Source organism: Spermophilus citellus (genome assembly GCF_964194105.1).
Source record: "Spermophilus citellus genome assembly, chromosome: 1".
Lineage (NCBI taxonomy): Eukaryota > Metazoa > Chordata > Mammalia > Rodentia > Sciuridae > Spermophilus > Spermophilus citellus.
This window is the reverse complement of record NC_138182.1, coordinates 268,117,452-268,261,630: the sequence shown is the minus strand read 5'-3', so window position 1 is coordinate 268,261,630 and position 144,179 is coordinate 268,117,452. Positions and strand designations below refer to the sequence as shown.

At 37.7% G+C, this 144,179-nt stretch overlaps 1 protein-coding gene across 1 annotated transcript; it reads left to right on the top strand.

Moving 5' to 3' along the window:
- The first annotated feature begins 81,920 nt into the window (after positions 1 to 81,920).
- Positions 81,921 to 143,832, top strand: RANBP3L (RAN binding protein 3 like). Its single transcript, XM_081308121.1, has 15 exons — positions 81,921 to 82,472; positions 122,545 to 122,603; positions 123,490 to 123,529; positions 123,988 to 124,065; positions 124,879 to 124,953; positions 126,605 to 126,676; positions 127,181 to 127,323; positions 128,406 to 128,509; positions 130,110 to 130,191; positions 132,884 to 132,986; positions 133,284 to 133,414; positions 134,897 to 135,017; positions 137,267 to 137,409; positions 140,599 to 140,791; positions 142,701 to 143,832. Exons 1-15 carry the CDS (start codon positions 82,388 to 82,390, stop codon positions 142,742 to 142,744), a joined length of 1,473 nt encoding a protein of 490 aa, XP_081164247.1. The 5' UTR covers positions 81,921 to 82,387; the 3' UTR covers positions 142,745 to 143,832.
- Positions 143,833 to 144,179: the final 347 nt, after the last annotated feature.

Sequence of the window (144,179 nt, the reverse complement as noted above, 5' to 3'; positions counted from 1 at the left end):
AAAGAGTTGAGAAGAATAAGGTTTGTGTCATTCAGCATTTTATTTGTAAGCCATAGAAACCAACTGTAGATCATTTAAGCAGAAAAGGAATTTAAAGAGGATATTTGTAACTCCCAGCATCTTGGGTCGGGCCAGACAATCAACCGAACACCATGCCCCAAAGCCACAGTGACCCTGTCTTGTGAAGAGACCAGTACCCTGGCATTGGGCCACCCACTGCAGATTCTACAGCTACCCTCTCCACCGCTGCTACCAAAATACCTGCTGCTCCTACCTCCGCAGGCAGAGAAGAGCTGCTGTCCCTGTGGCCACCTTCACAGGAACAGGTTATAAGTGGTCCTGTTCCTTCGTGTCACCAATTTACAATTCTAAATCTAGAGCAGAAATAAAACCGAGGTCTGGCTGGCATGAGCTGTAAAGGTACTGAGAAGTGAGGTCCGGGCCTGCTGCTCTGGGAGTGACAGGTCCCCATCTCATAGTCAGAGGAAGTGAATGGGACGCCAGGACAGTGGATGTGCTCTGCTCTACCAGGCTGTTTTGTTATTTCTCTCAAGGGATAGGAGGCTAAGAAATATCTTTAATATACAGCTGCTGGGCACCATCAAATACTCTCTCTGTGACAATGACACAAGAGAAACTAGCAAAACTTAGGATATGTTTCAAGGCAAGCATTGGACATTCATGTAGAGAAATTAGAGATGGACATCACTGAGTCGGTAAATGCAAAATCACAGGCATTGCAAAGGTATCTATCATGCAGAAAGTTTAAAAAGCTAGATCTAGATTCCAGTATGAACCCAGCCTCATGTAGACTAAATGAATAAACTGAGTGTCAGAGAGCAGCTTATTCAAAGGTGCACAGGGCATCCAAGTACAGGAATATCTGGAACCCATGCCTCAAAAATTTATTAGAAGAATATCTTCCAAGATCAAGGTTTAGTGTAAGGGTCATGTGGGCATCTGTCTTAGAACAATCATGTCAGTTTTCACCAAAGCTAATGCATTTCTGTGTAAGCATGGAAGCCATGTTTAAAGTTCACCTGGCTCTTCATCAAGTTGTCTTATACTAACATGAGTCTTACTTTCCTTCTTTACATCCCCTACTAGTTCCCTAGATACACCACCTATAAGAGAGAGGGAGGCGAATCAAGCCAGAGATCAGAAGCCCCAGGTCAGATAACCCAACAACTCTAGCTGTGTTCAAGTTTGCAAAGGGTTCTTTCTAGCTGGGCTGAGCAGTTGTGCATGCACATAGCTATGTCTGTCTTATTGAGATGGATTTTCTTTGGGTACTGAAACCTCCTGGCCTCTCATATCAAATGCACTACCAGTGAGGTTACCAATTGTATTGTCCAACCATGCATTCAATGATGTAGCTGTTGCTAACTCAAACCTATAAATCATATTGTATCTTGTGTGTATGTATGAATATGTAACAACAAATCTTATCATTATGTACAACTATAATGTATCAATACAAAATGTGGGGGGAAAATACCTCTGCAGGGGTCAGACAAGTAACACAAGTGAAGCTGTCCAAGGTAAGACCATAGGAAGTGGTGGGAACCAGAGACACATTACGTAAGAATAGAGTTAGAGTCCAACTTCACTGTCTATACCAAAATAAATTAAAGGAACAGCCTCAATCTACTTGATATCAAAACAATAACTACACAATTAAATCTAAAATATAAAGCTATCCACAAGTAGATAAAGTACTGTCACATTTTCTTAATGAGATACATGTAGAAGGATTATGTGCCATACTCCAAGGAATGCAAGAGAAGACAGGGAAAACCATCTATCCCTCTGGACAAAAAAAGTGAAACAAATTTCAAAGCAACAAGGGACTGACTCAACTGATTCATGAATCAGGTGGGACCACCACTAAGCTACAGTGTCATAGTTTCAATGTTTTTTCTTCTTTTTTTTTTTAGTCACATAAAGATACACCTTGCAAATTATGGCCTTAGAAATCCTGGATGTGTATTTTCCTGCGTGCGCACGTGTGTGTGTGTGTGTGTGTGTGTGTGTATAATACCTCTGGAAGAACACACAAGAATTGGTAACAGTGGTCACCTCCTGGGGAGTGGTACTGGGTGGCTGGGGGACAGTATGTTTATACCCTTTTTTATCTTTTGAATTCTGTACCAGACACAAGTACTATCTATTCAAAAACTTTATTCATGTCCCTGTTCGGGCGCTTCAGCTTTGGGGCTGGGGATGTGGCTCAAGCGTGTGGCCCGAGTTCGATCCTCAGCACCACACACAAACAAAGATGTTGTGTCCGCCAAAAACTAAAAAAAAATAAATATTAACTGTCTCTCTCTCTCTCTCTCTCTCTCTCTCTCACACACACACACACACACACCTCTCTCTTTAAAAAAACAAAACAAAAAAACTTGATAATTTTAATAAAATAAAAGCATAGCTTTTATGCACTAATATGGAATAAAATCCAAGATATCATGTGATATAAAAATAAATAAACACAAACAGTAGGCAGCACTTCTGAGCTTCAAACCAATATTTTTTTTTTATGCAGGAATGCAGAGCCATTGTGTCTAGATCGTCTAAGATTTTCAAGAAGACCTTGAGATTTGAATTTTTTGGAAATATTCTTAATTCTTAATTTCAAAGGTTGACAAGACATTTAAATTCTTTCAAACAGGATAAGGAGGAAAGAAAACCATTGTGACTGGACTGGGGACAATGGATTGCTATTACTCTGAGTAATAACACACAAACACAGTGTCCAGCACAGAGTAAACTCCCAGGAAATGGTCACTTATTTTAAAAGATGAATTAAGATGTAGGATTCATATGTAAACTCCTAAAAGTCTACCTACCCCTTACCAAGTCAGAACTAAAACATCTCTTGCAATAGGATATCAGAGCCCTAGGCACCTCCAGACACTGGTCATGGCAATTTCAATTTATTTGGAGACTTTGGTGTTAGATGTCTGTTGTTAGTATTGGAAAACAAGAGGCAGAAAAGTTACTTCTGCCCATTGGCTTTTTTCTCTCTATTCAGAAGTGAGAAAAACCAAAGTTGCACCCAAAATTCTAAGAAACTGGCTATTGTGTAGGTAGGGACCTGGACTGAGTTGGAACAAAGCAATCCAGAGATTCTTGCGTGCCGCCTGCCCCATGTTCTCAGAGCACATAAACAGCCAAATCCAACTTGCAATATAGGACTGTGGTTTCAAGTAAAGGTCTGTTCTGTTTAATGTGAATAATGACTTAAGCAATAGTGATGGAGACAGTACCTACTGCATAGGATTGTTTTAAGAATTAAATGAGGTAATATCTGTAAAGTTTTAGCATAGCACTGGCACACAGAGGTGTTCAGTTTTATTAGCAGTCCCAGGCCCTGGAGAGTGAGACGCTGAAGTGGCATCCGTTCATCATACACTTAACAGCCAGCTTTCTCTCTCTGCCATGCATCGTGCTAGTAAGACAGGGGAGACTGGGCCTTGAGTAGTCTGTGGTCTAATCGAACAATAATTTAGCATAGCAGAGGCAGAGGACATGGTATCTGAAGATGAGCAGCCATCCAGAGGCAACGGGGAGTGTGTCTGGCCTGGGGGAATTTTGTTTTGCCGTGTGTACATGGATCTTGTTGCTACCTGTATTGTAGCTTGAACTTTGTCTTCCGCGTCGAGCCAAGTGGAATCAGTAATTGGGTAATTTTGACAAAGCTGTGATTCATAGACAGAAAGGAATCTGCAGCTCACCTACTTCATCTTGTCCACGGGTCTTCAGGAAGCTTGGTGCCCAATAATCCAAGATGTCCTTGTCTTCCCTTTTCCTTGTAGAATACAGGTGTACCCATCTCTCTGGAGAGTCACTTATCTAAGTACTTTCTAATCAAGGCTGTCACTTCTTCATATGCAACTTTATTTTCCTGAAGTAAATGAAGAACATTTTCTCCTATGGAAGGAAAGGGAGCCAGGCAGAATTTCCAGCTCATGAGGAGCTCATGGCTTTTCCTACTTCTACTGATACCCATCTTGGAGAACAGGTCTTGGCCATGTTCTGGATTCTCATTGAAAGACATGTTAGAATGCCATTCGGCTGCATTCCTCAGGGAGAATATTCAAAGAAAGGTCTTCCTGAGAATTTTCAGTTTACACTTAAACTGGAAACATCCTGTTGTTATTTAAGAAGTTTCAGTAACTTTCCATTACCAGGCTGGAATCTGAAGTATGTCTCATTTGCTTTTTCTAGTGGTCTCTATGACATAATCAGGCTGGGAATCCCAAAATGAAAGGGCCCCTAACTTATCTTTATCTCAGCCAAGAAGTTAATTTTATTTCAGAAACATAAATTAGACACCTACTGTGTGCTCAGCCTGAGCCAGGTTGTGAAATACTTGGAGTATCACAGAGTTCTGTAGCTCCATAGACACAACTAGCACAACTAGCCTTTAAACACTCACAGGTGTATCATTTGGTAAACAAATTATTACCTTAGACTTAAACTAGCTTAGAGATAGAAGAGACCTTAGGAATCCTCTAGCAGTCAATGAAGGATCCCTGCTCCCAAGCCCCTAGTATATGACTATTCCACTTGAAATATGCAAATCTCTTGGGAGAGAGACATTGCTCCTTCCCACGAACTTTGTAACATCTACCACATAGTGTTTCTAAGAATTAAAAATAAAATTATGAATAAAAAAGACAAAATCTAGCATGCTTTAACTGTGTATTAATTCTTTTTCTACTAGGTGGAAAGTTCTTCCCTAAACTTCTATTTTCCTCCTACTGGTTCTTGCTTGTATTTCAAGCTGTCATGAGACAAGTGAGCTTCCTCCTCCATGTGACAGCCCTGGAAGTGTTTGAGACAGTGCCACCATCTCTAGCTTCTCTCTTGCTGCTCAGTGTCACTGCCTGGAACGGCCTGCCCCAGGAGCCCAGCTGAAAGTCAGACCCTCCTTTTCATTTACCAAGTCAATCACCTGTTTGTGTCCTTCAAGCTCTTTTCAAGGTCTAAAGTTTTCTTGCTCTTGTATTTGCATATTTCTTTATTGTTTACCAGAGTACAAGCTCCCCACTCCCCCTTAGGTACCAGGGATTGAGCCCAGGGGCTCTTAACCACTGAGACACATCCCCAGTGCTTTTTATATTTTATTTAGACACAGGGTTTCACTGAGTTGCTTAGCGCCTCACTAAGTTTCTGAGGCTGGCTTTGAACCCACGATCCTCCTGTCTCAGCATCCTGAGCCACTAGGATTACACACGTGCACCACCATGCCCAGCAAGCTCTTTGAGGGTAGGCATCTTGTCTGTCTTCTTCATAACTGAATCTTTTGTGCCTAGAACTGTGAGTAGAAAGCACTCAACAAATATTAGTCATTAATTGGATGAGTAACTGAGCAACCTGAAACCAAAGTCTTTCAATCATTCCTTATGAGATTTGATTCTAGTCTGTTTCTTGGGCTCAAATATTCGAGTAGTTGCTCCTGAAGACTAAAGGAACTAAATTAGAACAAATTAGTAGTAGGAATATCTACTAGACACTTCCTGTTCTTTTTTCTTTGAATTCAGTGTAATGCTCAGAGCAAAGCAAAAGCTGCAAGAATTTTTTTTTTCCTGATATCTGCTGGTACTTTACTGTGTGACTTTGGAAAAGTCCTTCAATCTTTCTGAGTTTTAGTTTTCTCTGATGGAAAATCTGGAAGTCAGACAAGTTGATCTTGATGGTGCCCTGAGATTTAGAAGTTCTCTCAATGAAAGTATCAATGCCAAACACACACACACACACACACACACACACACACACAGCCCCAGTGTGGCTGATGTATGCTCAAGATCTGGTCATTCTCCTATAACAAAGGGTCAGTGGTTCCCAAACACATATGTACCTTTGAATCACCTAGGAGGAATCTTTTATTAAATCAACTTTGTTGAGATACTATTTGTATGCAATTAAATGTACATGTCTGAAATGTACATTTAGGGGTTTTTGACAAATGTAACTCTACCCTTGTAACCACTGCCTCCATCAGATATAGAACATCATCTTATCAGAAATTTCTTTCATGACCCTTTGTAGTAGTCCACCTAGCCCCCCTTATACAACCACTGACCTGATTTCTGTCACTGTAGATGTGTTCATTCTAGAACTTTACGTGTGGGCATACCATGAGTGCTCTTTTATGTCTGGCACCTCTGGCTGGGAACCCTACTTTTGAGACTTGTCCATGTTGTCAGCTCTGTCAGAAGTGTGTCCTACTTGTATAGCTTGTCCATTCTAGAAAACTGCTTAAATGTAGACTGCTGGGCCCCAGTGATGCTCTTGACATCAGATCTCTGGAGTTCAGAACTCTGTGAATTACACACATTCATGGGAATTGCTGTGCAGGTGCTGGGTATAGGTGCCTTTCAATTAAGGGCTTTTCCTTTTAAATTCAAATAGTTTCCATGGTACAACTGCTTGCGGCTGAGAGTAAATTGGTTACAGGTTGTATGTAGGCAAAGGGGCCTCATCCCGGTTTGCCGTCTCAGTCAGATCTTGTGGCCTCCCTCAGCCCAGGAAGTTCGTGGTGCCTCTAATAAATCCCAGAGATTCAGCACTGCAAATATTCTTTCACGTCTAAGGAGCCTGTAAACTGAGTTACGGGTCCCAGTGTTCACAGCTAAGTCTATAATCTTAATCTATAAAAGCAAAGCTCTGTCATGGAGAAGCAGAGGTGCTTTGAGCAGCCTCCCTCTTCAGCCCAGCTGCTGGAATTACTCATGACAGTTTTATAGGTTGTTTTAGTGTCTGGTAAAGTTTTCTTTATTTAACAAATGAGGGAAGCATTCTTTGACCACAGTGCACAAACGCCACCTTCAGGAATGAAATGAAACATTCTTATTAGGTTATCGGGAACAGTTTCTTTTCCTATGTGAAAACTTTCAAGGAAATCATGAGATTAGATACAATTTTTTAAAACTGTATTCCAGAGTTTTTTTTAAAAAAATGGAATTTTAGTCTACTTTAGTTTTAGGATTAGAGAAAAATTGAGTGGAAGGTACAGAGATTTCCTATACCCTTCCTGCCCCTACATACAAACCAGAGGGCATGTTGGTTAAAACCAATAAACCTCCATCATTATTTTTCAAAATCTATAATTGACATTAAGATTCACTTTTGATATTCATTATATGGATTTGGTAAACAGATTATGACATATGTCCAGCATATAGAATAGTTTAACTGCCTAAGGGATCCTCCACACTCTGCTTATTCATCCCTTTTTCCTCCCTATTCCCTGGTAACCACTGATCCCTTAACTATCTTTATAGTTTTGCTTTTCCCAAAAATATAGTATAGTGGGAATCATACATTGTTTAGTCTTTGCCAACTGGTTTTCATCACTTAGGTTCATTTCATGCATTTTAGATTCTTCCACGGCTTTTCATAGCTTGATGGATCACTCCTCTCCAGTGTTGAATAATATGCCATTATCTTGGTGTACCACAGTTAATTAATTCACTGTACTGAAGAACATCTTGTTTGCTTCCAAGTTTGGACGATTATGGATAAAGCCAACCATGAACATTGTGTGCAAATTATTGGGGGGACATAAATCTTGAACTCCTTTTGGTAAATGCCAGTGTGATTGTTAGATAGGCTGTTTGATTTCATAAGAAATTGCCAAGCTGTCTTTCAAAGTGACTGTACCATTTTGCATTCTTACTAGCAATGTACAAGAGTTTCTGTGCTTGACATCCTTGGCAGGATTTGCTGTTTTAATTTGGGTCATTCTAACAGGTGTGTATCTTATTGTTTTAATTTGCATTTCCCTAATGACATAACATAAAGCATCTTTTCAGAGATGTCTGTTCAGATCTTTTGCCCGTTTTAATTGGGGTATTTTATTTTCTTATTGTTGAGTTTTCAGGGTTTTTTGTTTGTTTGTTTGCTTGCTTTTTGTAGTTTGGATACCAATCCTTTATCTTACATTTTTGCAAACATTTTATTCCAGGCTATGGCTTGTTTTCTCATTCTCCTGACAGGGTCTTTTGCAGATCAGGAGCTTTTTATTTTAATTATCCCCATTTTAACAATTATTTCTTTTGTGGCTCATACCTTTTGGTATGTCTGAAAATCATCACCACACTCAGGGAAATTTATATTTTCTTTTATATTACCTTGTAGGAATTTCATAGTGTTGTGTTTTACATTTAGCCCTATTACCCATTTTGAGTTGATTTTTTGTGAAGCATTTGTCACTGTGATGACTAATCCCATTTTACCATTTTTTTTAAAATAATAGGTGCTGTACTTCCTTCACTCTCTTCTTGCCAGCCCCTCAGTGACATTAATACTGGGATTCTTGTCTTCTTCAGAACCATGAGAACAGGTTTATCATTGTTTAAGTCAGCTTTCCATCACTATAACAAAATACTTGAGAAAAACAATTTAAAAGAGGAAACATTTATTTTGTCTCACAATTTCAGAAGTTTCAGTCCATGATCCACTGGCTCCATTACTTTAGGTCTGACGTGGGGCAGAGCATCATTATAGCAGAAGTGTGTGAAGAAAAAGGCTACTTACCTCATGGAGGCCAGGAAGCTGAGAGGTGGGGAAGATGAGGGGAGGCTTTCCAAGGCACACCCCTAGACATCTACTTCCTATAGTTTCCACCATCTCCAAATAGTCCATTCAACTGCAAACCCATCACTTGATGAATCCGTTGATGATGTCGGAGTCCTCATTATAAAATCAGTTCCCAAAAGCCTCATCTCTGACCATTGCAGCACTTGGGGCCAACCTTCAACACAGAGCCTTTGGGGGACATTCAAGGAACAAACTATAACAATTAGTGTTCCTTTTACAATTCAAATGATTAATTGTGCTTTTAATCAGCATAATATGAAACAAGACAGGGATGCCCTCTCTCACCACTTCTATTTAATTTAGTCCTTGAAATACTAGCCAGAGCAATTAGACAGACAAAAGAAATTAAAGGCATAAAAATAGGAAAAGAAGAACTTAAATTATCACTATTTGCGGACGACATGATTCTATACCTAGAAGACCCAAAAGGGTCTACAAAGAAACTACTAGAACTAATAAGTGAATTCAGCAAAGTGGCAGGATATAAAATCAACATGCATAAATCAAAAGCATTTCTGTATATCAGCGACAAAACTTCTGAAACAGAAATGAGGAAAAACACTCCATTCACAATATCCTCAAAAAAAATAAAATACTTGGGAATCAACCTAACAAAAGAGGTGAAAGATTTATACAATGAAAACTACAGAACCCTAAAGAGAGAAGTAGAAGAAGATCTTAGAAGATGGAAAAATACACCCTGTTCATGGATAGGCAGAACTAACATTATCAAAATGGCGATATTACCAAAAGTTCTCTATAGGTTTAATGCAATGCCAATCAAAATCCCAACGGCATTTCTTGTAGAAATAGATAAAGCAATCATGAAATTCATATGGAAAAATAAAAGACCCAGAATAGCAAAAGCAATTCTAAGCAGGAGGTGTGAATCAGGTGGTATAGCAATACCAGATTTCAAACTATATTACAGAGCAATAGTGACAAAAACAGCATGGTACTGGTACCAAAACAGGCGGGTGGACCAATGGTATAGAATAGAGGACACAGAGACTAATCCACAAAGTTGCAACTATCTTATATTTGATAAAGGGGCTAAAAGCATGCAATGGAGGAAGGATAGCATCTTCAACAAATGGTGTTGGGAAAACTGGAAATCCATATGCAACAAAATGAAACTGAATCCCTTTCTCTCGCCATGTACAAAAGTTAACTCAAAATGGATCAAGGAGCTTGATATCAAATCAGAGACTCTACGTCTGATAGAAGAAAAAGTTGGCTCCGATCTACATATTGTGGGGTCGGGCTCCAAATTCCTTAATAGGACACCCATAGCACAAGAGTTAATAACAAGAATCAACAAATGGGACTTACTTAAACTTAAAAGTTTTTTCTCAGCAAGAGAAACAATAAGAGGGGTAAATAGGGAGCCTACATCCTGGGAACAAATTTTTACTCCTCACACTTCAGATAGAGCCCTAATATCCAGAGTATACAAAGAACTCAAAAAATTAGACAATAAGATAACAAATAACCCAATCTACAAATGGGCCAAGGACCTGAACAGACACTTCTCAGAGGAGGATATACAATCAATCAACAAGTACATGAAAAAATGCTCACCATCTCTAGCAGTCAGAGAAATGCAAATCAAAACCACCCTAAGATACCATCTCACTCCAGTAAGATTGGCAGCCACTATGAAGTCAAACAACAACAAGTGCTGGCAAGGATGTGGAGAAAAGGGTACACTTGTACATTGCTGGTGGGACTGCAATTTGGAAAGCAGTTTGGAGATTCCTGGGAAAGCTGGGAATGGAACCACCATTTGACCCAGCTATTGCCCTTCTCGGACTATTCCCTGAAGACCTTAAAAGAGCATGCTACAGGGATACTGCCACATCGATGTTCATAGCAGCACAATTCACAATAGCTAGACTGTGGAACCAACCCAGATGCCCTTCAATTGATGAATGGATAAAAAAATGTGGCATTTATACACCATGGAATATTACGCAGCACTAAAAAAATGACAAAATCATGGAATTTGCAGGGAAATGGATGGCACTAGAGCAGATTATGCTTAGTGAAGCTAGCCAATCCCTAAAAAACAAATACCAAATGTCTTCTTTGATATAATGAGAGCAACTATGAACAGATCATGGAGGAAGAGCAGGAAGAAAAGATTAACTTTAAACAGAGACATGAGATGGGAGGGAAAGAGAGAAAAGGGAAATTGCATGGAAATGAAGGGAGACCCTCATTGCTATACAAAATTACATATAAGAGGTTGTGAGGGGAATGGGAAAATAAACAAAGAGAGAAATGAATTACAGTAGATGGGGTAGAGAGAGAAGATGTGAGGGAAGGGGAGGGGGGATAGTAGGGGATAGGAAAGGTAGCAGAATACAACAGTTACTAATAGGGCATTATGTAAAATTGTGGATGTGTAACCGACGTGATTCTGCAATCTGCATTTGGGGTAAAATTGGGAGTTCATAATCCACTTCAATCTAATGTATGAAATATGATATGTCAAGAGCTTTGTAATGTTGTGAACAACCAATGAAATAAATCAGCATAATAATGATAATTCACTAATAGTTACACAATCCAATCCAGAAAATATACTTTCTACCTGGCTTGTCATTTCATTTTTAATCCAGTATCTTTGGATTATAAAAAAAAAAATCTTTCTAAAAATCAAAACGAATAGACTGATTTCTCTTTAGTCTGTGTTATCAAATGAATTCTTTCCCATTTGGCTATAGTTAAATATTATGAATTCTACCATAATGGTCTACATTTTTTTCACTATTAATTTCATAATGATCCTAATTATTTATCACATCTTTCAACATCTTTTGTATGACTAGTACTCTAATAAAATACCAAGAAGTGTAAGTTACAGTTTCTTCCTTTCAGTGACTTAGAGATTCATTAAGAAGTCAAGATAAAAATTAGGATCAACCAAGAGACAGTGCAAAGCAAAATGTAATCGCTCATCAAAATGAGTGAAGCTGGTTATAAGTGCAAAGGAAATCTGACAAATGGCAGAACAGTGTGGATTGTAGGTGTTGGGGAAGGTCTTAAAGAGAAGGCTGTCATCAGGTTGGTCCTCATTGAGCAGACTGGATTTGTAGGAATGAAAGAAAAAGGAAAGGCATTTCTTCCAGGCATCCAGACAGCATGAGGAATGACTTTGAATTGGGAATAAACATGCCATGGGTAAACACAGTGTAGGTAATGCAGGAGAAGCATGGTCATAAGGGCTCATAGGGACGTGGAAGGATTAGTCTCTCCATGAAGTATGGTTGTTCCTAGTTTTGTATGATGAATAAGGGAGTATTTTACACTTTTGTAGAATAAATAAAAGCAAGATTTTGTTTCATATTTTATGTAGTTTACTATAATTAATTATAACTTTCATACATATGGCAGAATAATTAGCCCCACCCCAAGGATGTTGGGATATCCTTTCCCCCTGTCCTCTCTACAGTTTTGGAATAGAATAAAGAAATTGGTTGGATGAACCTGGAGCAGTGGGGCTGCTGCTTCGTAGGTAGGATGTAGGTATATCCAAGATCCCATTGATAGTGGCTTTTATTTTTTATTTTTTTTGTCTCTCCTAGAACCCTTTCTTTGAAAGGCTACTTACAGAGAAAGTGGGCTCTTAGCTATCATTATAATGACCGAATTAGTTACTGTATCCACAGAAGAATGTTAAGTATGCTAAATATGAGCACCTTTGGATTTCCTGCTGCTTTGGGGTGAGCCTCAGTTCTCCATCTGTCTGATAACTGTAAGTATATTGCATGTATGGCTAATCATTTTCAAGTTTAGATGCTAATAAGGAAGCCTGTATTGTGGGGATTTGTGGTAATGATGGTTATTAAATTGTCTCTGCTACCCTCTAAGTAGTAAGATGGCAGATATAAAGTCAATGTTTCTTTCTTGAATTGTAGGAACAGGATCTTGATCACCTCCTACTTTCTACCTTCTCCAGGAGATTTAAGAGTAACAGCATTAATGATAAAAGCTATATAAAGGTTTCAGTCTCATCTTTCCAAAACTATGTGTGTGGGTGTCACAAAAGGGCACAAATACATTGTTCTCTCTCCACAGAGCTTGCTGCTTATGAAATCTAAAAAATAATTCTGAAAAAGAAAAGTATACGTATATGTTCTCTTGAAGACTTTGTTGATTAATGCACATTAAGGCTGACATTCATTTATTCACATGTAATATATATATATATATATATATATATATATATATATATATATATATTTACACTTTACACACATGTATATACCTATATGAGATAAATGAGTATATACACATATATGTGATGTATTTAACAAATACTTATCAAATATTCATTTTGCAAAAGTGCCCATGCTTGGGGATGGAAATACAATGACGAGCAAAACAGATGGTCATTATTCTCAGGGCGTTCAGAATCTACTAGGAAAGGCAGAAATTAAGCCGTGGTGATATAATGCAATGAATGCTCAAGATGATAGGAATACAGAGAGAGCATATAGCAAAGGGATCTAGCCTAGTCTGATGGATAAATTAGAAATTAACCAGGCAATGGAAGAGAAAGAGTGCTTCAGGAATAGGGACATTCTGCACTCCAGAGAGAGGAACAGGGGTCTGATCTTGATGGTCTGTATGTCTTCTTGAGAAGTGTGGATTTTATCAAAAGGGCAATAGGAAGCCACTGAAGAATTTATAGCAGAGTAGCAAAAACTGCATATTAGGAAAAAGTGCCCTTGGAAAAACTTACTGAAACAGAAATACTAAGGCTCGTTTAGAAATATTAAGTAACAGAAGACCTCAAAATTGATCCCTAATTATGCTACATGTTCAAATAGTCACCAGTTAGCCCTATTTTTCATTTGGGGTAAGGGTGGAATATGGGGAAAAAAATGGAAAGTATTGTTGGAACTTTGCATTCTCTGGGGTTCAGAGATTTCCACGAGCCAGGAAGATTTTAGTGTAAGACTGATGATGTTTCAAAATAATGGAGGAAACTTTTTATAGGGTCTAGATTAGAAAGAGCACAGTGTTTACATTGGTTATCTCTAATATGAGCAATTGTGTTTTATGATTTGTATTTTCAATAGTCTTCAAATTTCTTATATTACTTTCATAATCTGAGAAAAGTTACCTTTAATTTAAAGTGATAGAAATGAAGTTAAACATTCCAGATTGTTTTCTTATTTTTCTCTTCTTTTGTCAAACTTCCACCTTTGTATTCTAAAAGTTAGAGTGCATAATTGATTCATTGTTCATTAGTTAGAATCCTGGGACCCTGGAGGAAAAGTGCAGGGAGGTCAGACTCAGTTGGAGATGGTGAATCCACTCCACCACTGAGTTTATAGGTCTTACACTTTCTTCAGCCTCTTCTTCCCCTCTTCAGCAGTAATAAGGAAATTCAAGTCTTCTTCTGAGTTTAATGTCAGTCCCTGCTTTCCACTGAACTGAATCAGGCCCATGTAAACAACACGTGAAGACTTCCAAGTCCCGTGTTCTGAAATATTCCAGAAAACATACTTAGAGGTAAGGGGGAGTGGCTGGCTCTCATCAGAGGTATGCCTTAACGAAATGATTTGCGAAAGCACTTACCTGGCACTAGGGATGGGCTCCCCCATTTTATCAAAGAAGAAAGTGAGACTGCAGAGAGGTTAAGCAACTTGACCAAGAACACGGGGCTGGTTAGTGACAAATCTGGATTTAGATTCACAGTCCCATCACGTATGCCGCACATTAATGGTGTACGCCTGGGGAGGAGGTTGGGAGAGGGTCAGAAGACAGGATGGTGATCTCATCACAGGGACAAAGAGGATTAGAGAAGTGGAAGGAGGGAGGATGGAAATCTACAGAAGAGGAAAGAAAGGGGTTGCCAACCTCAGCACAAGGCTCAAACAATCCAGTCTAATCCAAATCAGGCCAGCAAGCAGTCCTTGATTGGTCCATCCGGCTGCGGTTCCTGCACTGTGCCCAGCTGGCAGGATGAAAACCGTTTGAAAAATACCCGGAAATTGCTACCCACTAGGGAGCATCTGTGAAAAATACTGGCTGCAAATGAGCTGGCAGAGTCTCAGTCCCTGCAGGGTCACCCTGCCATGGTGAGTGTGTCTGAAGAGGTTGTGGAGCTGTTTTCCAGATGGTTCACTCAGCTGCTGGAACTTCTTGGGCCTGGTGGACTCTTTTTGCAGAATGTCCCTTTAATGTAAGAGATAAGTTCTGGAAAAGCAGTGGGTAAATCAGAGTCTACCTAGAATCAAAGTTTTAAATGTTCTTATGAATAATCCTGTAGAGAAATGCTCTAGAATTCTTCCTGCAAAGTGAAGGATTTTGTCATAAACACTGTGCCATGGTATAAATGTGGATTTTTTTTTTTTTTACATTGGGGATCGAACTCAGTGGCACTTGACCACTGAGCCACGTCCCCAGCCCTGTTTTGTATTTTATTTAGAGAAAGGGTCTCACTGAGTTGCCTGATTTTGCTGAGGCTGGCTTTGAACTCTCAATCCTCCTGCTTCAGCCTCCTGAGCCGCTGGGATTACAGGCATGCCCCACTGTGCCTGGCTTATAAATCTGATTCTTGATGCAGAATTCACTGAGAGTCATGAGAGCAAAGAAATTCCAGGGCACTGAGACATCATGTGTACTTTTGTACTATGCTGCTGGGAAATAGTGAGAGACAGAGTCAGACTCTCTTCCCAGTGGCAGGGGAACCATGGGAACTGGCCTGCCCTGCTGGGAATTTGCCCAGCTTCTTACAGAAGTGGCACCTTAAGAAATCAAAGCTGGAAAACCCTAGCCCAGAATTCTAGCTTATCCTTTCTGATCCCAGGTAATTTATAATGTCATTCAATGATTTTTCTTGTCTTTTGCACCTAATGTCTTTCTCTAAAGTGCCAATAGTGTTTTCAGCAAGATATCATGTAAATATTTTGGTTTAAGCTTAGAGTCCAGGCTCTCAATCACCTTTGGACCAACTGCTATTTTCCCTGGTCTCCTCACCTGCTGGGCAGGATCCAGTGGTTTACCAGATAAGGATCTCTGAGTTTTACTTGAACAGTTGAAGCTTAAAGAATGAAGTATTTGCCTACCATCTGAATCAAATACAAAACTGTTCTAGTTAGGAACTTCTGCCCCCTTGGTGGCCTGTGTGGTGGCCTCTATTTTAAACAGGTGCAAAATGCATAGGCTGCAGACAGAATAAAGCCAGAATGACAGAAATTACTTCAATAACAGTAAGGTCCCACTCTAAAAAGCTGAAAACACTCCAATGGGTCTGACAACAATTCTCAGAGAAGAATTCCCAAGGATTAAGGTCATGATTTCCACAGAGGCTTTAGTCTTGTGCTTCCTTCCCATACACCTTTAGCCACAGCCAGTAGCATACTCTCTGGATTCAACTAGGCACCTGGGTGAGGGGAAAGGCTTTGAGTACCTAAGATAGATAACAAAGAACAATAGGAGAGGGGATTTTTTAAAACACTTTTTTTTTAGTTGTAGATGGACACAACAAATTTTATTTATTCATTTGTTTGTTTGTTTGTTTATATGTGGTGCTAAGGATCGAACCCAGTGCCTCACATGCGCTAGGCAAGCAATCTACCACTGAGCTACGACCACAGATCCATATATATCTGCAGGGCAGTTTCAAAGCAATGATTCATTCCTCACTCCCAACAACACTCAAATAAGAATCTGTGATACTGAACTCACAATGCATACAAAGGTGCCTTTCTGACATCAGCAACCAAAGGGGCTGGCGTCAGGGCCGCACAGGAACAGAATTTAGTATATTACTGTAGTGAGGCTGTTGTATATTCACATCAGACTTGTATCTCTTTCACATGTTTAGTGAAGACTCCAAGGGAATCACAAAGAAAGGGCCAGAGCACACACACCAAGTTAAAGGGATGAGAATTGAAATGTTTTACTGCAAAAACTTGTCATGGAAAACAGTTCCTCCTAGCCGTCTCTCCATTCATCCAGCTGGTATCCCTGGCCATACATCCTTTTTGGATGAACCCCACCCACCCACCCAGAATGTCAGATTCACTGCTAGCACTCCCTGGAAACTCAGGGTGGCTGAAGGGCCCATCTCTGGGTCAGGACGCTCACAGGAATGGTCCCTTGCCACCTTCATACAGAGGAGAAAGCATCACCTTTGCAAGACCAAACTCCTTGCACCATTTGGTCAAACAAAGGAGCAAACAGCAAGCAAACAGTGGTGGGTGCCTCCCCAGCTGCTTTAGGGGAGACACCAAGCACTACCTTATTGCCTGCTGTACAAGGTCTGGCTGCAAGACATACATCCCACACAGAAAGGCACAGCCTCAAGGCCTCACCTCCCGCAGGCCCCCCTTTCAATACTGCTGCATTGGCATTGTAGTTTCAACAGCAATTTTGGAGGGACACACTCTTCAAACCATGGCCAAGGGAAACAAAAGGCAAGGGACTTTGTTACTCCTGGACCTGCCCTTTGTGAGAGGAGTCCCTCATTGTCAACAGAATGACATTAGACAGGGAGTCAGAGATGGGTGAAGACACAAAGCCTGGACATGCAAATTCAGGACAATCATAAAAACTGGAATTCCTTTTGTTGTTGTCTACATGTAAGGGACTAATTTAGAAAAATCACTCAATTAAGAGTCTGTGATACTGAACACACTGTGCATACACAGGTGGCAAATGAGGGGGATGAGGCACTAATTTCTTTGCTCATGAGCAGCAGTGAGCTCAGGCAGGGTGTTCTCATTTTTTAGTGTTTCTAACGTAGAAGCATTTTAATGAACAAATTTTAAAAAAAAGTCTTTTAAATTCCCGTTTCAATTTCAATTGAGTGTTCAGAAACTATTACTTGATATGAAAGTTAAAAACAAAATTCAGACTTAAGACATTAGTTTTTGAGCTGGGCATGGTGCTGCTTGCCTGTAATCGCAGCAGCTCAGGAGGCTGAGGAAGAGGATCCCAAGTTGAAAGCCAGCCTCAGCAACTTAGGGAGGCCTTAAGAAACTTAGGGAGACCCTGTGTCAAAATAAAAAACAAAAAGGGTTGGGGATGTGGCTCAGTGTTTAAGCAGCCCTGGGTTCCATCCCTGGTGTGCACACAAACAAACACACACACACACACACACAAATAGAAAGGACAATATTTTTATATTTTTCAAGATGTGAACATACTTTGTGTGGAGGGAGTAAGGCTGAAGGCAGGGGAGTGAAGGAAGAAGGAATAGCTTCCTTGACCCCCTTCAAGGGTTTAGTTTTATGAAAAGAAAAAGGAAAGACAAGCTTTGGACCTAATGATTAATATGAATCAAAACATTTTTTATAAAAAGTCACTCTTGCTATTTAATTCTATACACAGAGACTAAAAGTCATAATTTTAGTGAAAGAGAGAGAGGCTCTATGTAATCGTTTTGTCCTCCCCTGTCCTTTCTGGAATGAATCTTCAAGAAGCAGTCTTGATTTTTTACCATGATCTTTTCACTATCTGATCGAAAACCATAAACACTGTCTCAAACTAACCTTTAAATGTGTAAAATAATATACATGGACTTTAAAAAAACACTTATAGTGAAATATTAAAACAGCAGAAGTATGAAGTGTGCTTATTTATAAACACATCTGGTAGCCGGTCTATCAGAGTTTCAAACCAAGGACGAGTATAGGCAATACTTTGCAATACCCACATAACTACAATGGTCTTTAAAAATCAGTAATTTCCACTATTGACAGCATCTCCAACACCACCACTATGGTTAGGATTCTATATCCCATAATTGAAGGAAATTCTAAATATCCCATAGCAGTTTATGGAAATAAAGGTTCAAGATTTTCCCATCTATTTCCTGCTGAATCCTAACCAGGACAGGAACTGACTTCTAGAATGAGATTCCTAGAAGCCATCAGTTATGATTTAGATACTAGGTGATCCCCAAAGCTCAAGTGTGAGACAACAAAAAACTGTTGGGAGGTGGAATGGTTGGATTGTGAGAGTTATAATCTAATCTATGGATTAATCCATTGATATGGATTAGCTGGGTGGTAACTGTAAGCAGGTGGGGAGTGGCTAGAGGAGGTGGGTCACTGGGGGTGTGCCTTTGGGTTTATATCCCTAGTTAGAGGAGCTCCCTCTTGGTTCCTGTTTGCCATGTCCCCTGCTGCTTACCTCTGCTGTCCCCTTCTGCCATCATATTCTGCCTCACCTTGGGCCCAGAGTTATGGAGTCAGCTGTTTATGAACTGAGACCTCTGAGACTGAATCAAAGTAAACTTTTCCTTTTCTATAACGTTCTTGTCAGGTCTTTTGGTCACAGCAATGAAAAAACTGGCAAAAACACCACCATACTGTCTCCCACAGGTACCCAATCTCCTCAATTTCGAACAAAGGAACTACAGTGGGTGTAATAGTAACAAGTCTTCCAGAAGATGTCAGACTTGCATTTCTGAAGATTCGAATCCCTTTGCTGTTGGTTTGCTCCCCAAAGGAACAAGTGTCCTGCCTGGTTTTCAAGATAGGCAATCCAAGCTGGCGGAGTCATTGAAAATTAGTTGAAAATTCTTACAAAGAGAAACAAAGTGCTTTAATGGAACAAATTCTATAAGGAATGAGAAAGTACAATTTAAATGAAGAAATTTTGGGCAAGAACTACCTGAGGAAATGGTACTGTTTTCCTGTCTGCTCAGTATGAAGACAGGATTTATGTTGTCAGCAAGGATTGGACATCATAAAATTCCTGAAAATGCATCACAGGTGACTTAGAGTAGATGGTGGATAATTTATGTCCACACATAAATAGGATTACAGAACAGAAGAAATACTGAAAATCCAAGCTTTAAGCAGAAGCTCCTAGTACAAAGCAGAGATTAGATTGTGGTTTTTCTTTTTATGTGAACTGTGCCCTTAGAGTACTTCAAACCTCCTGGAAAACAAAGAATTCATTGAAAATCTAGTGCATGGAGTAAAAGATGTTTTCTATAGAAACTGCTGCACTTATATAAACTGTGTGGGCTTCTAACATCTAGAGTATACATGTTTAATTTTTCAGTAGATCTTCTTTTTTAAAAACTCTTTAATTAATTAATTTGTATGTGGTGCTGAGGCTCGAACCCAGTGCCTTGCATGTGATAGGTGAGCACTCTACCTCTGAGCCACAACCCCAGCCCCAGTAGATTTTAGTTTATGAATGATCCATTTCAAGTGGATAGATTCTGACTTTGGGCACTGAATTTTGGGAAATTGCTCCTCTTTCCCCTTTATTTGCATATTGTAATTTATGACTGATCTTCATTTGGAAATAATCCTTTTAATAGTCACCACTATTGTTCTTAATGACTTGCCCTCCTTGAAAGTACTGATGTCAAGCTTGAACAAGTCATTTGCTTTTGCTAATGGAATATAAGCACAAAATGGCAAATGTCAAGTCCAAACAGTAATTTTATTAACCACTGAGTGGTTCTGACACCTTTTCTTCTTTTTTTCTCTTTTCTCTATCTCAAGAATGAATGTCTCAGATCAGTCCTGCTCTTTACCAAATTGCATTTTTCTATACCTTTATTTATTTATTTATTTATTTATTTTTTTTTTTTTTTGTGATACTGAGGACCAAACCCAGTGCCTCACACATGCCAGGCAAGTGCTCTACCACTGAGCCCCAGCCCCAGCCCTACCAATTGCATTTTGAGGCAGCCCCGATTTCAGAAATCCCATCCTAATAACTTAATGTTATACTCAAGTACCCATTTTTTCCTTCTAAAACTAGTTGCCTTAATAAAAAGTACGATTCTACTATACAAAGTATAAAAAGAGCAAAACAAAATTATACTGTTAGGCAAGTTCAGTATTAACCTTTTGAGAAACAACTGTATAGTGATTGGTTAGGAACATGGGAGGGGCTGTGGGTAGTGGTAATGTCTATTTCTTGCTCTGGATAAACATGTAAATGATTATTCATTTACATTTTTATTTATGATAATTTATTTATATATTCGTGTACTTTTCTATATGTGCATGACACTTCACAATATAAGTTTTAAAAATAGGATCATGGTACCCTAGTCTATTCAAAACACATATGAAATTAAGAGCCTGAGAATTAACAAACTTATTTTATTATGCCAGAGAGGACAAAACACTACCTTATCCTTCCAAGGCAAGAAACCAAGGACAAATCAATTTAGCACATTCTTTTTTTTTTAATATTGAGTTTTATTTTTGTTTGAAACAGTTCATGTTCTTTTTTAACAGTTTACCAAGGGAAATGCCATTAGCTAGGTAATCATATAAATAGATGGTATGTTACAATAGGTAATTATGTATTACAATATGTAATTATATACTACTTAATTAGGTAATTATGTAAATAATTAATGAAGTACAGAGTTCTTCATCTCTGCCTCACTGTTATCAGCTCACAAAGGGGTAATAGGCTACCATGTTCACTGTAGAATAATCTTGAAGATAAAAGCAAGAAAATTCATTAATTTGTTGCTAAAATTACTTACTAAGTTAATTAATAAACAAATGATCCCAGAGGCCTAGCCGATGACTCCACAAGTCATTAAGAGCAATAGTGGTGACTATTAGAGTGTATAAAGCATTTCAACACCCCCCCTACACACACACCCCCACCCTAGCTGCTCCTTCTATTTCTCTCAGAAGTCATCCAGTTTTGGGTAGAATTTCTAACCCTTCAGGGTTTACTTTGATCTTCACATCTCTTAAAGTTTTCTTTTTACACAAGCCTCCATAAGCACAGCTTTAGGCTTAGCCCCCAGAGGTACCCTAGTTCTCTCTGTACTTATTTAAACAGTGAGGAGTGACCCTCAAATTCTTTCTCAATGTGAACTCAACCACCTCTGAACTTTGGGGCCAGACCTGTAGAACTGTAGAATTCTAAGACATCGATAGCTGGGCTTTGAGGTCTAATGGTCAGAGGAAAGGAAAGAGCATAGAGGAACAAGATTCTGCTTCCCACCTTCCTATGCCAACCAAGTACACATTTCCAAAGCTCTTTTCCCCACAAACCAAAATTTACAAAAAGTAGGAATGACAACAGTCAGACCTGCAATCTTAAATGAATTTGATTGGGTCTACAGCAGCCCATTAAGAAAGACTCTATTTCCCAGTCTCCCTTGCAGCTAGGTACGACCATGGGTCTAAATCCTGGCCAATAGGATGACAGTAGTTACAAATACCACCTACAGGCCATATCCTTAAGAAAGTGGCCTGGCCCTCCTCACCCCTTTGTCCCATCCTGACATTGGAACGCAGACACATGACAGAGCAACAAAAGATCAGCTCTATGAACCATGGATGACAAAACAACAAGGCAGAAGAGTTCTGGGACCGTGATAACTCAGCAGAGAAGAGTTGCTTTACCAGCTCTGACTTTGATATAAGAAAAAATATATTTCTATTGTGTATTAGTCCCTGTATTTTCAGTCTGTGAAACATGAAGCCAAACCTACTTTTCAAGTAGTAGAGAGGCCATCTAGCCTAATGGTCTACAAATGGGGAAAGAAGTTTGATTTTATCCTCCTTAAAATCTTCAACAGTATCTGGAGATATTTCTGGTTGTCACACTTGAGTGAAGAGGAGAGAGGAATTACAGCTGGCCTCTGTGGGCAGAGGTCAGGATGCTGCTAAGCTCCTAATAATGCACCATGACAGCCCCCTTCCCCACAAGAAAGAAATAGTAGTCCAAAATGTCAATAGCATTGAGATTGATAAGCCACCAAAACACCTCAATTAGTAGTGAAGAGTCCAAGGCTCAGAGAAATTGAGTTCCAGGACTTGGTGCTCATGAGTCATTGGAGATAAGGCTAGGTCTCCTGATGTCCAGGCTATTACTTTTTAAACTACTGTTACACCAGGGCCCAAACCAGATCCACTTTATTGACTATCTTCCATATTTTTTAATGAGAATATAAAAAAGGAGACATAGAGATTTAAATCTTCTTTTTTTAGTGTTTTATCATCAAACTTTTATTGAGCATCTATTTGATATAAATCACTCAGCTAGATGCCAATTTATATTAAGGCATGTGCAAAAAGGAAGGGCAAGTAATGTAGTGAAGCAAACTGCAGTTCTCATAAGCAAGTGATGACTGGTTGGGTGTTGAGAAGTAAGAGAGAGAGGTGGGATGTGATGGAAATTGTATTGGTGACAGATCCAGGTCTTCCAGCACAGAGACTTCAGCTTGATTGCGATGGGTTTGGACATCAGAGCCATCAACTAGGCTGTAAAATTATCTCTGAACAACCCCTAGGCACAGGCTCCTTACCTAGAGATTTGTAATGGACCATCTGTTAGGTTCAACTGCTCAGAACCATTTCTCTCCCTTTTTCTGGTAGCAGCACCTGATTTTCCTTTCCAAGTCTTCTTTTCCTGATCCTAGATGATCTACAAGGGGATGCTAATTATAGCCTGTATTAGATATATTCTAGATCTTGCCTTTCAAGATCCTGTCTCCAACTGCTTGGCCTGCATGAATTAACCAATGGGCCCCATTCCTTCTGGATTCCAGTTGGGTATGACCATTTAGAGGCCAGAGATTGAAGAAAGGGAAGAGAGTGAGGGGTGGATATCCCCCACCCACCGTGACTTCTCTGCCAGCTTCAGGACAGCCGGCTATGTTCTTTTATTGAAAGGCATAGCCTCTGTCTGGAAGCCTCTCCATCCTGATATCTCTTATCTTTCCAGAAATCTGTCCTTCCCCTTGATACTCCTGGCATCAGGATGGTTAGAACTCCTCATTGCTATATTATCCTTAGGATACTGCACCAGCTTGGTCGTCTTCCTCAAACACTGCCAGAACCTTGTAAGGGGCTTCATTATTGCACATCTTAAAATACCTGAGTCTTGAGTGTGCATCTACTTACTGCCAGGAACTTGACTAACATACAAAAGCCTACCCACACCACACAAGTGAGTACACATCCCAGGCTGGCCCGGGTATTTTGTAGAACTGACTATAATAGTTGATTCATGGGCTGGGTGTCCAATCTACAACAGAGCAGGTCAGAGTCCTTCCCTGATGATTTGAAGAAAGGAATGGAAGATGGTAGCTCTCTCTTTCTTCCTCCAGCATCATTAGCTGGAATAATGTAAGCATGAAGGGGTCTTTGGATGCTGTCTCTCTCCTACCCATGTTTAACAGAGAGAATGAGATTTGTTCAGACAGAAGGAAAACAGAAGACAGACAGAGAGAACTGAGGATGTCCCATCTGAGTTCCTAGTCCAGTCATTCTTGAGATCCCTGTTCTTTGCAGTTGAGTGGACCAAAAAATTTCTTTTTTGTTTATTCTGGTTTGATTTTGGTTTCTGTGGCTGATATAAAGAATCTTGATATATATATATATATATATATATATATATATATATATATATATATAATATTGATGCACTTCTAAGCTAAATGAGGACTTTGTAAAATCTTTACTAGGTCATCAGTGCTGAAGAAAGTCTTTTTAGAAATTTTGTGATGACCCAAACTGTCTGGCTTTGTTCTGAAACATCTCTAAGGGGAATATAGTCTAACCCCTCCAGTAAAACAAATACAGGAGCAGGATACGTCCAGAAATTTGTGTTTTATTTTGAAATGGTGGAGTGTAGTTTGGACTGAAATAATGCTTCTAATGATCCTCTCCTTATGACAAAGTGTTCCTGACCTTCCTATCTGCAAGCTGCTTTCCTTTCCCCTCACCTTATCCGCAAGAGCTGACCTGATAGACTCTCACAGTAAGAAGCAGTAAGAACTGCCCTGTTGAGCAGAAGCAACAAAACAAACAAACAAAACCAGAAACACTGGCATCCAAGTTGAAAATCCACATCCAAATATTGATTTTTTTTTCACTGTATGCTTAACTTCTCAAAGATTCAGTATTTTTTTTCTGAGCATTTGAGATCAATTTAATGCCAGGAAATGAATTTATAATGGGAGGAATTTCAGCTACTTGGAGGTGCTGGTGGTGGTGGGTGAATATTCTTTTCCTTCAGTGGTGAAGAGAGTCAGGGAAGGTCTTGAAAAGGCTCATATATGGATCCACTTAACAGTAGCACACCATGGCCATCTCTTCTTACACAGCTGACAATCCTCCTGTTACTTGGAGGGAAGCATAAAAACTGGTGGTTGCAGACAATCTGGAACACTCAGCCAGGGCTATGAATATGCAGAGTCAGCCTGACCCCTGCCACGAATCCCTCACCCTGAAGAACTGCCCTGAATGCACTGCAAGGTTGGCCTTGGGAAGCCCCTCACCAGAAACCTCCCACCTCCCCTCCAACTGCAGGGAGCCATATTCCCAGAGCAACACGAAAAGGTCCAGAAAATGTTTTCTGTCATAACTACACAGTCAGAAAAGTAAAAAAAAAAAAAAAAATCTCCTAACAGTTCAAGAAATTCCCCAAAGACCAAGATGGCAGCACCAGCAGAGCAAGCAGGGATCTTCTTGCTTCATCCTGTATCATTTTTACCCCTTTAGCCAAACTTCCACATCACAGTGCTTTCTCAGAAAAGCATGGCGTTAGCCCTAGACAGGCCAGCCTCTTGCAGTTCTGGAAAGCACCAGTTTCTCATTTTCAATCCTGCTCACCCACCTGTGATTTATCTCTGACTTTCCTGGAGTCTGCATCCTCCTAAGGGAAAGGAGGACTTGTGGGAGCCATGATAATTTTTGTCCCCATGTATGCGGATATTTAACTCCACAATTTTGTTTGTTTGTTTGTTTGTTTTTGGTGCTGGGGATTGAACCCAGGGCCTTGTGCATGCAAGGCAAGCATCCTACCAACTGAGCTATATCCCCAGCCCTCACAAGTTTTGTTTTAATGGTGCTGCTTCACAAACAGAATTTAAACATGCCATGTAGGTATTTCTATATTCTGAACATGGCTCCTTAAGGAACGGGTCATTCTGCTTCTTCCTTTGCAGGCCACAATGACAGTGGGCACCATTCTATTTCTATTTCTTATGTGGTTGACCACACACTCTCAATCCTAAAGCTAGACTTTCTAATTAGCTTTGAGACTTTGGGGACATTGCTTATTTTCTGTGTGCTTCAATTCCATCATTTATAATAAAGAGGAGAGAGGTGTTCAAGCATCATCTTGGGTCCTGAACTTTTTATCTTTCCTCATAAACTTGCCAAATGACCTGGATTAATACTTCCCTTGTTTATGCAAGTCAACATTTATTTTATTAGGTTTTTTTTTCTAAACAGAAATTTTTTTAATATTTATCATTAATAATATTTTTCAGTAAGGATTTTAATAAGTCGACTAGGGGGAAGAGGGCGACCTAAACCAGATCATTGATTATGTAATAAATAAGCAAGGAGAGGGCCCCCTGGTGACTTCAGAGAATGCAGAAAGACTGGAAGGCAAACAGAATGTGACACCGTTGCAAAAGGTTGGTGAGGAGGCAACACCACACACACACACACACACACACACACACACACAGAGCACTTCCCCACTGTTTCACCCCTTCCACAGCAAAACAAGCAGTGGAAATTTCCAACACTACTGAAAAGCAATTTCCAGTTAACTCTCAGCTTCCTGCAAGGCTTTGGGGTATTTGCAGTCCACCTATAAACTTTGCTTTAGGAGTTGTAAATTTTCCATGTCCTCTTTGTCATCTGAATGCTTCCTCTACTTGCTTTATGTTGGAAAATTTCCCCTCCTAATATTTAAGCTCAGTTGTCTGTTACGAAGCCCAATAATGACATCATTGGACTGAAAGTTTTTTAAAATTACATTTTATGAACCCAAATCTGTGTCCCATGACTCTCAGAATTGATGCCAGTTTAGAAAAGAGAATGTTTATTTTTGAACCAATAAACAGACTTGAACAAAACATTCACAATTATTATTCAGCCTGCTTCCCTGGTGAGAAATTAAGGTTCACTAAAATTTCATTAATGGCTTTTTAAAATGTCCCTCTGTGAAGCAAATAGTACCCTGGTGGTGCAAATGGTCTGAAGTTTGATTAAAAGAGTTCCTAATTTGAGCTGCTGTTGTCAAAACTTTCTGACCAAGAGTTGAGGTGGAGTGAGGTGGGGGGATTCTTTGTTACTTCTGTTTTTCTTGGAATTTGATAATGATAATCAACCCCCTCAAAACTATTAAAAATGATAATAATTGAATTTGACTATCTGCAAATAACTGTACTAAGTAAAAGGTAGGTAGTATTATTCACATCCTTATTTTACTTTTGAGAAAACGAGTTTAGAGAGGCCAAGTAACTTACTTTTAAAGTAATACAAGTGCAAAACTTGGATTTGAATCCAAGTCATGTTAAGGCCAGAGACTGAGTTCTTAACCTGCTACACTGTTCATATGGAAAACCTTTTTGTAGGGGATGGGGGGTTTATCAAGTAATAGATTTCCATCACCTATTCTCCTCAATACTTACAAAGCATAAGAGAAAATGCTCAGATTACATAAAAGTCAGGCTACTGAAGCCTGAGAGGAACCAGGGAACTTCTTAGATAAAGATGCACTAAAAACGGTAGGCCTCAGGACTCTTGCCATCAGAATCACATTTATAGACAACCATTCTTGCATGTGGTGAGCAAAACCTCAGAGCAGACATAGGTGGTCCCAGCATTGAACAGGCAGACCCAAGGACAACAGGTCTGAAAGTAAGTAGTAAACATCTGTATAGTTCACCAGGTACACTAATATTATAGTATATGACTGACAACTGATTGAGCTTCTGTTCCGATTGCTATGGATCAAGGTGATACTGATTTTTAAATATTTTTAAAAGAGTGTCCATTTTAAAGAGATCACAATATCCTGAAGCCAAGAAACCCTGCAGTTAAATTTGTCTGTTGGTTATTATATATAACTACAAACTACAAAGTTCAAGTTGACTGCTTTCTAAACTGCATATAGTTAATTCTACATTTTAGTTTTTTTCAAATAACCCTTTTTGGTGTCTTCATAAAATCCTAAGTGAAAGAATTGCTTTGAAATAGAAATTGCATTTGGTTGCATGTGCCTTAGGAAAAGTCTGGAATAATTCACAAGGACAGAACAAACATGGTCACCTGATGGGTGTAGGGATGGGATAGTGGTAGGGAGTGGGAACTGAGTAGAAGGCAGGGGACAGGGTTGAGTGTGTGACATTTCATTAGTTATCTTTTTAATTTGTCAATTTTTGACCCATGTGAATGTGATATCTCTTTGAAAAAATAAGCCAACCAATAGCAACTTTTCAATAACTATTTTTGAAAATGCATAGACATCCCTAGAAGGAGGATATTTAAGAGAATCATAGAGTTCACCTTCTGGGCGGTGGGAATGGAAGGTGGCATTCTTGTTACTCAATCACCTATTGGGTATTTTTACTTCTGTGCCCTGTACATGTATTATATGTTCATAAAATAAATAGAATAATAGTAGTGATCCCAAACTAGAAAGACCCTTCTGATGACTGAAGTGAAGGGTCAGGAGCAGAAGCAAGCAAGTAGGACTCTGGCCCTCAGCAAAGCCTGTTCCCCTTCATACTGGAAGATCCTCCCTGGCCTGAAGTGTAGCACCACCTTCCTGTGGCAACTGCCTGAATCTCCAATGTGACCTTCACTTATTTTAGAAATGGTTTCCTTCTTGTTTTTCTAGGAAGGATCACATATTAACCTTTGGTGACCATTTACTACCTGTAAACACATAAATGACACAATGGAAAAATTCCAAGAAAAACAGAAGTAACAAAGAATCCCCCACCTCACTCCACCTCAACTCCTGAGTTTGTACGTGTGTGTATTTATGGGAGAAGAAGAGGTCTCAGAACTTTTGCATCTCAGTTTTCCAAACTTTTCTCCACTCCCATGTGACCATCTCCAAGCAAAAGAGCTGATCAGATTATTTTAAGGACAGGTTTAAAACAGGATGGAAGGAGCAAAGATCACAGTGTGCCTAGGTGAGGAAGGGTCCATCAGGAGAGAGAAAGCTCAAAGAGAGAGATGGCTCACCTTGGGTAGATCAATTGTACTGAACAGAGTAACTAGAAGATAAGGTGCACCCATTCTTTGGTCAATAGGGCAAGTCAATCCTGTGTGTTGTGGGAGGTCGTCTGTGGAGGCCAGCACTGTGTTTAATGACAGGTGGAGAAGGGGTAGAGAAAGCTACCCACACCCAGGACATCTGCAAACAGGTCCCTGGCCCAGGAGGAAGGAAGCAGCTGGCAGAGAATTAGTAATGATCAAAGTTGTCCTGAAACATCCTTGTGCCAGAGTTGAGGTTGACAGTAATTTAAATACCTAAGAATCTTAAAACATTTTTCCTCAAATTCTAGATGATCTCATTATTTAATCCAGGGACTTAAGAATTTTAACAGGAAATAGTGATTTTTTTTTAAAGGCTCAGCTTTCCTAACTGGCAGGAGAGTGTGTACCTTCAACAAAATGTACTGGATTTCTCTTTAAGTGACTTAATTTTACACTGGAGAATAAGAAGGGGAAATAGGATAACAATCCTCAGCTGAGTAATGTGAAATATTTCTTTCTATTCACATTTAACTATTTCCATTAAATCAAATGTTCCATCCTTCCTTATATGCAGCATGTGCCATCATGCAACCCCCAAATTTTCTCACCCTTGTTTCCTATGTTTCCATACCAAGCAACCCCAATCTAACCTTGGTTTCTTCACTGCCTCTAAAAGCACATTTATTCCTATCTGCCACCCATGTCCTCTTCTTGCCTTTTGATCTGTTCAGCATCTTCCCTCAAGGACCAAGCCAAATCCTAATTTCGTTGTCTCAAGCAGTTAAGCCTTTTTGAGTCTCCTAGAAATAACACATCATTTTTGCATCACTAAGGAAGCACAGGTGTGTCTCCATCTAAGATTCCTACATACCTGCATGGACAGGTGGGTAGGTCTCATTTGCATGAACCAAAAACATGTTGCTCAAGAGAAGAGAGCAGGAGTTTCCCAGTAAAGGCATGTCCAGGTTAGAGTCCAGGCAGACAGACAAGCTTGGCTAAGCCTTAGGCTCCAGAGGGGAGGGGCAAAGTTGAGTATGTTGCCAAGTCTGCCTTTCATACTTCTCCCTGGCCCAGCTCCACCTCCAGAACTCAGGGCTGAGTCTTCACACCGAGTGGCTGTAAGTGAAGAGATGGTATGTTGAAAATGTATTATGACAATGAGGTGCAAGTGACTTTCCTATAAGATTCCATAAGTGGAGTATAAAACAAAAGGTGCCGAGAGGCATTTGGGCCATGCTTTTCATTTAACATCCCAGCATTGTAGCTTTTTAAGGACTTCTGGCCATTCGTGGGAGCAATTCCTTTAGAAGGTAGGGAATAGTGATACTGGGTACTAGTTGTGTTAGGGTCCATAAGGAAGGGTTGTCTAACAAAACGCAGGCACCCAGTTAAATGTGAATTTAAAATAAACCACAAATAACATTTTGGTACAATTCTCAAACAGCATACTTAAACTAAAAATTAGGAATAATTTATCTGAAATTCACATTTAACTGGGTGTCCAGGACTTTTATTTGTAAATCTAGTAACCCATAAGGGACAGAGATGGCTGAAAGAAAATAGAGTGTCCGATAATTCTTGACAACCTGGAGCAGGGACTCCTAATGTGAGACTTAGGAAGTTGGTGGTCTCCCTATCTGAACAAAAAGACTTTGTGCTAAGTACTGCCCCATGTAGTCCTTGAGAGTCATATTTTTATACTCACTGTTGTGGAAAGCCCAACCTGAAAGCTTATAATGACATTACAGAGTGGAAACAGTTCTAATAAAAACATATGCACAAGAGCTATTGAGACTATTCAGAAAGAGGCACAGGTTGAAGAAAGTCTTGAAAGAAAGAAGAAAGGTGTTTCTCCTTATCTTCCTCCCTGCCCCCCTCCTTCTTTTGGTGCCAAGGATTGAACCCAGGGGTGCTTAACCACTGAGCCACATCCTCAGCCCTTTTTAATATTTTTGTGTACAGACAGGATCTCACTAAGTTGCTTAGGGTCTCACTATGTTGCTGAGGCTGGCGTTGAGCTTGTGATTCTCCTGCCTCAGCCTCCCAAGCAGCTGAGATTATAGGCATGCACCACCATGCCCAGCAAGAAGAGCGTTTAATAGAAAAGTCAGGGGAGAACACTCCAGACAGGTGGGTGGTGTGTACATAAGCATTTTGTTGGCAAAATCCTCCCACTTGGTGTCTTCTGGAGAATTAATCAGTACAGTTATGCTGTAGGCCTTTATAGGATGGGGGCTGCTTTTTTGATGCCTTTAAATAAAACAATGTAGCTAACTATAAAATTAAATTAAATCTTAGAAAAACTACAGCTCATAGCCAACAGTGAGAGCATCTCCCAAGTTTCCTGCTGGAAGTAACACACACAATGTGGTGATATGAGAAAGTGGAAGAGTTTTGAAGTTCTTCCCATGTCCCTCATCTTTCCATCCTTCCCAGAATCCTCTAGGGCATCAGACTCCTCCCCTGGCTCCACTCTGCCCATTCTCCTATCCATGCTGGGGGTTGTATGTGTTCTGAGCATGGGGAACTAGGCAGTATCCTCTGCATCCCCTATCTATTTCCTCTTGAGGCTGACTGCACTAGAGTCCAGAGAGAGCTGAGATCCACAGCTTTCTCCTCAGATATCCTTCTGAAGAGGACAACCCTTTTTGTAAGTCCCTGTGGCTGCGGCTTTCAGACATCAGTCTGGGGCTCCTGGGACGGGACCACAGAGGCTTCCTGCCCACAACCCCGGTATTCAGGAAGATGTTTGCTTGTGTGTTTGTTTTCACCAGATCCCTGGAGATACCCCGGGGGACCTCAGATAACTGATATTGGGAGGGATCATTGTGGTCTCCAAAAGCAAAAGTTTGAGTTGCAGAGGGGCACCTGCCTGCCAACGCTCTCCCTAGGATTTCCCTTGCTCCATCAGTTAGACCCTTGCTCTGTGTCACTTGGGGAGGATTAAAGAGTCTACCATGTTTCCCTCTTCTACAATTTGTTCTAGAAATTAGTACAGGTTTCTAGGTTTATACTCTGATTCTGCTGCCTCTTCAAACTTTTTCTTCCAAGTACCACGAATACTAACATTCTCCTCATATTTATCTCTCTTCAAATAATTCCTCAAAATGTACCCAAATAGCTCAGGAGAGTCAGGAAGTCCAGAAGCTTGCAGGCCTGCCTTTTGGTTTGGATTGTGCCTCTATCCACCCATTGTGTGCCCTTGAATAGGACACGACTTTTCTAAGCCTGTTTCCCCACTTGTGAAAGTGATATATTCTGGTCTGGTCCCCCTTCCTGTGGGGAGTAGATGAAGTTACATATATCATAGTGACATGAGATGGATTTAATATGTCAGAAGGGCCTTGTCATCAGGCAGCTAATCAAAAGAGCTAATCACACAGACACTGAAGCCAGATGGCCATTTCTCCTCTGGCAAATGAGGATAATAAAGCTATGGCATAAAAACTCTAAAATCCTGAAATTTCAGAAAACCAATTTTTTTTTCTTAAGTGGGGTGCCCAAACTTATTTGGTAGCAAGATCGATGTGACAATTTCACAGTCTCTGTCTAGACCACTTGCTACAGAAATGTCAATGTGCTTTATATAGTACATATACTTTTTTTTTTCCTAAAATATGGAAATTCAGCATTAGAAACACTTTTGGGCTTAAAGATTTTGGATATAGGACTGTGAACCTTTGTGACCAAACTCTTAGTATGGCTGTGGGGATTAAGTAGGTTGATTTAGGTAAAGCTCTGAGACTAATGCCTGGCCCGTGGTGGATGCCTAGGGGATGGTAGCCGCCATTACTAATCCCTCTGTTACATAACCTTGAGCAAGTTTCCACAATTGCTCTGGCCCTCTATTTGTGCCCTGGAACCATTAGCATCTAAAGTTCTTTCCATCTAAACACTTGCTCTGTCTTTTCAATTCTCTACCGAAATGCTGTTGAGGTTTGGAACATAGAAATCCTCCCTATACCATCCTTGAAACCCCTCCCTCTGCCTTTTCAGTAGTTGGATGGCCTGCTTATAGGTGAAAGATGCTGGGAGAGTTCTCTAGAAAGAATCCCACAGGCTGAGGCACCTAGCTTACTCCAACAAGTCTCCTGTGGGACGCATCATGGGAATCCCATATGTGTGGATAAAGCTCTGCCCTGTCTAGAAAAGCTATGTCCACCTTTTGGACCTCAGTTTCTCATAAGTGAAGCACGTCAGTGAGCCTAGATGACAGAAACATGCCTGCTAGCTCCCCCAAATCCTATTTCCTCTGATGCTGCCCTATAGGTGTTATCCCTGAGCTACAGAAGCACATTCTGAATGTGGCTGGATCGATATATGATGTAAGAGGGAGAATGAAAGCTGCCTCCCTCTGGCTCTGAGGATGTGCCTTCAGCCTGGAGCAGGGCCAAATGTAAAACATTCTGAAACTTTGTGACAATGGGAAATTGTGACCATTTCTCTACCGCCTGTGTACTGAAACTGGACTGATTGTAGGAGGAGGCTCTGAGTCATCTCACATTCAAAGAGGTCCAGTTTGGGTGTAGAGGGCTGTGGGCAAGGATGCCACCTATTGATGAAAATTAGAGGCCTGATGTCACGCTGATCAGTGCCCAGATCTGGTCCATGTACAGAGGGACCATAACAGTGGCTAGATGAGCTGGTGGGGGAGCAGGAGAAGGACTTTGGGCAGTGACTGGAGTTCAGGGCAAGGCAGAAAGGTGAGAGAAAGGGTGGTTAAGAGAAGAAAGCCTTGTGTCAGGCACAGGTCACCCAGAGGTGGAAAGAAGGCACATGATCTTAAAATCATGGGCTCCCAGGGTCTCTTCCCCAGGGACCCTAGTGCTGCCTTGCTGTGGCAAGACAATTAAATGACAGTCTCATCTTCCCTTTATCCTTAGGGAGAGAACCTCAATTGTATTTCAAAAGCAGTGTAACTGACTTAAAACACTCATTAGCACCAGAATTCCCAGTTTAGTTAAGTTGTAACAAGATGGTGCTGGAACTGGTGTGAGAAAAATGGCTTCAGAGTCAGTGCATTCGGCATACGTTCTTGTCCTCCATCCTCCCCTGGTTTTCTGTGTGGAACTCAGCAGGGAGTAGAAAGAGAAATGGCCTCTAGTAAGCTTGAAGCCCAAAGCCACAAACCAAGCTTGGTGGAGCCAAAGATAAAGGAAGACTAAGTCACCGCCCTGACCGCTCCTGCCACTTGTCCTGTGAGAAAGATACACTTCTTTGGCTAATGAATTGCAGTTGGCTCTCTGTTTTATGCAAAGTCTAATCCTAAAGGACACACATACCTACATTCCAGGATTATTGTGAGTTTTAGATACATCCAGAGACCCAGAGAGTCGAGGTGAACGTGGAAGGCAGAGCTGAGCTCCTGGATTTCTGCTTTGGGGATTTTGTCCCATCTTAAGCCTCTGTGGATGGTGGACACTTAAGTCACCGATACACTTCCTGTCCCCCACATGATTAACTCAAGACTTAGTGGGGATGAAGGTGATCCTTGGACCACAATGGGATATGTCAGTAAATCCAGCTACAGGAAAGCAAGGCAGACATGATAACTTACTGACAATCTATCTGCACTTCTAGAAAAAGATTTTCTGCTTATGTCCTATTAGTGGTAGAGGTGTCACATAATCTTTATGTTCCAACTGCATATTTCATCCATTCATTTCCTCACTAAGTACTTTCTGGGTGCTTATAGTGTGTCGGGCACTGTATTAGGTGCTGAAGAAACAGAGATGGATCAAATACAGTCCTTAGGCTCAGGAATTTTATCTGGGTCCCAAATTTTGAGAAAAAGTGGGGTCAGAAGAAGGGTTTATTTAGGTTTGATATGAAGGAGATAAATGCTCTGAATACTGAATTTGCTGTCATTTCGTATCCCTCTGATACTACCAAACAATATATGGTAGGTTTTGGGAAATGAGGGGAATATTTTTTCAATGTAGACTGAAGTGGAAAGTTACCAGTATGTTCAGAAATAAGCTTACATAATTATGGGCTGAAGTCAGACAAACTATAGAGGGTTCTTAATTTCTAGCATTTCCTTGGGCTACGAGTAAACTACTGTTCGACCCAGGTAAAATATGCTTTGTCTCCTTAAGTGGAAAAATACCCAGACGGTGGAAATTTTATGTTGTTTGCCAACAGGAAGCTAGTGCCTCCTGCACCACTCTCTGGCCAGCTATGAAGTTCTCTCAGTTCACCATTTCCAAATAGCTGCTCCTGATTGACTGGTTTTAGGGCACGTAGTATAGACTGCCTTGGAGTTTGGGTACTGGAGTCAGAATGTCTAATTTTGAATTATAGCTCTGCTACTTACTGGCTTGTGAGAAGCCAGTAATTACTTGGCATCACGGAGTCTCAGGTTCATCAATAAAGCGGCTATTATAATACCTACCACACAGGATTAGGAAGATTAAAATAACATTATGCAAAAGATGTTCAGTGCTTGGCACAGAGTTAGAGCTTAAAACATGTTAGCTGTGGGGAAAATGAGGGGGGGAAGTAGAAGGGAGAACAGGAGACTGTCACTCGGAGGGATGACCCAGGCTGAAGCCAGTTCACCGTACTCACATGTCTCTGTCCAGACACAGCCTCGTCCTTAACAGACCCCACAGCTGGTTCAACATCTTCTCCCTCATTCATCCCAGTCACTCGCAAGATACCTGAGAATATGGAGCTCTCAAGTAATTTAATCACAGAACTGTATTTGGGTGGTAGCTGAGGGTGGACATGTGGACAGTTCTGAAGGGTCTGTATATGAGCAGGCCGATACCTCATGGGATGAATCTGCTCTGTGAACCTAGAGGAAGATTTTTCACCATGGCCTCTCTAAGGGCTTTGTCTTGTCTCTTCAACAGAGGTGGTTATACTGACCTCATCTGATGATGGTGGGAATTAAACCAAACTTTTACATTAATTTTCATTTTATAATATTGCATTAAAACATTATGTATCTTAAGAAGTGGTGGTGTATATATACACGATGGAATATTACTCAGTAATAAAAGAGAATAAAGTCATGGAATTTGCAGGAACGTGGATGGAGCTGGAGAATATCATGCTAACTAAAGTAAGTCAATCCCCAAAAACCAAAGGTTGAATGTTTTCCCTGATAAGTGTATGCTAATACATAATGGGGACGGGGCATAAGATGAGTGGAGGAACTTTTGATTGGGTAAAGGGGGGGGTATGAGGGTAGGAAATATGGTGGAATGAGATGGACATCATTATCTTATGTACATGTATGATTGTACAAATGGTATGACTCTATTTCATGTACAACCAGAAAAGTGAAAAATTTTGTGCTCCATTTGTGTAAAATGAATCAAAGAGCATTCTGCTGGCATGTATAACTAATTAGAACCCCCCAAATGGTGATTGAACAGGACATAATTTTCTTTCTTTGGAAGGTCATGCTGAACCTCCCTTTAGTTTTGCACTGTTTCTGGGAGTGGTGGTGTTGAGACGCAAGGATGAGGATAAGCTGTTGGTGTGCGGTTCAGCTGGGCTCAGGTCCCGTGAATATCTAAGGCTTCCCTACAAGATACCCGTTGAGAGCCAATTTAAGCCTGGTTAGATTTTGGCTGTATCTCGTTAGCAATGTGGGCAGCAGATGAAATTCCTCCTGGAAGGAATATTCATCCTTTATCCTGTCACTAACTTAGAGTTAAGCTTTTGATGTTTTTTTAGCTTGAAATTTTTGCCAGACTACTTTGAATTGGGCAGTCAATGAGTAGCAGCTCTGGGAGCAGGGGCATGTGCTCAGATATTGTTAGACCATCAGGTAATTGATTTGCCTGGTAGGAACCCCATGCTTATCAAGTCAGGAAACAAGTAAGCAGTTTGCAAAGAAAGATTCAGACAAAGTGGAGCCAGGCCGAAGCCTCTTTCTGGGAGGGTAGATAGACAGCAGGATTTAACAGGGAGAGCAACACCTGGGTTCAAAGCCTGGTACCAAAAAGAACCCCCCCAAAACCAACAAACAACCCTCCCCCATTTTCACAGAAGCTTCTCCAAGGTCCTAATCCTAAGCCACACTGTTTCTCTTCTCCTTTACTATCAACTCTACATCTTGTTTCTGTTGTTGCCACTTTCTCAACCTGGTAATTGAATATCTTTTTATTTGTTTAACACATCAGAGCAAGATGTGAGCAGCTACACTTGCTTTGTAATTATCACATTCCTGGTGGCCTAAGAATGTCACCTCTGCCTCAGTCATGCGCAAAGGGACTTAGGTTATCAGTGAGTAGTGTAAGGATATAGTCATTCATGGATATTTTTAAAAAACAAATGGCTAGTGAACACCTATCATGTGCTAGATACTGAGGATAAGGTTGTGAATAAGACAGACCTAAATACTGCCCTATAGATACAAATTACAGTAGCAATCTTATCAAAGCTAAGGACAGGAGCTAGGGATGTAACTCAGTTGGAGAGCATTTGCTTAGTGTATATGAGGCCATGTATTCAATCCTCAGCACTGCAAAAATATAAAAAAAATAAAACAAAAACAAATTGAGGCTAAGGACAATCTCAATAATAGCAACCTTTCAAGGCTAAGAACTGTCTCAGCCACAACAGAGCTGGCACCCAACGATCTTTTTATGGTCAAGAGCTAGGAGTGTCTAACATGCAATAAAGATAAACCCCTAGCTATATGTCTAACGTGGTAGGAACAGTAACAAATGACTGTGTTTTATATTAGTTTGAGCTTTAGAAGAAAGACATAAAAGACTGTGGAAGAAGAGATAAAATATTTCCACAACAGGGATCCTGTAAGGGACATAAATCACCATGTGAAAAGCACAGTTTTAGTTTGCATTGCTATGAGAAAACATCTGAGGCTTGTAAATTGTAAATTAAAGAGGTTTATTTGGCTTACGGTTCTAGAGGCTGGAGAGTCTGAACAGCTTGGTACCAGATCCTGGTGAGGATCCCCCAGCTGCATCTCAGTGCAGTAGAGAAGAAGAAATGGGCAGCATAAATATGGGGTGTGTGTGCAAGCAAGGAAGCAAGGGGCAACCCGAGGAGATGCCAGGCTTTCTTATAACACTTTGCCTGAGATTAAGAAAACACTCCTATAAGAGAGCATGATCCATTTATGAGAGTGGAGCCCTCAATGATCTAATTACCCTCTCTGAAGCCATACTTCTTTTTGTGAGTGTGTGTGCAAAGAATTTTTAAAATGTGTGCTGTTTAGTTTTATATGATAGTAGAATGTACTTTGAATTTACCTATATGGAGTATACTTGGAGTATAACTTCTGATTTTTATGGTTGTTCATGATGTGAAGTCACACTGGCCTGTATTCATATATGAACATTGGAAAGTAATGTCCCATTCACTCTACTGTCTTTCCTATTCTCACCCCACCCCTCCCATCCCTTCACTCCTCTTTGTCTAATCCAGTGAACTTCTATTCCCCCCCCCCCATCCCCTTACTGTGTTTCAGCATCTGCCTATCAGAGAGAACACTTGGCCCTCGGCTTTTGGGGATTGGCTTATTTCACTTAGCATGATAGTCTCTAGTTCCATCCATTTACCATAAGGCCCACTTCTTAAAGGTTCCACCACCTCTACACTGCCAAACTGGGGATCAAACTTCCAGCTATGGTTTGTATATGGTTTGGGGGACAAACCAAGTCTTGTGCTATAAACGGCCAAGGCCTGTACTGTACCTTACTTTCACCCTAAGATAACACGGCACAGGGAAGATCTACCAAAATGTCAGTTAAAGTTCATGATAAAGGTCAGGTTCTTCCAATAAGTAAGACTGAAGTTGCTGTAGACAACACGAAGAGTATGTGGCCACTAGAAACCAAAGAACAGAGAAAAACAAAAACAGGCCCTCTTTAAATCATTTTCTCACATACAAAAGAATAACAGGTCAAAATTGGGATGCCAGTTCTGAGAAAGAGATGAGGATATCTGCAAAGCTTATCTATGGCCAGAAAAGGTAGACTAGTAAATCTTCTTGCAAATTTCTCTTTTTATGGTACCATCTTCCATAACACACACTGAGGTGCAGGAGTGACTTCTGACCAAGGCAAGGTGCAAGGGAAGGAGCAGAGGGAATTCCAAGGCCCCCATGATTCTGGAATAAAATTGCTTGAGGACAGGAAGCATATCCAGTGATAAGCAGAAATCAAAGTAAGGTATGGTGATGGAGGGTTTAGTCCAACATGTGGATTTTGCAAGGAGTTCCCCCAGACCCATCCACCATAGTAGCTCAATGCTCAGTGGCTGTATTTTAGGTAGTATTTGCTGAGTACAGACTACATCTCATGTAAGCCTAACTGTGGAATACCCTCTGACCTGGAAAAGAGATTTAGGAATCACAGCAGTTGTTAGTAGTTAAAGCAAAGAGAAGGAAGTCAGTGTGAAAGAATGACCTGGGAAGAATGGAGCTAAGTGCAAACTCTTGAATACCCCAGAATTTAAGGGTGGGATGAAATGAATGCTCAGAAAACCAGCGTTCACTTGGCATATTTAAGGCTAATCTGCATTAATAACTTTGAGGTTGTTGTTGTTTAATAAGAGGAAACCTCTGCCTTCCAACATCTCTAGGGTTGTTTGTCAAAGTAGACAAGAAAGTAAAAAATTTAGAGCGGAGACACCTGATCAAGCACAGCTGAGAAGTACTGCCAGCTGTGGACCTTCGAACATCCATTGATTTGGTGCTGTTTGAGTAAAATGATGTGAGCAGAACCCAGACTACTACAGACTGAGGAGTGACTGTGAGGTTTGGAAATGCGGTTGGGACTAGCAATTGCTTGTCTGGGACTAGTAAATCCATGAAATGAACACCCAGTGTGGACTTGTTCAGGAAGCTTTTATTTCTAGTTTGCTAAATTATAGACATTGATCTTCAGAACTGGCCTACCTGGGCTAACAGGGTGGGAAACAATTATATCTGATCCTTTGATCTGAGGAAGTGTTAAAATATAAAATCATCCTAACCTTGATTATTCTTTGCTTATTAAAAGCATGTATAGCTCTTAGAGAAATGTTTTTGAAAACTTTCTCCATAGCAATCCTTGCCCACAAGAACTACCTCTGTGGAGATCAAGGAACTTGAGGTAGCATCTCTTTGGAGGCTTCAGGGGTTAGTCAGATATTGGGTCTTGAAAAGTACTCAGCATAGAGGCAGGAAAAGGGTTTCTTGATCTGCCAAACACAGACACCCTGCCTTTTGAGTTCATAGAGAAGATACTCAATGAGCTTCATATGCACCATGTAGTCAGAAGGCTTTGCACAAACAGAAACACCCTGGAGATATTGGAAGGCACATCTTGCTTCTTATTAAACAATAACAATCTCAAAGTTGTTCATGCAGATCAGCCATAAAAATGCCAAGAAAAATATTTCAATGACTGTTTGTTCTATTTCACAAAGCCAAGATCCTAGGCTATCACAACACCCTAGTGTTTTCAATATTTTTTCTTAGCATTAAATCTCTTTTGTGACCTAAATTTTTCACAGCCCTCTAGTATGTGTATAGTATATATGTATGTGTATGCATGTATGGGTGAATACACACACACACACACACACACACGCATATACAGACACACACACACATATATACTCACAACATACCTGGAAGCTGTGTGAGATAGAGTCAGACTTATCTGCTTGAAATGCAAGACATATTTTCAAAAGCTAAGCCCAAGAAAAGTGGTCCACAACCAAGTCTATAGATGAGAATCACCTAAGGACAAATCCTAATGCATTTAGGGATTCTGATTTAATAAGTTTAGGTGGAAGAGCTTTGACAAGACATATTTTTTAAAACACCCCAGGTGATCCCATCATGCAGTAAAGGTAAAGAACTGTAGCCCTAGGGGAAGACTGTGTATATGGAAATCTCCCTTTTCCTAAAGGAGATCCTATTTATAGCAATAAATCCCTGTCAAACCAACAGTTAGGGCAAACACTGCTATTGATTAATCAACTATCTAAATTAAAATTGACAAGTTTACCAAGAATGATGATCCATTGTACATGCAATTAGAGTGAAATAATATATGCATCATGAAAGTCAGACCAACCATTTCATTCAGCCAACAATCCTTTAGTAGTCATTTCTTGAGTGTATTATATGGCATATATGACACACTCTTTGTAAAGTGTTAAGAGGAATATGTAAATTTATCTCTAGTCTTTACTCTTAAATTAAGAGATATTAAGTCTGTGGATGGTAGCTATATATAATATAAAACAAAAATCTAAGAACCAAAAAATGGTCACTGTCATTTGGGTGGTTTAAAGATAATCACAAATTCTAGCCACTCATTTTGTAAAAAGATTGTATCTCTTTTCCTTTCCACTTAAATCTGGGTTGGATTTGTGATGCAATAAAAGTGGTATTGCCCTAGTTGTAGACGTAGGCTTTAAGAACTTCAGCAGCTTCTGTCTGTTTTCTTGTAAGCATCAGCTACCATGTAAAGTGGTTCAGGTACCTTGATGGAGAGAATACAGGGAAAGTGGGATGTGTGACTACTTCAGCTGTCCTGAACAAAGTACCATACGTGGGAATGACGCCATTTTGAAATGTAGCCTGAGACCACTGTGTAAAGAAGTCCAACCTGGCCATGTGGAGGAGCAATGAGAGAAACAAGGCATCCTGGTCAACAGCCCAAGATCAACTACCAGATGAAAAGAGACCCATGATTGAATAACAGTCCACTGGAAGAACCATGCAGTCAAACCCTGAATCATGAGAGACATTACAGATTTTTTTTAAGTCACAAAGTTAGGTTTGTTTGTTACCCAGAAAGCATAAGTGATTCAGAAATTGATAACCAAGAAAGTATTGATTCCATCACAAAAACCTAGAACATGTGGCATTGGCTTTGGGGCAGATAATAAGCAGAAGTTGAAAGTGGCAAGGAGACTAGTAATGGAGGTTGGAAAAATCATTAAATACTTCCTATTAGAAGCTAGAAAAAGCAGCACTTATATCATGTTGAATTGTTTGGCAACACTCTTGCCTGAAAGCTAGAAAACACATCAATGAACATACGTATCTGACTAAGAAGATGTTCAGGCAAAATACTGAAAGTGAAATTTGGCTTCTTTTAGTCACCTGTGATAAAGCATGGGAAAACAGATATGGGCCAAAAAAAAAATGATTCTTTTAAAAAAATAGAATTAAGTGGAAATATTTTTGTTCCTATACTTACTAAGCAGACAGCAAAAATGTTTTTTATTACTAGCCTTTCCAAAGACAAAAGATTCTCTATGTAAGGTACAGTCTTAAGATAAAGATTAAATCTAGGGTGTTGACAGTAAAACAGGGTCTCAGAGAGAAGATCAAAATAAAGTTGTATGGGGGCTGGCGTTGTAGCTCAGTGGAGTGCTTGCCTAGCATGTGTGAGGCACTGGGTTTGATTCTCAGTACCACATATAAATAAATAAAATAAAGGTCCATCAACAACTAAAAAAATTTTTTTTTTAAAAAGTTGCGTGAAATTGATTTGTAATTTACAACCATTCAGTGAAAGATTATAAGAATCTTTACAGCATTTTCCACAAACTTGCAAACTCCCCCACACCAAAAAAGAGAGAGAGAGAGAGAGAGAGAGAGAGAGAGAGAGAGAGAGAGAGAGAGAAAGAAGAGGTACCTATCTAGAAGAAGTTTATGGTTGTAACTTTCATGAAGTGAGTTTGCTATTTGATGCATTGAAAATCTGAAAAAAAAATTTTTTAAAGAACTGTATTGGTAAACACATTGCCAGTTTGGATTAAAAGAAATAGGGCAGTACAAAATAAAGTGGGGCCGCTGGACTCCGAACTTCACACAGCCCTAAGACAGGGGGGAAAAAATCTACTCAGCTGGAGAAGAAAGGAGTTCATAGAGAATGAAACCAAGATCCAAAACACCAACTCTGGGAAAAATGAGCTAGAGTCAAGTGAGAAACGAGAGAGCAGGAGTGGACCCTAATCAAGGAACATCCCTTGTGTTGTAGTAGGAGATCCTGAGAAACTGTGCCCACGTGGATTTCAAAATTACTGTGGACTCAGGACTGCTCTAGGCTATCCTTTCTTCCTCTCTTTTTGAATAGGATTGTCCATTGCTGTTGTTCCTTCCCTGTGTCACCTTTGTAAGTTGGATTTGGGGAGAAGTAGATAACTTGTCTCTCTTACTCGGAGGTCTTTGAATGGAGAGGAGCATGCTGACTTGGCCTGATGGCACAATAAGAGGAGATCTTGGGAAGGGATAGTGAATTTTTTTTTTAATGTAGGAAAATATAAATTATTTAGAAGCATAGTGTCTTAAAAGTGGCCACAGATGCTAAACTCTCCTTCCATCAAGAAATGGGGTTTATTTTCTCTCCTCCTTCAATCCTGACTGGCAATGTGAATTTCTTTATTCAACACAATGTGGCAGATGTGATGCTAGCTTAGTCTAGTCTCATGTAGGGTTAGGGTAGACTTTAAGTATTGGAGGTCTTTGTTTTACTGGACCCTTGAGTCACCATGTAAATGTAACTCTCTTGCTGAAGACATCATTTGGCCAGCCCCCATGTCCAAGCATCCCAGCCAAAGTGCTGACACATGATGATGCCATCTTGGAATGCTGCCTTGAGACCCTCGTGTTGGGAGAAAGCCCAAGCCTACTCATACTGGGAAGCCACTTGGAGGAAGACACAGGTTTTTTAGCAGACAACTACAAACTGGCCATCAGCTGAATGCAGTTTCAGGACAATAAAAGGTAAAATTATAAGAAGAATTATTCGTTCAACCCAGAAAATTATGATAAATTATAAATCATTATTATTTTAAACTACTGAATTTCAAGGAGGCTTGTTTCATAGAAACAGATAACTGAGGAACTGGAGATGAGGTTCAGTGGTAGAGCGCTTGCCTATCCAGTGTGAGGCACTGGGTTCAATCCTCAGCACTACATAATAAATAAATAAATATTGTGTCCATCTACAACTAAAAAAATAATAGAGAAATGGATAACTCAGTTACGAGCTGCAATTAGAGGATTCTAAATAGAAGAGTCTTCAAACAAAGTCTTAGTTTAGAGGCCAATAAACTAGATTTTTTTCAATTGCCAGGTTTTTTTTTCTCTTACTCTCAGGATGGCATCCACAAAACCAACTCTACAATTCTTGAGAATAAATAAGCCAGAGAGCAATGCAGTTTAGAGAAACCTTGGTTCTACTTGTTCTGTAATTATGTCTAGAAGGGCAATGTTCTGGGAAAAAATTCACTCAATCAATATTTACAAGGTGCCTACTATGAGTGTCTGTATAACCTGAGCATAAAAAATACTTATCACCAGTTTCTACAGAGAGGGGATTTGAACACCTAAATAATCCAAATATTGGCCAATTTCAAAGCATATCTAGTTGTAACATTAGGGAAATCTTCCTCCTATTTTCTGGAAGGGATTATATAGGATTGATGTTGATTCTTTTGTAAACATTTGGTAGAACTCTCCAGTGAAATAATCTGGACATGGAGATTCCTTTTGGGGGAGTTTTTAAATAATGAATTCTATTTCCTTAATAGTTATAAGACTATTCAAATTTTATCTTGTTGGGTGAGTTGTGGTGACTTGGGCTTTTCAAGGAATTTGTCCATTTCATCTAAGTTTTCAAATTTGGGTGTAATGTTGTTCATAGTTTTCCCATATTATTCTTGTAATGTCTGCGGGGTCTGTAGTGATATCCCTTCCTTTGTTTCTGATATTGATAATTCATATCTTCTCTTTTCCTTTGTCAGTTGTTCTAGAGTTTGTCTATTTATCTTGTCAAAGCACCAACTTTTTGGTTCACTGATTTTCTCTATTTTTCTGTTTCAAGTTCGATTAATTTCTGCTCTAAATTTTTTAGTTCCTTGATGCTTTTTATTCTATAGGAAAATACCATATCAGTAAATTATGCATGTCTGTATTTCACTAAATACAAAATTAGTAACTATGATTATCTAATTACTATGTATTTTCACATAGTACATATAATGTGCTTCCCCTATATTCATAAGATGCCATATGAGTACACAATAATAAAACTTATAAAATTAAGTGGATTAAAAAATCAAATAATTGTACCAGCTGATATATCCCCCAGTGTGCTGGACTATGCCAATCAACACGACTTATACCAGTAACAGGAGCAAACCATCAATATTTTTTCCTGCTGCTCTAAAAATTTCCCTAAGCAGTAACCAAGCAGTGGAAAATCCCCAGAATGAAGGTTCATATACGAAGTGTGGTAAACATGAGCTGGTCCCCAGACTTATTCGTCAGTGATGTGTTTTCAATAATAAATGGCTCTTCGAGCAACAAAGAATCTGAGTGTGAAAAGACTCAGGTTAGCAGCACAGCTGCATAAAGAACAAAGTGTGTTTCAAAAGGAATGATTGGCATATTTCCTTCTTATATTATATTGGTGTTTAATTGTAATTACTTGGCATATTTTTAAGAGACAAACACCAAATTACTTAGCTGAGCTTTAAAATCATACTAGTGTTGTTGTTGTTATTACTATTATTTGATTTATACAGACTCCAAGGGGAAAACTCAGCATGTTTGAGGAGTTAAGGATCCAGATTATGGATGTGATTTACCCAAAGTTGTTCACCTGGGTCATGGCAGAACCGGAGCTCACACGCTCCCCCATCCTGCTCCTCCAGTTTGTCAATAGATTCTCCCTGACCCCTGCAAAATGTCAGAAACTATTCTAGGTACGAGGATGCAAAGGAAAAAAAGAAAATCCTTGACCTCATGGAATTAGAAGAGGAAAAGACTTAATATGCAAAGAATGAATTAGCAAAGTAATTTGCATAGTAAGGTAAGTGGTGCTAAATGTTGTAGGAAAAAAGAATATATAAGCTGAGGAAGAGGATTGGGAGTGCTGGGAGGGACAGCAGCAAAGGTGAATTCTTAATAGGGCGCTCAGGGCATACTCTTTGAAAAGGAGGTAAAGAAGTTTAGCCCTGGTGCACGGGTGGGTGCTTGCGAGAGAGAGCAGTTGAGCAGAGGGGAGGGTCAGTGCAAAGATTTTAAGGCAGAGTGGGCCAAGATCAGTTTCTGAGGTGTACCTAGCATGTTTGAGGACCAGAAGTCACCTGTTATACTTCCCACATCTTATCCTCCAAAATCACAGAACCACTGGAGCTGAAAGAGCCTGAAAACTTGTGCAATCCCACGTCTCAACTAATCATCAATGTTCAGCTCCCTGGCCTGGAGCCACATGTGCCCAGGCTTCCCATGAATTCAAATGAGTTCCTCCAGTCCAAAAGCTCACTGGCTCACAAAACAGCTTGTTCTCTATTTTCTTTTACTTTTGCCACCTCCAGTGGTGAGGAAGTCATTTGTCCTATGTTGAAGCCCCGTGCGGTCTGCCTTCTTCAGCTTCACCCTGTGATCCCACTTGGATCCCCCCACCTCATTTTTTTTTAATTCCACTTGGACCCTCTGAAGCAGCGCTAATCCCCCCAGCCCCATTTAACCAATGCAACTCCTTTGGCCAAGGATGCCTCTGAGGCAGCGGCACAGAGGCAAGACGAGGCCTCTGAAGCCAGACAGGACTGGGTTCAAATCCACTTGCCAGCTGTATGGGATTGAGCAAGTTATTTTGCCCCTTGCTCCCATTTGGGGGGAAAGTGACCTCATCCATAGGACTGTTGGAGGCATTAGAGACTGTCCCTGTGTTCAGTAAATGGCAGTTGTTGGTACATTGTTTACCTTAGAGTAACAGAAATTTCACTTATACTCTCTCTCTTTCCTGCTAAAATAGTCAGCACCTACTTTCCTGTGAGTAAAGTTAATTTCGATATCTGAAGCTCCCAAAGTCATCCCACCTGTGGTCTTGATCCAGCAACTGACCTGAAGGAAGAAGTCAAATGACGTGCCTAAAGTAGGTCATCTGTGAGGGAAACCACCTAAAACTAGAAAGTAATTAGCTGCTTCCTCATTGCTTGGTGAAGAATTTTGGAAATCAGGAACCAGAAGATAATGAAGAGGGAAAATAATGTCTCATGGAACAAAAATGTTCCAGAAGAAGCTGCTCTTTTTACTAGCACATGCGAGGAATTCCCCAGGGTAAGAAATGTAAGGAGCACGAGTGGACACCCCCAAATACAATGAGTCAGATGCATGGGGCAGCTACCCAGATACCTAGAGCAAGGTCCTTTGTATTGGAGGGCCTGGGTGCCACCCTGCTTTCTAACTTCTTCCAGGGACATAGATATGAAGCCCATGGAACCACCTTAAGAACAGTCTCCGAGCAGGGAATATGCAGTAAAATATTATACATCTGTAAAATGACAGAAGCAATTACTATTTATTGGGTACCATCTGTGTGCTGAGCACTACATATTATCATCATCTCTCCTGAAAATAAAAATACAATGTCAGTTTGTCAAAGTATTCCTCTAAGAAGCAGCTAGCAGAGTAAAGGTAGAATTACTAATTACCACTCCTTTCCTCCAAAATCTCTATTTGAAGAGTTCTTATTTCTTTGGGGAAGGTTATTGAAATCAATAGAGTAAGGCTGAATTCAGGCAGGATTAAATCAACCCATATAAAACCATCTGTTAGAAACAGGCATGGAAAACACTTGTCATGCTTGAATATTTTTATCAAAAGATAATGTGACAGATATGAATGGGACAGTTACCAATCAGTGATGTGCAAATATGGGTCTCATTCTATTTTTATTCCTGGGTAAACAGTTCTTTGACTTGCCCCCATATCTGCCCAATAACAGGGAAATTGAATTCAGGACAATTTAGACAGTTCAGACCAACCCTGAAATTTTTTTAGCCCCTTTATATGAAACATAATCTCTCTCCAGTGTGTCTTTGGTCAAGTGCAGGCATTACTGTTATTACTATCATTATCAGTTTTCATCCAGTTTGATCCTCCTCCAAGCTTCTGCTCATCTTTCCCTATGTCTGCCCTTCGGCTCCCAGGGGACTTCACTTGGATCATTCCTGGCAACTTCAACCTCAGAAAGCACAGGGAGAGGCCTCAGGGCACCTGGATGAATGTTGGTTTTGGAATGAGTCTGCATCTGGCTGTGGTTGCTTCCTAGCTGGATCCAGTCCCTGTGTCCTTGTCTTTCGTGACCTGTTAAGTGTGGCGCCTTTGATGTCTGTACTGATTTGGGGCATGGACACACCCATGGAAATGTCCTCCTACCCTTCACCCAGGAACCTAGTCTCTAACCATCCATGACACAGACCCTTCATCAGGCCACATGGATCAAGGCATAAAGTGGGCTCTGTACCCTCAATTTCCACTGAAGCCCTGAAAAGCTCACATATCTTTGCCACAACCCACAGCAAGGACCTGGGCTGTCCCCAGATACTTTCTCCCCATCTCTTAGCTGTGCTGACTGACAGGGAGTTGTGAATCCGGCCTTCCATGAGACTCTGGAAGATGACAAACTCACCAGCCCTACCTTCCAGAATGATTCCTTAGGAGCTCACCAGGTGCTTCTCTTGGTGCTCCTAACTGGAGTTTGATAGGAACAGTGCTTACCTTGTTCCAAGACACTGAAAGTCTCTACAAACTCTCACCTTTCCAAAAAGGAAGTGAGTCTCACCTCCTTCAGACTCTTTTTACATATCCTGGTGGCAAAAGTCACCAACCAGATCTTTAGGCTTGCTCAAACATGTGCGGTCCAGCAACTGGCAAGGTCTCCCCTGCATCTGGCCATTCTCAGCCTAGATTCTTTGTTTTCAGTCATTGTGATGGAATGGGGGGGAGTTGTGGAGTGATGGCAATGAGGAAACAAACAGAGCCCAGCTCTGGTGTGTTGAGCTACCACTGTTGGCAAACACTTAGTGTGTCCCTCCCTTTCACATTCCTGACACTCCTCGGGACAGATGGCTCTGCTACTCTTCAGTCACGGGCTTAAAAAACAAGCATCTACAGATTTTAGAAAAAAATCTAAACAGATTTTAGAGATAATTTAGTTTAGGTCCCTCATTCATAGGTAAGGAAATTGAAATCTATATTCAGGCTTTTACAGAAATTGTATTTTTTCCCTTAGCCCGTTCTTTTGTACCAGAAATTCTGGTGCATTCTGGACAGAAGTAGGGGCCAGCTATTTCAATTCAACCTACAGTTGCAAGATGATCAGAATTACAGACTGAAATACTTTAAGTTGTGCTTAGCAATGGTTTATTTTCAAGTTCCTGGGGAGATGAAACCCTTAAATTTAAAGAATTTTTCTTAGTGCTATATTTCCTTTTGAAGAAAATCTTTACTTAGCTATTAGAAGAAGAAAAAAGTACAGATGTGCCTCAACTTACGGCAGGGTTCCGTCCACAGAAACCCACTGTGTGTTGAAAATATTTTAAGTTGAAAATTCACTTAATACACCTAACCTGCCTAATACCGTAGCTTAGCAACACAGCATACTGTACAGTGTATCCGTTGTATCCCCTTGTGATTGTGTCTGACTGGGAGTTGTCTCCCTACCTCTTCCCAGCATCACAAGAGAGTTTCATAGAGTATTATGGACAGCCTAGGAAACATCAAACTTAAAAACTCTAATGCTGGTTTGTACTAAGTGTATATTGCTTTTACATTATCATAAAGTAAAAAAAATCATTACGTTAGGCCATCATAAACTTCTTAGGAATACCACTGTTCTATTTGAAGAGTCTTAAAGGAGAGGTGTGGTTTGTTAGTAATAGGGCATCGTGGCTTATTTTATGTGTCAAATTGGGTATACACACACACACACATACACACACACATACACACATCCTATGATTTTGTTTCTCTGGAAAATCCTAACATAGGGGGCACCATGGTAGCTTGATCCATTTGCAGTGACTCACCATGTGCTTGACAATGGCCTAAAGAAGAATTTGGCCCAGTGCTATCATCCTTACATCTAAAGAGATGCTGACCTTTCCCCAAGGCCAGCAACAGGAGATCCAAGTTTCCAAGTCTGAGACTCACTGCCTGGCCAGAGTACTCTGAGCAGTAAAGGATTCTCGGGGAATCTGAACACCATGACTTACCTGCCTCTCTTGGTGCCAGTGGGAGCTCTGGGCCACAGAGGTTTCCCTGCCAAACCACTAATTCTGAGAGGGAAAAGCCAAGGAAGCAGTAATGATTGACTCTGGCATAGCATCTTCTCTTTTCAATTTATTCCCTCAAAACTGAAAATGAACTTGCACACTTCTGTGAGGAACCTCAATTCTTACAGAAACATACATGAATGTAATAGTCACTAGAAATATCTTTTGTCAACCTGAAATACTTTTGTGCTCTATGCATTTCTTTCTCTGGTTTTTGAGGTACAACGCTGAAGCCCAAATCTTCTGTTTCACATGAGAATGGTCAGCACTTGGCAGGACCTCTGGGTCTAATGAAAAGAAGGTGAATATGTGAACTTAAGAGACGCAGGCACAGAGGTGCATTTGTGCTCATTTTGTTCCAAACATAACATTAGTAATGGAGAAAGTGCCACAGGAAGGGGCTGGCATTGTTTCAGAGGTTCAACAACGTCAGGACCAGTGTCCTTGCGATTGTTTTGACCTTTCATTCTTGATCATAGTATGGTTGTTTCTACTTCAGATATGACTTTCACTTTCAAAGTAAGAAGGAAAGGCTCAGAAAAAGCAGGTAAACAAGTGTTTTCCAGTACCCCCAAGAGACCATCGCTAGTGTCTCATTAGGCAAAACCTGAGCTTCTGGCTACCTCTATCTGCATAGCTGCAAGAGAGGCTGGGAAAATATTTAGCTTTTCCAGTCTCTGTAGTAGAAGGAAGAAGAACTTTATAGCACAACAGTATTTGATATTGGTTGGAATTACAGTATTTAAAACCTAAAACATGCCATAAAATATATTTATATATTATGAATTTTTTGATGTAATGCAACCCACCTCAAAACAGATGTTGCCTTTAGGACCACCTTGTAGACTGGAGTTTTCCACATTGTGGATAATGAAATTTTATTTGGTGGGATTCAACTATTCTCCTTCTTAAACTAGAGAAGAAGGAGAGGAGGAGGAGGAGGCAGACTAGGAGGAAGAAGGGGAAGGAAAAGGAGGAGGAGGAAAGAAAAGGAGGGTTAGGGAATTAGAAGATGAGAAGACTAAATAAAAATGGAAATATAGGACCGTGGCTGTGCTCAGCATTAGCATACTTGCCTGGCATGTGTGAGGCACTGGGTTCAATTCTCAGCACCCCATATAAATAAATAAATAAATAAAAATAAAGGTCTATCAACAATTTAAAAAATATATATAAATGGAAATACATAGAAAATATTAGGATAAAACTTTTGTTTCATTTATATATGTTTCTTATAGTTGGTTATTGAATAGTTTGAAAGCTACACATAGAGCAGTACATCTGACTACACATCTGACTACAGTAAGCTTATGCATAGTGAGCTGGCATCCACACTCATTTACATCTTTAGTTTTTGTGTCTTCCCTGGCCCCTTCTTCCCAGCCCATCTCTCTTGCTTTAACTTTTGCTTGCCCCTGCTACTCCCTCTCCACTCCTCTCTTTCCCTCCGCAGTAAGCCTAGGTGTCTATGTTCACAACACCCAGTTCTTCTCCACCACTTGCCTAGGAAATTGGCTTCTCCCCCTCCCACCCTATATTCCCATACACACTCTCAAAAGGTCAAAAATGATATCCTTAAAGCCAAATTCAGTCTTTCCTGGCAGCCACAATTCTTCCCCTTCATTGAGGTGTGTTTTTGTTGGTCGTGTGCTGCCTGAAATCCTTTGCTCCCTACCTCCTCTGACCACCTTTCTCTCTTGCCTTCACCAACTCTGCGTCCTCCTGGCCCTTGAACCTGGGAAAATAGCCAGAGCACAGCCTTCTGCCCTCTGCCCTCTTCTCTTGTGATCTCTGCCTTTCTTGCCTCTTTCTCTCTCTCTCTGAATTTAAATATCCCTCACAAATACAATTCGCATTACCTTTATACCAGTTCTACTACTGCATTTTCAGTTCTTTTTTTTTAATTTTTTATTGATTATTTAAAGCATTACATAGCTCATGATATATCATCTTTCATACATTAGACTCAAATTGTGTTTTGAACTCCCATTTTCACCCCAAATATAGATTGCAGAATCACATCTGTTACATATTCACATTTTTACATAATGCCATATTAGTGTCTGTTGTATTCTGCTACCTTTCCTATCCCCTACTATCCCCCCTCCCCTCCCCTCCCCTCCCATCTTCCCTCTCTATCTCCCCTGCTGTTGTTCAATTCTCTCCCTTTTTTTTCCCTCCCCCTTGCCCCTCATAGCCTCTTATAATTTTATGTATCCTTGAAGGTCTCCTACCATTTCCATATGCTTTCCCTTCTCTCTCCGTTTCTCTCCCCCCATTCGTCTTTGTTTACTGTAGTCTTTTCCACATGCTCTTCCTTCCTGTTCTGTTCTTAGTTGTTCTCTTTATATCAAAGCAGACATTTGGCATTTGTTTTTTAGGGCTTGGCTAGCTTCACTTAGCATAATCTGCTCTAATGCCATCCATTTCCCTGCAAATTCTATGATTTTGTCATTTCTTAGTGCTGCATAATATTCCATTGTGTATAGATGCCACATTTTTTTTATCCATTCATCTATTGAGGGGCATCTAGATTGGTTCCACAGTCTAGCTATTGTGAATTGTGCCGCTATAATCATTGATGCAGCCGTATCCCTATAGTGCGCTCTTTTAAGGTCCTCAGGGAATAGTCCGAGAAGTGCAATAGCTGGGTCAAATGGTGGTTCCATTCCCAGCTTTCCCAGGAATCTCCATACTGCTTTCCAAATTGGCCTCACCATTTTGCAGCCCCACCAGCAGTGTACAAGTGTACCTTTTTCCCCACATCCCCGCCAACACTTGTTGTTGTTTGACTTCATAATGGCTGCCAATCTTACTGGAGTGAGATGGTATCTTAGGGTGGTTTTGATTTGCATTTCTCTGATTGCTAGAGATGGTGAGCATTTTTTCATGAACTTGTTGATTGATTGTATGTCCTCCTCTGAGAAGTGTCTGTTGAGGTCCTTGGCCCATTTGTTAATTGGGTTATTTGTTATCTTATTGTTTAATTTTTTGAGTTCTTTGTACATTCTGGATATTAGGGCTCTATCGGAGGTGTGGGGGGTAAAGATTTGTTCCCAGGATGTAGGCTCTCTATTTACCTCTTTTATTGTTTCTCTTGCTGAGAAAAAACTTTTTAGTTTAAGTAAGTCCCATTTGTTTATTCTGGTTGTTAACTCTTGGGCTATGGGTGTCCTATTAAGGAATTTGGAGCCCGACCCCACAATTTGTAGATCGTAGCCAACTTTTTCTTCTATCAGACGCAGTGTCTCTGATTTGATATCTAGCTCCCTGATCCATTTTGAGTTAATTTTTGTGGATGGCGAGAGAAAGGGATTCAATTTCATTTTGTTGCATATGGATTTCCAATTTTCCCAGCACCATTTGTTGAAGATGCTATCCTTCCTCCATTGCTGCATTTTCAGTTCTGATCTCTCCTGTCCTGTAGTCTATTCAATGAGATGCTTCAATTATCCATTTCAATCTGGTGTTTCCCCGACAATTTCTCTATTTCTGAAAATAGGAAAATTCTTCCAGGGACCCAGGTGGGATTATTAAAGCCATCTTCACCTCTTTGTCCTCTTTTATCCTTGACATCCTCCTGTGGGAGAAGTCCTGGGCCCCAGGGAGTTGAATTGCTCCACCTTGCCACTTGCTTGCCCTGTGGTAGGGAAAATCAGTTGAGAGAATAGGTACCTATCATCCCAGGAAAACCTTAATTCCTGGGATTATTTCTTTGAAGATAATAATTACTTTAAAATTCCATATGAAAAAGTCTTGAAAAAGTTAATGAGAAAAGCATCAATTTTTTGTTCTGCTATGCACTTATTTTTAAAAGTTAAAACAATGTATAAATTATCATTTATCATATAAATTATGTTTGGTAATATATCTAAAGAGTCATGAAAATATTTATACCATTTAACATAATAATCAGAATTCCAAGTGAAGAAAATGCTAGAATAAGAAGGTGTTCATTAGAGATCAATGGAAGAATATAAAACAACCTAACATTTAAACAACAGAAAAATGGAACAGTAAAATTACATATAAGAAATCATGAATTTCATTACAGATTATGGGGCATTAAAAATAACCAATACACAAATTATATGGCAACCTGGAGATATACAGGAAAAAAAGCAGAATATAAATTGCATTTATATTATGGTCACAGTTATGTTAAAATTAGGCATGTCAAGAACTGGAAAGAAATATGGAAAATTATTTTAGAGGATGGTAGAAGCTGAATCATTTTGTAAATTTTTATTTCATTTCTTTTATTATTCAAAAGGAAGCAACTTTTTATTATATCTTGGTACAAAATACATTTTATGTCAACAAGTAGTGTGTACACACACAGAGATTTTTGTTATGTAAATTGTATTTCATTATAAGATATATAATTTTTCACATTTTTAGTATCTTTAAATGGGGGTTCATTTTACAATTAATGTTATCTTGTACTTAATAGCTGTCAGCATTTCTTTCTTATTAGTACCTAGATTAATTGGTGCATTATATACTCATTGGTTTCAGATTTAATCAAATATGGTAACAAAAAAATTTCATGATATAATTGCTGAACATGTCATATTGTGATGTTTTCTCTCCTCATCTCTTGTATTTTGTATCTTTTAAAAAAAATTAACGCTGGAAGCAACTCACAAAATCGAGTTTTACAGCTCATTAATTCAGAGGATAGCAAACCATGGCCATGTTTTCGTATAGCTAATGAGCCCATATAAAAAATTAGTTTTACATTTTTGAATGCTTGAAAATAAGAAAAAGAAGACTATTTTGTTGTGTGCAATAATTAAAGGCATTCAAATTTCAGTGTCACGATTCATTATTGGAACCCAGCCACTCAGTTGTTTAAATATTGTCTATGGTTTTTTCATGCTACAAGGGCTGATTTGACAGAAACCAGATGGCCACAAAGCATAAAATCCTTACTCATTGGCTCTTTACAGAAAAGGTTTGAAGAGTCCTTTAATAGTAGGTTGCTAGTCTCTGTATAAACACATCTAATGTAGTGGCAGGAGCACACAGATGGGAGAGTTGGATGCAAATCTGGTCCTGTCATGGCTACTACCTTTGCATTTGTAAAACAGATGCAAGGCCCACTCAGACAGTAAGTGAGTTTTGTATGATGATTCACTTAAAATGCTTGGCCTGTGGTAGAGGCTTGATGAATGTTAGATTTTATCTTCTTCCCTTTTAAATATTATTTAAATGAAGTTTCCCTCTCTTACCTAGATGCTTGATGATGATTACTACTATACGACTAGGGAGTCTTGAGGGCAGTGCTAAAAGTGGCCTTCTTTCTAGGTGTGGTGGTACACACCTGTAATCCCAGCAACTCTGGAGGCTGAGGCAGGAGAATCACAAGTTTGAGGCTAGCCTCAGCAACTTAGTAAGCTCCTAAGCAACTTAGAGAGACCCTGTCTCAAAATAAAAAATAAACAAGGCTAGAGATGTGGCTCAATGGTTAAGCATCCCTGTATTCAATTCCTGGTACAAAAAAAAAAAAAAAAAAAAAAGCCTACCATAAGCATAAATTTTTCTTTCCCTGCAGTGCTTTGGAACCCATGGCCTCATGCATGTTTGGCAAGCACTCTAGCACTGAGCTACATCCCCAGCCCTGATAAGTATGAATTTTTTGACAATTTTAGATTTTTTTTCCTAAAAATTCAGGGATTTTCATTCTATTACAAAGTATATTTATCCATGTTTGCTTCTTTTGATATCAAGTCATTTTTAGATTGAGCCAAATTGATATTTCTGGAAGATTTGCATTTTGTCTCGGATCTTTGCATGCCTCTTTACTCACTGCCACACGTCTGCGGTTCCCAGTTTTTGAAGCACAGGGTTATGCAATGAGATTTGTTTTTGTTATTGTCGTTGTTCTAAGAGATTTCTGTTCCAGAACCCATCTCTGTCATCTGGTTGTAATTAAATAGGAGTGAAGAGAAGTTGTTTTTAAAAGAGGCCACTTGAGTTGGGTCTCAGAAGGAAAGGTAGTGGTACCTAGGCAGATTCATTAAAATTTAAGCTTGGTTTTTAGCTGGCAGCTGCAAAGCTGATTTTTCCAGAGTTTCCTGAAGTGGCTAGGATTAGCTGGATTTACTTGGCTGATCGAGCTCACAAGGGACTTGTGCCAGAAGGTTATTTAAAAATTTGCAAAGATAAAATATCAAGTGCACTGAAATAATCATCACTGCTTTTTCTGCCTACGGATAAAGTTATATGAAAAGCCAAATCATAGCCAGAAAACTGCTGGCTGAGCACGGAATTAGAGGAGTAAATGAATGATCTCTGTGACTGTAGCCATCCTGGGTGCAAGCCATTTAATCAAACCAACTACACATGGTCCTCCGTCAGCATCTTCTCTCTCCAGTGCTGAAGGCAGCTGACACACACTTGATCTTGGAGCACCCCTCTCCCATCTTTAAACTCCATACCAATGTTTCCCTTCTCTCCATCACACTTATTATTCTCTCTTCAAATGTTAAAACCATCAGTTGGCCTACAGTTGTGTTTATCCGAGAGAATGACAAGAAGCTTGGAAAAGTTGGGTCTGAACAAAGGTAAACTGTGTATTCCCGCAGGACTTCTCAGAGTCTTGATGCACTGATGTGAATCACGAACTCGCAAGAATGGAATCAACTATATGGCACGTCTCAAACTTACTTGAGCACTTTCCCCTCTCAGAGCATCCTTTGAGACTGATAGAAATAGAAATGCTGGGCTCCAGTTTTCTTTCACATTTACTGAAGTCTTGATTATAAGTCCTATTCCTACATTCAGCCTAAGGAAATTCTACCTTGTAAAAGGGGCTGCTATATGAAGATAACCTTGTTTTATATTGAATCCACTTGCTTGAATCCTTTCTTTTTTTTCCTTTTGTATTCTTCTTGTTTGTGTGTGTGTGTGTGTGTGTGTGTGTGTGTGTGTGTGTGTTCAGGATTGAACCCAAGGCTTGTACATGCTAACCATGTTCTGTACCACTGAGCTACACCCCAGCCCCTTAAACTTTTTAATTGTGTTGGGATCACCTAACAAACACCCACACACACATACACACCAGTTATAAATATATATATATATATATATATATATATATATATATATACACACACACATATATATATACATTCATTTTATATATAATATTTATTACTAAAAAGATAATAACCACATTTTTAAAAAATCAGTAGAAGAATTATCCATATCACCATTATCCCAATCAATCATGTGCAAAAAATGTAAAAACTTGTTTTATAGACTCTTACAAAATTCCTTTAATAAAAACATTAAAATCACTTACCTCATTCATTTTAAAATTTAATTAGGACCTAAAATATTTAGTTTTCATTGTTATAGCATTCATATCTTGCTTTAAGTATGAATTTAGAAATAAATTTCAATAGGTTGTCTAATCCTTTCCCTTACCTACAGAAAATATGGCACCTAACAGAACTGAAAAATAATCACTACTCTGCGATTGGTTCCTGCTACTGTATTCCTGCTAGTTTTCCAGGAATATGAAAGACATAATTTTATACCATCCGGTGTAATTTCTTTTGTCTTCTCTCCCAAAATGATTGCTTCACTGTAGCACTTAGAAAAAGAGGAGTATGTTTCAAGTTCTCATCTAAGTAAGTCAGGCTTCTCCATTGTTCTCCAGCATCTCTCTATACTTCCTGGAGTCTTCTTGGGCCTCTGCTCATTTATTATTGGTCACTGCCTAAAATTATGGTCAGAATCAGCTGGCTTCATCTAAAAGATCAGGTTGGAGAAAATATAATTTTCTTTTTATTAATCAATAGAATTTTACCAAATATGTTATGTGCATGTATAAATATGTAATGACAAATCCCACAGTTAGGTATGATTATAATGCATCAATAAAAATACGTAGGCACTTCAGAAAATTTAAAATGTGGAGGAATTTCAATTCAGAACAAGTCAGAAAACAGTTTGAAATTTGTAATTCTATTAGATAGTATTCTTGCAAAACCAACAACTTTCTTATCACTGATAATTTCTCAAGGTGAGTTCGCTGCTATTTCTGGAAGGTATCTCTCCTTTGCTTGTTTTTCTCCAGGGAAGGGTTGGTATCAAGAATGAAAGGTAAAATACACTTAAAAAGAGTCACTAGAGTCAATTTATGAGAGTAGGAGCTCAGGTTGTCCTCATCCCTACCCCATGAAGAGAAAACAACATTGTGGAAAGTGGAACACCAACTGAAGCCCAGCTTCCCAGGAGTTTATTTGATAGACTCTGAGAAATATGGATGCTTTCACTTTACAAGGCTCCCTGCTATGGGCTGAATGTGTGTGTCCCTCCAAATTTATATGTTGAAAGTTATTCTCCAATGTGATGATATTCAGAAGTAGAGGCTTTGGAAAGTAATTAGGTCATGAAGGTAGAATACTCATGAATGGGATAGGGTTAGTCTAATCCTTTCCCTTACCTATAGAAAATATGGCACCTAACAGAACTGAAATATAATCACTACTCTGCTCATTTTGCTATTGGTTCCTTATATGAAGAGACAGTGGAAAGATTGCTTCTTCCCTCTGCTCTGCAAAGACTCAGTGAGAAGACAGCTATCTGCAAACCAGGAAGGGGACCCTCACCGACACCCTATGTGCTGGCACCTTGATCTTAAACTTTCCAGCTTCCAGAACTCTAAGAAATAAATGTTGTTTTGGTCATAAAGCCTATGGTATATTTGTTACAGCAGCACAGACTAACCAATACATTCTCCATGCTAGAATTGAATACACAAGAACCACATCCTAACCTATGGTTCATTATTTATACTTTCACCTCATAATCATCTGATGTAACTTCCAAAGAGTAGGGACTTTGTTCTATTCATTGCTGTATGCTTAATTTTCCTAATTGCCCAAAATATATTTCTTGATGTTTGGAATAAAAGATTATATAAACAACACCAATCCAACATCTCATGATCTCCCAGCCAGGAAAGAAGATGTTGTTCCAAGCAACAGGCAGCAAGTTTTAAGAGAGACAGCTGGAAAAATATTAAAAAACACCATGGTGTTCTGTTAAGTTTTATTTTCTTATTTTTGGTATACAAACATTTAATTTGATAAAATTTAATTTGGAGAACTACATGTAAATTTAATGTAGGTATATGTAAGTTGAAAGAGATAAAAATTATTGTAATGTAGGTTGAGAGCAAAAGAAAGTAGAAAATAACTATAAGAATGTCCTCATGACTTTGAATTTAGGCCAGGTAAACATGGAAATAATAATATTTTTTTGAAAAGTGAATTTATAAAGCATATGTCAGAAAGCAATGATTCATCCAAAAGCTTCATCTTCAGAGATTATTTATAATTGAGTATGTTGATATTTCCTCTCCTACAATAGACTTTTGAGACTTCTTTGAGGTTTGTGAGAAATCTTTTCAGATGAAAAGAATTTATTTGGTAAAAAAAAATATATTGTAAGCCATGAACATGCCTTAATCTGTATAATCTCTTCATCACAAAATTTTCATATATCTGTGTCCTTCCTGATTCTGGTCACAGCTAGAGAAAGATGGAGAAAAGGCCTGTCCCCAGCCTAAGCAGAGGGCATTGGGCATTAGAAACTGTGTGAAATTTACCCTCTGCCTTACAGTTTTAGTTTACTATTTTGCAGTCCAGTTCATTGCATTTTTTCTGATAAAAACAACAAAGTTTACATTTTATATAGGCTTGGAGCCAAAACTTATTAAAATAAGACAAAGGCCAACAATGTACTTATTTTTTTTTTTTAGGAAAAGAAAATATCTGGAGGAAATATGTTTAAATACATTAATGATGCAATAAAAAAGCATTAAATAAAAGCATCTGGTCATCAAAATCTAGCAGGTCATGTTAAGATATGAACAAATAAAATTGGTGCTATCTTTATTTTTTATTTTTGTTACCAGGGTTGAACTCAGGGGCACTTAAATACTGAGCCACATCCCTAACCCTTTTTTTGTATTTTATTTAGAGACAGGGTCTCACTGAGTTGCTTAGGGCTTTTTTAGATTGCTGAAGCTGGCTTTGAACTCACTCTCCTCTTGCCTCAGCCTACTGAGCTGCTGGGATTACAGGCATGCACCACCTTACCTGGATGGTGTTATTTTTAAAGGACAAAAGGATTTAAATATTTTTCAAAGTGTTCTTCCCAGGAGAATTAACAATATAGATTCCCTTCTTCATGGGTTCGTTGTTTTGTTATATAACCTAGTCATCTAAAAGTTGTCCTAGATGTTGCTTCTGGGACCTTTAAAATTTCCTTCTATTGAGAGAATTTAGCCTGGATTCATCCAATAATTTTTTAAATCTGGGTCTAACAGTTGCTAAACCCATGAAGCTCCTGCTGAGATCCACAAGCATTATGTGTAGGCATCCCAAGAAATGTTGCCAATTAAACATTGGGTGGAGGGCTTAAAAAGTTCTTGTCATTTCAGTGCATAGGAGGAACAGGAGAACATAGATCATTTAGTCCATTCATTGAAGACTACAACTCATGTTGGATGGCCTATGCAGCTGGAGAATGAGCTCTATACTTCCTAAGGCATAGTGTTCTTTGCATTACCTGAGGGACTTTTCTTAATATCTAAGATCATCATAAAACAGAACCACAAGGTATGGGTGATTAGGAGAAACTTATCCTCAGTATAGATCTACCCTTGGAGGAATTGATTATGGGCTTTTCAATTGCATTTTATTATCTCAAGGATTTATTAGCAATGGTAACACAGCCTCCTATTCTTTCCCATCAAGAGAGAGAACAAAAGAGCTAGTGCTAGAGTAAGACAGAGAATACTCTATCAATAAGATAATAATCAATAAGGGCTTTCACCTCATTCTGAGCACAGGAGGCTATTTGGAAGACATAACTCAGATGTCAAGAAAGTACAATTTGAAGAACATTCTCAAATATATGACTAATATGCCCCTTATCCCCAACTCTCATTTGACCTGACATCTTTATGAGCAGTAAAGAGAAGTTCTGTGCATATATTGTCCATCGGATTTCCTCTACTCTTCAATATAAATTTATTGCATCATTAATAAGATATTGTAGAATGTTTTAAGATTCAATTCATTCTATAAACAATCTGAAATCCTTCTGCATGTTCTTTTGCAATTAACTTGGATAAAAATGTTTGTCTTTTTATTCTTGAAACAGTGTTTTTAAGGAACAGTAATTTTTAGTTTTGAAATACAGTATGTAAAATTTTTCTTTTATGACTCACGCTGTGTATGATATCTATGAAAACTGTTTAGCCTAAAATCACAAAAAAATATTTTCTTCTTTTCTTTTAGAAGCTTAACAGTTTGAAATTTTACATATAGGTGTATGATTCATCAAATTAATTTTTTTCTGTGGTGGAAGGTCTAGATACAAGTTCAAATTTTTTGGCCTAATTAATATCCAAATGTTCTGATACCATTGCTGAAAAGATGGTCTGCAATGGACTATTTGTATCTACCCCAAATTCATATGTTGAAATCCTCTCCCACAACATGATTATATTAAGAGGTAGGGGACTTTGGAGAGTAATTAAGTCATGAAGTGGAACCCTTATGACTGGGATTAGTGCGCTTATGAAAAGGACCCTAGAAAGCTCTCTTGCCCTCTTTTCACCATGGGATATACAATGATAAAGCAGGAATCTGCAACCTGCAAGAGGGCATTTACCAAATTCCCACCCTCTGGCATTCTCTTTTGGGACGTCCAGCCTTCAGAACTGTAAAATAAATTTCTGTTATTCATAAGCCACCCAATCTGCAGTAATTTGTTACAACAGATCAAACTGACCAAGACTCTATTCTTTCTCTCACTGAATTGCCTTTGCATCTTTGTCAAAAGTCAATCATGTATATATGGATTAGCCTGTTTCAGGACATCTTATTCCATTGCTCTACTTGTCTATATTAATACCAATATCTCACTGTCTTGATTTCTGTAACTTTATAAAATCTTGATCCCAAGTAGTGTTGGTCCCTCTAGCTTTGTTCCTTTTCAAAATTATATTGGTTATTGTCTGACCTTCTCAGTTACATATTATTTTAATAGAAATTTATTCATTTTTATTAATATACTTGCTGAAATTTTGATTTGGATTATCTTGACTACATTGTTCAATTTATATAGAATTGGGATCATAACAATAACCAGTCTTCCTACTCACAAACACAAAATGTATCTCCACAATTTATGTCCTTGGTTTTTCTAAGCAATGTTTTGTAGGTCTCAGTAGCTCTCTGACATGTTTTGTTATATTTATCCCTGAGCATTGTGCATTTATTGATGCTGTTATAAGTGGTATTATTATCTTATTTCCATTTATAAGTTTGTTGCTACTATATAGAAATACAGTATAATTTGCATATCAATTTTACATTCTACCACTTTTCCAAACTCACTTACTCAAGTAGTTCTTGCTTTGTAGATTTCGCCATATTTTCTACATATATAGTTATATCATCTGAAAAAAATATTAATTTCTTTATTCTAATTCTGGATAATTTTATTCTTTTTTCTTGCCTTATTGCATTGACTAGAACATCCAATACAGTGTTGAATTGATCTGGTAAGAACAAACATTCTTTTTGTGTTCCTGATTTTAGAGGAAAATCACTTCATCTTTCATTATTAAGCATGGGGTTAGATGTAGAGTTGAGGAAGTTCTTTTCATTTCTAATTTGTTGAAGATTTTTAAATCACCATAAATGAAAATTGTCTTCTCACTTGTATTTTTTTTCTGATGTGGAATGTGTTTTTATTCTTTTCTTTGTTTCTCTGTATTTAAGATAAATTTCCTCCTTCCTGCTTTTAAATTTACTGTTTATCACTGGTTTTGAGAAATTTGTTTATGATGTGTCTTGGAATAGTTCTGTGTTTCATGTGCCTGAATTTGTGGCTTTATAATTTTTATCAAAGTTGGAAAATTCTGGCCATCATTTCTTCAGGTATTTTTTCTGCCCTCCCACTCTCTTAGTGACTCCAATTGAACTTACATAAATACACTTGAATTCATTGAACGGTTCACTGATGCTCTGTTCATTTTTTAAAAATATTAATTAGGAGGTTTTCCAGTGTGTTTTCTGGATATGAGCACTATTCTGACCCTGTGTGAATGCCAGGCATTCCTACCTGTAACTCTTCTAGGTGATTTTTGTTCCTGCCTGTAGGTAGTTTCCTAACATGAATGCATTTATCAGTACTCAGCTGAAATGTATTTATCAGTACTCAGGGGAAACTGCAGATATCTGCAATCTCTGACTATGTACCTCTTTATTGCCCAGTATTCTTCCATATGAACTCTAGCCCTCTTGTTTACTCTAAGCTTTTAGCTCCATCTCAACTCAGGGATTCTTCCAAGATCTACCAGTTTCTCTAACCTGAATCATGGACTTGAATCTCTGTGAAGACATAAAGCTGGAGTAATCATAGAGCTCACCTCATTTGTCTCATTGTTCAGGAATCACAGTCCTCCATTGTGTTGAAAACCATTGTTTAACACATTTTCTTCGTTTATTGATTGTTCAAGGAGAGTTGGGGAGGGGGTAAAAATCTGATACTGATACTCCATCCTGGCCGGAGATATAATTTGGTTATAGCATATTTATTTGGAGAATGATAATAAGTACTGCTTACTAGAAAGAGAGAGGTGGGGAGGAAGAAAGGAAGGAACACAGGCAGGCAGGCAATCATTTGGTTTCAAATAAAAACTTACTAGGAAGCATCAAAATGAGAAAAAAAAATGTGTACAAGTTTTCATGAAACTAAATTCACTTCATTTAAATGGTAATTCTTTATTCTGAGATAATATACTTGTTACATTTTTACTAAAAAGACTTTAAGACATTGGATTTTGCTTTCTTATCTGGAAAAATTAAAAATTGGCCATTCTTCCCACAACAACAAAAATTACTGATCTTTCATATTCCAAAGTCTGGAAAGCAGTGATTGAAAATTTGAGACTAAGAACTGGTGAGTCCCAGGTAGCTAAGAAGCTAAAAATATGAGGTGAGAAAAAAAAAAAAAAAACAGACCTCTTTAAAGTCTGGCATTGTATCCCTTATCATCATTTTATTTCCAGTGTCTACCACATAGTTGGTGCTCAATGTATGTTTGTTGAATGAATGAGTGAATTTTGTGCCTAACCTCATAATAGCCTAAGACTGCTGGTCTCAGTCCCAGGAATTTTCCAGTGCAGCCCTTCTCTTAATTGCTCTGCATCATTAAAGTAGAAATGGTGCAACTAATTGGCTTCAGTACAGATTATTTTCCCAGGTCACTGAGCCGCTGTCACACTCCCCTCAGTAAAGAAGCAAGTCACCTGAGGCAAAGAGCCAGTTAGCATGGTCTTGAACCATGACTATTCAGTGAGGGAGAGAAGAAAGCATGCAGTATGAATTGCAGATTCATGAATCTGCCCAAATCTAAGAAAACAGACAAAACCAGCAAAGAATTGACTAAGCAGATACCTTCTCTGTGGCTTACAACCCTGGCTGCTCATTAGAATCATCTGAATTGCCTTAAAAATATATAGATGTTAAGTCTCACCCGGTGTGCAGGCCTCTATTAATCTGGATGGAGGAATTCGATTGTAACATTTTGAAAGCACTTAGGCTCTTCTATTGTGCAGAAATTATAAATCACTGCAGTAAGCCAACAAGTTAATAACCACTGTATTGCTTTCCTTTGTTGATTTCTCCAATTCAAAGTTGTCCTGTTTTCCAGTAAGGTGCCACCAATAAGAAATCATACATTAGAAAACCTCAAATCAGATATTGTTAAATAAGCATACCTTTATTTTGGTATCGGTGATCATTTCCTATTTATAAGCCACGTTTCTGTTTTTGCACTGAAAAATCAAAGTGCAATTTGGCAAGTGTTAGTCTAACTTAGTACATCTGTAGTCAAATTCAGGTATTCTCATTTCAATCACTATCCAGTTCAAAACTCTCTCTTCAACTGTCTCCTCTTGAATTTCCAGGAAAGGAATTTCATGCTTGAATTTGCAAAGGCAGCAGGGAAAGGGCTGGGGAATCAGGATGAACAAGCTGACTGGTACATGGAACACAGCAAAGTGCATCAGCTGCTTTCAGTCATTTCTTTGTTGACTGCAACTGCCAGTGTCACCAACCAGCGTGGGCTGTGGGTGTCTCCTTGCCGGCTCAACAATCTCCAGCATCCTGAGATTCACTTCTGTTTCATTCATTCCTCCAGGTGGGAGTCTACCCTGAGCCTCTGCTGATGGGATTCCTCATCCTCACCCAAACTTTATAAGGCCTGGGACAAATGGAGGCCACTTATTTTAAATGAAGCTAGCAATTGCTAGAGGAAGTATGTCCTGTACTTATAACTTGGAAAATAGAACCTCATAAGAATGTTAGAAAAAATATATACAAAGCCAATTGTTAACAAAACATCAAAGATTATTGAATTTAGTTTGTGCCTGGGCATTCTCTTGGTAGGCTGCCAATGAAATTCAGAAATTCATACATATTTGCTTCTTGAATTTAAATTTTAGATCATCATTTCAAGCAAAGTCACTCACTTTATTGAAATAATGCAGATTTTCATATATAAGTTGTATACTTATATCAGAATGATCAAATTGATTAAAAAAATAAAGTGTAATTAAATTAACATAAAATTTGAGTGCATTTTTAAGAAAATAAAGTCTGAAAATTGTACAAAAATATTTTTTCCTACATGTTAAAATAAGATTTCATCTAAAATAGTCAAAATTGCTTATTAAAATTAAAAATGACTGTTTTATAAAAATGAGACTATTGAAAATTCTAGAACTTAATATCCATCAAACTCCAATGAAAAGGACAGGGATCCTGCTGCATGCATGTTACAATGAGACCTACGTACACATGCACTTAGGAATCAGGTGAACAATGTTGCTGTTATTCCTCACCTGTGATGCTCACTGTAATGCACAAACTAGAACATGAAGATAAATTAGAAAGTGAACAGTTTGTTTGCACTGTGGGGAAAATGATGTCTCAGTATGAAAGAATTTCTGTATTCAAGATTTTTGAGAGGCAGGATTTACAAGTTAATTAATCTTTTCTTTCCCTTAAGTGATTCCAGGGATTGTCCAGCTAAAGTCCTCTCTTTATTCCACCCAGCCTGGCAGTGACACAGCTTGCAGACCTTCGAACATAAAATTTGTCTTTTGTTTAGAGGGAAAACCAATGAAACACTATCTCAGGGTCCTGCATATTGTCAGCAGAGAGCAAATGTTTACAGTTGTTAATTGGTTTATGGCAGATCTCAACCCTGACCTCAGATCCAGAATGGCAGCAACATTGTGTGTGCTTTAGTAGAAATATTTGTTGATAAATGCAGATTCCTGTGGGCCCACTTTACCTACAATTAAGGCTGGTACTGGGTTCCTCGGCTTCTTGTGCGTCCACGGAATGGGGGTTTGCCAACCAGTTTTCAATATATCCATTCATCATTTATGGGCCCCCTGGGGTGCTGGGAAATTTGGATTCCCTGTTACAACCACCTTGGTTCCATGGAAAACTGGGAGGTAATTTGCGTCCCCTCTGATTTGTTCTGTCCTTTTCCAATGCCTTCTGTCTATGTCAAAAGTACTGTAGTGGCTTTTGCCTGGACCCTGATACCTGGGACATGTGAACAGTTTCTGCCACTTGGAACAGTCCAGACTAGAAGCTGGTGCCCATCCCCATGTTCAGATATATCCTTGAGCTCCATGGGATATTCTCTTGGAATCCTTTTTATGGGGAACCATGGCATATGCTCTCCTTTCTCAAGTGAATGAATGGGTGAAAACAATGGCTGACACTTCAAGATCTCTTCAGGATATCTTCCCAGTCTTCCTTCCAAATCTCTCCACAAACCATCGTCTGACAAGTGGGAAGGGCAAATCTCTTCTCCTGGCTCACTCCAGTGTTCCTGTATCATACCTGGCACCTATACATACCTGGCACCTCCTAAAGCCTACACTTCTCTATCTCTGTCTGCTCTGATGAACCAGGAATGAGTTTGTAGTAAGGGGAATAATGTAGGACTTATCATCTCAAGTTATTGTCACAGTTAACAGCATATCAACTTCTCCAGTACCTACCTTTAGTGAAGATGAAGGGAGGCAAAAAAATGTAGTTTGTTAAAATAGCTTTGAGAAGTTGCTACAATCGACTAGATGACTGGCCTAGATAAATAACATCTATAGTGTCATAAAATAAATGCTATCCTTTTATAAAACCACTGCAAGGATACTTAAAAATGTGTTTTTCATTTATTCTACTTGTTTATAGAGAGTCAAAAAAAAAAAACCCAAAACCCAAAACAAAACAAACAGCATCCTGGGAAAGTTTGTTCTCTATTTTGCAATCTTGCCACATAAGGGAATCTTTCCTAGATTTACTACAATGAAGAAATCCAAAAACTAAAAGCATTGGATTAGAATTTCTCACATTAAAACATTCCTCATGTTTTATTTGTATTTGTTTTCTTAAATACAAATTCTGTTCAGGAAAGCCAGAAGTTGGGAATTTTAGCTTTTCCTAAGCACCTTTTTGACAGTGTTAGTGACATAAACAACTAAATATAGTTTTTTTGTTTTCATTTTGTTTTTGTTTTTTTAATCACTGTGACATTAACTTAGTGTCTATTCTTAAAACAAGAAGCTTGGGCTTGGGATAGAGCTTAATGGTAGAGCTTGCCAGCATGCCTAAGACCCTGGGTTCCATCCCCAGCATGGCAAAGAAGAAGAAGGAGAAAAAACACAGATAAAAGAAAAAAATCTGGGAAATGGTGGGGTCGATCTAGGTAATTCCTGATCCCTTCACAGTCCAGAGAGGAAGCAGTGAAAAAACAACCAATCAGAGAGGAGGGAACAGAGCTGATACTCTAAAACTCAATATTGGAGAGTGTGAGATTTAGAGGGCCTTGCAGTTTGGTTACTGGAGCAGATAATAAGGATTTACTTCCTAAACCCTGAACCTGGACCAGGGTGGGGCCAGCGGAGCAGGGGTAACAAAGAGAGAATAGAGAGGAGGAAAAACATATAACTTACTTACTTTACAAGAGCTGGAAAAAAAGCAGACCAAGTTAAAACAGGACAACAACGACAATGGGGAGATCCAGCAGTTTAACCCAAACTGTGGACTGAGAGCTGTGCCAGGCAAGGCAGTCGTTCTGAGAGTCCACTGCTAGCCAGACCCTCTAGAATAAATTAAACCAACAGTTTCCCCAAACCCTCAGGTAGCAACAGATAAAAACCAGAGAGAGTGCCTCTGGGTATCTCAAAATCCCTCTAGCAGGAGCTTGTAGAGGAATTGCAGTTAGCTAGAAGTTCCTGAAAGCACCTCTCCACCATGGACAAGAGGTGTATGGTAGAGCAGACCTGAGAGCTGATCACTCCCAAGGAGGGCTAGCTCTGACCCAGTGCTCAACACAGCCACTGAGGAAGCTCAGGCAAAGACAGGTCAGCTGACACCTCATCACTGTATCAGGTAAGATCCCAGTGACTTACACCGGCCAGGACAGAGTCCACACCTGCAAGCTCTGTGGCTTCAGATGGGCAGAAGGTGCTTAGATGGTACTACCCCAGGGAGATCCCAAGAGAAGGGAATTTATGGCTGCAGGCAGTGAGAGCTCAAACATATAGGTGGGCCAACTATATCCCAGTCATAGGGGCCGTACCTTAGCAATCTGCATCCAACAGGGGAATGCTCTGTATCACAGACCACTCACGGAAAGCCTTTAACCACAGGTGTCATGCTTGCACACAGCCATCAGATTCTATACCACTTTAAAGAAGACCCTGAGGAGAGGAATGAGTACACAGCATCCCGCAGCAGTCAGAGAGACAGCCTGAACGCAGCATCTTGTGCTCCTTCACTCAGAAGGAACAGCCAGCAGATACAAAACCCCCTGAGCATGCAACCTTGGGCCCCTGGGCTGATAAACAAGAACTGGTTGGTGAGAAACTTATAGAACCAGGGAAGGAGTCCTCCTGTGTCCCAAGAGGACCCAAAACTGCAGGGTGACTGTTACTGCCTCAAATCCCCCCACCAGTCATCTTTTTCTTCTTTTTACCTTGGTTTGTATTACTCTTTTCTTTCATCCGAATATTTTTTCTTCTCTCCTTCCATGCCACCACACAATCCTAATAGCAGTTTTACTATTATTTGTCACTAATTTTTCAGCCTATACCACAACATTGCTATAATTTTATATCTGGATTAGAAGAACAGTGGAGAACATTATCAATAAGATTTTGTTTTTTCTAAGTTTTTTTGATACATGGATTTGCTCTGAAGTAATTTTAGTAATAGGGTTAAATGTTTTCTTTCAAAGTGGTTCTGATACTGGGAATAGTGGAGGCCACATTTTGAGGGAAAGTATTCAGGTATTGATACCTGAATATTTGCCCAGCCTAGGCACTTAAGAGAAAGAAGTTCACTAAATAGTCCCTTGCATAAAAGTAGAAGCAATAACCATCCCAGGAGACTGGTAGATACACAAAGAGTACGAAAAAAACAAGGAAACAAATTCACCCCATACCAACCACAAGACTTTAGCAAATGACCTTATTGACACCACTGTAGAAGAAATGTTGGAGAAAGAATTTAGAAAGTTCTTAGTAAAAATTTTCAGTGAGATAAAATAAAGGAGGAATGAAAATACAGGCAGTAAAAGATCATTTTAATAAAAAAGAGATTCTGAAAGAGAACCAAATAGAAATCCTGGAAATGAAAGATTTAATAAATCACATTAAAAATTCAATGGACAACATCACCATTAGATTAGACCACTTTAAAGGCAGATTCTCAGGGCTTGAAGACAGAGTGTATAATCTTGAAAATAAAATCAAGATAAAGATGTTAAAAGACAATGACCAGACTATTCAGGAAATCTGGGATAACATTGAGAAATTAAATCTAAGAATCATGGGCATAGATAAAGGCTCTGAAATACAATCTAAAGGAATGCACAAACTCTTCAATGAAATAATATCAGGAAATTTTCCAAACCTTGGGAACTAGATAGAAATTCAAAAACAAGATGCATATAGAACCCAAATAAACAAAAACAAAAAGATTCTCCCCAAGACACATTATAATTAAAATACGAAATAGAATAAAGATAGAATTTTTAAAACCTCAAGAGAAAACAGCAGGTTACATTTAAAAGTAAGCCAACTGAATTTCAACTGGTTTCTCAACCCAAATCCTAAAAGCAAGGAGGGATTGGAATAATACATGCCAAGCCCTAAAAGAAAAATGGGTGTCAACCAAGATTACTTATTTAGCAAAGTTCTCCTTTAGAATTGAATGTTAAATTTAAAAAACTTCCATGATAAGCAGAAACTAAAAGAATTCATGACCACTAAACCTTCACTATAAAACAGTCTCAATGAAATATTTCATGCAGAAGAAATAAAAATTACCATAAGGATGAATTGCACTACTAGAATAGCCAATAAGGATAATTGACTCTGAATTAAGCATTAGAAATAAATCAAAATGGCAGGAAATAGAAGTTATCTCTCTATAATAACACTGAATGTAAATGGTCTAAAGTCTCCAACTGAGAGACTGAGATTGCCAGATTAGATTAGAAAAAAAGACCCTAACCATATGTTGCTTACAAGAGACTCACCCTATAGGCGAGTAAGAATGGAAAAAGATATACCATGCAAATGGAAACCCAAGGCCAACAGGAATGGCTACTCTTACATCAGACAAAGTATACTTCAAGCCAGAATTAATCAGAAGAGGCAAAGAAGGTCACTTTCTACTGGTTAAGGGAATCATACAACAAGAAGATATAATTGTAAATATTTTATGCCCCACACAATGGTGCACCTACAAACATAAAACAAACATTTCTCAATATAAAGAATTAAACAGACCCCAATACAATACTATTAGATAATTTCAACACACCTCTCTCACCATTAAATATGTCATACAGACACAAACTAGGTAAAGACTTTCACAACTAATAAATACCACTAATAAAATGTACCTAAAAGAATTTACAAAATATTTCACCTATTGACAACTGAATTCACTTCCTTCTCAGCAGCACATGGAACTTTGTCTAAAATAAATTGTACTATAGAGTACAAAACAAATCTGTGTGTGTGTGTGTGTGTGTGTGTGTGTGTGTGTGTGTAGAGAGAGAGAGAGAGAGAGAGAGAGAGAGAGAGAGAGACTTTTATCTCATCAGATCATAATAGAATGAAATTAGAAACCTATGACAAGATGAAAAACCAAAACCATTTTAACACCTGGAGATTAAATAATACACTTTTAATGAGAAATGGATCACAGAATAAATCATAAGTGAAATAAAAAGTCTTAGAAACTAATAAGAGAGATAAAGTATACCAAAGTCTCTGGAATAGTAAGAAGGCAGTCCTAAGAGGAAAGTTTCTGTATTAAAAAAAATACAAAGAGACCAAATAAATAATCTAACATTACACAAAAAGCAGCCTGGTATTTGCATCAAAACAGACATAAAGATCAATGGAATAGAATAGAAGACATAGAAACAAATCCACATAGAAATCAGATACTTGACAAAGGTGCCAAAAACATTGGAGAAAAGTTGGCCTTTTTAACAAATGGTGCTGGGAAAACTGGATATCCATATGTAGAAAAAATGAAACTAGATCCCTATCTCTCACCCTGAACAAAAGTCAACTCAAAGTGTACCGTAGACCCAAGAATTAGACAAGGAATTTTCAAACTGCTAGAAGAAAACATAATATTAACACTTGAACACATTGGTATAGACACCAACTTCCTAAATAAGACTCCAAAGTGCAAGAAATAAAACCAAGAATCAATATGTGGGGTAACATCAAATTTAGAAGTTTCTGTACAGCAAAGAAAACAAGTAAGAGCATGAAGAGAGAGCCTACAGAATAGTAGAAAATCTTTGTCACCTGCTCTTCAGATAAGAAATTAATATCCAAAATATGTAAAGAACTCAAAAAACTGAACACCAAATAAATAAATAACCCAATTGATAAATGGGCAAAAGACCTAAACAGACACTGTTCAGAAGAACAGATACAAATGGCCAACAGATACATGAAAAATTGTTCCACATTCCTAGCAATCAGAGAAATGCAAATAAAAACTACACTGAGATTTCATCTCACTACAGCGAGAATGGCATTTATCAATAATAATAATAATAATAAATATTGGCAAGGATACAACAAAATCTCCTACATTCTTGGTGAGAAAGCAGTGTGGAAATTCCTCAAGAAACTAAGACTAGAACCATATGACCCAGCTATCCATACACTCCTTAATATTTATCAAAAAGAACTAAAATTGGCATACTATAGTGATACAGCCACATCAATGGTTAGCAGTGCAACTCACAATAGCCAAGTTATGGAACCAGCCCAGAAGCCCATTAACAGATGAATGGATAAAGAAAACGTGGTAGAGATAAAAATGGAATTTTTCTCAGTCATAAAGAAGAATGAGATTATGGCATTTTCTGGTAAATGGATGAAACTGGAGAACATAATCCTAAGTGAAATAAGCAAGACTCAAGAAGTCAAGGGTTGAATTTTTTTCTCTCATATGCAGAAAGTAAACCGAAATAAGGGGGAATAAAGGTGGAGTGGATGGGAATCCCATGAACATAGAAGAGAAATCAGTGGAGTAGAGGAAAGGGATTGAGGGGGAGGGAAGAGGGATGGGAAAAGGGAGGAATGATAAAACAAAATTGATTCAACCATCCCAGGTATATGTATAAGTATGCCACAGTGAACTTCACCTTTAGGTGTATCTGTAGAGCATTAATTTAAAAAATCTATAAATAAATAGAAGGAAGACAAACAGAGTAGAGGAAAAGGATCCGGAGAAGGGAGAAGGGAGGGAATGAGGAAGTACTGGGGACTGAATTGGAGCAAATTATATTCCATGCTTGTGTGATTATGTCAAAATGAACCCCAATATTATGTGTAACTGTAATGGACGATCACAAAGCTTTCTGACAAGGTTTCTTTTGACTGAAAGAAAATGGGAATGTGAAAAGTCCAGAAGAATGAAGCCCATTTCTTTCTTGTTTCATGTTAATGCAGATTTTTGAAATGTGCCATCAAAGAAAAATTGTACAAGGTGTTCTGAATCTTGCTGTTGTAAACTCCAGAAGTTTGGCTCAGACATTGTCTTGAATAAAATTTCATGGATCCTTCTTCCAGTGAAACTCATTCATCTCCTGTGATGTTTTAGTCTCTGTGCTTCACACTGGAGTCCTAAAGTTTAACTGGACAAATTCCCTATTCTCAGAGAATCTTCATGTCCTCTTTCTGAGGCCCCTATAATCCTAGGACCTCAAATTAGGTGGATCAGAAACTCGGTTTTAATAATTTTCCCAGGAATATTTACCATATGAAGAATAGATTTATCGTAAACAAAATCTCACAACAGATGGCTGATATTTCAGAATATGTCTGAGCTGGCACAATACCAAAAGCTATTCCTCAATAATTACCACCCAGGCTGTCCTCTTACCCTGGGCTTATATCTCCACTTACATCATGGGTCTTCCCTGGATCCACAGGGAGCAAATAGATACATGCATACATCTATGAATATATGTGTATTTGTTCTAAATATAAGTATTTATATATACATTTGAAGTCAGTTCTTGTTACAGATGGAAATAAGCTCTCATCAAACCAACTAAATGACCTGTGCTTAGCATTGAACTAGGTTTGGTTACCTCACCTGAGGCAGATTATATAATAACAATATAATACTGTGCTTGTTTTATATGATTCAGAAACTTAATCTCATATTGGCTAAATTGCCCAAGGTCATTCAGCTAGGAATGGATAAAGACCAGATTGCAGTAGACCTTGTCTGATTTCAGAACTTTTCCAATTCAAGATCTTGACCTCATTTTAATAACATTAAGTCCATCTTTATCTTTTAGTTCAGTTCTATTTCATGCTTTCTCTTGATTCAAGGTGCCAACCATTTATTTAAGATGACCTAATCTACCTGCCCTAAATGACTTTTCCCCAGATAGATTTCTTCTATTTTGCTACTTTTATGATGGAAGGAACAAAAATTTCCCAATTTGGAGCATAATCTTCAATACTTAGATCAAACATCTTCTCTATGAAATATTTGCTGGCTCCACTTTCTCCAGAAGAGTTAACCATACCTTCTTCTAGATTAGAACTATATTTTGAGTGTAGTTGGTCCTCCAACCCTCCATGTTTGTGGGTCTACATCTGCAGATTGAACCAACTACAGAATGGAAATATTTTTTAAAAAATTGCATCCGGGGCTGGGGATGTGGCTCAAGCGGTAGCGCGCTCGCCTGGCATGCGTGCGGCCCGGGTTCGATCCTCAGCACCACATACCAACAAAGATGTTGTGTCCGCCGAGAACTAAAAAATAAATATTAAAAATTCTCTCTCTCTCTCTCTCTCTCTCTCTCTCTCTCTCTCTCTCTCTCTCTCCTCTCTCACTCTCTCTTTAAAAAAAAAATTGCATCTGTACTGAATATGTAGATTGTTTTCTTGTCATTATTCCCTAAGCAATTTGCCTAGCATTTACATTGTATTTGGTATTGTAAGCAATATGGAGATTAGAAAGTACACAGGTCATGTGAAAAATTTTGCCATTTTACATAAGACACTTGAGCATCTGTGGATTTGGGTATCCTAGAGAGGTCCTGGAACCAACCCTTCAAGGATACCAAGGAGTCCTGGAACTAACCCCCTAAGGACTATTTTGCTAGCACTAGAAATAGTAATTAAGGTAATTATGATTAATATGTTCAATAATTAGAAAATGTGATACAGAATTTCAGAAGGCAAATTTTGAAGAAAAAAATTCATGGGAGATTGTAATTGTGAAAATATGAGAATCTTTAAACCAAAAAAATAGTAATGGAAAGTAAGAACTTAATGAGAGGCATAACAGCAGATTGTACAGGGCTGAATAAAGCATTAGTAAATTGTAATAGGGCTAGATGATTATATCCAGATTGAAGCACAGAGAGAAGAGAACAGAAATACAGAAACAAGTGTACAAGACATACAAGACATTGTTTTATATAAAATTTTCAGTATAGTTTGTGTCAGAAAGAAAATAGATAAGACATAAGAAAATATTTGAAGTAGTGTTTTCCAAATTGATGAAAGATATCAAATTGTTGGTTCATAAGTGCTGTGAACCTTAAGCAGAATGAGATGAAGAAAATCATACTTATTTACATTTTCATTAAACCGATGAAAATCAAAGAGAAAGAGAAAATCTTAAAAGATGCCAGAAAAAAATGAGAGATTACCTTCAAAGGTGCAACAATAAAGCAGACATTTTTTTTCCCTCAGAAATAATGGGAACCCGAAGCAATGTAGCAGCTTCTTCAAAGCCATAAAAAATTTTTTTTTTAAAAAGTGTCAACCAAAAATTTTCCATGTGGCTAAAAAATATTCCAAAGTAATATAAATAGATATATTTTCAAAAAACTATGTATGAGAAAATAGGTGTTGGGCAGACACTCCACAACGTCTGCTTCAGAATGAATAAGACTTGGAAAGTAATATCTGATTGATATTTGTAATGACTATGAACATACACATGTGTCTAAAGATGAACAGAAGGGGTCCCATTTTCTCCCTCTTCTTTAGCATGATACAGGTCATTACAGGTGACCTATGAGGCCTTGCAGGAAACTTATATGGAGGAGCTTAGAGCAGTGCCTATCAAGTAGCAAACTTGCATATTAGTGTCATGCAAATTGCCCAAGGTCCCAGCTGGTCAGTGAAGAAGCAGGTAGACCTTCTTAGACTGTCCTTTCATGCTCACCTTGTTCACACACCTTTGCCTTTTTTCTCTGATTTCTTTGAGATTTTCTTGAGACCGATGGCCCAACACCTTTATTGGAGTTCAGGGCATTACCAAGATTTCCCACAGGGAGTTCTAATTGATGAGTTTAAAGTAAGCAGATATGAGTCCCAGGAGGTCATTCTGGGACTGAAAGATGATTACTGGTTATGTGACATACCTGCACAGTCCGCGTGGGAGGTGTGGCGGGGGTATCCATAGGGCGAGTCAAGTAGGTTGTGTCTAGGTGTTCTATAGAGAAGTGGTTACCAGAGAGCAGATGGGTTGATTGACCACATTGAGGAACCAGAGGGTGAGGGATTGAAATGGAGTTGTAAATTGTGTCAACTGGGCCCTGCTTCTGATACAAAAAGGTTAAACTTATATTCAAAATAGATTCTCAGGTAACATAAAGCTGCAAGAAGTCACTATAGTCTTTTTAGAGTTTCTATTTAAGATTCAATTCTACACCCATTTACTTTTTTTTTAAATACTGATAATGAAAAAGTACTTGTTTGATGATGTTGCTGATATTTGTAATATACAGAATAGGGCAGCAGAAAAACATACTGGTAGTGTTATCTAATTTTGCTAATAATACAGTTTTAGGTTTCAGAGTTCCTGGGAGAGCTTTACGCTTCCATTATTTAAAAGGAAACTTAAAGGTGCAGAAGTGAACAGTTGACCTTTTTCCTTGAATTTATCCTACACCACTATGGTAACTCCAGCTGGATCCCTGAGACCATGAGAGGATGGCTATCTTCTGACCCTTCCACCTTCTTTAAGCTCAGTCACTCTGGGTCCACACTGAGCAAGGAGCAGCTTCAATGGCTGGTATTGCTGCCACTGCTCAGGGAGCCTCCACACAGTCCCAGGATTTCCCACCTGCAGCTCACTAGGTGCTCTTGTTATTTAAAGCTGAAGATCATTGTCTAAGCAGCAACAACGCATTCTCCCATGCCAGAAGTGAATGCCAGGGAGATGAGTGGTGTGTGTGTATGTGTGTGTGTACACATTTATATATCTCTGGGCTGGGAGGCAAAAAGTACTGAAGTAGCCAATATTTATTGAGAGTTGTGGTTGGCCTCCAAAGTAACATGTAGCATCACAGAGTTTATAGGTATCTTTCTTTAATGCTCCATATTCTTCCATCATTGAAAAGGCAACCTCTTCTGATCTGAATTTTTGTTGAAATTCTCACAATGTGATGGTATTAGGAGGTAGGGCCTTTGGGAGGTCACAAGGGTGGATTAGTGTCCTCATACAAGGAACTCAGAGATTCCTCTTTTCACTATGTGAGGATATGATGAGAACACAGTAGTCTGCCACCTAGAAGAGGGCCCTTAATCAGAACTTGACCATGCTGGTACCCTGATCTCAGACTTCCAGTGTCTAGCACTGTGAAAAAATTTTTTTTGTTGTTGTTGTTGTTTAAAAAACACAGTATATGGCAGTTTGTTATAGAAGCCCAAACTGACTAAGACACAATCTAATTACATTTTAGAAATAGAATTGACAAAATAGTAATAAAATTAGAAACATAATGTGTAAAAAAATATTCATGCAATTGAGAGGTGAAACTACTGCTTTGTTCTCTTCAAATGAGCGTGACATCTTCATGTAAGATTCGGCGATGGATGTCTCTAAACTTGATGGCCATATGCTTCTGCCAGCAACAAATGTTTGAGAAGTATCCTGGATGGGTTTTTATTGTTGTTGTTGCTTATAAATCATACTCACATATTTCTATAGTAATGTATTTTGAATTATGACACTTTCTATCTTTGTATGAAAAACACAGGGAGTAAAAAGCTATATTTTAAAAAGGAAATTTGAAGAGTTTCTCTCCACACTCTAAAAATAATCTAGCATATTGCCATACCCTTTCAATCAGATTCATCAAGAGTAATTAAATTTTAAATTCTTTATTATAAATTTATTATAGAAATTTCAAAAATATGAAAAGTAGATATGAAAGCATAATAAAACCCACTGTACTCATCACTTATGTATATTTACCGCTGTATGGTCCATCTTATTTCTCCTATACAACCACATCTCCCTTTCCAATATTATTTTGAAGCAAATACCAGATATGGAATTATTTTATTTTCAATACATCAAAGTTATATTATACTCCATCTAGTTACAAAAAATGAATATGAGTTAAAGAAGACATAGAGAAGGAAGGGAGAAGAGAAATGGTAGGAACAAAGACCCAACTAAGGATGCAGGGTATGAGAAAGGGAAGGAGTAACACAGGTTGGTTATTGTTTCATTCTTATAAATATAAATTCAAATGAAGTAGCAAGTTTGACTTTGTGCAAGTTTATTTGCTTTAATTTTAAAAAGACCCCAGTTAGTGCATATTTACCTTCAGAGAGTTCTGTTCTGCCTCAAACTCATGGGTCCTGATGACTGTGCATTTCAAACACTTCTAGATGCTATTCAGAGCCAGGATTATTTGATCCTTCCCAGATGGTGGATATTTTGGAATCTGAACCACTATACTCTGGGTTTCCTTGCCACTAAAACAAACAAAGTAAAAGCGCATTTTTCTGAACTTAGGTGTTATTTTGTTTAAACTCTGGCTAAAAGGCTTCAGTAAAGGTAGAAAAAATGTAAAGCTGTGGAAGAGTAAATACCACCATAACAGCAACAAGTTTCAACCATAGGAGGATAATTGGGTAACTTTCCTACCTCCTCAAAAAAAAGCTCCCTTACTAACTGACCCTGGACTCTGCTGACCTCCAGGGGGAGCCCTGTGGCAACAGAATCTAAGACTCCTCAGCAGAAGGGTCAAAATTAGTTTGAATTGCAACTGCATTATTTACTGAATGGGGCAATGTTTCTGATAACTGAAACAAAAATGTTGATATTCAATGGATTAAAGACCAATGGTAGCAATTACAGATGACGATAATGGGAATTGAGTCAATTGTATTATCTGGGAAACTCTATGAGCTAATAACATACAATAATTTACAGTAACGTGACTGCTGCAGCACAGAAGTCTACCTTTATGGGCGCATTATGATGTAAATGTTACACAAAGCCATTGTGAAATTCTGAAATCCAACATTCTCATCCACGATGTCTTTGGTTGATGTATTAAGTAAGAGTGATTCTGGGGGGAGAAAAAAAACCAAACACTACCTATTATTGTTTGATACAAAGGATCAAGGGATCTGTTACTTAAAATCAACAGAAAATGCCATCTTGACACTAAATCATCAGACTTCAACTACAATAATCATTTAGTAATGTTAATTGCACTTTGGGAATCATATTAAGGCTCAGCCCAAGGGCTCCGGTATTCTAATCTGCATTCTGTTGTATGTCTTTTATTTTATTCTTTGAGCATAAAAGTGAAAGATGCAATTCTACTGCTTTTTATTAATATAGCACCTGTTATTCAAAACAGTCCAAAGGCTTTCAAAGAATAGATGTGCTTATAGACTGTATATCATGAATATGTTCAAAACAGGCAGGTTACTAAGCAAGCAGACTTACTTTGTACCAGAGTCAAATGCATATGCTCTCCTTTTGTAAATATGATTCAACTGAGAGTCGAAACCATCCTATGAACTCATTACCATTTAGATTATTCAACCAAATACTATGATGTCTGAGTTATAAATTCTAATCATAAAATAGCATTTTCAAGTTCTACCCTCAAAGTGCTAGCTGCTAAGATTGATTATCTGTGACATGTCATGTCCCTGTGTACTTTGGGGAATACAAAGTCACAGGTTGAACAGATAGGATATGGCAAAGAAGGAAGAACTCAGATTAAGGAAAGCAGTGGTGTCCTTTGGAAAGGGGCTGGTCACAGAGTGTTGATGTGGGAACAAGGTTTGCTTTATAGGATTCTAATTTAGTTTTAGTCAAATTATGAGTTAAAAAAATATTGATGGTTATTGACATGTTTCTTGATCCAATCAGACTTCTGCATTCTGACTTCTTTTTTTAAAGTTTTTTTTTAGTATTTATTTTTTAGTTGTACTTGAACACAATACCTTCTATTTTATTTATTTATTTTTATGTGGTGCTGAGGATCAAACCCAGAGCCTTGCACATGTAGGTGAGCATCCTACTGGTGAGCCACAACTCCAGCCCCACATTCTGACTTCTTTACAGGTGAAAAGTAACGCACAGTAGGCCCACTGTGATCTAACTTGGTGGTGTTTCTGAAGGTAAGTAGAGGAAGAGGGAGGAAGCGAGTAACCACCCACCCCGCTGTGACAGATACACTGAATGTCACTTTACACACTCCTGCGACACATAGGCACACAGTGCACTATTGAGAGCAGGATTGCAGGGGAGATGGGTGTTTTAGCCTGAGTCAGTTGACTGCTCCTTCCCCTCTCCCTTCTTCTCCCAGCTTTACATACATGAATCAATAAGAAAAATGGAGGCAGCAAGCTGGGGTTGTGATTCAGTGGCAGAGCACTTACCTAGCTCATGTGAGGCACTGGGTTCCATTCTCAGCACCACGAAAAATAAGTAAATAAAGCAAAGGTATTGTGTCCATCTACAACTAAAAAAAAAACAAAAAACTTTTTTTTGTTAAATGGAGGCACCGAAGAGTTCTTCCTTGAAAAATCAGACACAAATTAGGGTATATAGAAAGTAGTTCCCAAGCAACATTCTTTCAAAGAGGAAACTAGATTGGAAAGGCTTTATAAAAAAAAAATCAAATCAAGTATATTGTGTGGATGGATCTTTGAGTCCCAATTTGAAGAGAAAGGGAAAAAAAAAACCTATGAAAGTAAATCTCTTAGACACTAAAGAAATAAGAACACTACCTGGATATTTAATCACATTAAAGAACCATGTTCAACTATGACAGTCTTATTGTGATTATGTTTTTAATATTTATTTTTTATTTATAGGTGGACACAATATCTTTTTTATTTATTTTTATGTGGTGCTGAGGATTGAACCCAGTGCTTCACGCATGCTAGGCGAGCGCTCTATCTCTAAGCCACAATCCCAGTCATTATTATGTCTTTTAAAGTCTTCTTGTCTTAAAAATACAAACTGAAATATTTATGAACTCGGTGATGTCTGGGTGCTTCTAGTCCTGTGGTGCAGTGAAGAGGGAGAGGAAAACGCCCAGATTTGAGACAGGATTGTGAGTTGGCAATTATTGAATCCCAGTAATGGGTACACAGGGCTTATTATGCTATTCTGTTTATATGTTTTAACAATTTTTCACTAGCAAACATTTTTTTTGCAATCCTTTTCTCTCAAGGACTGGCTTATAGTTCTGTGAGCTCTTTACCTATATAATAATATGCTTATTAGTGACGTCTAAAACAATCAACAAAAATTGATTGCTTTATGTTATTCAGGAAGAAAATACCCTCAGCTTCCACCATGACTTTTTGTATAGGACAAGATGAATACCAGTCATTTAAAGTGGAAACTCTGGGTCTCTAATAACGGGATTCTTTCCAAGTAGCAACACACTTCTATAATTTGTTACACTGTGATGGAGTTAAAACTGCAGTGGATAGGTTCTTAAAACAATAAAAGCATTTTGATAAATCATAGGCACCATAAAAAAACAATCACATATTTCATAAAGTATCCTTGGGGAATTGTTAATCACCTCAAAGTAAAATGAGGGCACCTACCCAGATCTGGCTTAGACATAACCTTCTCAGAGAGTGTCAAGTTTAGCACCAATTTCCAAATATGCACGGGAAGCTGGAGTGTACAGACTTTGAGGCTAAACAGCTCTGTCATTATTACTGCCTACTACCTCCTTGCTGGCTTCACAAAGAGCTGTGAATCCTAAAGGGCAGGATCTGCCAGCATTCATTACAACTTCAGTTCAATTAAAGGTGTTTGGGTTTATGTTTTGCAACAGTAATGAAATAGCAAACACAAGAAAACACTTGTCTTATGACCTAGAAATAGCAATAGAGAGTCTAAGGGGCAAACAAAGATAAGTTTCTGGAAAAATCGTGTTTTGTGTGTTTATTTTTCTTCCAGAACTCCAAATAGTTGCGTTGGCAGGGAGTCTGCCCTCTCCTGAAGACTAGGAGGTGTTTACAGAAATCGAAAGTTCCAGCAGTATATTTCCATGAACTCATTACCAGTTCCAGTTGTACCTTTTAGATTTCACATGTAGAAAAGAATATCCACGCAAGATAAACCCCTGTTTTCAGCTTGTGTTTTAATTACAAACAAAGGACTGGAAGTCAGAGATTTAATTACTGTAACAGCGGGACATCGTTAGAATCCCTGCTCTGGTCACTATTATTCAAAGCAGGCCACTTCTGGCCTGCCTCTCTATGCTAATCAGCCTAGTCCCTTGGCTCCTCCTCCTTCCAGTCTCCTTTAAGAACTGTACAAGTCCAGCTGTCACTGAGGGCAACTCAGACTAGGCACAGGCATAGGAATCACTTGATTTAACCCCGCACCACTTTTTACTTTACTCTAGCAGTCATCTCTAAGTACCGAAGAAATTGGATTTCACATCAGCAGACAAGAATTACCAAACTTACCAAAACTGTAATCTGTTAGAAATAGTGACTTTGCAGGATTTTAGACTACAAGAGAAGAAAGTTTCAATTTGCTTTGAAGTAAAGGGACTAAGTCTCATTTTTAGCCAAATGAATTGGCATCATTTTATGTAGGAGAAGTAACATTGGTAAATATTTATTTCAGGAGTCATGACTTGGAAAAACTTGGAAGTTTATTAGCAGAGTAAATGTTTTACACACAAGCCAGGATCTGCGTGTACCTGTGGTTCCGGGTGCCTTCTGGGGACCAGTGTAGGTGACGGGCTGGAGGAAGGAAATGCCCTAGCAATTCTTCAGCCACAGCCAGACTGCTGGTACCATGTCTACCACACAAAGGAAGGGCAGCAGCCACCTGTTCACCAGTCTGAGCACCTGTCACCTGCAGGAGGATCAGCGACAGCAAGGTGAGTCTGTCTGGCTAATGAGTTCTATGCTCTGTGACTTTCTGTCTATTTTCATTTCCAGAAGAATGGTGGGCTGATGCAGTATCTGTACAGTCTTGTAAAAATGATGTACATGATGTACAATCTTGCATCTTTCAACTCTCAGAGAAGGTATAATGATGAGGCATAATAATGGGTTAACTTGGATTCTCTATTGAGTTTCAAAGTATCATCATGAACTGGGAGACCATGAGATTGCATGTTCCTTGGAAACTTATGTGCTTAAACTTCTATTCACTGTCAGTTTTTAAAAGTTTGCTAGTTTTTTTTTTTTTTTTTTAATTCAAAACACCCATGCAGGCAAGGGTCAATTGGCTCCAGGATGGTTTTATCTGAGAGTAGGTTTAAAGTTAGCTTGGAACTGTCCCCCTGTGTCATCATAGTGCACACAATGGACAAAGTGGGACACTTGTGAACTTTGTTTAAGACTAACTTTTTCTGGATCTCTGACTGATTCATATGTAAAAACTATATATGAATACATAAATATTGTCGATTCTTTCCTTTTTATGGTGCAGGAACAGCTGGAAATGAACCGGGAAAAGTGTTATGTTTCACTTGATGGGCACTTATTTAGAACTAAACTAACCCACCTCTCAGCCATTTTCACCAACTGTCGTTTTAAAATTTCAAATCCATTGCCCAACCAGCTGCACTAGTTAGTGGAAGAGGATTGACATGAATAGACAAGATGATTCTTCCAATCCACTCTATCAGAGACATCAAGGACCCTTGTGGAAAGGCTGGGTGCTCCCAGGGGTGACATCTTCATCTCCCAGAGGTGAAGGATGTACCAGACATTTCTAACTTCTCCTCAGTAGCTGTGATGGATCTGTTCACATATGGATCCGGGCTAGGAGCTCTTCATTTATTTTCCTCTAGATACAGTTTTAGATTTGGGTGAGATAAAGAATAGTGATTGATGGCCCAAACCTCCCCCTTCCAAGGTGGTGTCTGTGTGCTAACATTTATGTGACAGTGTCCAGCCACCTCTGTGTATGAATGCTGGAGCTGTACAGAGTGACTTCATCACACTGTGCGAGGCTTAGCACAGTGTGGGTAGGAAATACTTCATGTTAAATGAAGGTAATGTGAAGTTTTTAGGTCACGCTAGACCATTAAGCCTAAATTAAATTATCTTGAACAAAGTGCCTTAGAGTGTGAAGTCCTGAAGTGCACTGGGGTTTAGGCATGGCTCTGTAAAAAGTTTTTCTTCTTCTATTAGTAGATAACCCTAGTTTATCACAGGCTTTTTGTTTGTTTATTTGCTATTCGTTTTATTCAAAATGTTTAAAAGTACCCCACCCCTGGCGATTGCTGATTGAATTTTTATTTTATAAGATTTGGTGAGGGGAGAATAAAGCATCTGATAAAAAAAAAAAATCCCCTGTCACCCCACCACCTGAAGATATGTTACTCTCAACATTTTAATGTCTACTCTTCTAGCTTTTTCTTTTATGCACATGTATAAATCTATATTGCTTGTTTTTTTAAAATAAAATAGACATTTTGTACACAGTGCTTTGTAGACTGCTTTTTCTTTTAACAACATGATGCCCAAATTCCCAATTGCCTGCACCAGGCTGAATTGGCTCCAGAATAGTTTTATCTGAGAGTAGGTTTAAAGTTTTTCTTCTTCAACCTTATTTTTAATGGTTGCATACTATTCCTTCATATGGATGAAGCAAAATTCCCTTAGATGATTCCCTACTGTTAGACATTGCATTTATTTCTAATTCTTCACTATTATAATTAACACAGCATTGAACCGGAATGAGTGACTGGATCTTTGTTTTGATATAGGATTATTTTCTTGGGTGAAAGTCTTAGAGGTAGAATTGTATCTTCAAAGTATTGAGCTTTCTTTAAACTTTTCTTTTTTCTTAATTTTAATTAATGAACTTATTTTTTGTCAAATAGTTTTCCAATGAACAGTGAAGGGATATGCTTTCAGTAATACTGGGCAGTGTTTTACAAATTCTTTCCCAATTTTGTAAGTGGAAACTAATATCTGTACTGTTGTTTTAATTTAAGGCAGTCTGTCTTGGTAGGTTCTCCATTACTCCCATATCCAGAGAAGCCTGGAAATATCATTATGAAGACGTTCCAAAAATACCAACAAGACTAGAAGTCTGGTTTTCTTTTTCAAACTGAAACTTTTTGCTTAGAATGTTTTGAAAGCAACCGTGTTCTTCTACGGCTGAGCCTCAAAAATATCTGCCCACATAAACCACAATTCATGAAGTTGTGAAGCATTGACTGCTACACAAAAAGTCATCTGGAGATCTGAGTTGTCAAGTGACGCTGGGTAGTGTTTGCTCTGCTGTTAAATAGCTTTCCAATGACTGGAATTTAAAGTTTACATTTATTCCAGTCCCGGAATTTAAAAGTAGTCATTGAGTGCAGTGACCCTGATATTTTCTCCAAGTTATATTTACACCTTGCTATTATGCAGAGGTCAGCAAAGGTCCATGGAAGCAAAGCCGTTTTGTTTGAGAAGGAGGTCTGGCTGTAGGTTTGATCAAGGAAGCACCCTGGGGTCCTGGCTTTGGCTTCTCAGTTAAATCTTCCAGCCCCCTTATTTAGCACACAGACTATGTTCAACTGACAGTTAACTCTTCTGAAGAGCTTCCATACATACGTGTTTTCTAACCCTCCATGCTGTATGTCAAAGTGCTTGTGTTAATTCCAAGGTATTTGACAATTTCCATGTAGTTATTCACAAAAGTGTACTTTTTTGATTGGTCACATAAATAAAAGTCATTTATTCTCCAGCAATTATATGACAACAACTATGTGCAAAGAATTGTGCCTATTGGTGGTTGTGTAAATGAGACTACGTCTTCTAAGCCATGATTTCCTGTCTTCAATACGTTGACATTTCATGGCCACAGATGCTGTATTTGTCCAGAACAGAAATCTAGGAAGTTGATCCTGTGACCTCCTTTGACTATTAATATGTATGTCTACAAACTTCAGCAAAGCTCTTTACACAGGTCATGTACTAGGCAGGCAACTACCCTCCTGCTTTACAGTGCTTTATTTTTTAAAAGTGGTTTCAAATACATTATCTCATTTAATTCTTGCAACCACAAGATGAAATTGTGTGTCACAGTTCTCTAGAGAAACAGAACTAATGGTGAGTGTGTGTGGCAGGGGAGGAATTTATTTTATGGGACTGATGGACACAATTACAGAGGTGGCAAGTCCATACGCTGCAGTATGGGCTAACAGGCTGGAGATCCAGGCAGAGCCAATATTACGGTTAGACAATGTTACAATTGAAGCATAGTCTTCATTACTCTGGAAGGTCAGTCTTCTAGTTCTACTCAGGCCTTCAACTGATACATGAGGCCCATTCACATTGTGGAGGGCAATCTGCTTGACTCAAAGTTTACCAATTTAAATATAAATCTTATCCCAAAACACCTTCACTGAAACATCCAAAATGTAGATCAACTCTCTAGGTAATGTGGCCCAGACGAGTGGACACATAAAATTAACCATTCCAGATAGGTATCATTAGCCTCACTTTTAAGGATGTAGATACTAGGGATCTTCAAGATCAAGTGAATTTTCCAAGATTTGGCAGTTATGAAGATTTGGTTACAATGTTCATTCTGCTATACACAGCTATTTCATAAAATCTATGATCCTAAGTTTACAATGTTTTTGTTGTTGTTGTTTGTTTGTTTATTTTGTTTTATCTCAGAGAAACTCAAGCAGGTACTCAAGCTGCCTTGGAATTCCTCCTGATTTTCTTCGCTCTGATACCAATTCTCTGAGTGTCCTATAATTCAGCTTAATTTGACACTATCCAGAATTAGGCAAGACCCCCTGAAACTTAAGGACTCAGTCTCAAAACACTGTCCCATTTTAGACATGACGCCAGCCACAAACTACAGGTGTCCCAAGCCACATGCACTTCTGCCAGGGCAAACACCAAAAGGCTTCCCACAAGCCCCTCAGATTTGATAATTCTCTAGAATGATTCACAGAATTCAGGAATGTTGTGCACTTAATGATCAGCATTTATTATAAAGGATACAGATGAACAGCCAGATGAAGAGATGTGTAGCACAAGATCTGGAAGGATCATGAGCACAGAAGGTTCTGTCTCCCTGGAGTCAGGGCTAGTCAGGCTCCCAGTGCATTGATGTGTTCACCTACCAGACAGCTCCACTGAGCACAGTGTCTAAAGTTTTTATCTGGGTCTCATTTTGCAGGCATGATTGATTAAATCATTCGCCATGTGATTGAACTCAGTCCCAATCCTTTTCCCCATCCAGGAGGTTGCGGGGCTGAGGCTGAAAGTTCCAGCCTCTAATGGTATATGTTTGGTCTTCTTGACCTGGCAGGGCCTTCTCTTATAAAAATCTAAAGGTCCCTGTGGGTTCGCTCATTAGCATAACAAAGACACACCTATCACTGCGAAAATTCAGAGTTTCTGAAGAACTGTGCTGGGAGTGGGGATCAGGACCAAATATATTATTTATCATATCACACTTTGCTGTGATTTTATGCATGTGCTTTGATCTGAACAAGCTTTGTTTAAGGCAGTTTCCTAAAAATCACAAATTTGGAAGACAAGAAATAAAGATTAATGTCATCAACCATTTATTTATTCAACATGTTTCTAATGAATACCTACTATGTACCAGATGCTCTATGAGACACTGGGAATGCAAACATGATTACTGTCCAGGTTGTTTTCTCTTTTATTACTATATAAATACTTTTATTAGTATATAATAATTATACATAATAATGGAATTCATGGCTACATATTTGTACATGCACATGACATAACAATATAATTTGGTCTCTTTCATTCCCCAGTGCTGCCCCTTTCTCTCTCTTCCTCCCTCACCTTGGTCCCTTTACTCTACTGGTCTCCCTTCTGTTTTTCTGAGATCTCCCTGCATCCTCCAACACACACACTTCTCTCCCCTGCACCCCAGCTTCCATATATCAGAGATAACATAACCCTTGGCTTTCTGAGTTTCTCTTATTTCACTTAAACATGATGCTCTCGAGTTCCATCAATTTTCCTACAAATGAGAAAATTTCATTCTTTATGGTTGAATACAACTCTGTTGTGTATACATGGCACATTTTCCTTATCCATTCATCCATTAATAGTCACCTAGGCTGGTTCCATTGTTTGGCTATTGTTAATTGTGCTTCTATAAACATGGGTATGCATGTATTACTATAGTATGTTGATTTTAATTCTTTGGGATTAATACAAAAAAGTAGTATGGCTGGGTCACATGGTGGTTCTATTTCTAGTCTTAAGGAATCTCCATACTGATTTCCGTAGTGGTTGCATTAATTTACAATGCCACCAACAAAGTAAAAGTGATCTTTTTTCTCCATATCTTCTCCAGCATTTATGATTGTTTTTATTCTTTTTAAATTTTTTTTAGTTGTTGATAGACCTTTAGTTTTTATATGCAGTGCTGAGAATTGAACCCATTGCCTCACACATGCCAGGCAAATGTGCTACCATTGATCCACAGCTCCAGCCCTTGTTTATATTCTTGAGTGTTGCCATTCTGATTAAAGTGAGATGAAATGTCAATGTAGCTTTGATCTTCATTTCCATAATTGCTGAAGATACTGAACATTTCTTCATATATTTATTGGTCCTTTGTTTTTCTTCTTTTGAGAAATATCTGTTTAGCTCATTGCCCATTTATTGATTGGGTTATTTCTTTTTATGTAAATTTTTTTAATTCTTTACATACCCTGGATATTAATCTTCTGACAAAAAAGTAGCAAGCAAAAGTCTTCCCCCATTCTATAGGCTTTCTCTTGACATTTTTTTTTCTTTTTCTGTGCAGAAGCATTTATTAATTCTTGGTATTATTTCCTGAACTTTAGAAGTCCTATTGAGAAAAGCATTGCCTAGGCCTGCCTGTATGTTGAAGTATTGATCCTACATGTTCTTACAGCACTTGCTAATTCTGGATCTTTTTTTTTTTTTTTCCTGGTACTAGGGATTGAACTCAGGGGCAGTCAACCACTAAGCCACATCCCTAGCCCTATTTTGTATTTTATTTAGAAACAGGATCTCACTAAGTTGGTTAATGCCTCAATGTTGCTGAGGCTGGCTTTGAACTCCAGATCCTCCTGCCTCAGCCTTTGGAGTCGCTGGGATTACAGACGTGCGCCACCATGCCTGGCAATATCTGGATCATTGATCCATTTTGAATTGACTTTTGTGCAGGATGATCTAGTTTCATTTTCTATGAATGGATTTGTTTAAAAATTTTTTATACCATTTGTTTAGAAGACTCCTTTTTTTTTTTCCAGAGTGTTTTTTTGCACCTTTGTCAAAGATCAGATGACTGTATCTTTATGGGTTTGTCTCTGTGTCTTCTGTTCTGCTCCATTGGTTTATGTGTCTGGTTTGGCCAGTATCATATAAACCATAAAGCTGTTCTGATAGCTCTGTAGTATAATTTAAAGTTGGATATTGTGATGCCTCCAGCATTTCTTTTTCTTTTTTGGCTTAGAATTACTTTGACTATTCTAGGTCTTTTATTCTTCCAAATAAATTTTAGTACTTTTTTTTTAGTTCTGTGAAGAATATTAATTCTGCCTATAGATAAATATGGGAAGTCTTTCCATCTTCTAGTGTTTTCTTCAATTTATTTCTTTAGTGTTCCATCATTTTCACTGTAGAAGTCGTTCACCTCCTCAGTTAGATTTATTTTAGTTTTTTTTTTTTTGAAGCTATGGTAATATGGTAATTGTTTTCCTGATTTATTTTTCACTGAATTCATTAGTGCTGTATAGGAAAGCTATTGATTTTTGCATGTTGATTTTGTATACTTCAAGGTATTTTCTAGTATGTGTTTGCTGAGGTATTCAGTAATAAGAAATGAGGTAATAATTCTCTTTGAACTCTTTGGGTGGAATAAAATTTCATTTGATTCTATAAACTTCTAGCTTTGCTGTATTTATTATCATTCTTCATGTTTTAGTCACTGCTTTTGAGGAGTTTGCAAGGCACTACACCTAGCTTAGAACTATGTAAACATGAATTTAAAGTGTAAGTAGTGCCCATGTTCTATGTCATCAAATTTGCTTGAAATCTAAGCCACAAAACACAAACTATACTTAGATTGTTGTGAGTGCATAATTTCCTTAAGTGTTTTCTGTGGATATTCATGAATTCATTTAATTTCAAACATGTAGAAAATGAGGAATAAATATATAGGCATGAAAATAGGAATCCAATAGTTATTGTAAAATTAATGCATTTTATATGAAAAATAACAAGAAAAACTGTTTTACTTCTCAAAATACACTTGTATTAGATTTTACTTCTGTGATCCTAAACTAGTGCTGCTGAGTATACAACCTGACATCTTTGGAGTGACACATAATTAAAATGGACTGGGATTATATTTCCGTTTTTCTGTCACTAAAAGGGAGCCTCAATGAGGTGCCAATGAGTTTTGGTCTCTCTACAAAGTCATTATTGGCGTTTATGGAGTAATTGGTAGGGACAAATATAGAACAATTAGAAAAAGGAGAAATCATATCTCTAAACTATTAGACTTGATCATATTCAAGCTCATACACAGTAGAGAAATTCTTTCCATAATAAGCTTCCTTAACAGATGGTACATATGTGAGGATTTAATGTTACAGACTTCAGTTTTTCAAGGTGAAAAGAGTTCTGCAGAAAGGTTGTACAACCATGGGAATATAGTTAATGCTACTAAATTGTACACTTAAAAATGATCAGGATGGTAAATTTTATATACATGTATTTTTATCAGACTTAAAAAAAATGTTAATGTTTCCTAAGGCCATCCTAATTACAGTTTTGAAGCTGAATTTAACAAACGCAAACCAAAGTATTTCATTCTCCTATTCCTGAAAACAAGCATAGTCTGTTCATCAGTCTGGTTCCCAAAGCTATTTCTTTGAAAATATTAACAAAATTAATAAATTATCTTAATTAATAAAAAGATACAAAGTATATTACCAATATCAAGAGTGTTATAAAGGGTCTCATTACAGATCCTATAGATATCAAAGGAGTAAAATTATTGCTATTACTCCTTAAATAATAATAGTAACCCTTTAATATCTGTAGAATCTGTAATGCAGAAACATGCAGAAAAACCATAAACAAAATTCAACACTAGTTGATACACAAACCCAAAGAATTTGTAATAGAAATGAATTTCCTCAACCTGATAAAAAATGTTTACAAAAAGGCAAGAGCTAACATCCCTTGATAATAAAAACTGAACACTTCTAAAGACAATAAGAATGTCCACTATTACCACTTATATTCAACATCATACTGGAGATCCTAGCCAGTGTACTAAGTTAAGAAAAAAAAACTGACATATTGGAAAGAGAAGAAAAACTGTCTTTATTGACATATAATTGATAGTCTATGTTGAAAAATCATAAGGAATCTATTTTAAAAAGATACTTGAACTAATAAATGTATTACCTTGTCAATATACAAAAACAATTATATTTCTATATACTAGTAAAGAAATGGAAAAATTTGAAGTGTTCTTTATAGTAAGAAAAATAAAAGGAAATGCTTATTGTTTAAGACAACAAAATATGTGCAAATGAAAAAAAAAAACCCTGTACACTTGAAACAAACATTGCAGACAGATGCTAAAGATGATTAGATTATAGAAAAGATATTCTTCAAATTCATGAATGTCAAGGCCACCATAACAAAAATTTCAACAGACTTCCTTAAAAAAATGATAAGTGGGCTTACATTTTATAAGGAAATGTAAATAAATTAGAATAATTAATCAACCTTGAAATAAAGATCAAAGTTGATAACTTAAACATCTGTATTTCAAGCTGGAATAATCAAGAGTGTATAATATTAGTGTAAGGATGGAAAAATTGTTTATGGAACAGAGCAGGGAGTCTAAAAATTGACCTATTTACAGATGATCATATATGGTTAATTCATTCATGATTTTTGATACCTTAGTCAAAATAGGAGAATTCATTCATGGTTTTTGACTAAGGTATCAATATATCTCAGAGAGAGAAAAGGAAATCTTTTCTATTATAATACTCAGTCAAATAAACAAACATTACAAAAAATGTACCTCAATACTAAACTCTCACAAAACTAATTTGAGATGAAATATAACACAAAAATAAATATATAAAGTTTCTAGAAGAAAACATAGGAAAATATCTTTGCCGTCAGAATAGGCAGCTTTTGGTACAGACATAAAAAGCTAACCATAAAAATGAATCAATTATACTATCAATATTAAAAATATTTGCTCTTCAAAAGATATCACTAAGAAAAGACTGAGAGGAAATATTTGTGGCAAATATTAGGAAAAAGACTTGTAACCAGAATATGTTAAGAACTCTTACAACTCAATAAAAACAATTTGATTTAAAATGGGCAAATGAGGCCAGGATTGTGGGCTCAGTGGTAAAGCATTTGCCTAGCATGCATGAGGCACTGGGTTTGATTCCTGGCACCACATAAAAATAAATAAACAAATAAAGATATTGTATCCACCCACAACTAAAAAAATATTTTTTTTAAAATTGGCAAATGTAGATACTTCAATAAGAAGGTATAAAAATGGTCAATAAGTCCATTAAAAGATACTTGACAAAAGTAGTCTTCAAAGAAATGCAAAATACAACTACCATTGAGTAACAATTCACATCCACCAGAAATGGTAAAACTTAACATACTGATAATATGATGATTGGAGAAAGATGTGGAGTAGCCAGACTCAATGTTACACTGAGTGAAAAGAAGTCAAAACCAAAAGAGTACATTATGTATTATTCTATTTATATGAAAGTATAGAACAGGCTAAACTAGATCAGTGATAGAAATCAGAATGCTGATTGCCCAGAGTTGGAGGAAGAACTGGAACAGGATACTAAGGAACTCAATGGGATAATGGAAATGTTCTATATCTTGACAGAGAGGTTTTGATTACATGAATACATACTTTGTGAAAATCCACCTGTGCATTCATTGCATGTAATTTATACCTCATTTTTTAAAACGTGAGATTGCCTGGGAGACCTCATATTCTAAAGCTTTCTGGAGATCTTTATTGGCAACTGCACTGAATTAGTGAAGAATGTCTCAATGAATTTTAGTAACTTTCCCAAGAACGTCACAGTGTCCTACTGGCAGAATATCCACAGCATAATTCAGGAAATATCAAGCCTTCAAGATGAAATGTTAGTCATTACCACAGACAAGCTTAATAATTAGTGGTAATATACTGCTTCATTGGTCCCTGAACCTTAGAACTTCTCTATTAATAACATAGCAACCTAAAATTACCAAACTGATAAGATTAACACAGAATATACATTTAAGCATGATTTTTAAAACAATGGTCTAAAAGCTAGGGCTGATATATTGCTCAGTGGTATAGCATGTGCTTAACATGTGTGAGGACCTGGGTTTGATCCCTAGCACCTCCATCACCTCCATTTTATATATATATATATATATATATATATATACACACACACACACACACACACACACACACATATATATACACACACACACATATGTATATATATATATATATATATATTTAGTATATATTATATATAATGTAATAAATATATACATAATATAGTATATATATATACATATATATATATGTATATATATATATACATATATATATATATATATATATATGTATATATATATATATATCTCCAGGGTTAGACTTCAGTATGTCTTTATTTTAGGCATCTGTCTTTCTTTTTATTACTCAACATCCTTTAGAACCAATGATTTTTCTTACATTTCAGAATTCAGTGTTTTATTATTTTAGTCATGACTGACTCATAACTTATTTTTTAATAAACAGCAAAATGGACTATTTCATAAAAATATTTCTCACCCAACTTTTTTCTCTTCCTTTTGCTTGAACTTATGTTCATTCTTACTTCATTCTATTCAATAAATATTTACTGAGTGTTTGCCATGTATCAGGCACTGTTCTAGGTTCTAGTGAGCAAAGTCGTCAAAACTCCCTGTCCATGTGGAGCTTCTTTCTGACAGTCAGATGGCAGACAATAAAGACTATAAATAAGAAATATATGCAGTGTAAATGGTAATAAAGGAGATGGTGAACATGGAGAAAAATAAAGCAGGAAGAATGGAGAGTGTCATAGTGGGGGTCCCATCTAAACTGCATGCTCAGGGAACACCTCATTAAGAAGAAGAAACTTGAGTAAAGACAAAGAAGAGCAATAGAAATTGAGAGTCAGAGTTGACCAAATCTGGGGAAAGAGCAGTCCAGTCCAGTAAAAATAAGTGCACAGAGTGAGGTTTAGAAGTCAGTCTCAGCATATATTTGTTTCAACTTTGTTCTTGATTCACTTGTGTTAGTGTATTTTTACCACAGCTGTCCACCCTCTTCTGCAGGAAATGCATTCCAAGACCCCAGTGGATGCCTAAAACTGCTGATAGTAAAGAACCCTAAATATGCTGTGCTTGTTCCTATACAGTCAATCCATCTTACCCTTAATTTCTGTATCTGAGGATGCAATCAACCTTGGATTGAAAACATTGGGGTGGGGTTGAGGGGTTTGAATCTATACTGAATATGTACAACCTTTTTCCTTGTCATTATTCCCTAAAGGATATCATATAATATCTATTTACATAACATTTATATTTTATTAGGTATTATAAGTAATCTATAGATTATTTAAATCATACAGGAGGATGTGCCTACATTATGTGTAAATACAACACCACTTAATAACATAAGGGCATTGAGCATCTGTGGATTTTGGTATCCACCAGGGGTCCTGGAACTGATTTCCAACAGATACCAAAGAATGGCAATATAAACATACCTATGATAAATTCAGTTTATAAATTAGACATAGTAAGAGATTAACAACAATAATCAATAGTAAAATAGAATAATTAAAATATACTGTAATCAATGTTATTTAGAAATTTTGAATTGTTTATTTCTAAAATTTTCCATTTAATATTTTTGGATGGAGGTCAGTCATGGTGACAAATTGGAACGTTAAATCATAGATGCTTTAGTCAGCCTTGCATTGCTTTGATCAAACTACCTGATAAGAGCAACTTAGAGGAGGACAAGTTTTGGGGGTGCTCACTGTTTTAGGCATCCCAGTCCATGGTGGCCAACTCCATTGCTGTAGGCTCAAGTGATTTAACACATAATGGCAGAAGGATATGGTAGAAAAGTGCTTCTCCATTCATGACAGGAAGCAGAAAGAGAGAGAGGAAGGGGCTACTAGGAAGAAGGACTCTTCCAAGTAACTCCCCCAGTGACTCATCTCCTCTAGCCACACCCCACCTGTATACTAGTTAGCACCTTAGTCAGTCTATTCAAACTAGGATTGATTAGATTAGAACTCTGCTAGTACTATCATTTCTCCTCCAAACTGTCCTGTGTTACTACAGGCCACATTTGGAGGACAGGAATGTTTGTAGGACATTTCATATCCAAACCATAACATTCTACCTCTGGCTCCTAAAAGTTCATGTCCATCTCAAAATACAAAAATGCATTTTGTTCATCTCCGAGAGTCTCATAGCCTTAACAGTTATATCATTTCCCAAAAGTCTAAGTCTAAAGTCTCTTCTGAGACTCAAGGCAAACTCTTGGCTGTGAGCCCCTGTAAAAATCTAAAGCAAATTATACATATCCAATATACATTGGCACAGAGTAAACATTCCCATTCCAAAGGAAGGCAGAGGGAGGGGAATTGAAATAAGGGTTGGAGCCAAAGTGGGACTGAGACCCAGTTGGTCCTAGAACACCATATACAGCATCTAGGACACTTGGCTGTGAGATATTATTTCCAAAGGGCTTGGATGGCCCTGCCCCTTTTGCCTTGCTGGTTGCAGTACACATGGGTTCTTTTTTAGCCTGACTCTTTCCTCAACCTACTATTGAGAAAAACTGCTGCTTGTCTTGGAAGAGTGTCTATGTTACTAGCATCTCTTAATTCCTGGATTCTCTATTCCCCTTCAGCTCCACATTCACAACTTCATGTATCACCGTCTTGGGGTAACCTGCAGGGACTCCAACCCTGCTACTCTTCATCTGGTCTAATGGGCTTCCTTTGAAATCTCATGGAAACCTTAATGTCCTCTTAACTCCAACATCCTGAATTTCTAGAACCAGCATCATGTGAATGAGACCAAGTTTGCTGCCAGCTCATGCAATAGCTGAGCCCTCTGGAATCATGGCCTCAGTGGCCTGGGCGTGCCTGAGTGGCTAATCATGATGAAAGCACTTCCTAGGCCCTCTATATTGCAAGAAGGGCAGCCCTGTGATCTCAAGGAATTTTTCGGTTCTACACTCTTGAGCCTACAGTGGGTGTGGTCTTGTAAATTCCTGAGATTCCTTGAAGCCATTTTTCCTATTTTCTCTGTATAAAGTACTTAGCATCTCTTTAGTGGCTATAATTTCTTCAATGACCAGTCTTCCTTGGGCCTCAGTTCTATAATCACTTTTCTGGCCAAACTCCAAATTTTTTAAATCCTTAAGCTCTGATTTCTGCTCCTGATTCTCACAGTAAACCTGGCTAAAGGCTTCCAGCAATATCCATGCCACTGCTTGAACGCTGTTCTGCTTTGAGATTTTCTCTGCCAGTTGAATTAGTCCATCACCTTTAAATTCAGCTTCTCACAAAGTCTCAGGACATGATACAATGTAGACAAGTATTTTGCCTCTGTAAAAATCTAAAGCAAATTACACATATCCAATATACATTGGCACAGAGTAAACATTCCCATTCCAAAAGGAAGGAATAGGGAGGGGCATTGGAATAAGGAGTGGAACCAAAGTAGGACAGAGACCCAGTTGGTCCTAGAACTCCATATATGGCATCTACAGCATCTAACATGGGTGGCCTCTAGTTCACTTCCCAATAAAGTTTTCATTTCCTTCTGAAATCTCATAAGCACAGTCCACATTCCTACAGATATTCTGGTCCTCTGAGTTCCCATCAGGATTGCTTATGAAGCTCTCATTACATTCTAAAGCTTTTCCACTTTGCATCTCCATACTATCCCAAATTTATCCTGTAAACAATTTCCACAGGTTTCTGAACCACATAGTCAAGTTACTCAGGTTAGATCTCATTCCTGTTACCAATTTCTGTATGGGTCAGTTTTGCATCACTGAGACAAATATACCTGACAAGAACAACTTAGTGGAGGAAAAATTTTTTTGGCCCATGGTTTCAGAGGTTCAATCTATGGTCAGCCAACTCCATTGCTCTGGTCCTGATGTGAAGCAAGCAGCACGGTAGAAGGGTGGACAGTGCTCTTCTTTTCATGGCACCTAGGAATCAGAGAGAAAGGAGAAGGGGCCTCAGAGAATAAAAACCCTTCCAAAGCCATGTCCCCAGTGACCCACCTCCTTTAGCCATGCCCCATCTGCCTAGAGATATTACCTAGTTATTCAAATAAGGATGGATTACTTAGGTTGCGGCTCTCATTATTCAATCATTTCACCTCCAAACATTCTTTCATTAACATAGGAGTTTCTGGCAAATACCTCATATCCAAACTATAACAGTAGGTAAGAGGGACTCCTATATAATAACTTAAGCATTACCTGGAGAGTCCCTGCAGAGCTTATTGAAACACAGTTCCCAGGTTTCTATTCAGAAATTCAGGGTTGGGGAAGGAGAGGAAGTTAATTTTTCATTTCCAGTAAGTTCACAGTTGTGCTGATGCAGAGATCACACTTTAAAAAACTCCTGTATTGGAGGGACAAATGAGACCAGAGTGACTGAGTTATTAGATTAAGTGAGCATCAGGAACTTAGTTGAACAATCAGGGGGAGAGGAAGGAAAAAGCATTGAAATAATGTTATGCCCACTATGGGAAACTCTTTGGCTTTGACTGTGAGTGGAGTGGGAGATGTTTCATATCAACTTCAGATAATTTGTTCATTCCCAACCTTTTGGGAGGTAGCAGCCACCAAAAAGTTAAAGATAGGGTAAGTTATTCCTCCACAACTCATGATCATGTTAAAATTAATCAAGTCTTAGATGAAATCCTTTTAGATAGATATTGACCAAATGATCTATTAATAAACAAGCATAAAATTGTTCATATGATGTGCCAAACTCTGTTTTTTAAGTAATCTGATTACATCTTGCCTAAAAGTTTTGCTGAGACAAAACAGCATTCCACAGGCAGTGTTCTGTGTGGTTAGTCAGTAACCAGGAATTCCTCTGTCCACAAATGGACACTGAACCTGCGGTATAAGCCTTTGGGTGCTGGGTTTAAGGGTATGGGCTACAGGCCTTGCCAGATTCTTCTGTCTAGTTTATGTAAGACCAGGCAGTATTCCTAAGATATTTTAGGCCATCTGAAGGTCTTGAATGCCATTGATTGCACTGGTGAACATTTCTCATGTTCATTATGCTAATTCTTACAGTCTTTGATATTGATTGAGATAGAAAAATGAGGAGCTAGTAATGAAAAGCCTCTGAGATGTGGGTTTCCTGGTGCTGGCATCTACTATTGGGGTATAAATACCCCAGGGAGTCAACAGATACCACCAAAAGTAGTGAAATTTAACTCAGCATATAGATCGTACTGTCTTTGTTGGAGCCTTCTAAAGTCAATTCAACTGTCATAACAAGAAGCAGGGTTTTCTCACATTTTTTACAGTAAGGCATATTAAAAAAATAATTAGACAGAATATAGCACATTAAGGTAAAGTCAGGAGGCTGACCCCAGGGGATAAAGGGCCAACATCTGGGCACATATACAGCATACACCAGTGTGCTGCCACGTGTGGGCTCAAGAGCTGGCATTAGCACAATTTTAAACACCTTTTGTTATTCTTTGTTGTGAAGAGCTATGTACTGAGCATGCCCCAGACACTGTAGACAGCAACTTCCAGTAGGAGACTTATAAAATTCCTTTCAAAATTAAGATTCTGACTGGGGTTGTGGCTCAGTGGTAGAGCACTTACCTAACATGTGTGAGGCACTGGGTTCAATCCTCAGCACCACAATAAATAAATAAATAAACAAACAAACAAAGATATTGCGTCCGTCTACAACTAAAAATATTTTTTTAAAAATTAAGATTCTGTGATATGGAGAGACAATGTCAGAATGAATGAAAGAACTCATGTTGTCCAAGCTTTGAGAACAGAAAAATGGGTTTCTGTCCTAGCCATACCACAGGGTTCATATTTTACTCATAAACAAATCAAGTTTATGGATTGTTTGTTATAAGCCAGACACTATTTTAAGCACTTTTCATATATTTGCTCATTTCTTCAAAAACTCCCAGGACCTCAGAGCTGGGGTCTTGGACCAACCTCCTAATCCAAAAGCCCTTACTCCAGAGCCCGTACTTCAATCCCAGCTCACTGCCTGTTATGTTGGCACAAACCCTCAGCTAAGCAAGTATAAAGGAACTGACTGGTAGCTGGCCCTTGAACTCGTTTTGTGGTTTGGTTGTTCAAAACAAGATGCTATTAAATCATCAAATAAATTCTATGTAATATATATATATATATATATATATATATATATGTGTGTGTGTGTGTGTGTGTGTGTGTGTGTGTGTGTATGTATGTACATATAACTTGGCTTTGACTGTGAGTAGAATGGGATATATATATATATATATACATATATATCATAATGTAGAGAAAATATATATATACACATACTATATTATGAAACACATCCAGCCATCCTCAGAAGGGTATATTTGACTCTAAAAGAAACAGGTGAGAATGTGCAGATGTATCAATTCTAACCAATCAGTCCAAAGCAAGTAGCTTGCTGACTAGGTTAGTGTTTTTCCTAAGTAACTGCACAGGCTGTATTTCTCACACTGCATGAAGCATGCAAGGCAGCAATGTACCATCTTTGGAATTGAGTTGATATGGCCTTAGAGAGATGGTTGGGTTTTTGACAAAATAAACAATCAGGATCCAAAACTTCTAATTAAAAAAGAATCATAAGTAGTCATATTAAAATTCATTTTTTAAATTTAAGCTGGGAACTCTATTTCAAGTGCTGGCATGATTGTTAAGTTAAATTATTAACTTGACTTGAAATTTTAATCAACATTTAAGCAAGGTAAGTTTCACACCTGAGTTGCGTTTTAATGAAATCTGTGGGCAAATCTGGCAAAATATTGAAAAGTCAGGATTTAAAGCAGTAAATGTCTGTATTCAGTTAGAATCTGCATTCCTTGTATTCAATGATCAGACTCCTTGCTCACTGTGGCTGGTAGTAAACAAACAAAAGGTCACAGGATGACACCTAGACTTTTAACCCCTGTGATAGTCTGAAGGTGTTGGTGTAATGACCTGTTTAAGCAATTGGCATTAAATCTTTTCTCACTGTTATAAAATAAATAAGGAGGGATATTGCCATTTAGAGAGAGTAACGTAAAGTGAAGAGAAAGTCTGAAAATGTTGGAAATGGACCATTTTAAAAGGTCTTGGGATGACTGTGTTAGACTTTAGTTGACTGCAGAGGAATGAAGTTGCAGATAAAAATTTGTGTGTGCATGTATATTTATTTTTATAAGCAGAGTACGGGTAAGACACATACAGTGCTACCGATTATGAAGTTCTGTTTATTTAACAAGACTGACTTTTATTATAAGGAGGTTCATTCTCAAATATGGATTAAAGTTTTAGTGTTTTCACCATTTTTTCCCCTGAAAACTTTATAAGCTAAAATTAAGTAGTAGAATTAATTGATTGCTTTGATAGTAGGATGAAGCACAGAAGGTTTGAAATAATTTTTTAGAAAATTTGTATTTTCATTTACAAATTCAAATATGAAGAAAAAATATAACAATAAAGAAAACAAATCTAAAATATATCATAACGTATCAAACTTCTTTTACAGTTTCAGTGTTAAGCTCCAAATACTGTTATTGTCCTTGCTCATGGTAGGCAATTAAACTTTATTAAATGAATCAATACTGTTTTTCCTAAATAGTTCATCCAAGTGATTGACATTTGTAAATTACTGAATGTTAAGAGCTTCAAAGATCACTTAGTTCGGGCTGGGGATGTGGCTCAAGCGGTAGCGCGCTCGCCTGGCATGCATGCGGCCCGGGTTCGATCCTCAGCACCACATACAAACAAAGATGTTGTGTCCGCTGAGAACTAAAAAATAAATACTAAAAAAAATTCTCTCTCACTCTCTCTTTAAAAAAAAAAAGATCACTTAGTTCAACTGATTTTACATATCACAAATATGAAACCAAAAGAGAAATTAGTACTCAAAGTCAGCGGTTAATGCAGAGCCCGGACTATACTTTCATTTTCTTCTAAGAATTTTATGATATGATGGCCATTATAAGCATCTAAAATGGATAGAAAAATTAGGGAGAACTTTATCTTATTTAAAAATACACATAAGAGAGTAGTTTCTTGATTTTTAATAATTATAACATTAAGTTATATAGAGAAAAGCATGAGTATATAAGGGAAAAGGAAAAGAAGAAGAAATGAGGGAGGAGTAAGTGAGAACTACATGTGAGGAAAAGGTGTCATAAATATGGGGTCAAATAAAAGCAAATAAAGGAGGAGGAGGAGGAAAATAGGGAAATGCTGAAACTAGACAGATGTATTAAAACGTGTTGTATACAAACAATGGGATATTATTCATTATTCAGCTTTTTAAATTAATGGAATTCTGATACACTTGTGTGAGGTACCCAGAAGAGTCAGATTCAGTTAGAAAACAGAATCATGGTTCCCAAGGGCTGAGAGGAGAGTGGAAGGGAAACTTATTGTTTGATGGTGCAGAGTTCAGTTTGGGGTGATGAAAAATTTTTGAAGACAGTGGGAATAGTTGCACAAGCATGTGAATTTACATAATGCTACTTTTCATACTTACAAGTAGTTACAGTGGCAAATGTTTTATATTATTTTATCACCATTTAAACAATTTTTAAAAGTCATCACTTAATTCAAATATTTCTCTCATCTTGTAATCTTGGCTTGTCTTAATTCTTCATAATCATGAAAGCTCAAAGGAAGAAATTTGTAGAATTAAAAGATTGTTTTCAGCTTTCCTGAGAATTTTCAAAAATCACATAAATTTTAAGAGTGAAAAATATTTCTTTTGTAATTTTCTTTAGCATGACAAGCAAAATGTTTATTTCACGTATGTAAATTACTATCTGGCCTTTACTTCTCCAAACTTGTCCTAGTACAATGTGATCAGATACCTGTGCAGAACCACCTGCAGCAGCCATCACATTCTGCCCATTCTGTTCCTGTCCCTGAGGCCTGGTAGGGTAGCTCCTTCTTCAGACAGAGGAGCAGCTGAGTGAAGCCCTCAGGGCCTCTGCAGGTTCCTAGAGAAGGGACTCAGGCCTTTTGGATGGGAGGGCTTGGCTGGCAGCTTGGCTTCTTTTTTTCTGACTAGGACTTCAAAGACTAGTTCTCAGTGGAACAACATTCATTTATTCCTATGAAAATGGGCAAGCAAAAAACCTTTTTCCTTCCTTGCTCAAAGTTCAAGACAAGGAGAAATAAGTTTCAGGAAAAGGGCTCTGGAATTGGAAGACGTTGCAATCCTTTTTCCATCTGGTCTGTGTTTTGGGAATCCATGGAGAGATTTAAAAATAGAGTGTTTCTCCACTGAAGAAGAGTTTAAATTTATCTGCGTTCAATACACAAAGATATTAAATAGTGATTTAATTCTTATTAATATGATATTTTGTGTCAAAATCACCTCTTCAGCTTTCGCAGTAAACACTACTAGGGAAATACATAAAATCAACTTTAAGAATATACCATTCTGAACATGCATCTGTGTCTGCTTAATATATATATTTTCAACATTCCTTGGAACCTAGGGTTTATTTCTATTCTCCCATCCCTCAGCAAAATGGAGAGACCCACTTCTAACATATGGGAGCATTTTCACACTGCAATATATTCTGAGGAGAATGTGATTACAAGTGCTGTCAAATGAAATATGCATTTCCAAATGGTACTGGTTGACCACGCCCATTTTAGGACACATTCTGCACCTTTGTTAGCCCTTGGACCTAAATGAGGGAGTGATGTAGAGATCTTCCTGGCATTAACAATTCAGAAGTCCCAAATTTTGCTTGATAAAACAAATTCAAATAAAGATGATAAGTACCCTTATCACAAAAACAAACAACAGGGTTATTTACAGACAAAATAACACCTGAAATTATAGAGAAATGGATGTACTCTGTCAAGGGTAATATATTTTTTGTCATTTTTGCCAGTGGCTAAAAATAAATATTGATATGGAGATTTCAAATTGTTAGAATCACCATGCCATTTGCCTACAGACATTCCTGAACAAACCTCATTGGAGTCAGACTATGAACAAATAATGGCAAGAATAAGAGAAGCATCTTGCATGTTTACAGATGGCGACGTGAAACGGTAGGAAGACCCATATAGATTGGGACTGCAACTCCACCAGGTCTGCACAGAACCATGGGAGCAGGAGAGAGACATCATACCCTCACCATGTCACCCTTTAGAACAGAAGAAGCTGAGCTCACAGTGAACTCACAGTGGAAGCCCTGAGGGAGGCTAACTTAAAGGAAAAGCCATGAGAGTTGGAGTCATCTCTCACGTGGTGTTTTAGTGTCAGATCCCTAAGTACCATTCATGTGACCTGGGGCATATCTTGTCATTTCAGAGCTTTAGTTCCCTCTTGAGTAAAGGGGTTTAATAACTTACCTCTGGAGGATCATATCATGTAATAAGAGCTGCAGCTTACTAAGCATTTCTTACAGCCAGGCTCTGTGCTAAGCATTTGACATGAGTGACCTGGCTTAATCATTACAGTAACTCTGGGAGGTAGGCCTTATGCTCCCCATTTCACAGACGAGGAAACCTGGCCTCACTCATGCAGCAAATTAAGGGGAGAGGGACTTGAATCCAGGTCCATTTTTTTTCCAAAACCTAAGTTTTTAAAACTATATTTTCTGGCTCCTAGTAGTCATTCATTTATTCACCAAATATTAATATATTTAAATGTTTCATAATAGGTAAAATATGATGCTAATTATAAGTTGTCCTATTATGCCAGTCCATAAAAGAAACATCCTGGGAGATCAGCAAGATTTAATATTTTTAAGCACTTGTTAAGATTATACTAATATTTCAAGAGGCAAAAGTGCAAAGAGTAGTCATGACCTTCACAAGCATCTCATATGCTAGCTACTGTCTTTTAAAAGGGAGAAAAAGAAATAATTCAAAAGTAATGTTTTGACACTGAAACAACTTCGAAATGTAATGGAGCATGTTGTAATATCATTGAAAATGCTCTGCTGAAATACAAAGAAGGTCTCATGAAATCATTTTAGTCCTGATCACTCTCAATACAGTCACACAATGACTATGTCTTTGGGGATCAATTACAGAATATTCTCAAAAATTATAAAGCCAATTTCTTCTGACATTATGGTATTTGACGGGGTACTTCTGCCAGATATTCTGAATGAAATAATATAATTAAAATTCTTTGGATTTAAGAACCTGTAAACCTCTATAAAGACATTAGTGAAGGAAATGACTTTAAGAAATGAGAATAATTTTTCTTCAATTGAATTGTTACTGCTGCACACCTCAAGGTTCTACAATGAAAATGAAATTAAGAACCAGGCTACAGCCTTCCACCACGTCTGACTGGATTATAAATGAGGCAATGCAGTTTGGAGTCAAGATGGGGGTGAGAAGTCATTCAATAGAACTTTCAGGAGTTGGTTCTATTTCCAGAATGGCAAAACAGCATGTGTTTAACATGGCCTCTGAGGTTTCTTGTTCTTGAGCACATTAGATATTTTCTTAACCCTGTGCCTTGGTTTTTCAAAATTGGTCTGTGTCTAGATCTAGACCAATGCACAAATCAGTAAGGAAAAAGTTGAGTCTTTGGAACTTACATGAATGGATCCCTTGATGATCATCAGCAGAAGATGAGTTGGGGAAATGGGATGGACTAGACAGAGGTCTGGCGAGTGATGGTTGTATCAGTGGGACTGAGAGTTCCTTCTGTCCTTTCTAACTTCCTCTTGTGAGATGATTCCCATTCTAAAATGAATGCTTTCTTTATCAACTTGGGATTGACAAGAAGAGTAGCTACTTTCCTCATTTTATTCTCATGTTGATTCTTTTTTCCTCTAGTGTGTGCTTCTCATAAATGAATCCAAACTAAGAAATGGCCGATTTCTTAAAGTTGGCAGTTTATAACTTCACTTCCAATTAATACTTAAAGCATTTTTTAAAACTTCAGAATTTGAGGAAAAGAAATAAGGGCTTCCCCCTTTTATTTCCTATATGTCTGTGGCTTTTTTTTTTTTTTTTTTAACAAATAGCTGTTACATGAAATTGGTCTGAGCTTCAGCAGGGGGAGCCGGCTGTGGTCATTGCAGGAGGTCCATTCATATTGGGTCTTAAACAGAGCTAGTGCTTTGAGCCCACCTGGAAACTTGCTGTGTAAACTGCCCCCTGGGATCCTGATTATTTTACCTTCAAGTCAGTACAAAGTATCTCATAAAATAGAACCCAGAGTGTCCCATCACAATTAAGAATGTCACCTGGTGGTCCCAACACCACCTCTGTAAAGACATATTTTTTTAAAAAAAAATAGTTTTATGGGTAATTTGTTGTTTATTTCAATCCTTTTGCATTTTTACAGGGCTCCCCATATATGGCTAGAAATAAATAGAGAATACCTTGTGCTTGTGATTCTTTTGTGAATTGGCACAGGTCCCTTTTTCTCCTGGGGCTACACTTTGTCCTTTGTCCAAACACCTTTAGCAGATTTTAATATAGCTTTGGGCTTTTGTTTGTTCTTTAAAAAAAAAAATCAAGATTGTGATGCAAACCCTCTGTTTTTTTTTCTTCCCTGGGTTCCATACAAAGATTGAGAGCAACTGCTATGATTTGTCTATTTTTTCCCCCTACAGATAATGTCATTTTTCACATTTAAGAATTCAGATGTTTCAAATTCTTGTTGAAGAATCTTAGAACTATGACAAATGCTTTTGATGTAATTTATGCTTCCAGGTTAAATTTTTGCTTTGCAAAAACATTGTAATTAACATTTAATAATCTCACACAGTGGCATTTTCTATTTATTTTTTCATTAAAAAAGCCAGATTTCAGGCATATTATTACAACAGAAAACAAACTTTTGCATCTGAGAGGAAATCATTCATGACTTCAAGTGGAAAATCTGAATGGTTAATTTCAATATCAATATGGATATTTTAATATCCTTACTGTAGGGATTTCTTTTTAAGTCATCAGAGTAGCCTTTGGCTTTATCTTACATTAAATCATAATAGTCATAGTATATGGTTTGAATAGAAATTATTTTCTATTTGGGAACACTAGAATCAGTTTCTATTTCTGTCAGATTACTAAGAACATCCTGCAGGTTTAGGGTTTAGTAAATAACCCCAGTAGTCTCCATTGCTGTCTTTCTGGATTTGATCTCACTTGACAGAAACCTGGGTATGTATTTGAGGACTCCTTCAAAAATATTAATACGTCCCTAACTTATCCAGGGAATTTGTAGAGTGCAGATTCTGACTCGGAAGGTCTGGGGCGGAGCCTGAGATTCTGCATCTCTAACAAATTCCCCATCAATGCTGCTGTCTGTCAGGACCACACTTTGAGAAGCAAGGCTTTCTAAGACTACTTATGGGCCACTGCCTGAGTTAAGAAATTTCCTAATATTAAAAAATAAAAAAAAGTAAGAAAGATACGGGAACAAAAGGGAGAAATGAAGAGGAAACTAGGGGTAAAAATAAGGTAGTGAGTGAAAAGTAAAAGAAAGACTTGGGGAACCATGAGGTATTCCCACCAGAGCTGGGTAAGCGCACGCGGCACAGGACTAGAGGGCACAAGGGAAAGGCATCCAAGTTTACTGAGTGTCTTCTGTGCACCCTGTAGCCTGACATATTGCTTTATGCTTCTGGATGTGTATTATGTATAGAGATGCCACATCTGGATATGTAGGGAGATAAGTGCATATGTGGGAGATAGCGAGATATATATAATATATGTATATAAGTGTATGTATGTATATATATATATATTCATACATAGATGACAAGTAGAGAAATGGTCTGCTTTGCTCCAAAAAGGATTGAAGAGAAAGCTGCTCTCACATGCTTCCATTGCTTTAATCTTCATAACAACCCTTATAAAATTCATTCAGAAAGAGAAATTAAAAAGCTAAGAATGGAGTAGCTTGATTAAAACACAGCTCTAGGACTATCCCCTTCTTAAAGGCTCCTCAAAGCTTTGCTTTGACCATCCAGAAAGCCAGATGCAAGTGACAGAGATTGAAAAAGACAGGGACCTAGGCAAAAGTATTGGGAACAGAAAGAGACAGCACCCAAGAAGAAATTAGAGAAGAGGATGTGGCAGAGACATGTGGAAAGGTCCAGGAAGAAAGGGAAAGGAATGTGCAGAGCTACCAGGGATATAGTCCAAATGGATCATTTCCAGTCTTGGTAGAAATTACAAGTTGCCCATTAGGTAGGAATTACTGCCATCCTTTTTTTACAAAGGGACTCTGGGCCACAGGTACTCCACTCTTAATGTCTTCTTCAGGTTTTGGGATCTTCTTTTAGCTCATTAGATCTTTGCAAACCCCCTCTTCTGAAATAATTAGTAAACAAAATCCTCCAATTACTTTCCTAGTTGAAATAGTTTTGTCAGAGACTTAGTGTCAATCAAAATATAGAAATAAAGGATAGGAACAACATCTTACTACCCACCTGAAATTTGGAAGGGGGGATTGTGGTACATATTAAAAGAGGGAAAAATAAGTTCATATTTATTAAGAGCACTGACTGGGATGACACCTGGGAATCCAGAGAAACAAAACTATTACATATATGCATAATATTCAGCTAAATTCTTATGTAGTGACTTGATTGAATGTTTTGAGTAAAGATGAAAGCCAGAACACAAAATGCTTTCCCAGGGTTTAGATGGCATTATAAAGAGCAGATCTACAATTATTCTGAGCCAGTAGCAATTGCTTTCTGAATTCAGTGATTCCATCTTGCTCACACCTTTATTTCCATGTATTTTAATGCAAAGTAAAACCCAAGAAATAAGGTGATAGATGCTTGCTAGATAGTATAACTCAGTAAGAGGTCTATCCTTGGCAGAGAGCATGAGATTTGTCCTCTAACCATGGACATCTGACATTATGATAGAAAAGGAATATTTTCAAATTTTGATTTTAGTTTTCAAAATTATGCATATATGTGTGGTTTAAGAAATAAAAATGGTTCTATACGACTTTTTTTTTGAAAAATAGCAATCTTCTTGTCCTTTACTTTCACTTTTCTTTTTTTATATATTTATTTATTTTTTAGGTGTAGATGGACACAACACAATGCCTTTATTTTTATGTGGTGCTGAGGATGGAAGCCAGGTCCCTCCCATACTAGGCAAGTGCTCTACTGCTGAGCCACAATCCTAGCCCCTTACTTTCACTTGTCTTGATCCCTAGACTCAAGAGCATTCATCCCTCATAGCTATTTATTTAGATATTTACCTCTGCATCTCCAAATATCATGCACATAGTGCTGTTTATCTTATGTCTAGGCATTCTTGGTTAATTACTATGAAGAAATTTGACCCCCTTTTATAGATTTGACTGGACCCTGTGATCACCACTGCTAGGAGCCACAAGCATATATACGATGTATGGCACCTTTGGTTGTAAAGTGACGCCAGCTAGCCACTGAGATGATTATGTTAAAATTTACATTCATATGCAAACTGGACTCCCGCTGTTCACCTTGGCCTGCTACCGGACTCAAGTTACGGGACTTTACGGGACTGCTGGAGAGTTCCCATTGGTTGGGGAAGGATAGTAGGAGGGAATTCCGGAGGAGGTGGGAGGAGACGGGGGGGGGTTCCGGTCGGCGCGCGGTTCCGGTCGGACACCCTCGTGGGAGGACCGGTTTTTGACTTGCTGGCGCTGAGAGTGTTAGCGGCTTTTTCAAAATAAAGTTTTGTTCCTGCTTGATTGGCTCGTGATTCTGTGCCCAGCCAAGACTGCGGCATTTGGCGGCCCGTGCGGGGAACGCCTGAAGCTTAGAGGTGAGTAAATTGCTCGCCCCTGAGGGAAGGCGACAGGATGGATGACCTTCTCAGAAAACAATGTGTTCTTGTTTTGATTTATTTTGTTTTCATTTCGAGCTCCCTAGCCCTAGAATTTTCTCAGGCGAACTGGAAAAAATGGTTGGCTCAAGGTTTGAAGTTATTCAGCCCTGAGAAAGAGAAAATTGATACAACCATTGTCTGCTCCGTCTTTGTTTCATTCTGCTTCGGCTTTGTTTTATCCTACCTTATTGGGTTAGGTTATAGTAGATTAGAATCCAATAAAAAACAAACCGAAAAACTGTTAAGTAAATTGTTAGAGGTCCAGACTATGGTAGAAAAAACGCTAGGTCAAGCAAAAGAGAAGGTCTCTCAAGCTAGTCAGACAGAGGAGAATTTAAAGAAAGCAAGCTTAGAGGACAAGCAGCCATCAGGTGGAGAATTACAACAGGAGGTTTCTACCAACTCCGTTCTATCACCAGAGGGCGTAACTCAGCCAACAGCTCCATCTACCGCTGAGCGGCCCTCAACTACCGTAGTTGATGGACGGAATTCTGAGGCAGGACCCCAAAGATTAGCATGCCCTGTACTTGAGCAGGCAGGAGGGCAACGAATTCACCGTGCTTTAGATTTCAAAACAATAAAGCAATTAAAGGAGGCTGTAACGACCTATGGGCCGCAAGCTCCCTTCACAATAAGCATGGTTGAATCTGTTACCAACTTGGACATGACACCAGCAGATTGGGCTAACATGTGTCGATCTGTGCTAAACGGAGGACAATATTTGTTATGGAAGGTTGCCAATGAGGAATTTTGCATGGAGACAGCTAGGCGAAATGCAGAAGCTGGGTACCCTCAAAGAAATATGGACATGCTTTTGGGGAAGGGACCTTATGAGGGTCAAAGACAACAAATTGAATATGACCCTGGTGTGTACGCACAAATTGCTGTAGATGCAGTTAGGGCATGGAAAACTTTACAGGGGCATGGAGACTTACAAGGTCAATTATCTAAGGTAATACAAGGAACTAATGAACCTTATGCTGAATTTGTAGATAGACTTATTCAGTCAGCCTCTAGGATATTTGGAAATACAGAACAGGTAATGCCATTTATAAAACAACTGGCTTATGACCAAGCAAATCGTTGCTGCAGAGAGGTCATTAGACCATGGAGACATGAGGATTTAAACACATATATTAAATTATGTAGAGACATTAATGAACAGGGGCAAGTCTTAGCAGCAGTACAACAGGCTTTAGATGCCAGGCCAAGAACATGCTATAATTGTAATCAAACAGGACATTTTAAAAGGAGTTGCCCCATAAGAGGAGGGTTTAACAAAGCTGGATATCAAAGGAATAGAATACCAGGTATTTGCCCACGATGCCGTAGAGGGAGACATTGGGCTAATGAATGCCGTTCTCAAACCACCATAGAGGGTATTCCGTTATCAAAAAACGGACAAGGACCAAGTGTTTACCCACGATATCGTGGAGAAAGGTATCAAGCTCCATTGCCAAAAAACGGACTAGAGGGCCCAATGCCCCGGGGCCCCAAACCACAAATATATGGGGCAATGGAGGAACCCAACAGCCCCATCAAGGTAGTGCCCAGGACGCATTATCCATTAAATCCCTCATCAGACAAACTAGAGGGAGCGCAGGGCTGGACATCTGCGCCTCTGCCAGAGCAGTACTAACCCCAGAGATGGGAATTCAAATCATTCCCACAGGAGTAAAAGGACCTCTTCCCCAGGGAACAGTAGGCTTATTATTGGGACGCAGTTCTTCTACACTAAAAGGACTTATGATAAGTCCTGGGGTAATTGATCCCGATTATGAAGGTGAAATAAAAATTATAGCTAGTTCTCCAAGAGGTATATCAGTAATTTCACCAGGAGATAGAATAGCACAGTTATTAATAATACCCAGCCTGCATGATAAATTTTCCAGTTGTAATGTAGAAAGAGGTTCCAAGGGATTAGGCTCCACAGGTGTAGATTGGGCTATGCTGTCTTTAAATTTAGATTCTCGCCCAATGCTAAAATTAAAAATTCAAGGACATGACTTTAATGGGCTGCTGGACACAGGAGCTGACCTCAGCATCATATCTCGTCAAGAATGGCCAAAACATTGGCCATTACAACAAGCCACTCAAACGCTTCGAGGCCTAGGAGTGGCAACAAATCCCCATAGAAGTGCTATGGTATTAGATTGGAGGGATCCTGAAGGATGTGAAGGAACTATACAGCCCTATGTATTGGATCATCTTCCTGTAAATTTATGGGGACGAGATGTCCTAGATCAATTAGGATTGACATTAACAAATAACATCAATCCTAACGCGCCCACTACTAGGGCTAAACAAGGCTTTAGGAAAGAAAAAAGATTAAGAGAACAAGAACAAGGTATGACAGCACCTATTCAAATAGATCAAGAAATAAATAGACATGAATTGGGTTTTCAGAAAGGGCCACTGAGACAATCAAAATTACTTGGAAATCAGAAAGACCAGTGTGGGTTCCTCAGTGGCCCTTGACTAAAGAAAAGATACAAGTAGCCCATGACTTGGTCAGACAACAGTTAGCGGAAGGACATATACAACCTTCCGTATCCCCCTATAATACTCCCATTTTTGTCATTAAAAAGAAATCTGGTAAATGGAGATTATTACAAGATTTAAGAGCCATTAATAATGAGATGGTTATTATGGGACCTGCTCAATCAGGGATTCCTCAATTGTCTGCTTTACCAAAAACCTGGCATGTTTTAGTTATAGATATTAAAGATTGTTTCTTTTCAATTCCAATTCATCCCGAGGATAGTCCACATTTTGCATTTACTATCCCTGCACTGAATCATGAAGGTCCTGATCAGAGATATGAATGGAAAGTACTCCCTCAAGGGATGGCTAACAGCCCAACTATGTGTCAAATTTATGTTAATAAAGCAATCCAGCCACTTAGAAACCAAAATCCTGAACTACAAATATTTCACTATATGGATGATGTGTTACTGGCACATAAAGATAAAAACACATTACTAGAATGTTATGCCACACTTACAAATTTATTGAAAAATTATAATCTAGAGATAGCAATAGATAAAGTACAATTAAATCTTCCAATTAATTATTTAGGAGTTCTATTATCCTCAACCATGGTCCGTCCACCAAAAATTCAAATACGAGTAGATCAACTCAAATCACTTAATGACTTTCAAAAGTTATTGGGAGACATAAATTGGATAAGGCCTTATCTAGGCATACCAACAGGAGAGTTAGGACCTTTATTTGATATTCTAAAAGGTCCATCAGATCCAAATTCACCCCGCATGTTAACGCCTGAAGCAAGAAAAGTATTAAAAATCATTGAAACATATATGGAAAATATGCATTTGGATAGAATTGATATAAGTTTGCCTTTATTATTTATTGTACTACCAACAAAAAATATTCCTACAGGAGTATTTTGGCAAGAAGGTCCATTATTGTGGATACATTTATCTTATTCCCCTAACACTATTCTTACTAGATATCCTGAGGCTGTAGGACAATTAATACTCAAAGGAATAAAAGCAGCTAAGGGAGTGTTTGGGATTTCTCCCAATAAAATTATTACTCCATATACTATGGATCAAATTGATGAGTTAGCTAATGAGTTAAATACTTGGGCAATAATCCTGTGTAAAACTAGTGTTTCATTTGATAATCACTTACCATCTAATCCTTTGTTGTCTTTTTGGTCTAAGCATCCTGTAGTTTTTCCAAAAATGACAAGAAAAACCCCTATCATAAATGCTCCAAATATATTCACTGATGGGTCAAACAATGGTACAGCAGCAGTAGTTACTCCTGATCAAACTTTTACATTTTTAGTACCCAAACATTCAGCTCAAAAGGTAGAGCTTAATGCAGTATTACAAGCTTTTATGATGTTTAAAGATTCTGTATTTAATTTATTTTCTGATAGTCAGTATGTAGTTAATGCTATTAATTCCCTTGAAGATGCTGGTAGGATTTCCCCTTCCTCTACTGTTTTCTCTTTGTTTTCCGCTATACAAAGTCTAATCTGGGACCGAAAAGATCCATTCTTCATAGGTCATATCAGGGCACATACAGGATTGCCTGGAGCCCTTAGTATGGGCAATGAACTAGCAGATAAATCTACACATGACATACATATTTTCTCCACAATAGAAGAAGCTATAAATTTTCATAAAAGGTTCCATGTCAATGCTAATACTTTACAAAAGCGTTTTAAAATAACTAAAGAACAGGCCAGACATATAATAAAACAATGTCAAAATTGTGTGACATTTTTACCACAAGTTAATCTTGGAGTCAATCCTAGAGGACTAATACCTAACCATATTTGGCAGATGGACGTCACACACTTGCCAGAATTTGGAAAATTAAAATATTTACATGTTACAGTTGATACCTCTTCCGGATTTTTGATGGGCTCCCTTCATGCCGGAGAAAAAACTAAAGATGTTATAGCTCATTGCTTACAAAATTTTGCCACTGTGGGCGTTCCAAAACAGTTAAAAACGGACAACGGTCCTGGTTATACTTCCTCCTCTTTTAAACAATTTTGCTCATCATTTGGTATTACTCACATAACAGGAATTCCATACAATCCACAAGGACAAGGCATAGTTGAAAGAGCTCATCAAACTATTAAAATGTACTTATTAAAACAAAAGGAGGGAATTGGAAAGGGGTATATATCCCCCAAAGATAAACTTAAAATAACCCTTTTTACTCTAAACTTTTTAAATTTAGATTCATCGGGACTTAGTGCTGCGGAAAGACATTTGTACCCCAAAAATGTACATAAGCCTAAGGTACTTTGGAAAGATATTCTAACAGGACAATGGAAAGGCCCGGATCCAGTGATAGTCTGGAATCGGGGCGCTGTCTGTGTTTTCCCACAGGATGAACAGCAACCGATTTGGATTCCAGAGAGATTAACTAAAACAATTTCTACAGAAAAAGAAGATGATTTGACTCAAATCCATAACAGCTGACATCCAGAGCTCCAGCTTGGCTATTCTTACATCTGCGACAGTGATTAACCAAGGTTTTTTTTTTTCAGTATCTATTTTATTATTGCATTTTTCCACATCATAAAGTTCTATTTTATTTTTGAGCTCATACAAACCTAGGTTAATGTTTTTCTGATCAGTTTTATTTTTTGACTGTGTTTTATTTTTTATTTATTTATTTATTTATTTATTTATTTATTTTTTTTTTTTGACTGTGGAGTTTTTAAACATTGCAATGGAGATTTCACCTAAGTATAGTTACAAGGCCTTTATTTACTATTGTCTTATGTGTTGTATGTTGTGTGCACACTTCTGTTTTGTGTTGTATGTCTGTATGTGTGTATGTCCATATTTCTTATATGAGGAGCGCTCATGAAAAAATGGATCCGAATTTTTTCTTTATTCACGTGATTTATATGGTTTAATTTAAATTAGGTGAACAGCTGTTTATGATTGTTGTTAAAGATGGTTAACAGATCTGTTTGTTTACTAATTTAAATTTGGTAAACGGCTGTTAAGGATTGTTTTTAAAGGAGTTTAACAGATCTGTTTGTTTACTTTCACCTTTTCTTTTTATTATATTTAATAATTCTGTTCAGGATAATGTCTCTTTACCATCATTGCCAGAATTTCCATCTCCATCCCAATTCCAGTGAAGACTGAGATAAAACCAAACTACAGCTTCTATGATAGCTATCACAGTAAACTGTATAAACTGATGCATCAATGAATATAACTCAACAAGTAATGCTATCAAGGACTTGATTTACTTTGGGAGGATATGGACATATTGATAGACTCCTCCAATTTGAACTGCTTGCAGAACTTGCCTGGACTATATATCAGTTGCATACATTGTGAAATATCATCTGGTGCACCGAATTGTGGTACTGCTGGCATATTTTTGCTGATGGTGTCACCAGTGATGCAATTTCCTTGCCAGCTCACCCCATGTTTATTGTGGTAATACTGGCATATCTTTGCTGATGGTGTCACCAGTGACGCAATTTTTCCAAAGGAGCCGTCAATTGGCTTGGTGTCGTGGCATTTCTGTATCCTCCTCCCTTTTACTAGTGATGGTCTAAATTTGGGGGCCAACAGAGGTGAGGCAAAGAACCTCACCCCCCCACTGGCACCAAGGCTAAATTTGGGGGCCAACAGAGGTGAGGCAAGAACCTCACCCCCCCACTGGTGCATAGGCCTATCCACAAGCATGGCTGAATGCTGGACCGGTAGTCAGCGACGGGTTGCTCTGATTACAGTGGATTCAACCTAAGACAGGAAGCTGACGCCTAAAGGTCAGTTCTCCCATGACGGGTAAGAACCATATGTTAAATTGGACAACCTACCAGGCACGGTCCCTAGCCACATTGCTTGTTGCTTAATTAAACAGAAGGGGGCAGATGCTAGGAGCCACAAGCATATATACGATGTATGGCACCTTTGGTTGTAAAGTGACGCCAGCTAGCCACTGAGATGATTATGTTAAAATTTACATTCATATGCAAACTGGACTCCCGCTGTTCACCTTGGCCTGCTACCGGACTCAAGTTACGGGACTTTACGGGACTGCTGGAGAGTTCCCATTGGTTGGGGAAGGATAGTAGGAGGGAATTCCGGAGGAGGTGGGAGGAGACGGGGGGGGGTTCCGGTCGGCGCGCGGTTCCGGTCGGACACCCTCGTGGGAGGACCGGTTTTTGACTTGCTGGCGCTGAGAGTGTTAGCGGCTTTTTCAAAATAAAGTTTTGTTCCTGCTTGATTGGCTCGTGATTCTGTGCCCAGCCAAGACTGCGGCACACCACCATTGCTACCACACACATGCATACTTTCGACTTCCCCATCTTCTCAAAATTGCTCTAAGTTTAATCAGGTCAGTATTTCATATTGACACTGTTGTGACTATGTGGACGCTATGTAGCTGAGTCTCGTAATGTATTACAATTACTTTTCCTTTCTTGTCCAACTTTTTGTTTTCTCTGGAGTTTGTAGTTGTATCATATTTTTTGTTGTTTTCTTAGTCCTTCATTTACATATCACCAGTCAATCCCCAAATTTTCCTCCAGTTTCCTAAATATCCTTCCAAAATATTCAATCACTTGAGATACGAAACTAGTTTTATCCCTTCTTCTTGAAGTTTTCTGTCTTGAAGTCTCCCCCTTTCTGGCCTGGTTGCCTATGTTTGGTATACTACTGTCATTCTGGGACATTCTCTCACTGTCACCAGGGAGACTGCCTTCATCTCCCTTGAGTGGTCTCTCCTGTTTCTGTGATCCTTAGTTTGCCAGCTCTTTCAGTAGAGCACCTTCTCCAGAAGGATCCTGACAATGGGTAGGTGTGAGAGACATATGTTGAGACCTTGAAGTCTGGAAATGTTTTTATCACATCATCACACTTAACAGTTTATTTTAGTATATAATTTTAGGGTGGAAATCATTTCCCCTCAGAGTGCTGAAAACATTGTCCCTTTGATTTCTATTCACAGTGTTGTTGAGAAACCTAAAGCCATTCTGATTCCTGGCCCATGTACATGTGACCTATTTTATTCCCTTCTGGATGCCATTAGGACCTTTTCATCATCCATGGTGTTCTAGGATTTTATAATATGCATTGATGTGGTTCATTTTCATGTCCTAATCACTGAATGGGCTCTTACAATCTAGAAACTTATATCCTTCAATGGGGGGAATTTTAATGATCTACTTGTTGATAATTTCATTCCCTCTGTTTTCTATATTCTTCTTCCTACAGCTCCTATTAGACAGGTGTTTAAGTGACTCTTGAGCTGACTATCTGGGTTTTCTCATATCTTTCTTCTATTTTTTATTTCCATTCATTTGCTCTGCTTTTTGTGATATTTATTTAACTTTATTTTTTAAATCTTCTATTAATTGTTTTGATCAATATTGATTCTTTTGTGGACTTTACTATTCTATTGTTAAATATAATTTCTAAGGGCTTATTCTTACTCTCTTTTTTTAAAAAATAGAGTTCTGTGTTTATGTCATGGCTATTAAATATTTGTGAGAGTTCTCATGATATATCTGTACTTACATGTGTAAAATCCTACGTAGTCTTTTTCATTCAATTTACTTTTATCCTGTTTGGTTCTTTAATCCCGTGTCCTATGTCTGGTGGTTCTTGACAACCTGCTTGTATTTAAGAGAGGGGCATTAAAAAGCTGTCTGGCAGCTGTGTGTATCTGAAACGGGGACTCAATATCTGGCTGGACCATTCCTTGGGGAACCTTTTTGTCAATAGCTTTAGGAAATCTTCCAGTTCCCTGCTTGGAGGAAATAGACCTGGCTGCCAGCATTCTGTGAGCTGAGAAGAATCAGGGCTGCACATTCTGCATACATCACAGACAGAATGATGTCTCCTTTATGTGTCCACATGCTAAATCCCCAAACCTGTGAAAATGTGCCCTTCCATGGCAAACAAAAGCTTATGGATGTGATTAAGTTAAATATCTTGAGATGGGAAGACTCTTTTAGATTATTTGAGCTCAGGGCAAGGATAGGGTTGTTGAAAAACAAAGAAGGAAGCCCAGAGTTAGAGTGAAGGAGGTCAAGGCAGAAGCAGAGGTTGGAGCGATGTGGGCCACGCTTCTAGGGACAAGAGCAGTGTTAGAAGCTGGCAAAGGTGAGAGGTAAGCCCCCAGCCCTGCCAGCTTGTTTTAGATGTCTGACCTCCAGAACTGTAACATATTTAATTGTATCGTTTTAAACCTCTAAACTTGGGAAAATGTGTTTATAGCAACATTAGGGAACTAATACGGCAGGTGAACTTTCACCTAATCGCACCCTTTTCATTATAGAGCCACCACTTCAGTTTGTATCTGAGGCTGATGTTCTATCTTTTCTAGGGAATAACCTTCCCATCTATTTCTAGGTTAGGAGAGGGACAGCTGCTTTGCTGCTGAATAGACAAAACATCTTCCTATGTTCAGCCACACTTCATCCTTCTTTCCAAAGCCCTGAGTGGTACCAATTCCTGAGCTTTGGAGTTTTTGTTGGGGTAAACCAGGTTGCTCTCTGGCATGCCCAATGCTGTCCTGAGCTTGCAGTTCAGCTTTTCTAGTTTGCTAGATCAGTGACTCCGAGCCTTCCACCTTCCAGCTTCCAAAGTCTGGTTGCTATTAATTGTGTTTCCTTGCCTTTGTAGTGTCCCCATTCCCAAAAGCACTTAATTATTGTATGAGTTCTGATTTCTGGAGGAAATGCAAGTACCTGTGTGTCAATCAACTCTGACAAAGTTGAAAAAGTATATATGCTACTATTTTATACTTATTTGTCCTTGGCATGATGCATATTATACATTTAGAATATGACTTGTTCTGGCAGAGCTGTGTTGGATATGATGTATGTCAATGCTGTAGTTTTGATCTTGAATATGCCCCAAAGACCATGTATTAGAAGATTTTTCCCTCAGAAGGTGCTATTAAGAGATGGTGGAATCTTTAAGAAGTAGAGCCCAGAGGGAGGTCTTTAAGTGATTGGAAGCAGGCCCTTGAAGAGAAGCTGTGGTACCCAAGCTCCCTTCTTTATCTCTTTTGCTCCCTGGCAATGAGGTGACTGTCTTTGCTCCACCATGCTTTCCCACTATAATCTGCTGCCTTACCACAGGCCCATAACAATAGGCCAATCAACCATGGTCTAGAACTTCCCAAACCATAAGCCAAAATAAACCTTTTCTCTTTATAAGTTAATTATCTCAGGAGTTTTGTTATAGCAACAGAAATCTGACTAACACAGTCAGTATGACATGTTGAATTTAAGATCAATAGTTTTGGAGGAGGCAGGATTGGGTTTAATTAAAGGATTTGCCATTGCCAGTAGTATAACTTTGAGCAAGTCACTTAACGAAGACTCAGTCTTCTTATCTATAAGTTGCAGAAAACAGATTGAATCCACAAAATGATTTAAATTATTATGTTTAATAAGATGACTGAAAGCACTTGACCCACAAGGTACCTCCACTATGGAGCATGTAAACCAAGATTGAGTCATACAGACAGCACTTTATGTGATTTCTTTTACCAGGTACTCAAGGTGATTTTTTTGTGGGTCACGTGAATATCTTCTCTTAATAAAGTATTCAGAAAACAACAACGAATATAGGGATTCACTGAATGCTACATGAACCTTAAAACAGTCAAAACAAAAAAATTAGTCCTCAGGTGTTGAAGTATTTCTTTCCATCCTTTTATTAATAATTCTTATAATAAAGACTATATTTTAAACTTTTAGTTATTCCTGTTGGGATAAAGACAAGTCAGCACCTAGGGAGTCTTGTTCTTCCTGATGGGATAAGAAGGACTCCAAAGACTGTGATAACAGAGAAATGGCAGAGGGAAACCACCTATCCTGGCCTCCCCCCTGCTTGAAGGCCTGCTGTGGCCCTCCACTGTTGTCCCCCTGCTGCCACCAAGGAGTGTGTGACTAATAAAATACCCAAGCCCTTTCTGTTGGGTCCTCAAAGTTCTTTCTTTGGGATTGATAAACAGTACACGGAGGCTTTTGCAGCCTGAAGTTGGCCATTTCTTTTCCCTTAAAAAAGTACAGAGACAAGATTTTAAGCAAAGAAACAAAGCACCACTACATCAGCTCCCCTCTAGAACGTGGAGCGGCCTTTTAGTTAGATTGCTTATTTCCTTTCCCTCAGCCCCATCCCCTCTTATCCATTTTCCACACAGTAAACGGAATGATCGAAGAAGAAGGAGAACAACAACAACAACAGAGCAAATTCTGTCTTACTGGCTTCCCATTTTTCTTAAAAACAAAAAACAAACAAGAAAACCTCCACGGCAGAACTTCAGGTCCGGACAAAGCTCCCACCGCATCTCCAGCCCCATGTTGTAGCATTTGCCCTCTCTCCTCTGTGGGTATCAGCCACACAGGTTCCTGTCATTACTGGATTTGCCAAGTTCTATCCATCATTAGAGACGTTCTTCTTGCTTCTCCCTCTGCTTGGACGCCCCTCTGCTGGCCTCTTCCGGGCTCGCTGTACTTACCCTTCAACACTTGCCTTTATATCACCTCTCCTGGGAACCCGATCACGATTCCCCAGACAGACGGCACTGGGAACCTGGTACCTCTCTTTTATAGGCTTTATCCCCGTGGAATTTAAATTGTCGTGCCATGGCTTAGTTCTGTTTCCACTGCTTGAGATCTGTGAGGCAGGGGCAACATCTCTGTTCTACTGCTTCATTCAAAATACCTTGAAAATGTTTGTACATATTCACTCCTCAATGCCTATTTGCTAAATAAATGGCTTTAATGACCTTATTAGAAAGAAAAAAAGGCCAAATAAAACATGATTTTAAGAGCCATGTTTGTATTTTCAGATTCTGCTACTGGTACAGGTAAGAAGTCTGCTATGTCCCAATGACTTAATAAATGCTTACTTTGGACACTGTCCTTGGAGCCAAGTGAATTACTCTGGAGAAGGGGAGAGAATCAAAGCGAAAGAGGAAGAGTAGAGATCGTCTGTTATGTAACCAGTGTGCTGGGCAGTGTCAAGGAGAGGAGGTGGCTTCAGTGAAATTAATACACTGTCAATCAGATCATGTATCAGTGCAGGCACATTTAGCAGTTTAGCAAGACCCTGTTTCAAATAAAAAAAAAAAAAGAGAGAAAAAAAGAAACAGGGATGTAGCTTAGTAGTAAAGCACCCCTGGGTTCAATAACCGGGACTAGGGAAAACAAAAACAAAAAAACAACAAAAAATATGCTCAATAAATTTTTTTGGTGGCCTTCTTATATTACCATATATCATCCAAACTTCGAGCTGCTATTGAAGATTACTTTTGCATATTTTTAGCCATGTGTTTAATGAAGGGAAAGTCAGCATGTTATTTTTCTAGGCTGAGGCCAAGTCATGCTATTTAAAGGATGACTGTCCCAAACCCAATTCATAAGAGCCCAACTTTTTTATTCTAATTCATATTGCACATTCACACACACACACACACACACACACACAACACAAATAAAGCACACAATAACTTTTCAAAGTCACTAAGAATCTCTTGTTTAAATCAAATGTATTTGCTGGATAAGGAGCTTGCTATGAGAAAGAACAATGGATTAAATTGTAATTTCCTATGAGAATGCCCAGATGTTATTGAGCATTTTTTGCTGGGGCTCTGAGGTCTGATAGTATGGGAAGCGTTTGCATTAGCAACCTGCTGGGCATGATGGCACACACCTGTAATCCCATTGACTTGGATGGCTGAGGAGGAAGATTGTAAGTCTTAACATTTAGCTGAGACTCTCAGCAATTTGGCAAGACCCTGTTCCAAATTTAAAAAGCAAAAATAAATGGGGATGTGGTAAAGCACCTGGTACCACAAGGGGAGAAAAAAAAAAGTGAGCACTTTATTTATGTCATTGGAAAAAATGTACCCAAGTTCACGTGGCCCCAGGAGATTCACAAAGGGTGGTCTGTCAGAGTTTATGATGCTCTCTTATAGGATAAGATTTAGGGAGTAGGAGCCCTTTTTGCATTTAAAGATATAATTGGTCTAGTAGCTTCTTGAAATTTCTCAGAGCTTGCTTTATATATGTCAAGGCAATATATAGGTAATGGCTATCATACTGAGAAAAGTTCTGAGGTCATCTTTGGACTCATTAAGAATGTGATGTCATCAGTTACCAACGTCAGGTGTGTGTTTTAGAATGGAGGTTGGTGGTAAGCCAAATATTTAATATTCTTTCTTTAAGACTTTTTAAAAAAAATTCAAGGTAATTATATCTAAAAACTTAATCTTCACATAAACTCTTGGGGCAGATACTCCTAGAACCCTCATTTTTGTTCAAGGTACCCAAGTTGCCAGGAACAGACTCAATTTCCCCAAAGTATATAGCCAATTAACAATCTAACTTACATTCAGGAATGTGACTAACTCCAAAGCCTGAGCTTTAACCCCAGATAATATTTCCTAAGAATTCCGGAGTGCTGATATTTAGAGCTGTTACCATGCACTTATACCCTAGAATGAAAGAATTTCTATTGTCTTACCTAAAGGATGGGAAAATACAAAAGATTAATAAGACTGGCAGGGTTGAAGACAAACTTTATGTACTTTATAACACAGTGGAAGACCAATCCTTAATTTAAATACTGAAAGTATAGTTTACTATATGACGACTTTAGTAAAAGAAATAAGAATTATTTTTGGATCGTTTTAAAGATGGAATGCAGTATAGCTATATCATTTACACCTGAAGATCCAACTCTAGTAGACTTAGCCAGACCCTGTCTCAAATCTAAAAGAAAAAGCAGAAGAACTCTTCTCAGAAGAGATTTTTTCACCTGTTGAAATATTTTATTCTTAAAGATGTTAGACACTTTGTCCTAATGAAGTTCTAAACACAGGCAATTCTGTGCTGTTTTCCATAAACATTTAAATCATATTCTTTAATGGTTTTATCTCTTTACTTATGGAAACATACAACCTTCTACTTTTCTGTAAGTATTATTTCTGTAATTAACTGTTAAATTATTTATAAATATGAAGTTACAGTGAAATAGTTTGAATTTGCCCAAAGGCAAGGAAAATACAAAATTTTAAAAATTCTCCAAATCTTTTTTTAATCTTTTATTGATTTTATTTTATTTTTTATAAATACACAATAGCGATGGAATGCATTACAATTCTTATTACACATATAGAGCACAATTTTTTGTATCTCTGTATATAAAGTATGGTCACGCCAATCCATGCCTTTATACATGTACTTTGTTTTTTTTCCTCCAAATCTTTTTTAAGTGGTGAATAAAAATGTCATTGCATGCTTTGATTTCTTGCCCATTCCTTTTCTTTGACAGAAAAATCTGTCATTGCTGAACCAATATTTGTTTTTGAAAAGGGAGAAAGAACTTTCAAGGTAAGATCAGACACTTTTGTTTTTACTTTGGTTTCTTCTATTTTACTTTGACAAAGAAAATTGTATTTCAAGAATCTAGCAATTAACTTAAGACATTGTTGCTGCACAGATTTATCCTATGTTCCCCAGTAGCAGAATAGTGCTTCCAGAATATTCATATAACTGGGATTTATAGGATTTATAGGTTTTAGTTTAGCTGAAACAGGGTACCTTGTCTGGAAGCTGTGGATAAGATGCTGCTTTTGCTAAAATAATGTTTATCTGGAGTGATTTGAAAAGTGGAGGAACTGAAAGAGATTCGGAGGACTAAGACTCGACATGGGTCCTCACTGACCTGGTCTAAAACTGGGTATAAAATAAATTCTGAACTTCGATATTTGTTTAAAAGGGTCCTCATGGACTCTATCTGCCTTTTTGAGCATTACACTGAAATCATTCCAATTCAAAGACAAACAAAAGATTAGCATCAATCTCACTTTAGCTTGTTTTTATTGTCTTGGTATTCATTCTTACTATGCAAGGCATTTGCTGTACTACCCACAAGACAAAATAAAGAAAAGTTCAACCTCTAATCCTTTATGAAAAAAGCAGATTCCTATCCAGTATCAACCATTTCAGAGTCTTGAGAGTGGGTGCCTCAAAAATATGCATTTTAAACACATTCCCACAAGGGATTCTGTAGACATTGAGATCTGAAACCACTATACTAGACTTGTGGGTTTTTTTCCTGATTACAAGCCTGGCGAATAAAGGTGAGTTGTTTTGTCTGGTGTGTGTGTGGTAGGTGGTGGGGTGGTAGATCCTGAGCATTCTTATAAAGTGGCAAGAAATCTGATGCTAAAACAGCAAATACTCGGCTCTCACTGGCAGCTTTATGTCCTTTCAGAGACCTGCGGAAGATACCCCCTTTGAAGCAGCAGAACCTGGTAATGATTCATATTCTGTATTTCAAAATTAATAAGGAAAATAAGCAAGCACAAGCCTTTTGGCATGTGGCAGACTGCATAAAACAATACACTTTCTTGTTTTTAAACATACTTGTAGATTGGTCTTTGTTTTGCAAGATTCATGCAGGTCCTTGAGAATATTGATGTGAGCAACTAAAAGCCCATGATCTTCACTGCCTGCAACTTGGCCTACCAAAAACCTTTTCAGTGGAGACTCAGAATGTGCACACAACTTCCTCTTGAAACCACTCATTTCTAGTTGTTTTCTACTAATATAATATGCTTATGGGTCTATAACCACCAATCTATCAATCCAATATTTAAAACTGGGCATTAGGAATAAACATATTAATCAAACTCTGTTTAACTTCCCATATCAGAGTTTGAGGATAATTTATTCTTGCAAGCAGTTACCCTTCCCATTGAATTTCTTGCAGAATGTAATCGTTTTTCAAGAAAGCGTGTACGGTCTTCATCTTTTACTTTGTGTACTGCAGATTCTCCGTCCCAGGGAGGTAGGTATAAAATTTACTATCAACTATTGACGGCTATGTTTATTCTGAATGTGAAATTAACAAGAAATTTTCCAAAAGGGTAATGTTAAAAGTCTATCCATTGGGCAATGTTTATAATGTCTTGTTAATGTGAAAACAACAAGTTATAACATGGATTGTGTAGTGGCTCACAATCCATGTGTTAAGAATTCTTTCAGCTTTGGGGGTAAAAATGCCAAAAGGTCATAACTACATAGTGTTAGCAGTGGTTATCTTAGGTAATGGAATTGCAAGTCATTTGGTCCCCCATCTTCACCCTGGCTTTGTGTTTTGCTGTGTTTCCAAATTTCTGTAGTGAGCATGTGTTAGTTTTGCAATTAGGGATAATGGCCCTTATGAAAGTAACCACCTATTTAAATAAAAGGATGTCTACCCTTTAAAAAGAACTTTATCACACTTATTCTAAGTAAATCATTAACTTTGTCTGTCTGTCTTCTACATCAAAGCACTTCTCTGATCCCCTCCTAATTGGCCTTATTGCTTTGGGCCTTGTTATACAGTTGGTCTGTCTCCTCACTTTGAGTTCCCTGAGGTCATTTTCATGCTTGATAGTGTCTTACATATGGTCAGCACTCAATAAATATTTATTGAAGGGAAAGGAAATTAGTTTATAATCCCCACCAGAAGCTTTCTTTTTTTATTGATAAAATATGAAGATTTCCTGAATTGGTAATCTGAAATGTTTCCCAAACAGCAAAAATCCAAATCAAAAAACAAAACAAGGAAAAACGCCCCTCTTTTCCTTATTGACTCAAGTTTGCAATCTGCTTTTAGTGTCAACCTTGTCTCAGAAGCGCCTGAGATCTTCGTCCTTCACTGACCTCCCAACCTTCCCCCCTTCTGGCCCAGGTAATAAAGAGCTTCTAGAACCTCAAGCCTGACACTCTGGTTTTTCAAGATCATTCTTATTAATGATGAGGTTTCTTTCTCAACTATCATAAAACGCTAACAAAATCAAATAGAGGCCTTCACAAGGTATGCAGAGAAGTATACTTTATGAATCCTAACTCCACAAATCCAGCCAGTGTATGTGTTTATTTGTGGTATAAAGTTTGAACTTGATGTTTTTTAGAACTTTATGTTTATGGTAGTATCATTTTATATAAGGCAGATCTATAAAATAAAAGCAACTTACTTTATTTATTATCCTCCATCTACATAGTTTATATGGAATTCAAAATATTCAATTATGCTTTAGGTTCATATTCTAATATTTAATTTGTGATTCCATTACAGATTTTTCAGTAATTAAAACATTACTTCTCTTTCCTTGAAATTTGTAATAGTTTACTAAGTAAAAATATTTTTAAATGATTGATTGGTACTTTCTTCACATTAAAATGATGCTATCCATTCTTGTGTGATTTTATTTCTACTGAACAAGTTTTTCAAGTTTGCCACTAACAAATAAAAATAAAAACAATTCACCTTTTTTTAAACTAATCCCTCTGTTCCCTGGAACTACAGAATGTTCAAAGGAGTGAATCTATATTCTTCTTTAATAATTCCAAACAGGACTGAGCAATAGTCTTTCTCACACAGAAGAGACACAAGCTTAACAGACCTCTTCTAAGCCCAGCTGACAAGCTATAGACTTTGAAGAGAAATAGGGGGCCTGATTTCAGAGGCAAAGTGTTCTATTTTAGTGTATTTGTGAATAAAGTAATGGGCTAGCTTTAAGTTATCCCTTAAGTACATAGCTACTACATTTAAAAAAATCACACACACATGCAAACAAAGAACATCTAAGACAGCACAGATATCAGCAATCAACATTCCATTTTATGTTGTGCAGAATATTGATGATGTTGGAAATGAGAAAAATAATGCAATTTTATATGACCTCTTCACAAAAAAATCATTAAACTTTGAATTAGAGAAGCAATTCTATCTCAACATTTATGTTATAATACCTTGAAGAAGCAATTTTTTTTTGTCATCTCTATTAATTAAATGCCCTATAGCTGCTGTTTCTGCAATTTGCAATTAGGAGATTTCCTCCCTTGGACATGTACAGAAATTCTAAGCTTGCAGCCACTGCCAGCCTTACTCTACCAACACACTTAGAGAAAAATAAGGATAATGGTCATCTTGGTCTCTCACTTTATCTTCATCAGTGTCAGGGGAGAATTTGCTAACAGTTTATAACTTCTGTACAAGCTGTATATTCATGCACACAGTGTTTATTACTGATTCAGAATTTATAGTCTGCAGAAATTTCAACAGTACTCAAACTTATGATTCTAAATAAGACTGCCTTTTCTGTAAGTTATCTAATTTTCATTTGTATCTCTTAGGGTAATCAAAATTACAAAGCAAAACTTATCCTGTAGTAAGAGGCACTGCCAGTTAGTGCCAATAGCGACACCTACTGGTCAACTCAGACCAGGCTTTTAAACCCCCAATTTTATATGACCTCTTCTGACACTGATTTTAAAATTTTTTAAATTTTCTTAATTTTAATCTTAATTAATTTATTGATCTTAATCTTTTCTTACAGTGAAGAAAAACAATGTTTTTATGACATCAAGTCTTGTACAAATGAATGCTGACGTGAACAGTGCGGAACAAGGTATGTAGCTTCAATTTCAAAAACCTCAATAATTTTACATTTTACCATCTTTATTTTCATTTGCATACATATGTATGTTTTTTGAGATGTATGGAGGTAAGGCAGAGGGACAACATATGAAGGATAAAAATATTTGGTAATCCAGTTCCCATGGTCAAAATGAATGCTTTTTGGGCAAAAGCTAGGCGTGGAGTGAGTAGTAGGCAGTTCACTGGCTATTTTGTCTTTCATTAGTTATTATTAGTCCCTTATTTAATCATGATGTTAGAAAACAGCATTATGGGGCTGGGGATGTGGCTCTAGCGGTAGCGTGTTCGCCTTGCATGCATGAGCCCGGGTTCAGTCCTCAGCATCACATACAAAGATGTTGTGTCCACCGAAAACTAAAAATAAATAAATAAATATTTAAAAAAAGAAAGAAAACAGCATTATGTTAGTTTAAAATATGGAAAAAAGGAGAATTTCACTAAAAATATGTTGACCCTTTACCTCTATTCTTTTAAGGTCCTGTAAAGCATTCTGAACATGTTCTAAGACCTGCTACTTTACAGCCACCTCATCAAGCTCAAAGCTGTGAAAAAATAGGACAAACATTTGAGCAAAATGCCTTGGAATCCGGCAAAATTAAAGAAAAGATGAAACATAAGGTGAGAACTCCCCTCTCTGGCAAGACTGGCTTTAATGCCCCATCCTTCTCCATGATTGTTTTGAGACCCCCACATCCAGAACCGGGGCTGCCTGAGTTTTGTTTTGTTGTTGAAGTAGCTGCCAAACTTGAAAAATACCAGGATAGACTGCAAAAAAAAAAAAAAAAAAAAAAAACCTTGTTAAATTTATTCTCTTAGGTTGGAGAGTTATTCCCTGAAACAAGTCTTGTGGTTGCTCTAAGTGGTAAAACAGTATGGGCAGTGGGAACCCGTAGGTCTTCTTCCAGAGCATTGAGCCCTATGAGAATCTTAGAAGTAGTGAGGTAGGAAGGGGCCAGAGTTGGTCATCAGAGAAGGAAGGGGAATTTACTGCATCCCCAACTGTTCAACAGGTAGGATGGCTTTGTCAGTTTAGGTCACATCAGGGGTTCACTCCAGACCCATCTTCATGGATAGCAAGAGCAGGAAACTTCCTATACAGTGTAATTGGTGCGAATGGGGTGGGGGTGGGGGGGATGGTGCTGGAAGACATAAAAATTCTCTCCGCTTTTCAAACTAAAAGTTTCTGAGCCACTCACTCTAAGCTTCTCTAGGAAGATTCCCCTTTTGCTCAGGTCATACAGATATGGGTCTGGAGATATTCCACTCCCATAGCTTTAGCTGTGTCTTCCAGCAGAAAAAGACACTTAGGAGGAAGGAGACACAAAGTAAGAAGCTGGACTATTAGAATTATTCCATCAGCCATCTGAGGAACTATTGAGGGTTGACAAGTTATTTAAGTTCTTTACCTCAGTTTACTCATCTGAACACAGATTCACTTGCTGTGAGGAGTAAATGAGATTTTATATATATACATAAAATATATTTATATATATTTATACATACACACATACACACTATATATGGCATATATATACATATATACATATATGTGTTTATATATATGTGTGTGTGTATATATATCTCAGGGAATAAGTGGACATAGTAAGCTAGTAAGCTTCCAACATATTTGACATAGCTATCACTTTGTTAAATAGTAAGGCAATTCTAATAAATTTGATGTTGGAGATTTTTTCTTTCAGATTTCTGAGGAGAATCCTCATTTATTAAGTGAAAATTTACCAAGTGCCAGAATTTCAGTTCCGCTTTCGACTAACCAGCAATTTTCAGATTCAACATCAGTAGGGTAAGTTAATGTTGTTTGAGTATCCTTTATCTGAAATGTTTGGAACTAGATAAAGATTGCTTCAGATTTTTGATATTTTAAAATTCTGGAATATTTGAAATATATTGGAGAGGAGATCCACGTCTAAACACAAAATTTATTTATGTTTCATATGCACACAGCCGGGAGGCAATTTTATATAATATTCTAAGTAATTTTATTCATTTTAATATAATATTCTAAGTAATTTTGTTCACTGTGGTCCACCAGAATTTTCTACTTGTGATGTTACATTGATGCTCAAAAAGTTTCAGATCTTGGAGGATTTTGGATTTCAGGCTTTTGAATTGGATATGCCTAAATTGTAATGACAAAACAGAAGTGTTTTATTCTTGCTTTCTTTTATCCTTATAACCATTTATGAGAAAAAAATTTTCTCACAGTGTATGGAAAATTACCAAGATTTCCATTTGAAAGGACATTTTATAAGAACACAAGTTTAAAATGTTTTAAAAATGTCTCTGATATTTAAATATCATCTTAGTTCTGGATTGTCTTAATTATCTCTTTGAGTTGGGTGAGAATGTTTCAAAAGGTATAACTAAAATTTTAGTTAAGTAAGCATTAATTATCTGGTTATTAGATTAGTCTTCCTCTTTCTCTGGCATTCCTTTTCCCTCTTTTGAATTATTTTTGGCGTTATCTATTATTTATTGGCATAAGCTGTGTAGACAAAAAGGGAAGTGGTATAAACCTACAAAATGAAAAGCTATTGTTTCTTAACAGTACTGGTGACAAAGGATCAGAGAGAACATAAAAATCAGCTGTGACACATTGACTCACTTGCTCCATCCAGGTGTCCTAGCAATTGTCTGCTGTGCAGGTTGGGGATGCAATAGAGAACCCTGAACACATCTCCCTATAAAGAGGGGGCTGCATGTCTTCAAGTTTCTCATCTGCAAAATACTTTCTTATTTTTGGCATTAAGGATTAATGCCACTTAGCCACTGAGCCACATGCCCAGACCTTTATTATTTTTTTTATCTTGAGACAAGTTGCTGAGGCTGGCTTTGAACTTGTGATCCTCCTGCCTCAGCCTCCTAAATCCCTAGGATTACAGGGGTATATCACCTCGCCCAGCTTCTGCAAAATACTTTTAACTTTAAGAAAAAAAAATCTGGGAGGTTAAAAAATTAAAACAATGCATGCTCAAGTGTAATGGACAGGATAGATCAGCTTTGCTTTTGCCCTGATGATCTCTGCTAAAAACATCATTGGCTATTGGAAAAGAGAAGAATGCAGATTAGAGATTGGAGAGACAGGGCAGGGAAAGCAAAAAGGTCCCTCCTGGCTGATCTCTCAGCTAGCGCAGGGAGAACACGAGATTGTTTGTATGGGTGGGCACCAATGCTGTAACAGCTGGTGGATATTTTGAAAACCACATATAAAAGTACATACCTCAATGTTTCTGTAGTTTCTCATAACTTCAGATAAAAAAGTTAGTGGGAAATATTAATGCTTTATTTAAATTCATTAAATCATTGGATTATTTTGCTGGCTAAGGTATGAAATGCTCTTATTCATATATTTAAAAGAGAAAACACTTATTTATTTTTCTTAGATGTCAACCAAATGGAAAATGTTCTTTTAAAAGCTGCAGTTTAGAGTTTGTCTTCGGAGAAAACATGGTGGAGAGAGTTTTGGTAAGAATTTGGTATATATTTCTATTACCATAGAGAGAGATGTCACTTCAAATTTCTGAAGACAAATTAATTAAAAGTAATGTTAAATTGGAGCATACTTTTTATCTCTCGGGTTCAAAGGCACATTTTCTTATTTTGACTGAAAAGATTCTCTTGGGAAACATGTCCTAGTTAGAATGCTAGACAGGAACCCACAGAGTAAGGGAATTGCATAATTATAACATTATTACTGATGTGAGATATTAAACAGTTCTTTGACTTGTATTAAACCAAATGTGCCCAAGGAAATCTCAGAATTATCTGTAATAGCTAGATAAGCTTAACTGGTAATGATATTTTAATGTAGTTTTTAATAGCATTTTTATAACAAGATGCATTTAAAAATCATTTTACGGTATATTCTTATTAGTTAATCACAACTCTACTCTTCAAGCTCTTACATCAAAAAGCATTATTACAACATTTTTTGATAGGTTTATGAGGAATATCAGTCTTTCCTTGCCTAGGGGAATATGTTACAAAGTGAAAATCCCTGACTATTAATACTTTCATCCTTATTTCATACTGAACGTCCCCCTGCATGCAGCCGCTGCTGCTTGGCTCTCCACAGAGCTGATTTCTAAGACAGCATAATCTGCAGTACGGAATTGTACAGTGAAGTGGAGACTGTGGAGCGGAGCAACTGTGCCTGTGGTTTCATCTGGTCCTTCACACCTTCATGCCTTTTCCAGCTTTCATCCAGACCAGGAGCAAGTTTGCAATAGACCTAGGGAAGTGAGCTTGTCTTAGGATCACTGGTTACATCAAAAATCCTAAGGAAGTTGCAGAGACTTTAAAATTTGTGTAAAGGCTCAGATTACTAAAAGGGCAAACTCACAATACCAGTCTATTCCAAGATTTTTAGGACTTTCATAGATCTTTCATTTTTAAGACCTCGATTATTCTAGACCTGTCTCAGTTTACTCCTCAAGTCTAATAGTTGTATCGTAGCTTTTTAGTTGAAAAACACCCTTCTGTTACTCCCAAGAAGGTCAACTCTACCAGCCCTAGAGCTGCTGACCCACATCTTTGGATCTGAATCAGAATGTACCAAGCTCCGGGGTGAAGTTCCATGAGATATATTTAGGCACATTTGTTCCGTATTATTTATTTCTAAGTTTGACACTAGATTAGTTACAGCTTCTGTGAGCTGTCAGACACAATTAAGATGTCTTCTAATCTTCACAGGATCAGCTTAAACATTCAATTCAATTTACCAGTCATGGATTGAGTTCCTAGGTATATGAAGCATTAATCTCAAGTTTGGCTGCATATTAGAACCATCTGGTGAGCTTTTAAAGGATTTCTTATACCTGGGCCTCACCCCAGACCAGTTAGGTCAGCATCTCTGTGGGTGAGGCAAGGTGTCAAGTGATTCTAACGTACAACTAGGTTTGAAAAATGTCCAAGTGGTTATGTAAAGCCAAAAGAGTCATGTACCCCAGAGGGACTTAGGATCTGGTAAGAGGAGACAGACAGGTATCTATACAAACAACCCTTGGAACCACAGAGATTTGTTTTGAGAAAACACTTGTGCACATTCTTATGGGAATTTGAAATTTGTCTTATAAAAGGACCTGAGTTTCATATCTCTTTCATTTAGTAGTATCCTAAGGATAATGGGACCTACAGAGATAATGTATCTTGTCGGTTTCCTCTAATTAGTCTCGAAAGCCTGTGGTTTTGTGATTTGGGGGCCAGGATGCACTCCTGGCTTGTTGGCTGATCACATGATTTTTAAAGAGAATCATTAAACTTTCATACTCAGAGTTTCCATTTTCTTAAAAATGAAAAGAGTTATGCCAGTCTCTACCAATTTTAAGGAACTATCTCGATGTCCAATTAAATCATGTGAAAGAATCTTGAGTTCATAAAAGAAAAGATATGAATGTGAGCTCTTAAGTACCATCGTTCCAACTTTTCCTGTTCTGCAGGGGGCTTTACATGGTTATAGTAGCATGGTGTTCTTTTTTATGCAGGCTTTGATTAAATCATATGTACAGAGCCCCAGATATGCAGTCTCAAATGTGACTGTGCCAAATATTGTTAGAGAAAAAGTTCTGATTGTTTCTATAAAGTTGTTTTTTAAGACATCTAGTGGAGTCTCTGAACAACTTTTTTATTTTTATTTTTTTAATTAAGTGCCTAATAAGAGTAAATTTCTGGGGCTGGGGCTGTAGCTCAGTGGTAGAGTGCTCGCCTCACGTGTGAAGTACTGGGTTCGATTCTCACATAAAAATAAATGAAGATATGTGTCCAACTGCAACTAAAGAAATATTAAAAAAAAAAAAGAGTGAATTTCTGGGAATGCTGAACTACCTTGAAATATAGAGGATAGCTGCACTTCCTGGGAATTGCTATCTTTTTTGGCTCCACTAGAACTTTTCCCCATTGTTCCTGAGGGTAGATCCAGTCTGAAGGAGGCTGGTGGTGACTAGATTATGTTTTTTTGAGGATCAGAACTAAGGCCTAAAACAATAGCGTAGAGCTCCCGGTTCCTCCAACAGGAATATTAGAACCAAAACACAGCCACTGGGATTGTGTGGGAATAGAACAACAAAAACATCTTTTGTAAGAAGATACCTGCTAATATACTTGTAAATTGCAAATATGTAGGGATAACATTAAATAATGCATCTTTTTACCTACCTAGGGAACTCAAAAACGAACCCAGCCTCAACTTGAAAATGATTCAAATGCCAACCAAAACACATTCAAATCCATTCTGAAACTCCCTATCAACTCTCCAAATTCAAGTAAGAATTCAACATATAATTACTTTGTCTCCTGTTTTCTATGTCAGTTATTTAATAGCTATATATTTTTAAAAAACCAATAATCCAATATTTAATTTTTTTGGTAAAGATTAAAACACATAAGCTTTAGAAAATGTTTGACTTATTGCTATGGGGGAGTCAATAAGGAGAAACTCAAGCAGTTTGATTTTTTATTTTTAATATAAGGAGATATGTGCATTAATAGGAGCAACAAATAACCTTCACTACAGAGGAAATGGGACCTCTATGTGGTTTTCCCCTGATTTTTTCTCTCAGGAACAGACTCTATTAACAATGCATCCCTAATTGAATCTGCTGCTGCTTTCTCTTCCCAACCATCTCGAAAATACTTGCTGGAGAAAATCGACATAATAACAGGGGAGGAAGCAGAATATAATGTGTTAAAGGTCTGTATATCATGTATTGCTCTTTCTGGTGGCACTTACATATATGGAATAAGGTTACTCTCAGCAGGGCAATCTTAAAAAATGCTGAAAGAAATATAGTTTTAATTAAGACTACATTGTTTAAATATAAATGTCAGAAGCTTCCAAAGCTCAAGCCAATATATTGTTATCTTCCCACATCTGTATGTATAATTTTCAGAAAAAATGGGTTGTTACCCAAATGGGTAGATCCTTGGAAAGAAGACAGCTAGGGATCCGGTCTCAAAATAACATCAGACTTTCCCTCTATACTTTTCATGCCTGTTTTTATGATCAGTGCTATTATCACACGATTGATTAATTCTACTTACTTACACTGAAAGGTTTTTTTTAAAAAAAAACATTTATTTTTTAGTTGTAGGTGGACACAATTCCTTTGTTTTATTTTTATGTGGTGCTGAGGATTGAACCCAGTGCCTCACGTATACTAGGCGAGTGCTCTACCCCTGAGCCACAACCCCAGCCCCTACATGAAGGTTTTTAAATGGTCATAAGAAGACAATTTCAGTTTAAGATAAAGATTTTTTTTCCTTTTAGGAAGGTTAGACTTGTGTACAAATCAAGAGTTTTATAGATGTATGAAAGTGTCATTTTTGAGTGTTGAGTGGTATTCAGGGTACCACAATTTCATCATTTTTCAAGGAGGCAGCAATTTCCCTTTGCCTTTCCCCTTCTGCTTTTCTCTCAAGGTCTCTCCTTTCCTCCATGACCTACAGATACTTTCATTCTAATAAGTGTGTCTCAAAGCAGAATCCTCGGATTAGACTAACTCCATTCTTATTGAAGTAATTGCTAGGGGTGAGGCCCTGACGTGCTATATTTTGAATAGGGTTGTCTAGCTGATTTTTATACATAGGAGTATTTAAGATCCACTGATAATCACTAAATTATAGTAAGAATTTTATGGTATCACATCATATTTCTCCAAGTTCTCATGTTGACTTTGAAAATTTTTAAGCATGCTAGTAGCTCCATGAATCCTTTCAAATGTCATTCTGTAACTCAAATAATATTAAGATTAATGTAAAAATTAGTATATATAGAAACATGTGAAGTGAAAAGCAGCAAGTATGGATAGTAGTCTACAATTTATAGAAGAAAAAGAGAAGAACAAATATATGAATTGGCACATATATATGTACAGATATTTCTGGAAGGATAAACAAAATGTCATTGTGGTTACCAGTTACAGGGGTGGAAATTGTCAGATGGGGAACAAGGGTTGGGGGGTTCTTTTTTTACTTTGTAAGGGGTTTTGTTATGGAGTTATATTTAAAAATTACATGTTTTTAAAAGTCAGATAAATTTCAAAAGGTGGTGTATAAGTAATCAACAAAGGTTATTATGGTAAAAGATCAAATAGATATAAAAGTGTTATAAGCATAGGAAATAACTTACTTTGAAAAAATTTATATATTTGATTTTTTAAAAATTGTCATTTAGATCAACTGCAAGCTTTTTATATTCAACAAAACAACTCAATCCTGGATTGAAAGGGGCAGAGGAACTTTGAGACTGAATGACACAGCAAGCAGTGACTGTGGAACATTACAGTCAAGACTAAGTAAGGAATCACTTTGTAAAGCAAGCCATGATTTCTCAGGGTAAAATTTCTGACATAAGTACACATGACTTCCTAGAGATGTGTTATAAAACACACCAATAAATCAGACTTCCTGTCAAACTGCATGGGTTCCAGCTCTGGCTCCACCACCGACTAGCTGGTGACCTTGGGCAAGTTACTTAACCTCTTTGCCCTAGCTGAGTCAATTTAAAATGGGGATAACTATATTTCATGACTTTTTGAGATATTGTGAGAATACAGCAAGACACTCCATATAAAGCACCTATGTCAGAGCCCTGGACACACCTAAATAGTCATATTATTATTAGAAGGAATATGATGCAAATAAGTTTATGAAGTGAAAAGTTTTTCAAAAAGAAAATACCTGTTCCATAATCTGTTCTTGTAATCCCAAACATGGCATGGGAGTTGGGCTGGAGGGTCAGTTTCTAAGGAAACAGATGTGTGGTTATTGACTCCTGCAAACAGAGCAATGATCAGAAGCTAACAACAAACTGAACGATCCAAGAGATTTGGTGTGTTAGTCAGCTTTTCATTGTTCTGACGAAACACCTGAGATAAACAACTTAAAGGAAGAAAGATTTATTTTGGCTCATGGTTTTAGTCCATGGTCAACCAACTTCATTGCTCTGGGCCTGAGGTGAGACATAGCATAATCATGGCAGAAAGGCATGGTGGAGGAAGAGAGAGTGGAGGGGGTCAGATATAAGAAATACCCATGCCCTCAGTGATTTACTTCCTCCAACTAGGTCTCACCTTCTAGGGTTTCTATCATCTACCAGTAATGACATTAAATTATTATTCCATCAGTAGATTAATCCACCGACAAGGCCAGAGCACTTGTGGTCCAGTCACTTCCCAAGAGCCCCACCTCTGAACACTGTTGCACTGGGGACCAAGCCCCCAACCCATGAGCCTTTGGGGGACATTCTGGATCCAACTGATAATATTTGGCATCCAAAAGACACACTGAGCTTTGTTTGAAGGCCAAAACTAAAAGTGAGCACAGGAAGAGAGCCAGGCATAGTGAGTAGGTTTGCCAGTCAGTTTTGAGAGGCCAAAGTTTTGCAGGAGAATACAGACAGGAGATAGGTTCAGGGACATGTATATTTGTTGAGTTTCAAATATTGGGTTCAAGAAATGGATAAGGAATAGAATTCAGATTAAAAGAATAGGAACAGTGTTTTCAGTGACTGGCAAGTAGGTTTCTTTTTTTCTTTTTTTTTTTTTGGGGGGGGTACAGGGATTGAACTCAGGGACACTCGACCACTGAGGCACACCCCCAATCCTATTTTGTATTTGATTTAGAGAAAGGGTCTCACTGAGTTGCTTAGTACCTCGCTTTTGCTGAGGCTGGCTTTGAATTTGTGATCCTCCTGCCTCAGCCTCCTGAGCCACTGGGGTTACAGGTGTGTGCCATTGTGCCTGTCCTGGCAAGCAGGTTTCTAAGTAACTCAATAAAATAATATTCCCAAAGCAGTATTAGTTGTTCTCTACTCTGGTTTAATTCAATTGCCCACCAAAAAACAAAACAAAACAAAACAAAACAAAACAAAACAAAACAAAACAAAAAAAAAAAAAAAGAAAGAAAGAAACAAAACCCCCCAAACAATTTTTCTTTTTATTGTGCAGGTAATATATGTTCACTGTACAAAACAAAAAATGTGGATCCACAAAAAGAAAAAGAAATCACTTAAAGGCCTATCTTCCTGAGAAAACCTCTGAACAGTCCATTCTTGTGGACCTTGTTCTTTGGATACATATACGTATATACAGTTTGTGAAATTTGTGATTCATGCTGCTTTGGAACCTGACATTTTTTCAGTGGTCTCCATGATTATCTTTCCATATCACTATATATTTCTGCAGTATTCTTAATGGATTCATAATATGCTCTTGAAATGCTGCACTATAATTTTTCCAATTCCACTTTTTGTATGCTTAAAGTTTTTGTTTCAGTTTTCTCCATTATAAACAATTCTTGGACAAATATTCTTTAAAATTTTAATCATTTTAAAATATAGTTATAGCATTTAAGCTAAAAAAAGCTCTTCAACATAATAAAGCTCAAATATGGTTTGAAAAACCAAGTTATAATCTAGTCAAATTATAACTTATTAGTGAAAATACAGTCTGACAAAAAACTACAATATTTAAAAAATGGTGAGTTTCCTGGAAGGCCAAGGAATCAAGAACTGTAATCTGATATTTTCAACTTCCTATTATAGTTATGCGCAATCAAGGCAGTCTGAGGCTGATCCTCAACAGCAAACTCTGGGCTCAGATGAAAGTTCAAAGAGCAAATCGGAAAAATTTGCGAATAACGGCTACTAATTTAGAAGACAATAGCATCAAAGTATTTTTAATTCAGGTAAGTGACAAATTTCAGTGATGGAAGATTATCCTACAAATACATTAGTAGATCTCTGCAATTCCTCTTTTGCTTTTCACTGGTATAACAATCTGTACTATTGGCAAAGAAATCAGCCATTTGTTAGTTATTTGTAGTTTAATATAATTTTATGTGGAGCTCAGAAATTAACATCGAAGTCTATAGTAATCATTTAGTACCTGTCAAAGACATTTGTATTGGGGCTGGGATTGTGGCTCAGTGGTAGAGCGCTTGCCTAGCATGCAAGGGGCACCGGGTTTGAACCTCAGCACCACATAAATGTAAAATAAAGATATTGTGTCCACCTAAAACTAAAAAATAAATATTTTTAAAAAAAGACATTTGTATCATATATGCCATCTAAACTACCTTTTCTTCCACTATTGAAATTGTGCCAAGTATCTTACTAAGTTACCAAAGTGACTATATTGTCAGCTATGGCTCCCAGGAAGAGGTTGGCAGAATCTGAAGCCTGGTGTTAATACTGGAAGCTGAGATAACGAAGGCTTTGGGATCACTGGAAAGGAGCCAGTGAGAAATGGAAAAATACAGGGTTAGCAAGTTATAAGAACCAGTCCAACAGCAAATTCCAATTCTGAACATGAATCAATCTCCAAGGTAACAGGATCGGAGCATAGTTTAGCTGTTCCTGGCAGGAAGAATGCTTGACCTCAAATACAAGATCCAGACACAAGAAAGCTGCCAAGAAGAAAGCCCCTCTCCTCTTGGGAAAAAAAGCTGGGTTTCCCTGGTGGGCTGAGACCCAGAATACTGGGGAATACTGAATACTCAAAGGATTTAGGCAGATGGTAACAACACAAGTAAATGGGCTTCCATAAAATAATGGAGCAAAAAGTTTGTGCCCAGTGATTAAAAACAAAGCCAAAAAACCCCAAAGGTTTTGAATTTAACTATAAATAAGAGTATTGTCAGGTGCAAGTCATGTTGTGTATTAAAATGTTAGAATGAGATGATGTTCAAACCCTGTTTGCCATTCAGGAAGATACTACTTTATACTCTGCCAGGCCAGACTCCCTTGTTTTGAATGAGAAAAGCAGTGTGCCCCAAACTGAGACTGATAAGACTCTGCTGCTCAATACCTAACCCATGCTGACTTTTTAAATTGTAGGATGTTTATTAGAGATAAGCAAACTACATATAATAAAAATCACTCAAAATTCCAACCTCAGAGAAGATGATTATTATTTTTAATTTATTTTTTGTTTTCAGAGATGATGATTATTAGTAACACTTTGGTTTATATTTACATTGATTGAGCATACCTGATTTGAAAATTTGAAATCCAAATGTTCCTAATACCCCCAACATTGAGCCACATAGATTGCCATATATAGAAAATTCCATACCTGATCTCATGTGATGGGTCCCAGTCAAAACATAGGCACATTAAAAATATTGTAATAAAACTGCCTCCTACTATGTGTGAAGGTGTAGGTGAAACATAGATTTCATGTTTAGACTTGGATTCCATTCCAAAGATATCTTTTATTATGTAAATGCAAGTATTCCAAAATTTGAAAAAAAATCCAACTATGTGTATATACATATGTGCCATACTGTATATTGTAAGACTTCCAGGCAAGTTACTTAGACTTCTTTACCCTTACTTACTCATGTGCAAAATAAAGGAAATGATAAAGGACTTTATAAAACTGCTTGAGAAAAATTAATAGCTAAAATGATTATGAAAAACACATTTGTGATTTTTCACTCATCAATGTAAATGAGCATTTTTATACTATTAAATAGTTGTATGTTGTCCAAAAATTATTTAGTAGATGTAACAGTTTGATTCTGTGTCATAAATGATTCCATTAATCCCAGTGACCTGAATGATAAAAACCTGGGATTCAAGTTTCAGCATTCTGCTGAGTAGCTGTAACTCAGACAAGTCCTTTTACCTTTCTGAGCCACAGTTTCCTCATTTGTAAGGAGAAAAAGGAAATAAATAGATACTGAATATCTTTAATACCTGCTTTTGCTAATATAATGGAATAAACAATGAACCCTCTGATATTATTGTAAAAATTAAATAAAGAAGAATAGTAGTTAATATTGTACAATGTTATTACCATTATTTTAATATTGATTAAAAAATTAAAAGAAGCATAGAAAAGTACTGGAAAGCAAGAACTGCTGATGTCTTTACTGTAAATATCATAGATTGTTTTCATGAACTTTGCTTTTTTCATCAAGCTATGTGGTGTGGAGAAATGTCTAAGCAAAGTGATGGAAAGAAAATGAAAGTCTTTTTTTCCCCCCTTAAAACAGTGGAAGAAGAATGACCTTAGCAGACTTCAATTCAAACAGAAATCTTAAATAACAGTATTTTACTTTCTCAATTTACTTTTCCATTTTTCTTGTGCAGTGCTGGGAATTGAACCTGGGGCCTTATGCATGCTAGGCAAGAGCTCTACAACTGAGCCATATGCCAGGCCCCTACTTTCTCATTTTAAAATGTATAAGTTGGTAGATGAATGGATAAAAAATGTGGCATATATACACAATGACATATTACTCAGCAATAAAAGAATAAGATCATGGCATTTTCAGGTAAATGGATGGAGTTAGAGAATATAACGTGAAGTGAAGTTAGCCAATCCCAAAAAACCAAATGCCAAATGTTTTCTTGGATATAAGGAGGCTGATTCATAGTGGGATAGAGAGAGGGAGCATGGGAGGAATAGACAAACTCTAGATAGGGCAGAAGGGTTGGAGAAGAAGGGAGTGGGCATGGGGTAATTAATGATGGTGGAATGTGATGATCATTATTATCAAAGTACAGGTATGAAGACATGAGTTGGTGTGAATATACTATGTATACAACCAGAGATATGAAAAATTGTGCTCTATATGTGTAACAAGAATTACAATGCATTCTGCTGTCATATATAAATAAAAAAGTTACATAAAAAAGAAAAAATGTACAAATTGGAACCTATTATAAAATTATTCACTTTAGGATGCAATTTGGTTCAAAATTAATTGGCTTTTTATTCCTTAATTTGTAGGATTGTTTGCATTTATTTACATTCTCTATTTATGCCATACAATTTCCTCCTTATTAGTAGGGAAAATTAAAAATCTATCAAATGTAGCTAACATTAGTATGTGATTTGTATTATTAACTTAATGTTCCTAATGCAGGCTAGTGTCAAAGATACAGGATTTCTGTATGCAGCCATACATCATCGTCTTGTTGCACTTCGAAGCTTTGATAAGCTTCAGAAAGATGTCAATCAATCTGAAAGTCAGTCAGAAACAGTCCTTCAACAATTAAGCTGTGAAAGCTGTGATGAGGATGAGGATGATTTCACCCAAGTTACTAAAAGTGGATCAGGTAAACAACTTACATTTTGATTAAAAAAGAGGTTTAAAAGAAAGAGTCTGAAAAGGAAATATTAAGCACAATCCCTAGATAGTAAATAGACTTAAAAAAGAAAAACAAACTGATCTGTTAAATTGGGTTTTCGTTAGAGCCCTGGCTATTTGGATTCTAGGAACGGGTTGGAAAATTCCTGTCCTCTGTATGTCGTCTTCATTAGGATTTTACCAAGTCAGCCTCACTGTGACTCATGCATGTCATTTGCTTACACATTGTATCCAAACTATATTTTCATTGGGTGTGGTGGCCCATGCCTGTAATCCCAGTGGCTCAGGAGGTTGAAGCAGTAGTCTTGCAAGTTCAAGGCCAGCCTCAGCAACTTAGCAAGGTTGTAACCAATTTATAGAGACCTTGTTTCGAAATAAAAAATAAAAAAGGGCTGGGTATGTAGCTCAGTTGTAAAGCACCTCTGGGTTCAATCCCCAGTACCAGAAAACAAAAACACTAAAACAAAAACAAAAGAAAAAGGAGAAGGAGAAGGAGAAGGAGAAGAAGCAGAAGCAGAAGCAGTAGCAGCAGCAGCAGCAGCAATCACAATATTTTCAATTTTTAAGTATTTATGTTGCTACCTGGAAACTAACCACTTATTCATATTTCTCTCATTTGTTCTCATTCTCTTATCAACTATCACAGGGGAAATTATAAATACACATAACGGGGCCATGAGGTAAATCTGGCTTCAAACCCTGAAAATCCTGTTTATTTTCCTTTTGAAATTTGGCTACTTGTAAAGATAACTAGGTTGCACATAATCAATCTTCAAGTCTTCCTTTGTCTAGGGTAAAAAAACCCTTCTATTTCTTCTATTGTGCCAGGATCCACCAATAAACTAAGGTCAAAGTGCAAGCAGCAGTAAAAAGATTTTTAGGTTTTGTTTCAGTGCTTGTCTTTATGTGTGTATTTAAAAGTAAAATTCATCAATTTTAAAAGACACATTGCCAAAGAACAGTAAGCTTGACTTTGTTATATACATGTATAACGTATAACATTTCATTCTAATAAGTTATCCAAGAATTTTCAGTCATAGTTTCACTTAGCCCTGAATTCTCTTTTATAGGGGAATGAGTAATATAATTACAAAGATATTGTAGTAATAAGCATTTTAAAACTTTTAATAATTTTTAAATCTTAAAGTTGTCTAATAATACATAACAACATTTTCTCAAAGAATGCATGTAGAACTGGATAAAAACACTTTCTTTGCCTAACTTCAAACATAAATACAAAGAAAAATACATAAAACATGCAATCAGGATCATAGTCTTTTTGACTCAATGAGCCAGAGAACTAAGTGATACAATTTTTTTCCTATTTTTAACAAATCTATAAAACAAATGGTTTAATATTGTCTGAAATATATGCATGCATAAATGGGATGGTCTTTTATTAAAAAAATGTCAATTTGAAATAGGTATTCATGGCAAAGTTCTCTGTCAAACAATGAGACCTATTTTTGATATTTATATTCTATCTCAGGAAAGGGTGGCAAGTAACTAACTTAATGCAAAACAATGGAAATAATGTGAAGCAAATGTCAATCAGATGAACTTCCCTTCTTTTGCCATTATTTCCCCCTTTTCAGCATCTTCTCCAGAAGGCACTGCAAACAAATGCTAAAATGTTATGGAAGTTATAGAAAGCCTAATTTTTTTGGACTTTGTTGCCATGAATTAAGGAATATTTTAATGATCTGAAAATATCATATTTGAAATTATTAGCAACATTTCTAAATGTTACTCATAAAACAGATCTGTATTTTTAAAATTTCCTTATCAGTGAGCATATTCATGTTTAGTTGCATTCAATAATAAATTTGGTCTAAATATAACATTGTATAATAAAATATCTCAAATTTATATCACAGATCCTTCTAGGTGGACCAACAGACAGTCGGTTGCCTGTTCATGAGTACTACCTACCATAAATATGACAACATCTATAAAACAATTGGTCATCCTCCTGAAAATACCAAACCATCTTAAATAAGAAGATCCTATTAATTCCTTGAAGAGTTTTTACAGAAAAGTTTAAGAAATATAATTTACTGCAATTACAAATTGTCTCTTATGTTTTACATTTTATATTTTGATTATTGTGGAGAAAATGACAGAACTTAATAAATGGACTTCAGAAGTTCAAAATTTATTGTCTTTGAGAAAGTTAATTTAGACTAGGATTGGATAGCTACTTTGGACTATTCATCACATTGATGGATATCATATTTAAAGTTGTAAATTGTTAGATTCGATAAATAACTAAAATATTTATTTTATCAGACATACATTGTCTGGCCATAAAGCAAATATTTTACTAAATTTCCAGTCTCATTTCTTTAAAAAATATTATAATTGCAAAACATTTCATTAAATCATGTTTATCTTCTGGGAAATGTATATTTTCACTTGGCATTTGGATTCCCTAACAATATAAGCTTCTACATTCAAGCATGAATTCCTTTGCAGAAAGTTTCTGTTCTCGAACTTGTATCCATTGCATCTTGTATTTGCTTGACTCATGGTCAGCACATAATAGTTGTTGAATGAATGAACAAACTATAATAAGTTATCTATATATCAAAAAAGCAAGTATACAAAAAGCCAAAAAATTTTAACTTGTTCTTTGCTTTATTTATGTAATTAAATTGTCATTAATATTCCAGTCGGTGTGGCATATTAAGACATTTTTAAAATGAATGTACCACATGTAGTCAAATGAGTCTTTCTCCTAAATTCCATTACTATGGTAGACTACAGAAATTCAAACAATTGTGCAACAGGATTTTGGTGCTTTTCTTTGGGATTTGTTTCAGAGATAGTTTATGCACCATACAAGATAGTTTATGCACCATAAGCCATATTTCATTTTCAGTACAGTTTGATTATGCTAGGGCTTTAAAATTACTTTTGATGAGGATCCCTAAACAATTCCACTATTAGAGGACAAAGATTCACAATTACAAAATGATTTCTGAAAATGTTTTGAATGATGACAATATAATTGGAATAAGGTTATAACTTCACAAAGTTCTACACTGAAGACCAATGTTCATTTAGAAATATTCATGTGAGAAGGAAAGTTGCATTACTTTATTACCTTTTATAGTAATAAAAGCAATCTCTCTCTATATATAATCCATCCAATCAATATTAAATTTAACCTTAGCTAATGCCTGAAAGGTTAGCATATGAAAGTGGAATTAACTACTTTAAAGACTATGATTTGGTTAATATGTTAATTATTTCAAGTTTTGCTCTTTACCAAGGACTAAGTAACTATAACTTAATATAGCCACTCAAAGAGGTCAGTTCATTCTTCCATTCTTAGTGCATAAAATCCTTTACTT

Coding starts and splice junctions, on each gene's coding strand:
- RANBP3L (XM_081308121.1), top strand. CDS start 82,388: ATGTCTACCACACAAAGGAAGGGCAGCAGCCACCTGTTCACCAGTCTG. Junction 123,530..123,987: donor CTTTGAAGCAGCAGAACCTG/GTAATGATTCAT, acceptor AATTTCTTGCAG/AATGTAATCGTTTTTCAAGA. Junction 132,987..133,283: donor TATCAACTCTCCAAATTCAA/GTAAGAATTCAA, acceptor TTTTTCTCTCAG/GAACAGACTCTATTAACAAT.